The sequence below is a fragment of the Heterodontus francisci genome, unplaced genomic scaffold (assembly GCF_036365525.1).
Source record: "Heterodontus francisci isolate sHetFra1 unplaced genomic scaffold, sHetFra1.hap1 HAP1_SCAFFOLD_61, whole genome shotgun sequence".
Lineage (NCBI taxonomy): Eukaryota > Metazoa > Chordata > Chondrichthyes > Heterodontiformes > Heterodontidae > Heterodontus > Heterodontus francisci.
The window spans coordinates 4,124,817-4,268,995 of NW_027141441.1; the positions used below are offsets into that span (position 1 = coordinate 4,124,817).

The window sequence follows — 144,179 nt, forward strand, 5'->3', positions numbered from 1 at the left end:
AATAACAGAGAATTTCACCAAAAAGGGAGATTAAAGGCTGCCGAAACCTTGGATCGAAGGATGCCCCAACAGATCACCTGTTTAACTGTCTCCTCACTGGGGGATTTCAATCAGTGAGCAATATTATTCTCTACCTTTTTTTTGTTAAATGAACCCAGAACTGTCACTTGGAGTTAATATCTGCATTCCGACTCCTGAATATTTTCTGGACACATTTCCTGCTGAAAGAACGAAGAACTCTTTTCTAATTTACACAATACTATATTACACATTCATCAAACCTCTGAAGCTAGCATCCTTGGTGCTGCTCTCTCTTCTCCCAAACCTCATCTCATGTGACTGTTACATCACCACTCTGACAGTGGGAGGGGTTGATCCCACTGTCTTCAGCATTAACCCTTTACATCCTGATACTACACTGTCTGTCCAAACAAATGGGTGGAGGGAACTTCCTTCATTTATTCAAACACTTGAAAATCAACTCAAAGCCATCAGAGAGAGAGAGAGAGAGAGAGAGTGTCAGAGCACTTCCTGCATCCAGTCCTGACCCTGTCACACTCAGCAGCTGCTCACCCAGACCCCACTCTCATCAACACTGAACATTGTTACAGAGACCCTTCAAATAATGTTTATAAAAGGCGGAAAAAATCAAAGTTCATCGCAGGCGGATTGAATGGAACAAAGTTTAATATCTTCTCACCGTCTCTCAATACCCACGAGACATAGGTTTTCTTATTTGGTTCCTTTGATTTTTCTTGTTCCTGATTGACAAATATTCCAAACCTCGGATCAACCCTCCGACTTGCGTCATGTCCCCAGTCTCGGTTAAAAGCAACACATAACGACACAAACACTCTGAAATATGCAACGCAGTCACACTTTCCTTCAGTGAGATTAATGTCGAGCTGTTTTCCAGATTGAATGTAACCGTGAACAAATTTGTATCAAAGAAGTTGCCTTTGGCGTATCAGCACTGAATTTCTGGACAAGGAGGAACAGCCATTCCCAACTCACATCCTTCACAAAGGCTGTTTTCTCCTGTGACTGAAATTCATCATGTAATTTGAATTCCAAGTTCAAGTTCACAAAACAGAGATATAAATGATTGATAAGGAAACTCCTAAAGCATATCACAAATGTGAAATAAGGCTCTGCTGGGAGTTGAACCCAGTCACTTCGGTTTTCTAGACAGGTGCTTTAACCAACTAAGCTACAGAGCCAGATCACAAATAATTGCGTAGTTGAAATCAGAGGAGGATCTGTTTATTCTCATCACACTTCTCCACTGGTCACAACATATTTTAACTTTTCCTACTTACTGATACAGTCATATACTCTATTTTTCCCAAAACTGAGAATGGAGGTGGAGGGGCGACATGATAGAGGTTGACAAAGTTATGAGTGGCAGAGACAGAGTGGATAGTCAGAAGCTTTTTCACAGGGTGGCAGAGTCAGTTACGAGGGGACATAGGTTTAAGGCGAGAGTGGCAACGTTTAGAGGGGATATGCGAGGCAAGTTCTTTACACAGAGGGTGGTGAGTGCCTGGAACTTGCTGCCGGGGAAGGTGGTGGAAGCAGGGAAGATAGCGATGTTTAAGAGGCATCTTGACAAATACATGAATAGGATGGGAAGAGAGGGATACGGTCCCCTGAAGTGCAGAAGGTTTTAGTTTAGACAGGCATCAAGATCGGCGCGGGCTTGGAGGGCCGAATGGCCTGTTCCTGTGCTGTACTGTTCTTTGTTTATAGATGTGGTCACCCCACAGCTTAAGTGTATGCAGGGAGAGAGGGAATGGGTGACCACCAGGCAGTCAAAAAGAATCAGGCAGGTAGTGCAGGACACCCCGAGTGCGTCTCACTCTCCAGCAGGTATTCAGTTCTGAATACAGAGGACAATGATGCTTCACCTGGGGAGTGCAGCCGGAGCCAAGTCCATGACACCATGGGTGACTCAGCTGCAAAGGGGAGTACAGGGAAGACTGGAAAAGCCATAGTGATAGGTGATTCAATCGTCAAGGGAACAATCAGGTGTTTCTATGGCCACAGACGTGAATCCAGGAATGGAGTGTAGGCTCCCTGGTGCCAGGGTCAAGGATGTCATTGAGCAGTTACAGAGCATCCTGAAGGGGGAGGGTGAACAGCCAGCAGTGGTAGTCCACATCAGAACCAACAACATAGGTAGATATAAGGATGTTGTGCTGCAGTCAGAACTTAGGGAGTGAGGTAAGAAATTAGCAAGCAGGACATCAAAAGTAATAATCTCCGGATTACTCCCAGTGCCACGTGCAAGTGAGTACAGGAATAGATGGATAAGACAGATGAATGTACAGGAATAGATGGATAAGACAGATGAACGTGTGGCTGGAAAAATGGTGCAAGAGGGAGGACTTTAGATTTTTGGGACAGGTTGGACGGGTTGCACCTGAACCGAGCCAGGACGGAGTTCCTTGCAGGATGTTTTGCTAGTGCTGTTGGGAAGGGTTTAAGCTAGTTTGGCAGGGAGATGGGGACTGGAAGGTAGAATCAGATGGGACAAAATCAGAAATAAAAATGGCAGGCAGAAAATTAATGGAGTCTGGAAGAGAGAGGAAACACTGATTAGAAAATTCAAAACAAAAAATGTTGGCAGTGCTCAAGGATATCTAAATCAATGCAAGGAGTATAGCAAATGAAGCAGATGAGCTCAGGGCACAGTTAGACACATGGCAGTATGATATCATAGCTATTACAGAAACATGGCTAAAGGAGGGACAGGCATGGCAGCTCAATTTTCCTGGTTACAGGGTTTTCAGACGTGAGAGGGAAGGGGATAAAAAAGGAGGGGGAGTGGCAATTTTGGTCAAAGAAACTATTACAGCTGTGAGGAGGGATGATATGTTGGAAGGTTTATCAAATGAGACCGTATAGATTGAGCTGAGGAACAGAAAAGTGGCAATCACACTGCTGGGAGTGTACTATAGACCCCTAAACAGTCAGAGGGAGATGGAAGAGCAGATATGTGGGCAAATCGCTGAGAAGTGCAAGAACAATAGGGCAGTAACAGTGGGGGATTTGTACCACCCAAACATTAACTGGGATACTTTTTGTGTAGAGGGAATTGAGGGAGCAGAATTCTTGAGGTGCATTCAGGAGTACTTTTTTAGCCAATATGTAGCAAGTCCAATAAGAGAGGGTGAAGTTTTGGACTTAGTTTTAGGAAATGAAGAGGGGCAGGTGGAAGGAGTGGCAGTGGGACAGCATTTTGGTGGTAGTTATCATAATTCAGTCAGTTTTAATATAATTATGGAAAGGACAAGGACAGAACAGGAGTTAGAGTTCTCAGTTGGGGCAAGACCAACTTTACTAAGCTGAAGAGTGATTTACCGAAAGTGGACTGGAAACAGGTACTTGACGGTAAATCAGTGTCACAGCAGTGGGAAGAATTCAAAGGGGAGATTCAAGGGGTTCGGAGTCAACATGTTCCCACAAAGAAAAAGGGTGGGAAGGCCAAATCTAGAGCCCCATGGATGTCAAGGAGTTTACGGGTATAATAAGGCAGTAAAGGAAAGTTTATGCCCAACACAGAGAACTGAATACTACAGAAAGCCGAGAGGAGTATAGAATGTGGAGGGGGGAAATCAACATTGAAATTAGGAAAGTTAAGCGAGAGCATTAAAGAATATTGGCAATCAAAATCATGGTGAACCCAAAGATGTTTTATCAATACATTGAGAGTAAAAGGATAAATAAGGAAAGAGTAGGGCACAGAAAAGACCAAAAAGGTAACCTATGTGTAGAGCAGAAGATGCTGACATTGTTCTGAATAAATGCTTTGCATCTGTCTTCACAAAAGAGGGGGAAGATGCATATATTGTAGATAAGGAAGAGGGGTGTGAAGTATGGATGTGATTCAGACAGAGGGAGAGAGGACATATTAATGGGATTAGTGTATATGAAAGTTGATAAATCACGAGCGCCGGATGGAATGCACCTCAGGCTGTTAAAAAGAAGCAAGAGAGGAAATAGCAGAAGAGCTGATCATCATTTTCCAGACCTCACTGGATACAGGTGTGGTGATGGAGGATTGGAGGACTGCTAACGTTGTACCTTTGTTTAAAAAGGGAGTGAGGGAGACCAAATAATTACAGGCCAGTCAGGGTTAAGGAAAATCCCAAAGCCTTTTATTCATATATAAGGAGAAAGAGGGTAACTAGAGAAAGGATTGGCCCACTAAAGGACAAAGGAGGAATGTTATGCTTGGACTCAGAGAAAATGGGTGAGATTCTAAACGAGTACTTTGCATCGGTATTCACCGAGGAGAGGGACATGACGGATGTTGAGGTTAGGAACAGATGTTTGATTACTCTAGGTCAAGTCGGCATAAGGAGGGAGGAAGTGTTGGGTATTCTAAAGGGCATTAAGGTGGACAAGTCCCCAGGTCCGGATGGGATCTATCCCAGGTTACTGAGGGAAGCGAGAGAGGAAATAGCTGGGGCCTTAACAGATATCTTTGCAGCATCCTTAAACACGGGTGAGGTCCCGGAGGACTGGAGAATTGCTAATGTTGTCCCCTTGTTTAAGAAGGGTAGCAGGGATAATCCAGGTAATTATAGACCGGTGAGCCTGACGTCAGTGGTAGGGAAGCTGCTGGAGAAGATACTGAGGGATAGGATCTATTCCCATTTGGAAGAAAATGGGCTCATCAGTGATAGGCAACATGGTTTTGTGCAGGGAAGGTCATGTCTAACCAACTTAATAGAATTCTTTGAGGAAGTGACAAAGTTGATTGATGACGGAAGGGCTGTCGATGTCATATACATGGACTTCAGTAAGGCGTTTGATAAGGTTCCCCATGGCAGGCTGATGGAGAAAGTGAAGGCGCTTGGGGTCAAAGGTGTACTAGCTAGATGGATACAGAACTGGCTGGGCAACAGGAGACAGAGAGTAGCAGTAGAAGGGAGTTTCTCAAAATGGAGACGTGTGACCAGTGGTGTTCCACAGGGATCCGTGCTGGGACCACTGTTGTTTGTGATATACATTAATGATTTGGAGGAAAGTATAGGTGGACTGATTAGCAAATTTGCAGACGACACTAAGATTGGTGGAGTAGCAGATAGTGAAGGGGACTGTCAGAGAATACAGCAGAATATAGATAGATTGGAGAGTTGGGCAGAGAAATGGCAGATGGAGTTCAATCAGGGCAAATGCGAGGTGATGCATTTTGGAAGATCCAATTCAAGAGTGAACTATACAGTAAATGGAAATGTCCTGGGGAAAATTGATGTCCAGAGAGATTTGGGTGTTCAGGTCCACTGTTCCCTGAACGTGGCAACGCAGGTAAATAGAGTGGTCAAGAAGGCATACGGCATGCTTTCCTTCATCGGACGGGGCATTGAGTACAAGAGTTGGCAGGTCATGTTACAGTTGTATAGGACTTTGGTTCGGCCACATTTGGAATACTGCGTACAGTTCTGGTCGCCACATTATCAAAAGGATGTGGATGCTTTGGAAAGGGTGCAGAGGAGGTTCACCAGGATGTTGCCTGGTATGGAGGGCGCTAGCTATGAAGAGAGGTTGAGTAGATTAGGATTATTTTCATTAGAAAGACGGAGGTTGAGGGGGGACCTGATTGAGGTGTACAAAATCATGAGAGGTATAGACAGGGTGGATAGCAAGAAGCTTTTTCCCAGAGTGGGGGTTTCAATTACTAGAGGACACGAGTTCAAAGTGAAAGGGGAAAAGTTTAGGGGGGATATGCGTGGAAAGTTCTTTACGCAGAGGGTGGTGGGCACCTGGAACACATTGCCAGCGGAGGTGGTAGATGCGGGCACGATGGAGTCTTTTAAGATGTATCTAGACAGATACATGAATGGGCAGGAAGAAAAGAGATACAGAAGCTTAGAAAATAGGCGACATGTTTAGAGAGAGGATCCAGATCGGCGCAGGCTTGGAGGGCCGAAGGGCCTGTTCCTGTGCTGTAATTATCTTTGTTCTTTGTTCTTTGTTCATCAGTATTGGGCAAATTATTGGAATCTATTCTGAGAGACAGAATAAAATGTTACTTCGAAAGGCACAGATTAATCAAGGATAGTCAGCATGGATTTGTTAAGGGAAGATCTTGTCTGCCCAACTTGATCGAAATTTTGAAGAATTAAGAAGGAAGATAGATGAGGGTAGTGCAGTTGATGTAGTCTACATGGATGTAAATGTAGGGGGTATGAGTTTGCAGATGGCACAAAGATTGGCTGTGTGGTAAATAGCAAGGAGGATAGCTGTAGGCTGCAGGAAGATCTTCATGGTCTGGTCAGATGGGCAGCAAAATGGCAAATAGAATTCAATTCAGAAGTGTGAGTTGCTGCATTTGGGGAGGTCAAACAAGGCAAAGGAATACACAATTAATGGAAGAGTACTGAGAGGTGTAGAGGAAGTGAGGGACCTTGGAGTAAATGCCCACAGATCCCTGAAGGTAGCAGGACAGGTCGATAAGGTGGTAAGAAGGCATATGGAATCCTTTCCTTTATTAGCCGAGGTATAGATTTAAGAGCAGGGAGGTTATGCTGGAACTGTATAAATCATTAGTCAGGCCACAATGAATACTGTATGCAGTTCTGATCACCTTATTACAGAAAGGATGTAATTGCACTAGAGAGGGTACAGAGGAGATTCACGAGAATGTTGCCAGGATTGGAAAAATGCAGCTATGAGGAAAGACTGGATAGGCTGAGGCTGTTCTCCTTGGCACAGAGAAGGCTGAGGAGAAATCTCATTGAAACATACAAAATTTTGAGGTGCCTGGATAGAGTTGAAGTGAAGGGCCTATTTACCTTAGCAGAGAGGTCAGTGACTAGGGGAAATAGATTTAAAGTGATTGGTAGAAAGATTACGGGGGAGATGAGGAAAAGTTTTTTTCAGCCAGAGGTTGGTGGGGGTCTGGAACTCACTGCCTCAATTCATTCAAAAGAAGTTTGGATATACATTCAAGTGCTGTAATCTGCAGGGCTACAGACCAGATGCTAGAAGGTGGAATTAGAATGGGTGGAAAGTTTTTCATCTGGCACAGACACGATGGGCCAAGTGGCCTCTTTCTGTGCCTTAAACTTTCTTTGATTCTATGATACTATAATTACCCAGCTGTTGTAATGGAAATTGAACTTGTTTCTCTGGACCATTAGTGGAGGCTTCAGGATTACTCGTCCTGTAATGTCACCACAAAACCACCATACCGCTGTATGAGATTTTTTACTGGTTTGTTCTGTGGATTTCAGTCTACACAAATGGAATTGATAATCTATTTCACTCTGATAATGTTTGAGATGTTTTTGGCTGGCAAATAATGTGTATCTCAGTCGACTGTATTTTTAAATTCCGCAGTCTGGGTGAGTTCAGGCATCTAATTTACATCACAGTTTGCACTTTCTATCAGCATTACTTAATCTAATACTGTTTTATTTTTGGACTGGCAATGTTTAGATCAATCTACACTCATGGAATTGATACTGTATTTCAGTTTGATATTGTATGAGTTTTTAGAATGGGATATAATATTTAGATCAATCTACACTAATGGAATTGATTCTGTATCTTTCCATTTCACAGTGTGGGTGAGTTCTGAACTGGTATCTAATTTGTGTCTCAGGTTACAATATCTTTCAGCACCTTAGAAACTTTCACTGTCATGAATGTTGGACTTGTATGTAACTTGTATCTCAGCGGACACTATGGGGATGTTTAAACATCCTTTATCATGAATGGATGTGAGCTTTGAGTATGGTATTTAATTTAAATCTCAGGGTACAGCATTACAAGAGATTCTGTGCCATTCAATCAATACCGTGTGCCAATTCTATCTGATATTTAATTGATAGCGATGTCTGCATTATATTTAGATTGACACATTGTATTTCAATCTGTTAATGAGGGTGACTTTGACCTGGGATCGATGTATCTGACTGTCAATGGGACTGAATTGGGGTGAAATGGAAACAACTTATTTTTCTCCTGCTTTGTTTGATTGTTGGATTGAAAATGTGTCTCTGGAACTCGGGATCAATGTGGGCCTGACTACTTCTGCAGTCTGAGACTAGGGAACTGATGAACTGTCTATCCCTCTGTACTCTGAGTGATAATGTACCTACTGTGTGTGAGAGGAGCTGGCTGCACTGTTCCTTGTGCCTCGAGTGCAGCAACCATCACATTCATCACGATTCCTTCAAGTATTTGCCTGCATGAAGAAAAAATATGTCTTAACTCAAGAACAGGGGAGGTGCAAAATATCAAAGAGGTGAATTTAATTTCGCAATTAATAATCATTAAAACACCCACAAATGAAAACCAGTGTCAGTATCTGTCTCCACTGAAGTACTGAAGCTCCCAGCTCCTGCATCACAAGTATTCTGGGCAGATCCATCTAGACAAAACACTGCACTGGGATCGTCCCAACTTCTCTATGCTCTACACATATTTCCAGCCACCCTGCTTCATATGCACAAATAAACAAAAATAAAGCCCATTCTGTATATCCCTCAATTCCTTTCTTCCCATACAGTTGTTCCACCTCCCCTTAAATGCATCAATACTATTTGCCTCGACCTCTCCCTGTGGTTGCAAATTCCAGATTCTAACCACTCACTACGTAAATACATTTTTCATGAATTCCTCATTGGTTTTATGAATGTCGATTTTATATTTTTGGCTCGTTTCAGACACCACAAGTGGAAACGTGTCTCTGTGTATTCTATAAAAGCCCTTCACTATTTCCTCACTTTTTTCATTTGTTAGTGTGATGTAGCCATCACTGGCTATGCCAGCATTTATTGCCCATTCCAAATTGCCTTGACAAAGTGGTGGTGAGCTGCCTTCTTAAGCCGCTGCAGTCCTTGAGCTGCAGGAATTCCAGCAGTGCTGTTTGGAAGGGAGTTCCAGGATTTTTACCCAGCGACAGTGAAGGAATGGTGATACAGTTCCAAGTCAGGATGGTGTGTGGCTTGGAGGGGAACTTGCAGGTGGTAGTGTTCCCATGCATCTGCTGCCCTTGTCCTTGTTGGTGGTGGAGGTTCTGGGTTTGGAAGGTACTGTCGAAGAAGCCTTGGTGTGATGCTGCAGTGCATCTTTTAGCTGGTACGCACTGCTGCCACTGTGCATCAGTGGTGAATGGAGTGAATATTGAAGGTGGTGGATGTGGGCAATCAAACAGGCTACTTGAGTGTTGTTGGAGCTGCACTCATCCAGGCAAGTGGACAGTATTCCATCACAATCCTGACTTGTGTCTTGTGAATGGTGGACGGATGTGGGGAAACAGGAGGTCAGTTACTCGCCGCAGAATTCGTAGCCTCTGACCTGCTCTTGCAGTCACAGCATTTATATGGCTGGTCCAGTTCACTTTCTGGTCGATGGTAACCAATGGTCAATGTTAATGGTGGGGGATTCAGTGATGGTAATGCCATTGAACATCAAGGGGAGATGATTAGATTCTCTCTTGTTTGAGATGGTCATTGCCTGGCACTTATCTGATGCCAATGTTACTTGCCACTTATCAACCCAAGCCTGGACGTTGTCCAGGTCTTGCTGCATCTGGACACGGGCTGCTTCAGTATCTGAGGAGTCATGAATGGTGCTGAACATTGTGCAATCATCAGAAACATCCACACTTCTGGCCTTGTGATGGAGGGAAGGTAATTGATGAAGCTGCTGAAGATGGTTGGGCCTAGAACACCTCTCTGAGGAATTCCAGCTGTAATGGCCGGAGACTGTGATGATTAACCTGAACAACCACAGCCATCTTCCTTCGTGCCAGGTATGACTGCAAACAGCAGAGCATTTTGCCCTGATTTCTATTTACACTGGTTTTGCGAGGGCTGCCTTGTTGCCATACACGTCAAAGGCTGCCTTGATGTCAAGGGCAGTCACTCTCACCTCACAGAGCCCCATCTCTGGGCAAAAAGTCTCACTTCTCAAGGGGTGTCTCGAGAAGACACAGTGGCGCAGTGGTTAGCACCGCAGCCTCACAGCTCCAGAGACCCCGATTCGATTCTGGGTACTGCCTGTGTGGAGTTTGCAAGTTCTCCCTGTGTCTGTGTGGGTTTTCCCCGGGTGCTCCGGTTTCCTCCCACAGCCAAAGACTTGCAGGTGATAAGTAAATTGGCCATTGTAAATTGCCCCAAGTACAGGTAGGTGATAGGGAATAAGGGATTACTGTCGGGTTAGTATAAATGGGTGGTTGTTGGTCGGCACAGACACGGTGGGCCGAAGAGCCTGTTTCAGTGCTGTATCTCTAAATAAATAAAAAAATGCAATGTTTCTTTAACTCTAAAATAAAAGCAAAAGTCTGTAGATGCTGGAAATCTGAAATAAACAAAAATGCTGGAAATACTCAGCAGTTTAGGCAGCATTTGTGGAGGGAGAAACACAATTAACATTTCAGGTCTGTGTCCTTTCATTTTACAATATGTTTTATGTCCTGGTAGATAACAGTGCATTCAGTTTGCAGTAATGGAATTAATACTGTGTCTTCCAGCCTGACTATTTGTGAGATTTGTGGAGTGGTGTGTAACATGTAGCTCAGTCTGCAGTCTGGTTACATTATTGAGATTAATTCTGTACTTTACAATCGGGTACTGTTTGTCTGTTCTATCTGACATTGAATTTGTAGTTCAGGCTGCTGTCTTGTGAGAGTGACACAGTGCCTTGCAATCTGACAGTGGATGTGATTTTGGACTGGGATTGATGTATCTCCCTGTCAGTGGGACAGAGTTGTGGTGAAATGGAAACAACTTCAGTCTGTCATGCTCTGTGTGACTGTTGGATTGACTGTTAGTCTCTGGAACTTGGGATCAGTGCCAGTCTGACTAGTACTGCTGGCAGTGATTGTGGAACTGATGTCTCTTTTTTCTCTGAATGATACTGTACTTACTGTGTGTGAGAAGCCGGCTGCATATTTATTCTGCTTCCTTCAAGTATTTGCCTGCAGAAAGAAAAAGTATTTATTATAATTCAGGAAGAGGTGTGGTGGAAGTTACAAGAGAGACCAAAATAATTATTCAATGAATAATCATTGTGAACAATCACAAAGGAAACCCAGCAATACAAACAGTCAGTGTCTGATTCCACTGCAGTCCTTCAGCCCCCAGCTACTGCATACCAGAGGCTTTGGCCGTTTTACAACAATTAAATGACATCCAGAAAAAATCCACTGGGCCATGAATGGGACTGACCGACGGAGCAGGGACTTTTACACAGGTCAGATTTCCAGTTCTCGCTCCCATGGTCTAACCGTTCAAGCAAAACCAAACAGCCGCTGTTTAAAATGTGTCCTTCACACTTCTCACCTGGTGCCTATAATAGATTCTCTTTGTGTACCTCCCCACATTCTGACTGTCCGTTTCTGTTTCCACACTTCACTGTCCAATAACAATAAACTGCGGGACCAGGCTGGATCGCTCTCTTTGATCTGGCGCGGACACGATGGGCCGAATGGCCTCATTCTGCGCCGGAAATTTTCCATGTTTCTGTTTGCGGAATTGTTGCAGAAATCGGCGCCAGCGCTCCCCTCCCCCAGCACTGCCTGTGAGCGGAAGAAGATGGTTTAAAACAGCCGCGAATGGAGAGATCCCGGTCCCTGGGAAAGGGAGCAAACAGCAGCCTCCTTCCAGCAGCACATCGCTTTGGGAGCGTGTCCGCAGATTGACTCAGAGATCAGCATCGAGTCCGGGGCAAGTTCAGGGGGAGGCGGGGGCTGTTTGTAAGAGGCGGATTGGAGCTGGAACTGGTCCCGGAACATGGAGTGAGTGGGGGAAGGGAGAGGCCATTCTCGGGTTTTGTGTCGATGGGGGATGGAGACAGAATGGGATGAACCTGTTACTGCAATGCAGTCAAACAATGATAATATTTGTATGACTGGGCTTCCTTTGTGGGGGCTCATTATTATTTGAGAGATTAAATTCATTAAAACTCTGTATCTTTGATCTCACCTGTATTTTAGTTACAAACATACTTTTGTTCAAACAGACAAATAATTGAATAAACCAGAATAAATGTGATGTTTCCTCCACCAAGTTACAAGGAAGAGAGTCACCAGCTCCTTCTCACACACAGTCCGTACATTATCACTCACAGAGCGCAGAAACACAGACAGGTCATCAGTTCCACAGTCTCAGACGGCAGAAATAGTTCCAGAGACACATTTTCAATCCATCAATCAAATAGAGCAGGAGAGACAGACGTTGTTTCCATGTCACCCCAACTCAGTACCACTGACAGTTAGATACACAAATCCCAGTCCAAATTCTCACCCACTATCAAATTATCAGTGTGTCAATCCCACAATAGTGCAACCTCAGCTACAAATTAAACACACATAGAACTGACACATTGTTCCTGTTTCAAAGTTACAGAATTAACCTCAATAACATTCAAGGAGCAGCTACTGCGTGTCCTTGATAAGTATGTACCTGTGAGGCAGGGAGGAAGTTGTCGAGCGAGGGAGCCGTGGTTTACTAAAGAAGTTGAAGCGCTTGTCAAGAGGAAGAAGAAGGCTTATGTTCGGATGAGACGTGAAGGCTCAGTTAGGGCGCTTGAGAGCTACAAGCTAGCCAGGAAGGATCTAAAGGGAGAGCTAAGATCAGCAAGGAGTGGACACGAGAAGTCATTGGCTCATCGGATCAGGGAAAACCCTAAGGCTTTCTATAGGTATATTAGGAAGAAAAGAATGATGAGAGTTAGATTAGGGCCAATCAAGGATAGTAGTGGGAAGTTGTGTGTGGAATCAGAGGAGATAGGAAAGTGCGAAATGAATATTTTGTGTCAGTATTTACAGTAGAGAAAGAAAATGTTGAGGAGAATACTGAGATTCAGGCTACTAGGCTAGATGGGATTGAGGTTCACAAGGAGGAGGTGTTAGCAATTTTGGAAAGTGTGAAAATAGATAAGTCCCCTGGGCCAGATGGGATTTACCCGAGGATTCTCTGGGAAGCTAGGGAGGAGATTGCAGAGCCTTTGTCCTTGATCTTTATGTCGTCATTGTCGACAGGAATAGTGCCGGAAGACTGGAGGATAGCAAATGTTGTCCCCTTGTTCAAGAAGGGGAGTAGAGACAGCCCTGGTAATTATAGACCTGTGAGCCTTACTTCGGTTGTGGGTAAAATGTTGGAAAAGGTTATAAGAGACAGGATTTATAATCATCTTGAAAAGAATAAGTTCATTAGAGATAGTCAGCACGGTTTTGTGACGGGTAGGTCGTGCCTCACAAACCTTATTGAGTTTTTTGAGAAGGTGACCAAACAGGTGGATGAGGGTAAAGCAGTGGATGTGGTGTATATGGATTTCAGTAAGGCGTTTGATAAGGTTCCCCACGGTAGGCTATTGCAGAAAATACGCAAGTATGGGGTTGAAGGTGATTTAGAGCTTTGGATCAGAAATTGGCTAGCTGAAAGAAGACAGAGGGTGGTGGTTGATGGCAAATGTTCATCCTGGAGTTTAATTACTAGTGGTGTACTGCAAGGATCTGTTTTGGGGCCACTGCTGTTTGTCATTTTTATAAATGACCTGGAAGAGGGTGTAGGAGGGTGGGTTAGTAAATTTGCAGATGACACTAAGGTCGGTGGAGTTGTGGATAGTGCCAAAGGATGTTGTAGGGTACAGAGGGACATAGATAGGCTGCAGAGCTGGGCTGAGAGATGACAAATGGAGTTTAATGCGGAAAAGTGCGAGGTGATTCACTTTGGAAGGAGTAACAGGAATGCAGAGTACTGGGCTAATGGGAGGATTCTTGGTTCTGTAGATGAACAGAGAGATCTTGGTGTCCAGGTGCATAAATCCCTGAAGGTTGCTACCCAGGTTAATAGGGCTGTTAAGAAGGCATATGGTGTGTTAACTTTTATTAGTAGGGGGATCGAGTTTCGGAGCCACGAGGTCATGCTGCAGCTGTACAAAACTCTGGTGAGACCGCACCTGGAGTATTGCGTGCAGTTCTGGTCACCGCATTATAGGAAGGATGTGGAAGCTATGGAAAGGGTGCAGAGGAGATTTACTAGGATGTTGCCTGGTATGGAGGGAAGGTCTTACGAGGAAAGGCTGAGGGACTTGAGATTGTTTTCGTTGGAGAGAAGGAGGAGGAGAGGTGACTTAATAGAGACATATAAGATAATCAGAGGGTTAGATAGGGTGGAAAGTGAGCGTCTTTTTCCTCGGATGGTGATGGCAAACACGAGGGGACATAGCTTCAAGTTGAGGGGTGATAGATATAGGGCAGATGTGAGAGGTAGTTTCTTTACTCAGAGAGTAGTAAGGGCATGGAACGCCCTGCCTGCAGCAGTAGTAGATTCACCAACTTTAAGGGCATTTAAGTGGTCATTGGATAGACATATGGATGAAAATGGAATAGTGTAGGTCAGATGGTTTCACAGGTCGGCGCAACATCGAGGGCGCTGTAATGTTCTAATTCTAATTCTAAAAAAAAAACATCTTCTGAGATCCAATATTTACACAGGTCATTATGAGTTTATTATCAGTATTAATTCCCATAATGTGTCCAGACATATACATTAGATACAAGTCAAAATCTCAAGTGCATAATCAGATTGAGAGATTCTGAAATATAGTATAACCTGAGATACAAACTCAGATTCCAGTTTAAAACTCATCCGGATTGTGAAACTAAAAGATACATTATAAATTTGATGAGTTTAGTCTGAGCTATAAATTACATACCATTCCTAAAACCTCATCGTGTCAGATGGAAGATACTGCACAATTCCAGACTGAGCTCATTTTACACACAAGTCCAAGATTCTCCCTCAGACTGAATGGCACTGATCAAATTGATTAGTACAGCCTGAGTTACATTTGCACATCAATCCTGTATCAGATTGAAAGACACATTATCTTTCACTATTATGTTCACAGTGACAGATATTTAATACTTGGCAAAACTTCAAACATATTGTCTGCTTAAAACCAACCACATCAGTGGCCTGTTGCTGTGCTGACATTTCATGTAGAATGAATCCAGACTTGCAAACAGTCCCAGGGATGGAAGGTTATATAATGATATTTCGATATTGACCAGATATTGACAGATAAAGTGATGCTGAAACACATGCTCAGTGCCAGATGCTGAAAACTATAGGTTGATTATTGCACTCACTCACAGTACCTCAGCCTGAGTCATCGAAAGCAACCTAACACACAAATAGTAGCACTGAGAGATTGAGAAAGAGTCCAAAACTCACATAGAGTACCAGGCACTGACAGATACAAACTGAAAACTATCCACACATGGATATGGGATTGGCTAACTCACAGAAAACAGAGAGTGGGGATAAATGGAGCATATTCAGATTGGCAAACTGTAACTAATGGAATGCCACAGGTACAGTGCTGGGGCCTCAACTAGTTCTGGTCTATATTAATAACTTGAGTGAAGGGACCAAGTATATTGTTGCCAAATTTGTAGATGGCACAGAGATAGGTAGGAAAGAAAGTTGTGAGGAGGACAAAATGTGTCTGCAAAGAGATATAGATAGGTTAAGTCAGTGGGAAAACATTTGGCAGATGGAGCATAATATGGGGAAATGTGAGATGGTCTACTTTGGCAGGTAGAATAGAAAAACAGAATATTATTTATATAGAGAGAGACTGCAGAATGCTGCTGTACCAAGGAATCTGGGTGTCCAGGTACATGAATTACAAAAATGTGAGCATGAAGGTATCGCAAGTAATTGGCATTTTTAGCAAGGGGAATGGAGTATAAAAGTAAGGAAGTTTTGCCATAACTTTACAGGGCAATAGTGACATCCCATCCCCATGCAGTTTTGGTCTCCTTAAATAAGGAGGAATTTACTTGCATTGGAATCACTTCAAAGAAGGTTCACTCGGCTGATTGCTGGGATGTTTGATTGTCTTATGAGAAAAAGTTGAGCAGGCTGGGCCTATGCTCACTGGAGTTTAGAAGATTGAGAGGTGATCTTATTGAAACCTGTAAGATTCTCAGTGGGCTGGACAGGTAGATGTTTCTCCTTGTGGGGGATTGTAGAATTAGGGGCCAGAGATAAAGATGAGCAGTCGCTCTTTCAAGAAGGAGATGAGGAGGAATTTCTTCTCTGAGTGGGTTGTTAATCTTTGGAATTCTGCTCTCCAGAGGACTGTGGAGGATGTGTCATTGAATATATTCAACGCAGCAATAGACAGATTTTTGATCTACAACAGAGTCAATGGTTATGGGGGCAGGCAGGAAAGTGAAGTTAAGGCCACAATCAGAACTGTCATGCTCTTATTGAGTGGCAGAGCAGGCTTGATGGGCCAAATGGTCTACTCCTGTCCTATTTCGTATCTTCTTATGTTCTTACACACACACACACACACACACAACCAATGTGTGGTGGATCTAGAATTGATCCCACTTTCATACACAATACCAGTGACTGAAAGGTACAGAATTAATCCCACAGATAGATACAGTACCACCGACAGGTACAGAATGAATCCCATGCTCACAGTCAGCACCCAGGATCGAAAGATACATGTGATTTCTACCCTCACATAACAATATCAGGCTGAGTTACAGAATGATTTCCACATTCATACTGGGCACCAATGACTGCGAATTAATTCATCCCACAATCACACACACTACCAAAGGCTGACAGATACAGAATTAATCCCACACTCCTATGTAGTAGCAAAGACTGACACATACAAAATCATTCTCAAATACTCCTCCAGTACCTGGCAGATTCAGTGACTGCCAAACTCACATAAATCACCACAGACTGACAGATAAAGAATGAACTCACACACACACTGAGATACAGACAGATATACCTTGAATTCCACACATACAGAACCACTGACAGATTAAGACTAAGTCCAAAATCACATAACATTCCAGAGACTGACAGAATGAATCAAATACTCATACACAGTGCCACTGACAGAATGTATTCCACACTCACATACAATACCGAAGACTGACAGATACAGAATGTATCTCACACTTTCACAAGGTACCAGTGTTTGACAGGTACAGAATGAATCCCACATTCACACATGATACTAGAGATGGACAGCTAAAAAACAATAAGACTGCCAGAATAGATAGAATTCACATCAAAATTCTAAAATATGGCAGAGAAACACTCGACACAAATACATGTCTCATTTCCCTCATCTAGAAGGAGGAGAGCATGTCAGGGGATCGCCGTGATGCGGTAATTGTGATCATCTTTAAAAAACGTTGACACGACCGACTGTGTTAACTATAGAGGGGTATCCCTGCTGTCCACCACAGGGAAGGTCATCACAAGAGTCCTTCTCAACTGCCTCCTCCCCGTAGCTGAAGAACTCCTACTGGAATCACAATGTGGATTCTGTCCATCAACAGGCACAGTGAACATAATCTTCACAGCAAGACAACTTCAAGAAAATGTAAGGAGAAGCAGCAACCTTTATACATAGCCTTCTCTGACCTGACAAAGGCCTTCGACTCCACCAACCGAGAGGGATTATGGAATGTCCTCCTCAAACATACTGCACTGCGACATGCAAGCTGTAATCCTTGCCAACGGATCTATCACTGACCCAATCCGAGTGCAAACTGGGGTCAAGTAAGGCTGTGTCATCGGCACCAATGCTCTTTTCCATCTTCCTTGCTGCATCACTCCACCTCATCTCCTCACACTCAAACACAATACCTGACAGAGACAGAATGAATCCATACAGCACCAGAGACTGAGTTACCAAATTACATAAAACACTCAAACACAGTAGTCTAGACAAAAATGAAATTAATTGCACACTCACATGCAATAGCAGAGACACAACGACACAGAATCAGTCAATAAGTGTCCTCCCAACAACAGCCAGGACATTTCCAGGAAGCTCCACACAGGGAGTGGCTCTTTCAACAGAAACTGGGGCTGGAGAGAGTCTTTGTGAAATATACTTCCTGATTGCAGTATGGGTGTTTGTGATTGGTTGCAAATATTTAATCTGATTGGATGGCGAAAGAGACCAATTGTAAAATTACAATAAAAAACCATTGTGACATCACTCCCAATCACGCAATCACAATCTTTACTTTCCCCCATCCCTCATTAGCATAGTGCTGTGGGATTGTCTATTTAATCCGCACTCGGAAGGGGTTTGGTTTATTTCTGAGTCTGAAATTGAAACTGAAGATGGTTGAGGAGAAGAAGAAAGCAGCTGCTAAGAAGGGCGCCAAGAAAACTGTGAGTAAACCGTCAGCAAAGGGCGGCAAAAGGCGGAGAAAGTCGAGGAAGGAGAGTTACTCCATCTACATCTACAAAGTGATGAAGCAGGTTCACCCCGACACCGGCATCTCCTCCAAGGCCATGAGCATCATGAACTCGTTTGTGAACGATATTTTCGAGCGCATCGCGGGTGAGGCTTCCCGCCTGGCCCATTACAACAAGCGCAGCACCATCAGCTCCCGGGAGATCCAGACCGCCGTGCGCCTGCTGCTGCCCGGGGAGCTGGCCAAGCACGCCGTGTCGGAAGGGACAAAGGCGGTGACCAAGTACACCAGCTCCAAGTAAAACTGCACAATGGACTGAAAAAACATCCCAAACACAACGGCTCTTTTAAGAGCCACCCACAATCTCTCTGAAAAAGCTGCATCCGAACATCTCTATGAAATCATTTTAAGACAATGTGTAACATAATAAATGTCCCACTGCTGTGTTTTTGTCTGCTGTCCCATAAACCGAACTCAAACCCATAATCCGCTCATCCGCCTTTACTTTTTTGCTTAAAGCTGTTATTGTGGTTTTGCACAGCCCCTGAATGACCGCATTAACAGCTGCTTTCAGGGGAAAGTGTCAGATCTCAGTCCCTTCACCCTATTCCTGAAATGTGAACCGATTCATCATTTTATGAACAGCAACTCTCCGCAGTGTTACAGCCCGGAATGGGATTATTACACAGCAGACTAAGGGCTGTTTGAGGACTCGATCCGGCTCCCTCTTTTCAGAGAAGGACACTGGGCTCTGATTGAAGATAAACTGAATGTTTCCCTTCAGGGAAGTGCTGTGAACAGGGATTTAGTACCTCCCGGGACAGTTTGAAAGCAATTGTAGAAAGATCCACAATTGAAACAACATTTTAAACCCGCGTCTGTAATTGGTGATGGAAAGAGTTGAATAGAACAAAATAAAGAGAAGGGATTTTAAATATTTGACTAAGGATGACATTTATTTTAATCCACTCCTTTCCAACAATGAAATTGGCGGGCTTTTTGATAATGACAAATTTTCTGCTTCTGATGTTGTGGCGGTAAATCCCGCCCACTTCTGTTTGTCAGTGACCTGATTGGTGAAGAATATAGGCAAATGAGGTGAATTTAGTAGCGACCAATGGGGAGAGTTTTCAGTCTCTAAGAAAAGTAAATGCTGCGGAAATTATTCATTCTTTGTGAAAGTATTTGTGAGATTGTGGAAATGTCTGGAAGAGGAAAGACCAGCGGCAAAGCTCGGGCCAAGGCCAAGTCTCGCTCCTCCCGGGCTGGACTGCAGTTCCCGGTGGGCCGTGTTCACAGGCACCTAAGAAAGGGCAACTATGCTGAGCGTGTGGGTGCCGGAGCCCCGGTCTATCTGGCTGCTGTGCTCGAGTATCTGACCGCTGAAATCCTCGAGCTGGCTGGCAACGTGGCCCGGGACAACAAGAAGACCCGTATCATTCCCAGGCACCTGCAGCTGGCCGTGCGCAACGACGAGGAGCTCAACAAGCTTCTGGGAGGGGTGACTATCGCTCAGGGTGGGGTGCTGCCTAATATCCAGGCCGTGCTGCTGCCCAAGAAAACCAGCGCTCAGAGCTCCCAGAAAAAGTAAAGCGGCCGAAATGTCATCGAATAAACCAAAGGCTCTTTTAAGAGCCACCCACAGTCTCCATGAAAGGGCTGGTTCCTGTCTGATTCCAAAATGTCAGTAACAGGACCGAATGAGAACTATTTCAAATGTTTAAGCATCTGTTTCAGTGATTTCTCGCTGTCCCCTCAAACCTGTCTAATTTATTACTTCAACACCAATTTTGAGTTATTTGTCCCGTTACAGATTGCTGAATAGAGTCTTTTACCGCCAGTTACAGATAAGTAGACAAAAAATCACAGATTAAAACTACGTAATATATCTAACCCATCACAAAATTTTTTTATTCCGCTTTTATCAGCACAAAGTCGTGGCGCGATTTTACGAACAGCTTTAAACTAACGCCAGATTTTCCATCAATTCGCTTCTTTCCGACACTGAAATTGGCGGCTTTTTCGAATTCAAACTGTCTGCCAATTTAAGCCAGTGATTTGTTGTATTTCCTAATTCGAAGCTCTGCGATTGGTTAAGACATGTGAATGAGAAGAGGGTGACCAATCAGAAGTGAGCTCGGGAGAGCCCGGGCTCAAACTGTGGGAATTCCAGGTCCCTGAATGACTGAGCTGAAACTGATCAGTTTCACAAACCCTGTCAGTTTCAGTGCAGGAAACACCGTCTCGGGGGAAATAACATCACAAGTGGGTCTGGTTCCAGTGACCGATTCAACGGCTGCTGCAAAACTCCCGGATTCCCTCATTGCAGCGAACTCATTTTGAAATTCTATGAAAACAATGAGTGATTCTGGAGGAGTGATGTGGCTTTTCACTGAGGGCATGTGTCGACTGGGGAAATAACTAACTGTAGAGCCTCGGGCACTGTTTACACAGCCCGTTTAGAAAATCAAATCCACTGCACATCCTTGCTGCAACTGAAATGTCAAATTCGGGGATTCCATTTTTTTTTCATCCCGAACACAGCTGATTGATTGAACAAAGAATTAAAAGTAAAATGCTGCGAATGCTGGAAATCTGAAATATTTCAGATTGATTGAACTGTTCTCAACAGCCTATCCCAGCTCCCGTTTCTCGGTCACTGCTCGCTCTGTGAGGCGGTGGGTGGCTCTTAGAAGAGCCTTTGTTGTGTGTTTGCTGAAAAGGGTCGAATTGTTCAGCCGCCGAATCCGCAGAGAGTGCGGCCGTGCCGTTTCAGAGCGTACACCACATCCATGGCAGTGACCGTCTTGCACTTGGCGTGCTCAGTGTAGGTGATTACATTGAGTGTGAGACAAATTCCATCCATCTTTTGTACTTTATGAGATTAATTTTGACACTTTCTGGTACATTATGTGACAGCGAGTTTAATTCTACATCTATCTGTCTGTGGTACTGTGTCTGAGTGTGAGATTATTTGAGTATCAGTCTATGAAACTAAATGTGATTGTGTGATTCATTCTGTATGTCAATCATGAGTATTGTATGCGTGGCAGCTTCTATCTGCTACTGTGGCTGAATGTGGATATCATTCTGTATCTGTCAGTGTCTGGAACTAAATGTGAGTGTGAGATTCATTCTGTATGCACCACTCTTTACAGTCAGAATGTGACTGTGTGATTCATTCTCTATGTGTCAGTCTAAAGTACTATATATGCCATGGTTTTAATTATGTGTCTGTCATTTTATGTGAGCTTGGGTATCAATGTATATATGTCAATCTCTGGTTCTTTCTGTGAGAGTGAGATTAATTCTCTATCTGCTGGTCTCTGAAATTAATTGATTTTGTGATTCACTCTGTGTCTGTCAGTCTATGATACTGTGAATAAGTCGTGGGTATATATGGTGTCTGTCTGAACTTGGTATTGAACATGATTGTAGGATTCATTGTGTATCTATCAGTATCCAGACTGAATGTGAAATAAGGTTCATTCTGTACATGAAAATCTCTGTTATTCTATGGAAGTGAACTCAAATATGCCTATCAGTCTTTGACACTGTATCTGATTGTGGAATTGACTCAATACCTTTCAGACTTTGCTACTATGCATATGTGTGGTTCAAGTTCTGCATGTCAGTCTCTGTTACTCTATGTGAGTGTGGATATCTTTTATGCATCTCAGTCTCTCGCAATGAATGCAAGTGTGGGATTAACTCTCTTTTCAACAGTATCTGGTAATGATTGTGAGCATGTGACTCCTACAGTATCTGTCAGTGTTTTCTATTGTATGTGACTGTGCAATTCTTCCTATGTCTTTCAGTGCCTAGTACAATGTGTATGGGATTCATTCTGTACCTGTCAGTATCTGGTACTGAATGAGATTGTGGGATTCATTCTGTTGTCTGTCAATCTCTGCTCGTGTATGTGAGTGATATCTGTTATGCATATATTATTTTCTGGTACTGGAAGTGAATATTGTATTTATTCTTTACCAGTTAGCCTCTGGTACTACGTATGAGTGTGGGTCTCATTCTGTATCAGTCAGTTTCTGGTACAGTCTGCGTGTGCATATCCAGGTCTCATTTTGCATTTGGCAGTCTCTGGTACTGAATGTGTGTTACAATTTATTTTTTATGTGTCTGTCTCTAGGACAGTCCATTACAGTGGGATGAATTTTGTATCTCCCAGCTACTGGTATTGTCTGCAAACGTGATACATTCTGTATCTATGTGACGCTGGTGCTGTATGAGTGTGGAATTCTTCTGTACCTGTACTTAATATGTATCTACGGGATGCTATTGAGAACTATTTGTTGGACACCATAATGTATCACTATTTTCTTGTCTCACTGGTATTTTAAAATATAAACCACTGCACATTTTAACTGTGTGTTTTACTCAGTTGTGGTCTGAGCTTTTTGGACTAGTATTTAGTCTGCAACTGTATGAACACATTTGTGAATGACAACATATATTTCAAACTCACACATGGCATGCTCAGTATAATCAGAATCATTCAATTGATACGATATCATTCAGTACAGCTCTTGCAGAGATTATTGGATTGGTATGTAATGTGTAGTGCAGTGTGCACTAATTGACATAATACTGTAACTTTCCTTTTGATACTGTATCAGATGTTTGTACTACATTGTAATCTGTCACTCAGTCTGCAGTCTGGGCTACATTATTAGGATTCATTCTGTACGTTTCCATCAGCTGCTCTACCTCATATTTAATTTGTAGCTTAGGGTGCACTCTTGTGGGATTGATCCGGTGCCTTTCAATCTGATAGTGGGTGTGATTTTGAACTGAGATTGATGGATCTACCTTTCAGCAGTAGTGAGTTGGGGTGAATTGGAAACAACTTCTGCCTCTCCTACTTTGTTTGATTGTCTGCTGGATTGAAAATGTGTCTCTGGAACTTGGGATCAGTGTGAGTCTGACTGCTTCTGCTCTCTGTGACTGTGGAACTCATGGCCTGTCTGTGTCTCTGAGCGCTGGGAGTGATAATGTACCTACTCTGTGTTAGAAGGAGTGGACTGTACATATCCTTGTGCTGGGGAATCATCACAATCCTTCTGGTTCCTTTAAGTATTTGCTGACAGAAGGAAAGAAAAATATCTCTTGTAACTCAAGATCAATTGAGGTAGAAACTAGAAAAGACATGAATGTAATATTTCAATTAATAATCATTATGACCAACCACACAGGATGATCAGAAATACAAAGAGTGTCAGTGTCTGATTCCACTGCAGCACTCAGCTTCTGCTGATCAGGTTTTCTTTGGTAGTTTTATAACAATTTAGTGACATCCAGGAACAACCCAACATCTGCACTGCTCCATGAATGGGAATACCTGCTGGAGCAGGGATATTTGCACAAGTCAAGTTTTTAATTCCACCTGGCATTATCATGCAAGAACATAATAACTAGGAGCAGGATTAGGCCATTCCGCCACTCAAGTCTGTTCCACCATTCAATAAGATCATGGCAGATCTGATCATAGTCTCAACTCCACTGTCCTGCGTGTCCCAATAACACTTCACTCCCTTGTAAATCAAAAGTCAGTCTAACTCAGCCTTGAATATATTTAATGACCAGCCTCCACCATCCTCTTGGGTAGAGAATTCCAAAGAACAACAACCCTTTGAGAGAAGAAATTCCTCTTCAATTCCATCGAAAATGGGAGCCCCCTTATGTTGAAACTGTTCCCCCTAGTTCTTGATTCCCTCATGAGGGGAAACATCATCTCAGTAAATACCCTGTCAAGCCCCTTCAGTATCTTATATGTTTCATAAGATCACCTCTCATTCTTCTAAACTCCAATGAGTGTAGCACAACCAGGTCAAACGTTCCTCATAAGACAACATCTTCATCCCTGGAATCAACCTAGTGATGTTTGCCTGATGTACCTCCAATGCAAGTATTTTCCTCCTTACAGAGGGAGACCAAAACTGTATACACACTCAAGGTGTGGTCTCACCAACACGCTGTACAGTGGTAGCAATACTTCCCTACATTTCTACTCCAACCCCATTGCAATAAAGGCCAAAATTCCAATAGCCTTCCTAATTACTTGCTGTACTTCCATGCTAACTTTTTGTGATTCATATAAGAGGACACTCAGATCCCTCTATACCACAGCATTCTGCAGTCTCTATCTATTTAAATAACATTCTGCTTTTCTCTACATCATACCAAAGTGGATAACCTCACATTTTCCCACATTATACTTAATATGCCAAATTTTTCCCACACACTTAACTTGTCTTTATCTCTTTGCAGACTCATTGTGTCCTCCGCACAACTTCCTTTCACACCTTTCTTTGTATCAACAGCAAATTTAGTTACAATACACTCGATCCCTTCATCCAAATCATTAATATAGGCTGTAAGTAGTTGAGGCCCCAGCACTGATCCCTGTGGCACTCCACGAGTTCCAGTTTGCAAACCTGAAAGTGACACATTGATCCTAATTCTCTGTTTCTTGTTAGTAAGCATGTACCAGCGACCTGGGTTCGATTCTGGGTACTACCTGTGCAGAGTTTGCAAGTTCTCCCTTTGTCTGCATGGGTTTTCACCGGGTGCTCCGGTTTCCTCTCACAGCCAAAGACTTGCAGGTTGATAGGTAAATTGGCCATTATAAATTGCCCCTAGTATAGGTAGGTGGTAGGGGAATTGAGGGAAGTTGGGGATGTGAGAGGGTAATGGGATTAATGTAGGATTAGTATAAATGGGTGGTTGATGGTCAGCACAGACTCGGTGGCTGAAGGGCCTGTTTCAGTACTGTATCTCTAAATAAATAAAATAAATAATATAGTACCCTTTTACACCACGAGCTCTTACCTTGTATCGTAACATTTTGCATGGCACTTTGGCGAATGCCTTTTCAAAATACAACTACACTACATCTACTGGTTCCCCTTCAGTTACCCTGCTTCTTCCATCCTCAAAGAACGCTAATAATGTTGGCAAACTTGATTTCCTTTTCATAAATCCATGTTGACTCTGCATGATTGTATTATAATTTTCTAAATGTTCTACAGATTGGAGGGTGGCAAATGTAACCTCACTATTTAAAAAAGGAGAGAGAGAAAAAACAGGGAATTACGGACCAGTTAGCCTTACATCAGTAGTGGGGAAAGTGCGAGAGTCTATTATAAAGGATGTGGTAGCAGAACACCTGGAAAGCATAAACGGGTTTGGACAAAGACAGCATGGGTTAACGAAAGGGAAATCTTGCTTAACAAATCTACTGGAGCTTTTTGAGGATGGAACTAGTGGAATAGATAAGGGAGAACCAGTGGATGTGTTGTATCTGGATTTTCAGAAGGCTTTTGATAAGGTCCCACATAAGAGGTTCGTGTGCAAAATTAAAGCAGATGGGATTGGGGGTAATATACTGGCATTGATTGAGAATTGGTTGACAAACAGGAAACAGAGAGTAGGAATAAACGGGCCTTTTGCCAGGTGGCAGGCAGTGACGAGTGGCGTACTACAGGGATCAGTGCCTGGGCCCCAGCTATTCACAATATATATTAATGACTTGGGAGAGGGAACATTTCCAGGTTTGCAGACGACACAAAGCTGGGGAGGAAACTGAGTTGTGAGGAGTATGCAAAGAGGCTCCAATGTGATTTGGACAAGTTGGGTGAGTGGGCAAATGCATGGCAGATGCAGTATAACTTGGATTAATGTGAGGTTATTCACTTCGGTTGTAAAAACAGAAAGGCAGATTATTATCTGAATGGTGACAGATTGGGAAAGGGGGAGGTACAAAGAGACCTGGGTGTCCTTGTACACCAGTCGCTGAAAGCAAATATTCAGGTGCAGCAAGCAGTTCGGAAGGCGAATGGTATGTTGGCCTTCATTGCAAGCGGATTTGAGTACAGGAGCAAGGAAGTCTTACTACAGTTATACAGGGCTTTGGTGAGAGCACATCTGGAGTATTGTGTGCAGTTTTGGTCTCCTTATCTGAGGAAGGATGTTCTTGCCATGGAGCGAGTGCAAAGAAGATTTACCAGGCTGATTCCTGGGATGGCAGGATTGACAATGAGGAGTGACTGGGTTGACTAGGCCTATATTCACTAGAGTTTAGAACAATGAGAGGGAATCTCATAGAAACCTATAAAATTCTAACAGCACTAGTCAGGCTATATGCAGGGAGGATGTTCCTGATGGCTGGGGAGTCCAGAATCAGGGGTCACGGTCTCAGGATATGGGTATGCCATTTAGAACTGAGATGAGGAGAAATTTCTTCACTCAGAGGGTGATGAACTTGTGGAATTCTCTACAAAGAAAATTACAGCACAGGAACAGGCCCTTCGGCCCTCCAAGCCTGCGCCGATCCAGATCCTCTATCTAAACATGTCGCCTATTTTCTAAGGGTCTGTATCTCTTTGCTTCCTGCCCATTCATGTATCTGTCTAGATACATCTGAAAAGACGCTATTGTGTCCACGTCTACCACCTCCGCTGGAAACGCGTTCCAGGCACCCACCACCCTCTGCGTAAAGAACTTTCCACGCATATCCCCCTAAACTTTTCCCCTCTCACTTTGAACTCGTGACCCCTAATAATTGAATCCCCCACTCTGGGAAAAAGCTTCTTGCTATCCACCCTGTCTTTCCCTCTCATGATTTTGTACTGCAGAAGGCAGTGGAGGCCAAGTCATTAAATATATTCAAGAAGGAGATAGATATATTTCTTAATACAAAAGGGATCAAGGGATATGGGGAGAAAGCGGGAAGAGGGTACTGAATTATACGATCATACTTGATCATTTGTGAATGGCAGAGCAGGGCCGAATGGCCTACTCCTGCTCCAATTTTTCTATGTTTTCTGAGATGACTGACTTAATCATTGGTTCCAGCATTTTCTCAATGGCAGACATTAGGCTAACAGGCCTATCGTTGCCTGCTTTCTCTTTACTGCTTTCTTGAACAGGGACATTACATTTGCAGTTTAATATCCACTGGAACTGTTGCAGGATCTAGGGAATTTAAGAATTTTACAACCAATGCATCCACTATCTATGCAGACACTTCTTTTAAACCTTAGAATGTAGGCCATCAGATCCAGGGGACTTGTCAACCTTTAGTCCCATTAGTTTTCCAAAAACATGTTTTTCTCGCGATGGTGATGTTTTAAGGTCCCCCCTCCTTACTCCCCTTGATTTTCTACTATTCTTGGGATGTTTTTTGTGTCTACTTCTGTGAAGACAGATGAAAAGTTCTTGTTCAGAGTATCTGCCATTTCCTTGTTTCTCTTGGATCAATCGTTCAACGGAAACCGACAGCTGCTGTTTAAAATGTTTCCTTGACACTACTCACCTGGCGGCAGCAATAGGTGTTGTTTGCATAACTGTCCCCATCCCTACTGTCTGGCTCTGTTCCCTCTATTCACTGCTTAATAACAACACAGTGTGAAACTGGAGCTAAACCATGAACATGCATTACAGGTTTGAGGAGAGGAAACAACAATGATTTTCAACAGCAGCTTCTTCCTGCTCTGTCTCCGTTACCTTGTCCACAAACAGCCTGAGAAAGGCTTCTCCTTCTGCGCTCACTCCATGTTCCTGCTCCACTCCGCCTCTTACAAACAGCCCCCAACTCCCCCTGAACTTGCTCCGTTGTCAATGCTGATCTCTGAGCCCCTCTGCAGACAGGCTCTCAAAGCAATGTGCTTGCTGGAAGGAGACTGCTGTTTACTCACTTACCCCGGGGCTCTAAGTCTCCATTCCCGTCTGTTTCAAACAAACTTCTTCCGCTCACTAATTAAATGACGCAGAAGGACACGGCTGGAGGAGGCGCATCGCGCATGCGCTTCTTTCCCCACTCATTTACAAAAAAAATAAATTGGAATAAAAGCAAAATACTGCGGATGCTGGAAATCTGAAATAAAAACAAGAAATGCTGGAACCACTCAGCAGGTCTGGCAGTATCTGTGAAAAGTGAAGCAGAGTTAACGTTTCGGGTCAGTGACCCTTCATCGGAACTGACAAAAATAAACTGGAACTTTCCCCAGTTCAGTTTTCTCCGAGTTTGAGCAAAGGAACTGGGGCTGTGGGGAAAGGTCAGAGAACGTTTCAAGCTGGGGGATTCCCCCTTTCTGAAGCTCAGTTTGAGATCATTCCCTGCAGTGTGTTTGCTCTTCATTCACCCGTCTTCTCAAAGCAATCCTCCGAGGGAGTCGCTGTGTTTGCTGCGATCGCGCAGGAGTTAATATCTGACAGTAACAGTCCCAGATTAATGTCATCACATTGAAACTGTCCTTCACTGACAGTCATATCGAACGGTGTGAGCTGAGAGATTACAGAGATCAACAGGGTCAAGAGCGTTAAATTTGGAACATTGTTCACCTCACTCTCTAACTGTTACCCAGAGTCTAGGAATAATAATGTGTCTGTTTCTGATACAATGTCAGTTAGAGATGAGACTGCACCGTCTGTCTCCCACGGATCTTTCAAGATAAAATGAGGCTTCCAGGTCAGCCTGTAACTGCTGATGGGGATCTCTCTCTCTCTCTCACTTAATCACTTTCAGCTTGTCTCTAGTGCTCCATAAAAACGTGGGATCCAGTTATTGGGTGTGATATGGACACACGAATAGAAAATGCACTATTGACACTCCCTCTCTAATGCTGTACATATGTTTGGGATACCATTATTTAGGATGATATGTATGCACTTTATTGTGTTACTAATACTGTCTCTGATGATACATAAGAATGTGTAATACAGTGTGATATGGACACATTGTTACGAATGGTCGGACTGATTCTCTCTCTCTCTGTGGTGCTGTATATGAAAAGGGGATAATGTTAGTGAGCATCATAGAATCATAGAATCATAGAAGGTTTAAGGCAGAGAAAGAGACCACTTGGCCCATCATCGTATGCGGCAGCCGAAAAACAGTGAACGTAAAGGAATGGCATGGGGGGCTTCAACCTCGAGAGTCCACCTCCTGTGCTATGTGGGAGCTCCTGGATGCTTCCTGTGTCCTGGAGAACCATTTGGCGGTCATCACCTCGTAGCAGATGTAATGTACAACAATACTCCGCTCTCGTTGATTGACGTCTATGCCCCGGTTCAATGCAGCGAGCAGCTGACCGTCTTCCAGCATCTCCCACTGCTGCTGGCGACATCCAGGCCGGTCATCCTAGGTGGTGACTTCAAAGGCATCATCGATGCACCTGGATGATCCGGCAGAGACGACAGCAAACTGGATGCTATGTCCAGATCCTTAATAGAAACAGTAAAAGATGCCAAACTGCACGACGTCTTCAGCAAACCTGCAGACAGAGCGCAGCATAGATACACATGGTCAAGAACGGACGGGTCTGCCCATTCCAGGATTGACTTCCTATTTGTGTCTCGTGTTTTCACGGTCAGATCCACCGACGTCAAGCCGGTGTTCTTCTCCAAGAATTGCCTTTTACTGGCTGACTTTCACTTACAGGATGACCAGCGGGTTGGCAGGGGGACATGGAAGCTCAATGCTACACTGCTAACCCCAGAGAATGTTGAGGAACTCAAAAGGGATTACAAAGGTTGGAGGACCATGAAACCCCACCTTTGAGTCTCCAGTTCAGTGGTGGGAAGCGATCAAGGAGAACATCAAGAGGTTCTTTATCTTCAAAGGGGTTCAGAGGGCGAGAGAGATAGACAGATGGAAATGTCACGACTCCAGAAAAGTATGCAAAATCTGCTCTGGCTTCAGTCGATGGGGGTCAAGGTCAAGGAGGACCTTCATGAGGTGAAGAGCCAGCAGGCCTCGCTCTTTGCCACGGAGGCCTACAAGATCATCTTCCAGTCCAGAGTCCGCTCCATTGAGCAGGATGAGATGTGCTTGTGTTACTTCTTCTAAAAGGTACACAGAGAGAGCTCTGTTATCAGCAGCCTGCAGGAAGAGGATGGCTCGGTAATGTCTTCGCAGTCCGACATACTAAGGATCAGCAAATCCTTTTATGCTGGTCTGTATGACGCGACGCCCACAGACAGCAGAGCCTCCCAGTCCTTACTGTCATCTATCACAGAGGTCTTAGATGACAGCAGGAGGGAGAGACTGGACAAACCGCTAATTCTGGATGAGCTGACTAAGGCCATCAAATCCTTCGAGATAAATAAAACTCCCGGAAGCGACGGCTTACCGGTTGAGCTGTATTTGGCCCTGTGTGACTGGGTCGGCCCGGACCTGTTGGAAGTGTACGAGAGTACGCTCCTGGCCGGCAGCATGTCAGAATCCATGAGGAAAGGCATCATCACCCTCATCTACAAGGGGAAGGGGGAGAGGGCAGAAATCAGAAATTGGCGGCCCATCTCACTGCTTAATGTGGACTACAAGATACTGTCAAAAGTCATAGCCAGTCGAGTCAAGTCTGCTCTGGAGTTGGTGATCCACCCTGATCAGACCTGTACTTTACCCACTCAGGGATACGATCACCCACATACGGGACAGGAGGGTGGACACCTACCTCATCAGCCTGGACCAGGAGAAGGCTTTTGACAGGATATCGCACACCTGCATGATGGACGTACTTTCGAAAATGGGGTTTGGGGAGGGAATCTGCAATTGGATCAAACTGCTCTACACAAACATCAGTAGCACAGTCTCAATCAATGGGTGGGAATCAGAAAGTTTCCCGATCCAATCTGGAGTCAGACAGGGTTGTCCTCTCTCCCCTGTCTTGTTTATTTGCTGTATTGAACCCTTTGCTGAGTCTATTAGGAAGGATGCGAGCATAAGAGGGGTGACAATCCCAGACAGTGGAGGCACTCAGGTTAAAACCTCCCTGGACATGGATGACGTCGCAGCCTTCTGCTCGAACCCGCTGTCTGTGCGCAGACTGATGAGCATCTGCGACCAGTTCGCACTGGCCTTGGGAGCCAACGTTAACCACGGCAAGAGAGAGGTCATGTTCTTTGGGAACTGGGCTGACCGATCCTTTGTCCCCTTCACCGTCAGGTCAGAATACCTGAAGGTGCTGGGGATATGGTTCTGAAGGGCCGCGGCATGCAGCAAAACCTGGAAGGAGCGAGTAGCCAGGGTACAACACAAGCTGAGCATGTGGGAGCAGCAACTCTCTCCATTATGGGTAAGAACCTGGTCCTCAGGTGCGAGGCGCTCACGTTGTTGCTGTAAGTGGCACAGGTCTGGCCCATACCCCATTCCTGCGCTGTGGCGATCACCCGAGTCATTTTCCGCTTCATCTCTGGATCCAAAATGGACCGGGTCCAAAGGGACATGATGTTCAAACCTCTGGATAAGGGTGGGCATAATGTACCCAATATCACCCTCATCCTGATGACTACCTTCGTGTGCGGCTGCATCAAGCTGTGTGCAGATCCCCAATACGCCAACACCAAGTGTCACTACGTGCTGAGATTCTCTCTGTCCCCAGTGTTGTGAAGGAAGGACCTGGTCGCATTGCCGTGGAACGCTCCATCTAGTTGGACTGTGCCGTACCACCAATCATTCGTGGAACAGTTTCTGCGGAAAACACCTTTGACCACCAATCCATCAGGCAGTGGTCTGCACGGAATGTCCTCAAGGCATTACGGGAAAAGGAGATGCTGGATGCTGTCGGATGGTTCTCCAAGCAGACTGCCAAATCATTTGGCGGAATGCCTCATCACCAGAACTTTCCAACAAGCACCAAGGTGTAGCTTGGCTGGTGGTGAGAAGAGCCCTCCCCGTCAGATCCTTCCTGCACGCCCGAAGTCTCACCCTCTCCGCACAATGCCCTCGAAATGTCTGCGGTGGGGATGAGATGGTTGCCCAGCTTCTTCTGGAATGTGTCTTTGCAAAGCAGGTGTGGAAAGAGATGCATTGGTTTTTGTCGAGGTTCATCCCAAGCAGCTCTGTAACACAGGAGTCTGTGCTCTACGGGCTGTTCCAAGGGACACACACCGAGATAACCTCAACTGCTGCTGGAGGACTATCAATTCGGTGAAAGACACTCTTTGGTCTGCCCAAAACTTGGTGGTCTTCCAGCGCAAAGAGTTGTCCACCACCGAATGTTGCAGACTGGCACACTCGAAGGTCCAGGACTACGTGTTGAGGGACGCACTAAAGCTTGGGGCAGCCACAGCAAAGGCTCAATGGGGAAAGACCACCATGTAAGCTCCCCCCACCAAGCTGATCTGAGGAGCTGGATCCATGGGAAACCACTCGAACTATATCGTTCATATTCTCAATTGCTGTAAATGTAAAACTGTAATTGACATGACAATTGTGAAAAGGAAGGGTTGGGAAGGAACTCATGACAGTATTGAAGGAAACTGATCTCCCTTGCAATGTTTGTATTTTTGGTGCTGTTTAGATACTGTTTGGCAATGTAATTTTTACAGATTTTTATGAATAAAGTATATTTTGGAAATAAAAAAAATATATATTTCCAGACCATGTCCAACACGTTTCTACTCAGTGTGAAAACCCACCACGGAAAGACTGGAACATACAATCATTTGATCACATGATGATTAACATCACTCAGACACCTGAACCATTAGGTCACTGACGAAGTCATGATGACTTCGAATTTCTCATGAAATGACTACTGAACTAACTGACTGGAAGAATTGCTTTAACTCCACGTGATCAGAGAGGCACAGCCTCAGACCGACTTGGCAGATGAATATTGATTGAATAATTTCTGTGTGAGGAATGTTCCAGCATCATAAACCAGGGGAACGTGCTGACTGAGCTGTGTCGTCATCTCTTCTGGGCAGTCGGACAGTTCACCCTTCATTCTGCTCTGATTCACTTTCCCAAAGCGGATCTACAGATTCTCAAATCTGGAGACTGGGTTTTCTTATTTTGTTCCTTTTGATTTTTCTTGCTCCTGACTGAATAATATATTCTAAACCTCGGATCAACCCTCCCCTTTGCGTCGTGTTATCGTCTTGGTTAAAAGAGACACAAAACGGCACAAACACTCTGAAACATACAACACGGTCACACTTTCCTTCAGTGAGATTAATGTTGAGCTGTTTTCCAGGTTAAATGCAACTGCAAACACATTGCTCTCAAAAAAATTGTAGGGGATTAAGTTGCCGTCGAAATATTAGCACTGAACATCTGTACGAGCAGGAACAGCCATTTCAAACTCACATCCTTCACAAAGGCAAGCACTGAGCTGTTTTCTTTTGTGAATGAAATTCATAAGAAAAGTTAAAGTTCACAAGAAAACAGATGTAAACGATTGATAGCTAAACCTTTGAAGCAAGGATATGAATCCACGATTTTCTGATTATTGGACAAACACTCGAGCCAACGAAGCTACTGAGCCAGATCACAAATGCTGTGACAACTAAGGGCAGAGGAGGGCACTCTTTATTCTCATCCCACTTCTCCACAGGTCACAACATCTCTGTGAACTTTTCCCACATACTGATACAGTCAATCATATACTCTATTTTTCCCTGAATAGAAGACACTGACCAGGTTTCTTTAATGAAGAACAAAATTATCCATTTATTGTCAAACAAGTTTTAACTAGTCATGAAGTAAAGCATAAACATACAGGTGGAAATTTTAAAAGTTCCTTTTTCACCTTTACCAACTTTTAAAGTCCTTTTTTTTTATCTTCGAGCCACACGCACACACACACACACACACACACCGGATAGCTGAAAAAATAAAAGGGATTTTTTTTTAAATTCAGCACTCTGTTACAGACAAAAAAAACCTCTTGGGCTGTTTATTTGCTCATTTTTGAAGAAATCATCAGATGAGATATGTTGCTCCAAAACTGGAATACAGTCTAACGTCCGAGTATACGTAGACAGGTCACTCGGGTATTTTAGATCAGTTCTTTTCAGAAGGCATTGAGAATTAATTTTAGCAGGCCTTCTTCAAAGACATGCGACAAGATGAATTAACTCAGTAGACTTCTCAGGGTCTTTTAAAGATTTTCTGGAAAACAAACTGGGTTGTGGTCTTCTCTCCTTCCTTGACGATTCTTCAGGCTAACTTTATCAGCTGCTCACTCCAGCAGGTAAAACACACTGACTGCTACAACCAAAGGTTGTGAGTTTTCTGCCTTCTTAGGTTTGCGCTGCTGCTGCCAAGCTTGTCCAATCAAGGGGCACGACTGACTTCACTAACCACATTTCTCCCTGTTACCAGGGTTTCTGCTCTATATTTGACTTGAATTATGTGACAACCAGTAAACATCGTTGCCAAATTGGTTCTTTTGGTGCCCTCTTGAAAAAGAACTGGTCCTACATTTATTCAGTTTGATAATGACTTCTTCAAAAAATATTTTAAAAGAAACAAAATCCGTTCCATAACATCATGTACTTTCCCTAAGCTACAGGTTATTGCAAGTCTCTCTGGCAGTGTTTATTTTCGGTGATTTTGTACTCAGGTTCTTTTGGAATCCATGTGTTTGCAGATCTTTGTGAGTGAGAGATGTGGTAATATGTTTAAAAGATTTCCCTGTAAATTATTCATATCTCCATCTTTCCCCGAACTTTGTACAAACACATTAATATGGGAATCACACACATCAGGCCGTCAAACCTGTCTGCTAAACATTGAAAGGTGACAGTGTTTATTGTGACGGGGTTCCATTTATGAAGACACATCTTGATGATTCACACATGTAAAAATTTGTATATGATGTTCATGACATAATGACATAAAAAACCATTTCCTTGCACTTGCCATGCTTGGTGAACATTTTCTCTGCTGATGCCCCTTGAATATATTAGAGAACATGGTGACGAGGTTGAGATAAAAGTCTGTAAATATAGGCAGCAAACAGCAGCAGGGACTGCAGTGAACAAGATTTACGTGACATATTTGTGCTTATGTTGGTGGGTGAAATAAGATATTAAACACACAAAATCCTACATTTGAGCTCGCGTAAAAGATTGCTCTGTCTATGGAGATAGCATCAAAGAAAGCTCAGGAATTTTGTCCTATGCCAGTGATCGTAACACACTTCAGGGGAACTTAAAAAAAATGGTAAAATGGGCTTTCACAGAACAGATGAAATTTTACACAGAGAAGTGTGAAGTGATACAATTTGGAAGGAAGAATGCCATATAAATGAAATGTTACAATTCTAAACTGGGTGCAGGAGCAGAGAGACAATGTACACCAATGTTAGAAGGATTGAAAAGGTAGCGAAGAGCAAACAGGACACTTGGCTTTATTAATATAGGCATAGAGTAAAAGCATATAGGTGATGCTAAACCTTTATAAAATACTGGGAATGAATGGCCTCCACCTGTACCTCCACAGAAAGCTTCCATTCCAGGTTTACACACACTCATCAGGATCACTCTCCACAGATCCTGCCACTCCAGGCTCGGACACCCACTTCAGGATCACTCTCCACAGATCCCGCCATTCCAGGTTCGGACACCCACTTCAGGATCAGTCTCCATAGATCCCAGCACTATGGGCTCGGAGACCCTCTTCAGAGATCCTAAATCTCCAGACATGGACATCCTTTGAGGACCACTCTCCACAGATTCTGCCCTCCAGGCTCAGACATCCTCTTCAGCGTCACTCTCCATACATCCCGCCGCTCCACGCACGGATATCGCCCTCAGGATCAGATCAAAGAATGTTGCTTGTCACTTATCAGCTCAAGCCTGAATGTTGTTCAGGTCTTGCTGCTTGCAGGCACAGACGGCTTCAGTATCTGAGGAGCTGTGAATCATCAGCGAACATTCCCACTTCTCACTTATGTTGAAGAGAAAGCCATCAATGAAACAGCTGAGGATGGTTGGGCCCAGGGCACTGCCCTGAAAAACTGGGTATCCAGTCATGAATGGTGGTGGACAATTAAATAACGAACCAGATGAGGAGGCTCCAAAAACATCCCTATCCTCAATGTTGGTGGAGCCGAGCACGTCAGTGCAAAAGGTGGAGCTGAAGCATTTGAAACCATCTTCAGTCAGAAATTGCTCAGTGGATGATTCATCTCGGCCTCTTGAGGGCCCCAGCATCACAGCTTCCAGTTTTCAGCCAATTTGCTTCACTCCACATAATGGCAAGAAACAGCTGAAGACACTCGATACAGCAAAGACTATGGGCCCTAACAACATTCCGGCTCTAGTACTGAAGACTTGTGCTCCAGAACAAGCTGCGCTCTCAGCCAAGCTGTTCCAGTAGAGCTACAACACGGGCATCTACTTGACAATGTGGAAAATTGCCCAAGTGTGCCCTCTCCATAAAAGAAATGCAGGACAAATCCAATCTGACCAATTGCCACCCCATCAGTCTACTATCAATCATCAGCAAAGTGATGGAAGATGGCACCAACAGTGCTATCAAGCACCACGCACTAAGCAATAATCTGATCATCGATGCTCAATTTAGATTCTGCCAGGGTCTCTCAGCTCCAGGAAATAATTTGGCAGATAGAGTAGAATGTGGGAAAATGTGAGGTTATCCACTTTGGTAGGAAGAATAGAAAAGGAAAATATTATTTAAATTGTGAGAGATTACAGAATGCTGCGGTGTAGAAGGATCTGGGTGTCCTCGTACATGAATCACAAAAAGTTACCATGCAGGTACAGCAAATAATTAGGAAGGCAAATGGAATATTACACTTTATTGCAAGGGGAATGGAGTATAGAAGTAGAGAAGTCTTGCTGCAAATGTGCATGGTGCTGGTGAAACCACACCGAGAGTACTGTGTACAGTTTTGGTCTCCTTATTTAAGGAGGGATATACTTGCATTGGAGGCAGTTGAGAGAAGGTTCATTGGATTGATTCCTGTGATGAAGGTGTTGTCTTATGAGGAACGTTGAGCAGGTTGGACCGATACTCATTGGAGTTGAGAAAAATGAAAGGTGAACGTATTGAGACATATAATATTCTGAGGGGGCTTGACAGGGTAGATGCTGAGAGGATGTTTCCTCTCATTGTGGAATCTAGAACTAGGAGACACAGTTTCAGATTTAGGGGTTTTTCATTTAAGAAGGAATTTCTTCTCTCAGAGGGTCATTAATCTTTGGAATTCTTTACCGCAGAGAGCAGTGGAGGCTGGGTCATTGAATGTCTTCAAGATTTTTATCTACAAGAGAGCCAAGGGTTATGTGGGCAGGCAAGAAAGTGGGGTTGAGGTCGTGATCAAGTCAGCCATGATCCTATTGAATGGCGGAGCAAGCTCGAGGGGCCAAATGGCCTACTCCTGCTACTAGTTCTTCTGATCTTATGTTTGTATGATCTCATTGCAGCTTGGTCCAAACAGAGACGAAAGAGTGGAATTCCAGAGGAGAGGTGAGAGTGATTGCCCTTGAGTGAGTGTGGCATCAAGGATCCCTAGCAAAATTGAAGTCAATGGGAATCAGGGGGAAAACTCTCCACTTGTTGAAGTCATACCTCGCACAAAACAAGATGTTGTGGTTAGTGGAGGCCAATCATCTCAGCCCAGGACACTGCCTCAGGAGTTTCTCAGGGTTGTGTCGTAGACCCAAACATCCCAGCTGTTTCATTGACGACTTTCTCTTCAACATAAGTCAGAAGTGGGAATGTTAGATGATGACTCACAACTCTTCAGATACTGAAGCGATCTGTGCCTGCAAGCAGCAAGACCTGAACAACATTCAGGCTTGAGCTGATAAGTAACAAGCAACCTTCTGGCCACACAAGTGCCAAGCAGTGAACATCTCCAATGAGAGAGAAAAAAAATCTACCTTTTGATATTCAGAAGCATTATCATAGTTAAATCCCCCACCATCAATATCTTGACCAGAAACGTAACTAGACCAGTCACATCTATGCTGTGGCTATAAGCGCAGGTCAGAGATTACGAATTCTGCAGCAAGTATCTCACCTCCTGACACCCCAAATCCTGTCCACCATCTACAAGGCACAAGTCACCACCTTAAACATTCAATCCCTCCACAACCAGTAAACAGTGGCTGCAGTGTGTACCATCTCCATATGCACTGCAGCAACTCGCCAAGTATCCTTCAACAGCACCTTCCAAACTCGTGACCACTACCACCTCGAAGGACAAGGGCAGCAGATGCATGGGAACTCACTACCTGCAGGTTCCCCTCCAAGACACTCACCATCCTGACTTGGAACGATATCGCCATTTCTTCACTATTGTTGGGTCACAATCCTGGAACTCCCTCCCCAATAGCACTGTGGGTGTTCCTGCACCAAATGGACTGCATCAGTTCAAGAAGGCAGCTCTCCACCACCTTCTCAACGGCAATAGGAATGGGTAATAAATGCTCGCCTTATCAGCGATACTCACACCCAAGAATGAATAAAAACCAAATCACTCTCCACAGATTCCCCACAATCTGGGTTTGGACATTTACCTCAGGAGCACAGAGCTTTAAATCACTGCAACATGAGTTCCAATCTTCATATTCTGTTCACTTTTCACATTATTTTCTCCCAGTCCACGAGCTTTTATTAATTCAGTATTCGCGTCTCTGCTCCTCCGCCGTTTCTAACATCTCACCTCTTACAAAAAAACACTCTGATCTATCGTAGGTAGTAGATGACCCCTCATTTTAAATTCCATCTGCCAAAGCATTGCTCACTCACTTAATCTATCAAGAAGATTTGAAAATAAATTTCTTGCCAAAGGATAATTTTCTGCATCTGCTCCCTCACCATTTGCTTTTCCCATTTGTCTTTCACTTGGTGCAAATCGAGAGAAAGTAAAGATGGAAGGAAGGAGGGGAGGAAAAATCCTGCTCAGTTTCGTGATCCCTATTTGATCTTCATTCCAGTGCAGTTTGGGTGAAGAATTCCAATTGTCTGTCTCAATTTTAATAAAGTATAACCAGTTCTGGAATCACTGTCTGGACATGGACAGGTTTCGATGCTGACTTCACACATTAACAATACACTGAACAGTTCACAAACTGGCGAATAGGATGGGGTCCGAACCCACGCGTACAGCGCACAATGGATCAGCAATACATCGCCTTAACCTCTCGGCCACCTTGTCAACTGCATAGGAACAGCTGTCACCTTCAGCACAGTTTCTGGCTGTGCAGCCAGATGTGTAATGATGGAAATATATCTTCTGTCAGTTAATGAAGTTGGGAATGGAGCGGTGTGAAACATTTCCAGACCATGTCAAACACGTTTCTACTCAGTGTGAAAACCCACCACGGAAAGACTGGAACATCCAATCATTTCAACACATCATGATTAACATCACTCAGACACCTGAACCATCAGGTCACTGACAAAGTCATGATGACCGAATTTCTCATGAAGTTACAAATGAACCAACTGACTGGAATAATTGCTTAAACACCACATGATCAGCGAGGCACAGCCTCAGGCCGACTTGTCGGGTGGTGTAAACAGATATCACTGCTTCTGATCTTCACCAGAACAGAGAGTGAGATGTAACATTGATCATCAAACAGACTGTGAGAGAATACAACAGAATAAAACACATGGAGAGACACTGTGGAATAACAAATAGATTTGATTGGAATGTTGAAATTTTGATTGGAATGGATAAAACACCAGAAACAGTAGATTAAAGTGGGATTCTCATCATTATATTGATCTGGGACAGAAAAGAGAAACTGATGGAAAGAAGAGAAGAAGGAAGAAAAGAAAGGAGGGAACTGTTCAATTTTTTCAGTTTTTTCACTCGCCCATCAAAGCTGATAAAAAAAGTTTCAAATAACAGAGAATTTCACCAAAACGGGAGATTAAATGTTGCTGAAACCTTGGATCGAAGGATGCCCCAACAGATCACCTGTTTCACTGTCTCCTCACTCGGGGATTTCAATCAGTGAGCAATATTATTCTCTACTTTTTTTGTTAATTGGTCTCAGAACTGTCACTTGGAATTAATATCTGTGTTCCGACTCCTGAATAATAAAATTGTGAGTTTCTCGATATTTTCTGGACACAGTTCCTGCTGAAAGAACTAAGAACTCTTTTCTAATTTACACAATACTCTAAACACACTCATCAAGGCTGCTAAGCTAGCATCTTTGGTGCTGCTTTCTCTTCTCCCAAACTTCATCTCATGTGACTGTTCCATCATCACTCTGACAGTGGGAGGGGTTGATCCCACTATCTTCAGCATTAACCCTTTACATGCTTATCCCACACTGTCTGTCCAAAAAAAATGGGTGGAGGGAGCTTCCTTCATTTATCAAAACACCAACAGCAGCACAGTGGCGCAATGGTTAGCACCGCAGCCTCACAGCTCCAGCGACCAGGATTCAGTTCTGGGTACTGCCTGTGTGGAGTTTGTAAGTTCTCCCTGTGTCTGTGTGGGTTTCCGCCGGGTGCTTTGGTTTCCTTCCACCTCCAAAAGACTTGCAGGTTGATAGGTAAATTGGCCATTGGAAATTGTTCCTTCGTGTCGGTACATGGTTGGAGAATGGTGGGGATGTGGTAGAGAATATGGGATTAATGTAGGATTAGTATAAATGGGTGGTTGCTGGTTGGCACAGATTCGGTGGGCCGAAGGGCCAGTTTCAGTGCTGTATCTCTAAATAAGAAAAGTAAAATAAAAGCTACCAGCCGTAAATCAACTCAAACCCATTAGAGAGATAGAGGGAGACTGTCAGAGAACTTCCTGCATCCAGTCCTGACCCTGTCACACTCAGCAGCTTCTCACCCAGACCCCACTCTCATCAACACTGAACATTGTTACCGAGACCCTTCAAATACTGTTTATAAAAGGTAGAAAAGTTCAAACTTCATCACAGCTAGATTGAATAGAACAAAGTTTAATATCTTCTCGTCGTCACTCGGTAACCACAAGAGACAGTCCTTAAATCAGTAGCATAAATTATCAGCTGGAAGAATGTTTGTCATTGGGTTGAATCATTTCTGTGTGAGGAATGTTCCAGCATCATAAACCAGGGGAACGTGTTGACTGAGCTGTGTCTTCATCTCTTCTGGACTGTTCACCCTTCATTCTGCTCTGATTCACTTTCCCAAAGCGGATCTACAGATTCTCAAATCCAGAGACTGGGTTTTCTTATTTTGTTCCTTTTGATTCTTCTTGCTCCTGAATGATAATATATTCCAAACTCGGATGAACCTTTCCCTGTGTCCCGGTCTCGGTGAAAAGCGACAAATAACGGCACCAACATTCTGAAACATACAACACGGTCACATTCTGCTTCAGTGAGATTAATGCTGAGGCAGTTTCCGTGTCGAATGCGATTGTGAACAAATTTCTCTCGAGGAAATTGTAAGTGATCAAGTATTTGCACTGAATTTCTGTGCAAGAAGGGACAGTTTCAAACAGCCATTCCCAAATCACTTCCTTCACAAAGACAAAGACTGTGCAGTCTTAACGTGTGACTCAACTTCACAAACAAATTTGAACTCGAAGTTCAGGAGAAGACAGAGATGTGAATGATTGACAGCGTAATCTTTAAATCATAATTTTCCGTTTCTTCGTTGAAGTGAGGCTCAACCCTAATCCACTAGAGATCGCGGAAAGCTACAAACTTGGATCCAGAAAACAGAAAAGTAGTGAAACAGTTGGTGAGTACATTGTGACACTGAAGAATTTATCACCACATTGCAACATTGACACATTCTTAGACCGTACATTATGAGACAGATTTGTGCTTATATTGGTGGATGAGGAAAGATACTAAACACACAAAATCCCAATTTGAGCTAGAGTGTAAGATTGCTCTTTCCACGGAGATAGCATCAAAGAATGCTCGTGAATTTCGTCCTATGCCAGTGACAGTAACACACTTCAGAGGAACTTAAATACACTGGTAAAATGGGCTTTCACACAACAGATAAAATTTTACACAGAGAATTGTGAAGTGATACAGTTTGGGAGGAAGAATGAGACAATGTACACCAATCTTTTTTGATCAAGGTTTGAAAAGGTTGCTAAGAGCAAACAAGACACTTGGCTTTATTAATAGAGGCATAGAGTAAAAGCAAATAAGTTATGCTAAACCTTTATAAAACAGTGGGGCTGAATGGCCTACTCCTGTACCTCCACGGAAAGCTTCCACTCCAGGCTCGGACACCCTCTTCAGGATCACTCTCCATACATCCCGTCACTCCACGCACGGATATCTCCTTCGGGATCATATCACAGATCCACAGTCCTGCCACATTCAGTCGTGAATGGTGGTGGATAATTAAATAACTAACAAGATGAGGAGGCTCCAAAAACATTCACATCCTCAATGATGGTGGTGCTGAGCACGTCAGTGCAAAAGATGAAGCTGAAGCATTTGCAACCATCTTCAGTCAGAAATATTAAGTGGATTTGATCTGTGCTAATTTCAGCTCCTCATGCTCGCTGGTGCCTTGGTTCTCTGGTGCTAATTTCAGAGTAAATCATGCAGCTTGACAATTGGAGCCAAAGAAAAAGACACAGGAGAGGTTGAAAGTGCCAAAACATGGGATTGAACCAAGAACTGTTTAACTGTTAGTACAGCACGAACTCAACAAAGCTTTTTTCAACAACACACTGCTTTGGAAGACAATATATACATTAAAGTGTTTGTAAAAAGTTACAGAACACAACATGTGAGTAATATTCCCCATTGTTTTCTCAGTACTGATGGACTGTGAAGTGGGAGACAACCAGAAGTCCCACTGTGCCACACTGACCCTGAGCTGCGAGTGAAATGAGACAAAGTTCAATCTTTAGCAGAGAGATTCTGGAGAGAGGTAAGAGTCCTGAATCAAGGAAAGACTTTCTGACACAATAAAAGCAAAATACTGCAGATGCTGGAAATCTGAAATAAAAACAAAAAGTGCTGGAAATACTCAATAGCTCTGGCAGCATCTATGGTGAGAGAAACAAAGTTAACGTTTCTGGTCTCTGACCTTTCATCAGAACTGACACAGGTTAGAAAATAATTAGGTTTTAAACAAGTGAAGGGGAGGGGCATGTGAGAGAGCAGAGGGCAGGAGAGATTAAATAACAAAGCTGTCCTGGGACAAAGGCAAAGAGTGTGTTAATGCTTGTGGTTGCCTGACACCAGTCATGCTCTGATGTTATTGAACACAATGTTCAATCCACAAGGCTGTAGAGTGCCGAATCAAAAGGTCAGGTGCTGCTCCTCGAGCTTGGGTTGATTTTCACTGGAACACTGGAACGTGCCAAATACAGAAATGTTGACATGAGAGCAGGGGGGAGTGTTGAAATGGCAAGCAACCAGAAGCTCAGTATCATGCTTTCGGCCTGAGCAGAGGTGTTCCATCTAATTTGCGTTTGGTCTCCCCAGTTTAGAGGAGACCGCATTGTGAGCAGTGAATACAGTTTACATAATTGAAAGAAGTGCAAGTAAATTGCTGCTTCACCTAAAAGGAGTGTTTGGGGCTTTAGATAATGAGCAGAGAGGAGGGAAAAGGGCAGGTATTATATCTCCTGCGATTGCATGGGATGGTGCCTTGGGAAGGGGACGAGGTATTGGGGGTAATGGAGGAGTGGACCAGGGTGTCGCGGAGGGAACAATCCCTTCGGAATGCTGACAGGGGAGGGAAGGATGCGTTTGGTGGTGGCATCACGCTGGAGGTGGCGGAAATGGTGGAGGATGATCCTTTGGATGTGGAGGCAGGTGGGGTGGAAAGTGAGGACAAGGGGAACCCTGTCGCAGTTCTGGGAGGGAGGGGAAGGGGTAAGGCAGAGGTTGAGAGTCCTGTCAATTACACTGGGAGGGGGCGGGGTGGGAGTAGTTGAAATCTGCTGATGTTGTTGAATTTAATTTCAAACACTCCTTGAACTCTCTGCTGATGAAGACTGAAAAAGGGAAGAACAACCACACAACAAGGGTCTCAAATCCAAGACCCTGAGATTAAAAGTCTCATGCTCTACCAACTGAGCTAACAAGGCCTGATACAGTACTTCTACTCTGTCTGTTATTGGACGGATGCAGCTGTTGGCTCCACCCCAAGGGCGGGAATTTGTTCCACCAACTATGAAGCAGCTTCCTATCAATTCCTCAGATTATCAGTAAATCCACTTCCAGAAGCCCCAAAGTGTGATATATTCCTCTCACTCATCAATAATAAAACTGAAATCTTTTTACCTTCCAAATTCTGCCATCCATTTTGTCAGTATTTATTTCTCTCTCCTTTTTATTTAGTTCATGCATTTCTTCAGAATTTTTTTTTCAATTACATCTGAGGGAAGAAATGAACAGATCTGGCAGCTCAAAACTGGGCATCCATGAGGCACTGTGGGCCATCAGCAGCAGCAGAATTGTATTTAAACACAATATGTTACCTCATGGCCTGGCATATCCCTCACTCTACCATTACCATCAAGCCAAGGGAGCAATAGTGGTTCAATGAAGTGTGCAGGAGGACATGTCAGGAACAGCACCAAGCAGACCTAAAAATGAGTGAAGCTACAACACAGGATTACTTGCATGTCATATAGTGGAAGCAGCGTGCAATAGACAAAGCTGAGTGATCTCACAACCAACAGATCAGATCAAAGCTCTGCCGTCCTGCCACATCCAGTCCTGAATGGTGGTGGATAATTAAACAATTAACAGGAGGACGAGGCTCCACAAATATCCCCATCCTGAATGATAAGGGAGACCAGTATATCAGTGCAAAATACAAGGTTGAATCATTTGCAACCATCTTCAGCCAGAAGTGCCAAGGAGATGATCAATCTCGGCCTCCTCCTGAGGTCCCCAGCATCACAGGTGCAAATCGTCAGCTAAATCCACGTCACTCCACATGATATCAAGAAATGGCTGGAGGCTCTGGATACTGACAACATCCTGGCTGCAGTGCTGAAGACTTGTGCTCCAGAACTAGCCACGCCGCCCGCCAAGCTACAACACTGGCATCTACCCAGCAATGTGGAAAATTGCCCAGGTATGTTCTGTATACAAAAGGCAGGACAAATCCAACCCGGTCAATTCCTGTCCGATCAGCCTCCTCTTGATCATCAGTAAAGTGATGGAAGGTGTCGTTGACAGTGCTATCAAGCAGCACTTACACAGCCATAACCTACTCACCAATGCTCATTTTGGGTTCCGCCAGGGCCACTTAGTTCCTGACCTCATTGTGGCCTTGGCCCAAATATGGACAGAAGAGCTGAATTCAGGAGGTGAGGTGACAGTGACTGCTCTTGCCAAGGGCATCAAGGAGCCCTTGCAAAATTGAAGTCAATGGCAATCAAGGAGAAAAATCTCCACTGGCTGGAGTCATACCTTGCGCAAAGGAATATGGTGCTGGTTGTTGGTGGCCAATCATCTCAGTACCAGACATCGCTCAGGAGTTCCTCAGGGTAGTGTCCTCGGCTCCAACCGTCTTCAGTTGCTTCATCAAAGAACAAACAAAGAACAAAGAAAATTACAGCACAGGAACAGGCCCTTCGGCCCTCCAAGCCTGCGCCGATCCAGATCCTCTATCTAAACATGTCGCCTATTTTCTAAGGTTCTGTATCTCTTTTCTTCCTGCCCATTCATGTATCTGTCTAGATTCAATAAACTTCCTTCCATCATAAGGTCAGAAGTGGAAATGTTCACTGATGATTGCAAAATGTTCAGTTGCATTAGTAACTCCTCAGATACTGAAGCAGTCCGTGTCCACATGTAGAGAGACCTGGGCAAGATTGGGCTTGGACTGATAAGTGGCAAGTAACATGCACGCCACAAAAATGCCAGGCAATGACCATTTCCAACAAGAGTGAATCTAACCATCTCCCCTTGAAAGTCAATGACATTACCATTGCTGAATCCTTCACAATCAACATCCGGGGGGTTACCAATGAGCAGAAACTGAATTGGATCAGTCATATAAATACCGTAGCTACAAGAGCAGGTCAGAAGCTGGGAATTCTGCTGCAAGTAACTCACCTCCTGTCCACCATCTACAAGGCACAAGTCAGGAGTGTGATGTAATACTCCCCACTTGCCTGGATGAGTGGAGCTCCAACAACACCAAATAAACTCAACACCATCCAGGACAAAGCAGATCACTTGATCAGCACTCCATCCACTACTTTAAATATTCACTTCCTGCACCACCAGTGAACAGTGGCAGCAGTGTGTACCATCTACAAGATGCACTGCAGCAACTCACCAAGCCTCCTTCGACAGCACCTTCCAAACCCCCAACCTCGACCACCTAGAAGGACATTGGATGAATGGGAACACCACCATCTGCAAGCTCCCCTCCAAGTTACACACTGTCCTGACTGGGAACTATATCACCATTCCTTCACTGTCACTGGATCAACATCTTGGAACTCCCTTCCTAACAGCACTGTGGGTTTACGTACAACGTATGGACTGCAGCAGCTCCAAAAAGGCAGCTCACCACCACCTTCTCAAGGGCAATTAAGGATGGACAATAAAGGCTGCGTTTGCTGACAACGCAACCACTAGGTGGCACAACTCGCTTTCTCCCCCTGTTTTGCACCGGCCGCTTCCACCCTCCATCGTCGCTCGCTCCAGACCTCGCTGCTCCCCCGCCTACTTCCCTGGCCGATTGTCTCCCGATCATGTCACCCCATTCTCCAGTCGTTCGCTCACTCCCCACCCCCCCTCCCCTCCAGCCACTAGCTCTAGGCTGCGCTGCTTCCCTTCTCTCGGCCACTTGCTCCCACGTTTGTCCAGTCTCCACGCGCCGCCCGAAGAAGCAAGGTGGGCTGCAAAGTGTGACGTAGGAGTGAGTAGTGAGTGGCCTAGAGGAGGGAAGTGGCACGGCCTGGAGCTAGCGGCTGGAGCGGGGGTTGGGGGGCAGAGAGCAAGCGGCCATAGAGCTGGATGACGCGAGTGGGAACAATTGTCCAGGGGAGCATCGAGGTGTACAGCGAGCGGCTGAGGGGAGGAAGCGTCGAGGCCTGGCGCAAGTTGCCGAGGGGGGAGAGCTCCAGCCTCAAAGTCTCCTATTCAGCCGCTTCCTCCAGCTGAGTGAGGGGCTGGATACCTGATGACGCTTTAGCGCACATGTGCGAAGATGGACCAAGCGCGGATATGCGATGATGTTGGCGCTGCGCAATGACATCATCCTCCACATGTGCCACTTAATCCTGGCAAGATGTAGCTGTGCCTATGCACAGCTTGGCACAGTCCGATGATGTCAGCGGGCCGCTCCGTTGACAGGAATCACATTGTGTCAGCAGTGCCCACATCCCAGGAAAGAATAAAAAAGAGATTTACCACAATGGTAGCAGGGTGAGGGATTTCAGTTATGTGGAGAGATTGGAGAAGCTGGCGTTGTTCTCCTTGCAGCAGAGAAAATTCAGAAAGGATTTGACACATTTGTTCAAAGTCATGAAGTTCTTCAATAGTTTAAATAAGGAGAAACTGTTTCCAGTGGTAAAAGGGTCAGTAAGCAGAGGACACAGATAACAGGTGATTGGCAGAAGAACCAGAGATGACATGAAGAACCATTGTTTACACAGCAATGTGTTGTGATAAAGAAAGAAAAGACTTGCATTTATATAGCACCTTTCAAGACCACTGGACATATCAAAGCACCTTGTAGACAATGAAATACTTTTGAAGTGTAATCACTGTTGTAATGTCAGAAATGCAGCAGCTAATACCCACAAACAGCAATGTGATAATGACCAACTGATCTGATTGAGGGGCAAATATTGATCACAACACCAGGGAGAATTGCTCTTCACTTGTTTGAAATTGCAGCATGGGATCTTTTACATTCACCCAAACATGCAGACCAGGTCTTGGTTTAACATCACACCTGAAAGGCAGCACCTTCAACACCCTCAGTGCTGCACTGGAGTGTCAGCTGTGAAATCTGAACCCAGAAGCTTGTGATTTCGAGGTGAGTGTGACCAACTGAGCCACAGCTTTTACCTGAGTCTCAATCCTTCTACCAACAATTTCTATCGGGTCTGTCACGACCCCTCATGATTGTGAACACCTCTATCAAATCTCCTCTCTAAAGAGAACAACCCCAGCTTCTCCAATCTATCCACATAACTGAAATCCTAACCACATGTTGCAGAAATCGATTTTTCCTCAAGTTCCTTCTGGTTTTGTGAGTCACCTTAAATCTATAACCTTCGGTTATTGACCCTTCAGCAGTTAGAAACGGTTCCTCAGTATCTACTCTACCTCAAACCTTCAAGGAAGCTCTGCAAAGTAACTGAAAATCAAGTTGTCAGAAGTGGGATTTAAACACATGCCTCCAGTGAAAGCTGCAAACTGAACAGAGAAGCTGAAACCGCTCAGTCACCTCAACTGTTCAGACCTTTTTGACCTCGTCCTCACTTCCGTACTTTGAAAGGTTCACTCAGTTCAGGAACTTGTTCAATGTTGCTGGAATGCTCAGTGACTGGGATATTAACTCCCCCGGGTTTTCCTGAGCTTGTTCTCGGTCTATGGGGATGTTTGTCCTGGGCTGTGGAATCTTGCATCCCTGTAATGGACATTAACCCACTGATTGAATCTGTATTCACTGCTTTCCGCTGGTGCTGGGTAATTGCAGAGTGTGGGGCCGGAATGTTGCTGCTTGTCCCGGCCTCACTCACTCTGGGAAAGAGTGAATAATTGATGCATCTGTTTCTGTATCTGAAATGTGACTTCGATCTGCTGTTATTAACCGAGGCAGCGCTGCAGAAGGATACGTTAATAATCTCTCACTAATCAACTGCAAACAGTCAGAATGTGTAACTTTGAGCAGCGCTTTCTGCACCGTCAGGGCTGGAAAGTTGAGGGAGGGAGAGACACTGTCAGTATCTGAGTGTGTACAGCACTGCACAGAGAAAGAGCCAATATACCGGGGCTGAGACACAGTGCATCTTTTCACATTTAATCACAATAATATCCACAGTCAGGAACTGAAAATGATGAAAAACCGAATAGCAAGAGCAAAATTAAGAAATGTAAGTAATTATAGATTAGCTGATCAGCTTTCACTGTGTTACCTGGTAGTCTACTGTTTTATATTCAATGCTGTCTCCACTGTGGCCAGGGAATGATTTCTTCTCAAAGGCTGAACATTAACAAAACTGCTTGTAATTTAAAATCTTTTAAAAGTAATTCCATGGAGCGAATGGGGCAAAGTCAAATAACTGCATCAATTATAGGAGAGCTGGTTGGTGATGACGTGGATGTGTCTGCAGTGTGCAGGACCAGACTGTTTCTATAGATTCACAATGAATGTTCCATCCTTTATTTATAACAGTGAAACTGATAGTGGACAATGGCTATTCTGGTTGCAGCAACCTGAAGCTTTAACTCATTAACACCCTACTTTCGGGTAATTTAGAAAGCATAACATGCAGCTCTGTCAGTTAGTATGTTTGTTTGTTAACCCACAATTTGATGGTTCAAGCACATAAATGGATGAGGCTTTATTAACTTAAACTCTTCTACATCTGCTATATTACTCTTGCTGTTGATTTTTCAAAGATAAGGTTCATCAAGTCTTTCTTTGTGAAATCCATGCTGACTGTGTTTTATTATTTTTCATTTCCATCTGTATTTTCTACTTTGGAGGATTACAGGATATTATCATTTTTTTAATTCATTCATGGGAGGTGGGTGTCACTGGCTAGGCCAGCATTTATTATCCATCCCTAATTGCCTTGAGAAGGTGGTGCTGAGCTGCCTTCTTGAACCACTGCAGTCCATGTGCTGCTGTTATGAAGAGAGTTCCAGGATTTTGACCAAGCAACAGTGAAGGAACGGTGATACAGTTACAATTCAGGATGGTGTGTGGCTTGGAGGGGAACTTTCAGGTTGTGGTGTTCCCATGCATCTGCTGCCCTTGTCCTTCTAGGTGATAAAGGTCGCGGGTTTGGAAGGGGCTGTCTCAGGAGCCTTGGCACATTGCTGCAGTGCATCTTGTGGATGGTACACACTGCTGCCACTGTGTGCCAGTGATGGAGGGCATGAATGTTGTAAATGGGGTGCCAATCAAGCGGGCTGCTTTGTCCTGTTGAGTTTCTTGAGTATTGTTTGAGCTGCACCCAGCCAGACAAGTGGAGAGCATTCCATCATACCCCTGACTAATGTACAGGCTTTGGGGAGTCAGGAGGTGAGTTACTTGCCGCAGGATTCCTAGTCTTTGACCTGCTCTTGTTGCCATAATATTTATATGGCTACTGCAGTTCAGTTTCTGCTCAATGGTAACCCCCAGGTTGTTGAGAGTGGGGGATTCAGCGATGGTAATGCCATTGAATGTCAAAGGGAGATGGTTAGATTCTCTCTTGTTTGGGATGGTCATTGTCTGGCAGTTGTGTGGTGAGAATCTTATACATCTTTATTGTAGGGTACTCTATTGTACTGTTGAGTGACTACACTTGAAAAGTCCTTCCTTCATTGGCTGTAAAAGGGTTTGCAATGTCCTGTGGTCGTGAAATGCAAGTCTTGCTTTTTCCATTGTTATCAGTGTCATTGTGATCAAAAGATAGGATTCATGAGCACAAAGTTTAAATCAATTTTGATTAAAATAATGTAAAAGCATCTGTATTTTTGCACTATACTTAATAATCTCCATCTTCCTATCCTTACAGAGTACAATGTCTTTGACCCTGAAATTGATTCCACAATCGCAGTCCCTCAGACAATTTCAGCTCAGTTCAGATGAAAGGTCACAGATCTGAAACGTTAACTCTGTCTCTCTCTCCACAGATGCTGCCAGACCTGCTGAGTATTTCCAGCATTTTCTGTTTTTATTTCAGATTTCCAGCATCTGCAGTATTTTGCTTCTGTGTTACTTTGAAAGTTAAAACTGACCCACCTGTCTACAATTCACACTGGGGTCTCCCATGAAATGATTCTGTATAATGTTGATGTAATGAATACAGACTCCGAGCACTGAGCTTCCTGTGGGGAATTGGGGATATGAAAACCAGCAGACTCTGCAGGAATTTCCACTGGGAGCACAAATTCACAAAATCTACCTTTTATATATCGATTCATTTTGATTGTCCTTCTGGAAAATTATTTTGAAGCAATTTAAACATCAACCCACAACTCCATGACTGGGTCAATTATGAGGTCATCCTCTGACAGGTCATGTGACAGCTGGAGCCACAAGACATCAGAACCAGATTTGTGACTGGATTAAAACCCGGAATCCTGTCATAATGGCTTTTCAAATAAAGCTGTTGCTGTTTGAAAACACAGCAGTTAAACTTTCTGCCTGACCATGAGGGGAGCTAGGGAGAAATTTACAAAACTAAATCCTTTTACAAAATAGTTCAAAAACAATTCACTGAAAAATCATGTGAGGATTCATGTGCAGTAGAGAAACAAGCAGAATACAGAAAGTACAGAGGAGAGCTGAAAAAGGAAATGAGATCAGCAAGAGAATGTATGAGAAAAGATTAGCAGGTCACATAACTGGGAACACTGAAGTCTTTTACCAACATATGGACAGTCAATGAACGGGTGGGTCAATTAGGAGATCCTGTGGAGGCAGAGGGTGTGGCTGAGGTACTAATTAAGTACATTTCATCTGCCATCACAAAACAAACGGGTGCTGCAAATGTCACAGTAAAGGAGGAGGAAGTGGAGAATTTGGAGGGGATGAAAATAGATATAAAGAGGAGACAATTACAAGGTTAGCAGTGCTCACACCTGTCTACAGGTCACCCGGTCTGGATGGGCTGCATCCTGGGTTGCTGAGGGAAGTCAGGGTGGAAATAGCAGAGACTCAAACCACAATCTTTCAATCCTCCTTGAATATGGGAATGATGCCAGAGGACTGGAGGATGGAGGTAAGCTTGGGTAGTTCGATCTCAATTTAACTTGACCATTTTTATCATGTATCCATTGTCATAACTAACAACGTTAAGAAAGCCATTTTATAATGAACACATGACCAAAGGAACCATTTTGTGTTCAGTACTAACGTTTATATCCTGTATAATTAATGAGTAGCTACCCATCCTGAAACAGATGATTGTATAAGTAATGAACCTTGATTGAGTTATAATTAATGAATCAATAAACATTTTAGAGAGAATGGGTTTTCATTTAAAGTTAGTTCAATCTAATTACTGTGAGTTTCTGTGTCTGTGTGGGAAAGGACAGTTTCAGCTAAATGTATTCAAACAATGGACCTTTCTCAGACCCCTGATAAAACCCATGGTATGGTACATCGTGACCTTCAAGAGTCTAGATTTAATGAACAGGAAACTTGTTTCAGATCAGATTGGGAGACAGTGTGAAACCACTCCATTGTACTCATGTCTGAGATTCTGAGGACAGGTGACTGTTAGTGGAAGACATTATTAAGAACTAATTAAATGTACCTAGCAACAGCTAGGACCAATTATTATTTTACATGGTGGTGTGATGGCCATCCAGGGGTTAAAAGTAGGGATCTTGTAAGGTTTCAGTGTGCAGGAACACTCGAAGATCTCAGGGGTAAAGACTCAGATCATCACCCAAGTTCTCCATCTGACGAGGGATCTAGACTGGACAAAGAGGACCGTGACACTCTGAGACCAAGCTCGACCAGTCCCCAGAGCTGTAAAGTTATATTCCACAAGTTTGTTTCGTATAATTTTAATTTCAATTATTAAGTACTATTTTACTCTCAATATAAGTTCTGGACTTATTAATCAAGTATCCTGTTGCTTTAATTGGTTAAAGTCATGCCCAAAGTGATTGTCTACAATAGAATTTTCAGAATTAAAAGATAAGTCTGCAAGGGTTGTGAATATTACAGCCCTGTTTAAAAAGAGAGATAAACCCAGGAACTGCAGACCAATTAGTCTAATGTCGGTGCTGGGGAAACTTTTAGAGACAATTATCCAGGAGGAAATTAACTGTCACTTGGTAGAACATGGGCTAATAAATGACAGCCAGTACAGATTGGTTAACAGAAGATTGTGTCTGAAATAATTAATGAATTAATTTCTTAGAATGAGTTTCAGAGAGAGTTGACCAGGGTGGTGAGGTTGATGGTACGTGTCTGGACATCAAAATTGTGTTTGAAAAGATACCATAAACTAGACTTGGGGCAGCACAATGGCACAGTGGTTGGCACTGCAACCTCACAGCTCTCGCAACCCAGGTTCAGTTCTGGGTACTGCCTGTGCAGAGTTTGCAAGTTCTCCCTGTGACTGTGTGTGTTTCTGCTGGGTGCTCCGGTTTCCTCCCACAAGCAAAGACTGCAGGTTGATAGGTAAATTGGCTGTTGTAAATTGCTCCTAGTGTAGGTAAGAGAATGGTGGGGATGTGGTAGGGAATGTGGGATTATGGTTAGGATTACTATAAATGGGTGGTGGTTGGTCAGCACAGACTCAGTGGGCCGTAGGGCCTGTTTCAGTTTTGCATGTCTCTATGACTTGCTAACAAAATTCAAGCAGATGGGATTAAAGGGGCAGTGGCAGCGTGGATCCAAAATTGGCTGCAGGGTAAAAAGTAGGGTGAATGCTTGTTTTTCAGAATGGAGGGAGTAATACAGTAATGTCCTTGTTGTTGCAATATGTTCAATGTCAGACCCCGAGCTGTCCGAGGGATGGGGCAATTTGTGATGTTCCTGTGGTTGCAATATTTGCAGTGTCTGACCTTGATCTGTCACAGGGACGTGGCATTTATGAGGTCCCTGTGGGGTGCTGTTTGTTTGGTGTATCACACTGACCTGTCCCAGAGAGCGGGACGGTTGTGATGTCCTTGTGGGTTGCAATCTGTTCAGTGTCTGACTCTGATCTGTAGCAGAGATGGGGCAGTGTGTGATATCCTTGTGCATGTCATACAGGCCCACTGGTGTGTGGTTCCATCCTGATGCCAAGAAACAGAGCCCCATCTCTGGGCAAAAAGTCTCACTTCTCAAGGGGTGTCTCGAGAAGACACAGTGGCGCAGTGGTTAGCACCGCAGCCTCACACCCCTAGTGACCCGCGTTCGATTCTGGTTACTGCTTGTGCAGAGTTTACAAGTTCTCCCTGTGACTGCGTGGGTTTCTGCCGGGTGCTCTGGTTTCCTCCCACAGCCAAAGACTTGCAGGTTGATAGGTAAATTGGCCATTGTAAATTGCCCCTAGTGTAGGTAGGTGGTAGGGGAATTGAGGGGATGTGGTAGGAATATGGGATTAATGTAGGATTAGTATAAATGGGTGGTTGATGGTCGGCACTGACTCGGTGGGCTGGAAGGGCCTGTTTCAGTACTGTATCTCTAAATAAATAAATAAGAAGGCTGAGGCAGTAAACCTGGACAGTAAATCCGGAGTGGAGTCCTGGAGGCGGTCACCTGTTACTTTTCAGGCAGTTTTCCAGCAACTCCTACAGCAGAACTGGTAACAAACAGTACTGGTTTTTCCTTTCCTTTGGACAACACGAGCAATGCTGAGAGGGGGTCCTGATGCTCAGGGTCTCCATACTGTTTGCCCAGGCCTGTGCCCTAGAGAGGACACTCCAGCTTCGTGGTTAAACATGAGCACAACCCGGGAATAAACAGTTACTGATTATAAGCTCTCATTCAATTGGTGTAGAGTATGAGCGCCAGGGGTTACTTCGGACAGTGGGAGAGCTCTTAGTGTCTCATTGGATAGCTACCATTCACTCCAAGCTGGGCAGCCCCCAGTCAGTTAGGTGCTGTCCTGCCACGACCTGCTTACTTCAATGGGTGCTTGAAGCACAGAGAGACATCTCTGAACAGACGGATTGATAATCTATGCACCAAGAAAAAGAAACTCAACAAAGAAGACACCAGTCCTTCGCATCACAAGCTGGAATGTAAGGACCATGTGTCCTGGCCTTACCGACAACCTTCTGCAGGTTGATGACACAGACAAGACAGTTGTGATCGACAAGGAACTCACAAGGCTCAATGTGGACATTGCTGTGCTGCAAGAAACTAGACTCGTTCAAAGTGGATCCCTCAAAGAGAAACACTACACCTTCTTCTGGCAGGGGAAAGCCCAAGAGGCAACTCGTGAGCATGGAGTGGGTTTCACAGTAAAATACACGCCACTTGAGATGAGTGAACCAGCCACAGTAGGCTCAGAGAGACTTCTTACTCTTCACTTGTCAACAAGTGTGGGCCCAGTTAATCTCATGTGCATCTATGTCCCGACACTCACCTCCACCCCAGATGTCAAGGATCAATTCTATGTGACACTTGACACTGCCATCAGTAGAATTCCCAGCACTGAGGGACTGTACCTTCTAGGAGACTTCAACACAAGCTTGGGTACTGACTACACAGCTTTGCCAATGTGCATAGGGCACCAGGGGATTGGCAAGATGAACGAAAATGGACAGAGGTTGCTGGAGCTATGCTGTCACCATGGATTCTGTGTGATGAACAGCTACTTCCAGGTCAAGCTGTGCTACAAGGTGTCCTGGAGACATCCGAGATCATGCCATTGGCACCAGCTAGACCTCATCTTCACCAGACATAACACCCTCAGCAGTGTCCTCATCACTCGCAGCTATCACAGCGCTGACTGTGACACTGACCACTCCCTGGTGTGTAACAAGGTCAGGCTTCAGCCAAGGAAGCTTCATCCATCCATGATGAAAGCTCGTCTTCTGATCAACACTTGCCGAACCACTGATCCAGAAAAGACCCAGGAGTTCCTCAACATCCTCGATCAGGCTATTTCAGACAACAATGCTCAAGGCCTCAGTGCAGTGTCAAAGTGGAATCATCTGCACACCACCATCTATATCTCTGCACTCACTGTGTATAGGAAAAGAGATGGGAGGAATGCTGACTGGTTTGAGGCTTATTGGACTGAAATGGAGTCAGTTACTGTAACTAAGATGAGAGCCCTCATGAACTACAAACAAGTCCCCAGCAAACAACATCTAAATGCTCTCAGAGCTGCCAGAAACAAGTCTCTGCAGACTGCTCGGCACTGCACCAATCAATACTGGTTAAAATTCTGCTGATGAATCCGGGGATGCTAGAGGGATGTATGAAGGAATTAAGAAAGCAATGGGCCCAGTAGTAACTAAATCAGCACCTTTTGAAGACAAAGAGAGGGGTGATCATCACTGAACCTAACAAGCAGATGGAAAGGTGAGTGGAGCATGATCTTGAACTCTTCATAACGGAGAACATTGTCATTGAAGTAGCTCTCAGTGCCATTCCAGACTTCCCTGTCATGGAGGAACTGGACAGTGAGCCCTCCATAGTCGAGCTCAACAAGGGCTCAAAACATGCGTGATGCAAACATTGTCACCTTGTACAAAATTAAGGGGGATCGCAGTGACTGCAGCAATTATCGGAGCCAGCTACTCAGTTCCACTCACCTGCTCGATCCCTTTCCTCCTGCAAGTTCCTTTGCTTCAGGTATCCATCCAATTTCCTTTTCAAATCATTGATTGTCTCTAGTTCCACCACACTCGTGGGTCAGGACATTACCACTCACAGCATAAAAAAATTCCACCTCACCCAAGGATAGGAAATATTTATATCTTCTATATTTAGCTTATTCTCTATCTCAACGAGAATAGAATGGCAGTCAACATGAAAGAGAACCCAAAAATCTTCGAGCAGTATATAAATAATAAGCAGGTAGTAAGCGGTGAAGTGGGCCCCATTAGGGACAAAGAGGGTAATATATACTTAAAGCTGCAGGGCAATGTTAATCTAGTTAATAAGTACCTTGTATCAATGATCACCAAGGAAGTGGAATTTGACAAAATATCAGGAGAAGTGGAGAGTGTAGAGGCAATGGAGAGGGTACAAATTGAGAGAGGGAGGTACTGAAAAGGCTGGTTATGCTTCAGGAAGACAAATTACCTGGTCCAGATGACTTTCATCCCAGATTGCGAAAGGAAATGTGGATGCAGATAACAGAAAGGCTTGCTATAATCTTCCAATCTTCCCTGGATACGGGGGAGGTGTCAGAGGATTAAACAGTGGCAAATGTGACACCATTATTCAAGAAAGGGTGTAAGGACAGTCCGGCTAACTACAGGCCAGTTAGATTAACAGCAGTGGTGGGTAAGGTTTCAGAAAGAACAATCAGGGGAAAAATCAACAGTCACTTGTGGAGGTTTGAGTTAATTAAGGAGAGTGAGCATGGATTTATAAATGGGAGTTCATGCTTGACTAATCTAACTGCATTTTTTGATGAACTAACAGAGAAGGTTTATGAAGGGCATGCAGTGGATGTTGTTTCTATGGATTTTAAGAAACGACACATAAAAGGGTGATTAACAACATTGAGGTTCATGGAATAGGAGGGTCAGTGTCCAATTGGAAAGAAAATTGGCTTAAGGACAGAAAACAGCAAGTCGTAATAAATGATTCATTCTCAGACTGGAAGGTTGTCGACAGTGCTGTTCCCAAGGGTCACTGCTGGAACCACTGCTTTTTACTTGCGACAGATAAATGACTTGGATCTTGGAATATAGAGTAGAATCTCAAAATATGCCGATAACACCAAACTTGGAGAAGTGGCAAACAGTGAGGATGAAATGAACCACCTGCAACAAGACAGTGATAGGCTTGCAGAATGGGCAGACAGGTGCAGATGGATTTTAATAGTGACTAGTGTGAGGTGATGCATTTTAGCAGAAGGAATAGGGAGAGGCAATATATACTTAATGGCACAGTTCTAAAGAGTGTGCTGGAATAGAGGGACCTGTTCACTGAACAATGAACAACGTGAACAATTACTTTTTGTTGTGTGCTCTCAGATTTGTCACCTTCACTGTACTGGAGTGAGGTGACATCTACTGGCAGGAAGCAAGAACTGCAATCAAGCTGCAGAAATTCCATCGTCTGTCAGGGTGAAAGAAACATTGCAATGTGAGGAAATAGTCAATGGGTTTGATTGGGTTGATGGAGACATGATTCCACTTGTGGTGGAGTCCAAAGCAAAGGCCAGAAATATAAAATTGTCGTTATTAAAAGATATGAGGAATTCATGATAAATGTATTTAGGTAGTGAGTGGGTGGAATCTGGATAGAATAGAAAGTGAGATTGGGTGGACAGAAGCAGTGTGAAAGGATGGCTCAAACAAAAGGTAAACGCCCTGAAAGGTGAACTCTGTTTCTCTCTCCACAGATGCTGCCAGAGTTTCTGAACATTTCCAACACTTTCTGTTTTTATTTCAGAATTTGCAATATGTTGCTTTGCTCTGAAAAAAAAATGGATGGTCGGCTTTGGCTGCCAGTGAAATTCCACAGGAGCTAAAAGGAAGCTCTGATATCAGTGGCATGTTGATCTAGGGGTATGATCCTTGCTTATGGTGAGTGATTAATTAATGTGTGAGAGATCCTGGGTTCAAATCCTGGACAAGCCCTTCTTCTTTGGCATTTTTAGTTTAAGGTCATTGATTGGTTTCAGCCTTGCAGAAGGCGGAATTGATTTCCATATGGAGCCTGCTTGAGGACCAGAGAGCTGGATTCAAAGAGCTTGATTAACGAAATGTACAGATAGCCAAGTGGGAATATAAAGTTGTTGCAGTAATTGTGACCTGACTCCAAAAACAACAGGACTGGGTTCTGGACTGGAATGGAATGGAATTCTTCAGTGTTTCTGCTGTTTGGCTTGCATTGACTCATCGATTTTCTTGTTTTTCACTTTGTCGATGCCTTTGAATAATTGTGGATCCTTCTTCAGATTGTCTTCTTTCACCAGGTAGTTCTGACCTCTGATGATGATGATCGTAATGAGCTTCAACTCACTGATAGTTTTGGAACTGAACAGATTTCCTTTGCTTGAGTCTACAACATGGAACTCAGTCTGACATGTGGACCCATGGGAGGATTTGAATGCCACTCCTGCGTTGAAGAATACAGTTGCATTCATCCAATAAGAGACCGAGTAGAAGTGACAGTTCAGTCAGTCAAACATTAAACTTTTAATTTCAGGGTGGTGAGTTTGAGTGCCATTTTGTTTTTCCCTTTTTTAAGGCTTCATTAGCAGAGAGTACAAGGAGTGTTTGAAATGAAATTCAGCAAAAGTATGAGAAAGTCTCACTTTGATTCGGGACTCATCTCTCTGCAGCATCTCGCTGTGAAAGATTGAACTTCATCTCATTTCATTCCCAGCTCGGGGTCAGTGCGGCTCAGTGGGACTTCTGGCTGTCTCCTGCTTCACAATCCATCAGTGCTGAGAAAGCAATGGGGAATATTATTCATGGCTCTGTAACCTGAGGACACCGATTTAAGGTGAATGGCAAAAGAACCAAAGGCAACATGAGGAAAAACTTCTTTTGCACAGCGAGTGGTCAAGATCTGATATGCACTGCTTGAGAGTGTGATGGAGGCTGATTCAACCATAGCTTTCAAAATGGTATAAGATAATTATCTGAAGTGGAAAAATTGCATGTTTTCATGGAATACATGAGTCTGTGGCATGAGCTGAGTTGCTCGTGCATAGAAGCAGCACAAGCACAATGAGCTGAATGGCTTCCTTTTGTTCTTTAACTATTCTATGATCTATGATTCTTTTCAGAGTGAAATCAACACTCACATACAAGAAACTGACAGGTACACTGTAAACTTCGCATTACCAGACAAGAAATTGACAGATACAGTGTGAAACCCACAGTCACGGAGCAGCAGTTGGCAGGTAACGTGTAAAAATCTTTCTTTCATATCCCAACTGCAAGGTACAAAGGAAATTAGGTACAAACCCAGGCTCACACTTCAAAGACTGAGAGATACAAAGCAAAACACATATTCACTTACAAGTGCAGAGACGAAGACACACTCAGAGGAGGTGCAGATTAAAGACACATGCATGTAACAGAAACTGATAGGGATAGAATCAAACCCTTTCTCACTTCTCAGAAACTGATAGATATAGACAAAAGCTGATGCTCACATACAAGTTGTTGAAAGATATGTGGTGAAACTCACAGAGCAATAGCAGAAACAAACAAGTACTGAATAATACCCACAGTCACAGACCAAAAACTGAAATATACTGAGTTAAACACCACTTTCTCACACCAGAAACTCATGGCTACAAAGTGAAGCTGACTCTATCCTCCCAGGCACTGACAGGTGCAAAAGAAAAAACTCACGACGATTCCAGGTCATGAAATGTACGTAATAAAACCTTTCAGCTGAAAGAATAGCATTAATGACAGGTGTGATACCCAGAATGCTCAGCGGCCTAGAATCCGCCCTATCTGTGACAGGAGCGGCGCGCGCAGGCGCGGTAGAGAGCTTTGTCAGCAGCAAGAGCTGCGGGTTCGGTGTTGGAGCACGATATTCACAAAGTGCGAGAAGACTTTGTGGGCTCACACAGCTGGAGCAGGGCCTCAGGGCCACAATACAATGGAACAATCCCATCTGTATCCCTGTGGATGGCGGTGGTGAAGCTTTTCCCGGTGAGGCTTCCCGAAACGGCGTCGAAAAATGGATAAGAATTGGGGACTGGTTCGGGAGCGTTTTTTTATTCGTTCGTGGGATGTGGGCGTCGCTGGCTCGATCTCAGCTCGAGTAATGTGTCCAGTTCTGGGCACCAGGCTTTAGAAAGGACATCAAAGCTTCTGAGACAGTTCAGAGGAGATTTACTAGAATGATACCAGAGATGAGGGGTGTCAGTTCTCTGGACAGGCTGGTGAAGCTGGGATTGTTCTCCTCAGAGTAGAGAATGTTAAGGGAAGATTTAATAGAGGTGTTCAGAATCATGAAGGATTTTCATAGGGTAGAGAGGGAGAAACTGTTTCCACTGTCCTGGGGGTCAGTAACCAGAGGACACAGATTTAAAATAATTGGCCAAAAATGTCAAGGGGAGGTGAGGAGAGATCTTTTTACCCAGTAACTGATTCGGCTTTGGACTGAATTGTCTGACAGGGTGGTGGAAACAGATTCAATTATAACTTTGGACAAATATTTCAAAGTGAAATTCTCCAGGATTATGGGGAAATAGGCAGGGGGTTGGACTAATTGGATCTTTTTGTCAGAGAGTCAGCAGAGACACAATGGGGCCGAATGGCCTCCTTCTGTGCTGTATGATTCTATGAACATAAGAACGAGGAGCCGGAGTCGGCAAGTCAGCCACTCGAGCCTGCTCTGCCATTCAATACAATCATGGCTGATCTCATCACGGCAGTTCTTGTTTCTTGCCAGTAGATGTCACTTCACTCCAATGCAGTGAAGTTTACAAATCTGAGAGAGACACAACAGGAAATAATTGTTCACATTATAGTGAATGTGTGGGATTTAGAAATACTAGGAGTGGAGACGAGTTATTACTTGTCTGCTCGATCCCCATAGCCCTGTAAAATTATTTCCTTCAAGTGCCCATTCAAATTCCTTTTGTAATCCTCGATTGTCTCCATTTCCACCGCCCCCGTGGGCAGCGAGTTACAGATCATCACCAATCAGTGTAAGAAAGTTCTTGCGCACATTCCCCCTGTACCTCCAGTCCAAAACCTTCAATCTGTGTCCCCTAGTCCTTGTACCAATAGTTAACGGGAACAATGTTTCCTTGCCAACTTATTTAAAACTGTCATAGCCGAAAACACATCTATCAATTCTCCCCTCACTCTCCTTTGATGCAGGGAGAACAACCCTAGCTTTTCCAACCTAACCTTGTAACTAAAATCCTCCATCCCTGGATCCATTCTGGTGAATTTCATCTGCATCCTCTCAAGGACGCTCACATTCTTTCTTAAGTGTGGCAAGTAAAACTGGAAGCAGCACGCCAATTGGGGCCTAACCAGAGCTTTATAATCGTTCATCATAACTTCCCTGCTTTGTACTCAATGCCTCTTTTTTTCAAGCCCAAGATCCCATATGCTTTGCTAACCACTCTCGCAATATGTCTTGCCACCTTCAAAGATTGATGCACATGAACCCCAAGTCCCTCTATTCCAACAAACACTTTAGAACTGTGCCATTAAGTAAATATTGCCACTCCCTATTCCTTATGCCAAAATACATCACCTCACACTTGTCACTATTAAATTCCATCTGGCACCTGTCTGCCCATTCTGCTAGCCTATCATTGTCCTGTTGCAGGCAGTTCATATCATCCTCACTGTTTGCCACTCCTCCAAGTTTGTTGTCATCGGGATATTTTGAGATTCTACTCAATATTCCAAGATCCAAGTCATTTATCTTTAGCAAAAAAAGCAGTGGTTCCAGCACTGACCCTTGGGAAACACCACTGTCGACTATCCTCCAGTCTGACAAAGAATCATTTCATAAGACTCGCTGTTTTCTGTCCTTAAACCAATTTTCTATCCAATTGGACACTGACCCTCCTATACCACGAACCTCAATTTTGTAAACCCCACTTTTATGTGGCACCTTGTCAAACGCTTCCTTAAAATCCATATAAACAACATCCACTGCATTCCCTTCATCAACCTGCTCTGTTAGTTCATCAAAAACTGCAGTTAGATTAGTCAAGCATGAACTCCCATTTATAAATCCATGCTCACTCTCCTTAATTAACTCAAACCTCTCCAAGTGACTGTTGATTTTTTACCCTGATTATTCTTTCTAAAACCTTACCCACCGCTGCTGTTAATCTAACTAGCCTGTAGTTAGCCGGACTGTCCTTACACCCTTTCTTGAATAAGGGCGTCGCATTTGCCACTGTTTAATCCTCTGGCACCTCCCCCGTATCCAGGGAAGATTGGAAGATTATAGCAAGCCCTTCCGTTATCTGCATCCGCATTTCCTTTCGCAACCTGGGATGTGAGCCATCCGGACCAGGTGATTTATCTTCCCTAAGCACAGCCAGCCTTTTTACTACCTCCCTCTCTCAATTTGTACCCTCTCCATTGACTCTACTCTCTTCACTTCGACTGATATTTTGTCAAATTCCACTTCCTTAGTGATCACTGATACAAAGTACTCATTAAGTAGATTAACATTGCCCTGCACCTCGAAGCTTATATTATCCTTTTTGTCCCTCATAGGCCCGACTCAACCTCTTACTACCCACTTATCATTTACATGCTGCTCGAAGATTTTTGGGTTTCCTTTCATGTTGACTGTCAGTCTATTCTCATAGAAATAGAGAATAAGCAAATATAGAAGATATAAGTATTTCCCATCCTTGATGAGGTGGAATTTTTTATGCTGTGGGTAGTAATGTCTTGGCCCACGAGTGTGGTGGAAGCAGAGACAATCAATGATTTGAAAAGGAAATTAGATGGATACTTGAAGGAAAGAAACTTCCAGGAGGAAAGGGATCGAGCTGGTGAGTGGAACTGACTAGATTGCTCCGGGGAGAGCCAGCATGGACGTGATAGGCCAAACGACCACCTTCTGTGCTGTAAATGACTCTGTGTTGTTTCTCAAATTCAATCCACTGGTGCTTGGTAAATAATTTCAAAGTAAATTGTGCAACCGGAAAATCAGAACCAAGGCAAGGGACGCATAAGGAAGCAAAACTGCTGAAACCCGGGATTGAGCCAAAGACCTTTCGATCTTCAGTCTTACGCTCCCCCAACTGAGCTATTTCAGGCCTACATTAACAGTGGATTGGTGTCCTTGTTTTGGAAGAAAATACATACATTCAATTTTTCCAAAAAATTAAAGAACACAACATGTGAGTAATATTCCCCATTGCTTTCTCAGTACTGATGGATTGTGAAGCGGGAGACAGCCAGAAGTGCCACTGAGCCGCACAGACCCCGAGCTGAGAATGAAATGAGATCAAATTCAATCTTTCATAGTGAGATGCTGCTGAGAGGTAAGAGTCCTGAATCAAAGCGAGACTTGCTCATTTCAAACACTCCCTGTACCCTCTGCTCATGAAGCCTTACAAAAGGGAAAAACAGAATCGCACTCAAACTCACAACCCTGCCATTAAAAGTCTCATATTCGACTGACAGAACTGTCACTTCTACTCGGTCTCTTATTGGATGGATGCAACTCCAACGCAGGGATGGCATTCAAATCCTCCCATGGGTCCACATGTCAGACTGAGTTCCATGTTGTAGACTCAAGCAAAGGAAATCTGCTCACTTCCAAAACTATCAGCGAATTGAAGCTGATTACAATCAACATCATCAGAGGTCAGAACTACCTGGTGAAAGAAGACACCCTGAAGAAGGATCCACAATTATTCAAAGGCATCGACAAAGTGAAAAACAAGAAAATCGATGAGTCAATGCAAGCCAAACAACAGAAACACTGAAGAATTCCATTCCATTCCAGTCCAGAACCCAGTCCTGTTGTTTTTGGAGTCAGGTCACAATTACAGCAACAACTTTATATTCCCACTTGGCTATCTGTACATTTAGTTAATTGCAATTTTGTCGACAAGCTCTTTGAATCCAGTTGTCTGGTCCTCAAGCCAGCTCCGCATGGAAGTCAATTCCACCTTCTGCAAGGCTGAAACCAATAGATCACCTGAATCTAAAAATGCCAGCAGACCACGGCTTTTCCAGGACTTGAACCCAGGATCTCTTGCATGTTAATTCGCAATACTCACAAAGCAAGAATCATACCCCTAGACCAACGAACCACTGACAGGTCACGCGTTATTAGCTGCTGTGGAATTTCATTGGAACCCCCCAGCCAATCATCCATTTTTTTTTCAGATCAAAGCAACATCCTGCAAATGCTGAAATAAAAACAGAAAGTGCTGGAAATGTTCAGCAGCTCTGGCAGCATCTGTGCAGTGAGAAACACAGTTAACGTTTCAGGGCACTCACCTTTTGTTTCAGCCATCCTTTCAGACTGTTTCTGTCCATCCAATCTCACTTTCTATTCCATCCACATTCTGACCATTCACTCCGTTGCTACATTTTTCATGAATTCCTCATTTCTTTTATTAATGACAATTTTGTATTTCTGGCCTTTGCTTCAGACACCACCACAAGTGGAATCATGTCTCCATCTACCCAATCAAACCACTTCGCTGTGTCCTCACATTGCAATGTTCCTTTAACCCTGACAGACTGTGGCGTTTCTGCTGCTTGATTGTAGTTCTTGCTTCCCGCCAGTAGATGTCACCTCACTCCAATAAATGAAGTTTACAAATCTGAGAGAGACACAACAGGAAATAATTGTTCACATTATAGTGGATGTGTGGGATTTAGAAATACTAGGAGTGGAGACGAATTATTATTGCACTCTGCTATTACATCTTTTATAATGGACTCCAGCATTTTCCCCACGACTGATGTCAGGCTAACCGGTATATAATTCGCTGTTTTCTTTCTGCCTCTTTTTTAAAATAGTGGAGTTACATTAACTACCGTCCAATCCATTGGAACTGTTCCAGAGTCGATAGAATTTTGAAAAAAGACCAGAAATGCATCTGCTATTTCAAGGGCCACTTCCTTAAGTACTCTGGGATGTAGATTATCAGGCCCTGGGGATTTATCGGCCTTCAATCCCATCAATTTCCCAAACATTCCCTACTAATACTGATTTCATACAGTTCCTCCTTCTCACTAGACCCTATGTTTGCCAACATTTCTGGGAGATAATTTGTATTCTCCTTTGTGAAGACAGATCCAAAGTATGTATTTAATTGGTCTGCCATTTCTTTGTTCCCCATTATAAATTCCCCCGTTTCTGACTGGAAGGGGCCCACATTTGTCTTCACTAATCTTTTTCTCAACACATATCTATAGAAGCTTTTACAGTCAGTTTTTATGTTCTCTGCTAGCTTACTCTCATACTCTATTTCCCCCTTCTTAATCAATCCTTTTGTCCTCCTCTGCTAAATTCCAAACTGCTCACAATCTTCAGGTTTGCTGCTTGTTCTGGCCATTTTATATTTCTCCTCCTTGGATCTAATACTTTCCTTAATTTCTTTTGTAAGCCACAGTTGAGCCACCCTTCCTGTTTTACTTTTGCACAGACAGGAATGAACAATTGTTGTAATTCATCCATGCGCTCTTTAAATGCTAGCCATTGCCTATCCACTGTCAACCCTTGAAGTAACGTTCCCCAATCTATCATAGCCAACTCCCGCCTCATACCTTCATAGTTTTCTTTGTTTAGATTCAGGACCCGAGTCTCGGAATCAACTCTCTCACTCTCCATCTTAATGAAGAATGTTATCATATTATGGGCGCACTTCCCCAAGGGACCCCACACAACAAGATTGTTAACTAATCCTTTCTCATTACACAATACCCAGTCCAGGATGGCCTGTTCTCTAGAGGTGTTAGACACCTCTATCAATTCTCCACTCAATCTCCTTTGAGAAAGGCAGAATAATCCTAGCTTTTCCAACCTAACCTTGTAACTAAAATCCCCCATCCCTGGATCCATTCTGGTAAATCGCCTTTGCGTCCTCTCAAGGACCCTCACATTCTTTCTAAAGTCTGCTGAGCAGAACTGGAAGCAACATTCCAATTGGGGCCTAACCAGAGCTTTATAATGGTTCAGCATAACTTCCCTGCTTTTGTACTCAATGCCTCTACTTATAAAGCCCAAGATCCCATATGCTTTGCGAACCACTCTCGCAATATGACTTGCCTCCTTCAAAGATTGATGCACATGAACCCCAAGTCCCTCTATTCCAGCACACTCTTTAGAACTGTGCCATTAAGTATATATTGCCTCTCCCTATTCCTTATGCCAAAATACATCACCTCACACTTGTCACTATTAAATTCCATCTGCCACCTGTCTGCCCATTCTGCTAGCCTATCACTGTCCTGTTGCGGGCAGTTCATATCATGTTCGCTGTTTGCCGCTCCTCCAGGTTTGGTGTCATCGGCATATTTTGAGATTCTACTCTGTATTCCAAGATCCAAGTCACTTACCTTGAGCAAAAAAAGCAGTGGTTCTAGCACTGACCCTTGGGGAACACCACTGTCGACTATCCTCCAGTCTGACAAAGAACCATTTAATAAGTCTCGCTGTTTTCTGTCCTTAAACCAATTTTCTATCCAATTGGACACTGACCCTCCTATACCACGAACCTCAATTTTGTTAACCGCCCTTTTATGTGGTACCTTGTCAAACGCTTCCTTAAAATCAATATAAACAACATCCACTGCATTCCCTTCATCAACCTGCTCTGTTAGTTCATCAAAAAATGCAGTTAGATTAGTCAAGCATGAACTCCCATTTATAAATACATGCTCACTCTCCTTAATTAACTCGAACCTCTCCAAGTGACTGTTGATTTTTTACCCTGATTATTCTTTCTAAAACCTTACCCACCGCTGCTGTTAATCTAACTAGCCTGTAGTTACCCGGACTGTCCTTACACCCTTTCTTGAATAAGGGTGTCGCATTTGCCAATGTTTAATCCTCTGGCACCTCCCCCGTATCCAGGGAAGATTGGAAGATTATAGCAAGCCCTTCCGTTATCTGCATCTGCATTTCCTTTCGCAACCTGGGATGTCAGCCATCCGGACCAGGTGATTTATATTCCCTAAGCACAGCCAGCCTTTTTACTGCCTCCCTCTCTCAATTTGTACCCTCTCCATTGACTCTACTCTCCTCACTTCGACTGATATTTTGTCAAATTCCACTTCCTTAGTGATCGCTGATACAAAGTACTCATTAAGAAGATTAACATTGCCCTGCACCTCTAAGCTTATATTATCCTTTTTGTCCCTCATAGGCCCGACTCAACCTCTTACTACCCACTTATCATTTACATGCTGCTCGAAGATTTTTGGGTTTCCTTTCATGTTGACTGTCAGTCTATTCTCATAGAAATAGAGAACAAGCAAATATAGAAGATATAAGTATTTCCCATCCTTGATGAGGTGGAATTTTTTATGCTGTGGGTCTTGGCCCACGAGTGTGGTGGAAGCAGAGACAATCAATGATTTGAAAAGGAAATTATATGGATACTTGAAGGAAAGAAACTTCCAGGAGGAAAGAGATCGAGCTGGTGAGTGGAACTGACTAGATTGCTCCGGGGAGAGCCAGCATGGTCGTGATAGGCCAAACGACCACCTTCTATGTTGTAAATGACTCTGTGTTGTTTCTCAAATTCAATCCACTGGTGCTTGGTAAATAATTTCAAAGTAAATTGTGCAACCGGAAAATCAGAACCAAGGCAAGGGACGCATAAGGAAGCAAAATTGCTGAAACCCGGGATTGAGCCAACGACCATCAGATCTTCAGTCTAACACTCTCCCAACTGAGCTATTTCAGCTCTACATTAACAGTAGCTTGGTGTCCTTGTTTTGGAAGAAAATACATACATTCAAGTTTTCCAAAAAATTAAAGAACACAACATGTGAGTAATATTCCCCATTGCTTTCTCAGTACTGATGGATTGTGAAGCGGGAGACAGCCAGAAGTGCCACTGAGCCGCACAGACCCCGAGCTGAGAATGAAATGAGATCAAATTCAATCTTTCATAGTGAGATGCTGCTGAGAGGGAAGAGTCCTGAATCAAAGCGAGACTTGCTCATTTCAAACACTCCCTGTACTCTCTGCTCATGAAGCCTTAAAAAAGGGAAAAGCAGAATGGCACTCAAACTCACAACCCTGCCATTAAACGTCTCATATTCGACTGACAGAACGGTCACTTCTACTCGGTCTCTTATTGGATGGATGCAACTCCAACGCAGGGGTGGCATTCAAATCCTCCCATGGGTCCACATGTCAGACTGAGTTCCATGTTGTAGACTCAAGCAAAGGAAATCTGCCCACTTCCAAAACTATCAGCGAATTGAAGCTGATTACAATCAACATCATCAGAGGTCAGAACGACCTGGTGAAAGAAGACACCCTGAAGAAGGATCCACAATTATTCAAAGGCATCGACAAAGTGAAAAACAAGAAAATCGATGAGTCAATGCAAGCCAAACAACAGAAACACTGAAGAATTCCATTCCATTCCAGTCCAGTTGTTTTTGGAGTCAGGTCACAATTACAGCAATAACGGGTCCTTCTCAGGATGGCAGGCTGTTACTATTGGGGTACTGCAAGGATCAGTGTTGGAGCCACAGCTGTTAACAACCTATATAAATGATTTGGATGTGGGAATTAAATGTAATATTTCCAAGTTTGCAGATGACACAAAGCTCGGTGAAGTGTGAGTTGTGAGGAGGATGCAGAGAGGCTTCCAGGGGACCTGGAGAGGCTAAGTGAATGGGCAAGAACATGGAATATAATGTGAATAAGTGTGAAGTTATTCACTTTGGTAGAATAAACAGAAAGACAGAGTTTTTCTGAAATGGTGAGAGGTTGGGAAGTGTCGATGTCCAAAGGGAACTGGGTGTCCTTGTTCCTGATACACCAAAAGCTCTTGTGCAGGTGCAGCAATCAATTAGGAAGGCAAATGGTATGTTGTACCCACACGAGGGGTCATGAGTACAGGAGTAAAGATGTCTTGCTGCAATTGTCTAGAGCCTTGGTGAATCCGCACTGGAGTATTGTGTACAGTTTAGTCTCATCTTATGAAGGATACACTTGCCATAGAGGGGGCGAAACAGAGGGTCAACAGACTAATCTTTTTTTTGCATTTATTTCATTTCGTCTCAGTTTGTTCAGTTTGCTTACCTACTGTTTTTTTTCAGGTTTGTACTTCCTGCTGTTCAATATTCAGTCCATTAACACCTAATCTGTACTAATGCTTTGTCTTTCAACACACCATTAACATATTGTTTGCCTTTGCTGCATGACCTTTTGGTCAGCTATGTGGCCTTGTCCAATCTACACCTTCTCCTTTGTTATCTCCTGCCCCACCCCCACCCCACTTGCTTATAACCTGTGACTTTTCTAATATATGTCAGTTCCGAAGATGGGTCACTGACCTGAAACGTTAACTTTGCTTCTCTTTTCACAGATGCTGCCAGACCTGCTGAGTGGTTCCAGCATTTCTTGTTTTGATGTCACCAGACTAATCCCTGGGATGGTGGGATTGTCTTATGAGGAAACTGGGCCTGTATTCCTTAAAGTTTCGAAGAATGAGAGGTGATCTGATTGAAACTGACAAAATTCTTACAGGGCGTGACAGTGTGGATGTAGATAGGATGTTTGCCCTGGTTGGTGAGTCTAAAACCAAAGGACATCGTCTCAGAATAAGGAGTAGGCCATTTAAAACTGAGATGGGTGGCATTTCTTCACTCAGACGGTGGTGAATCATTGGAATACTGTGCCCCAGAGGGCTGTGGCAGCTCAATCATTGAGCATGTTCAAGACAGAAATTGATAGAAATCTTGATACTCATGACATCAAGGGATATGGGGATAGCATGGGAAAGGGGCTTTGAGGTAGGTGATCAGCCATGATCGAATTGAATGACAGAGCAGGTTCGACGGGCTGAATAGCTTACTCCTATGTTCCTCTGTTCCTAAGAGAGTTGGCGCCAGCGCGCAGCCCTGCTTTACCCCACTGCTGATCTTGAAAGCGTCTGATGTTGCTCCATTGTAACTGATGGAACTGTGCATGTTCTCGTGGAAAGAAGAGATGATGCCCAAGAGGTCAGGAGGGCAGCCGATGTTCCATTGCAGTTTGAAGAGGCCGTCTCTGCTGACAAGATCAAAGGCCTTCGTGATGTCGATACAAATGTGTGAGGCTTTGTGGCGCAATGGATAGAGTGTTGGACTTCTAAATAATGATTAAGACGATATTCAAAGGTTGTGGGTTCAAGTCCCACCAGAGTCAGATTTTTGGACCAGAAACAGAGGAGCACAACGGAACAACAAATGAAGAAATGTGCCAAAAGCACAGACTCGGAGACAGAGCGAGAGAGAGAGGAGCAGAGCAGGGGAAAAAAATCGAGGACGGACGTCACAATGGAGAGTGAGAGCAGGGAAACAGAGAGCCGCTGGGGTGAGGATACAGGATTTGGTTCTTTCTTCGGTGCAGTGGATGGAGCTGTTTGGTGAGGATCTGGTAAGCTGTGACATCACAGGCAAGCAGGTAGTTGATTGGTTTGGAAGAACCGACCTGCTTGATGTGCATCTGGTAAGTGATTAAGATCCATTTTAGTCCTAACATTTAAAATAGTAAACAAACTAGTGGTAAGTTTATTAAAATATGCAATAAAATGAATAATTGAATAAAATATTTAAGTAGTTAATTGAAATACGTTAAGGATGACAGGACAGGTGATGTGTCACAGCTGCAGCATGTGGGAGTTCCTGGATGCCAGTGTGATCCAGGGCAAACACGTCTGCAGTAAGTGTTTGCGGCTCAAAGAGGGAGAAAAAAGGAATGTAGTGGTAGTAGGGGACAGTATAGTAAGGTGGATTGACTCTGTTCTCTGCAGCAAAAGCAAGAGTCCAGATGGCTGTGTTGCCTGCCGGTGCCAGGATTCAGGACATCTGCTCAGGGCTGGAGCGAAACATACAATGGGAGGGGGAGGATCCAGTCGTCGTGGTCCATGTCGGTACCAAAGACATAGGCAGGACAAGGATAGAGGTTCTGCAAAGTCAGTCTGAGGAACTAGGCACCAAATTAAGAAGCAGAACCTCAAAGTTAATCATCTCTGGATTATTACCTGAGCCATGTGCAAATTGGCATAGGACAAATAAGATTAGAGAAAGTAATGTGCGGCTGAAAGACTGGTGTGGTAGTAGTGGGTTCTGGTTCGTGGGGCATTGGCACCAGTACTGGGGAAAGAGCTGGCTGTACCGTTGGGACGGTCTACACCTGAACCGTGCTGGTGCCGGTGTTCTAGCGAGCCACATAACGAGGGACGTAAAGGCGGTTTTAAACTGAATAGTGGGGGCAAGGGATCAAATTTGGGAAGATATGGTGAATCAAGGAGGAGAGACAGGGCGAGAGAGAAAGGTATAAATATGGGAAATGATAAACAGACTGTGACAGGAAGGGGCAGAATGTACAAATCTAAGAGTAAATCGACAGATAAGGCTAGAGGTGACAAAAATAATAAAAGGACAAAACTAAATGCTCTGTATCTGAATGCATGGAGCATTTGAAACAAAACAGATGAACTGGGAGCACAAATAGAATAAATAAGTACGATCTGATAGTCATTACAGAGACATGGCTGCAGGGCGACATAGATTGGGATGAGAATATTGGAGGTGACATGGCATTTTGGAAGGACAGGAAGCTAGGAAAAGGTGGCGGGGTAGCTCTGTTAATTAATGATGGTATTAGCGTAATCGAGAGGGATTCTGGAGATCAGGATGCAGAATCAGTTTGAGTACAAATGAGAAATCATAAAGGCAAGAAGTCACTTGTGGGGGTGGTGTACAGGCCACCTAACATTAACCACACTGTCGGATGGGATATAAAGGAAGAAATAATGGCAGCTTGTCAGAAAGGTACTGTGATAATTATGGGGGATTTTAATCCACATATAGAGTGGAAAATTCAGATGGGCAGAGGTAGCCTAGATGAGGAATACATAGAATGTTTTGGGGATAATTTCTTGGAACAATACATTCTGGAGCCAACCAGAGAGCAGGCTACACTAGACCTGGCATTGTGCAACGAGATAGGATTAATTAATGACCTCATAGTTAAGGTGCCCCTAGGTAGTCGCGATTATAATATGATTGAATTTTACATTCAGTTTGAGGGAGAGGAGAGTGGGTCCCAGACTAGTATTTTAAATTTAAATAAGGGCAATTATAAGGTCATGAAAGCAGAGCTAGCTAAAGTGAACTGGTAAATTAGGTTAAGGGATAAGTCAATAGAGATGCAGTGGCAGACATTTAAGGGGATATTTCAGAATACACAGAATAGATACATTTCAACGAGAAATAAAAGTTCCAAAGGTGGGACTCACCATCCATGGTTCACGAAAACAGTTAAAGATACTATCAAACTTAAAGAAAAAGCCTATAATTGTGCAAAGGTGGGAGGCAGGTCAGAAGATTGGACAGAATATAAAAAAAACAGCAAAGAATGACTCAAAGATTGATAAGGAAGGTAACATTAGAGTATGAGAGAAAGCTCGCAAGAAATTTCAAGACAACTAGTAAGAGTTTCGATAGATATTTTAAAAAGAAAAGAGTTAACAAAGCGACTGTTGGTCCAATAGAAAGTGTGTCTGGGGAATTAATAATGGATAATTAAGAGATGGCAGATGAATTGAACAGATACTTTGCATCGGTCTTCACTATTGAGTATACAAATAACATCCCAGTATTAGCCGTATATCAGGAAATGGAAGGGATGGAGGAACTCAAGAAAATTATAATCACCAGGGAAGTGGTACTAAACAAATTGTTGGAGCTGCGGGTTGACAAGTCGCCAGGTCCTGAATTGGCTAGTGAGATAGTTGATGCGCTGGTTTTAATATTCCAAAATTCCCTAGATTCGAGAAGGTTCCGTTAGATTGGAAAAGAGTGAATGTAACTCATTTATTCAAAAAGGGAGGGAGACAGAAAGCAGGAAACGACAGGCCAGTTAGCTTAACATTTGTCTGAGGGAAAATGTTTGGAGCTATTACAGAGGATGTTATAGCAGGGCATTTAGAAAAAATTAAGGTAATCAGGCAGAGTCGACATGTTTTTTTGTAAGGGAAATCATGTTTAACCAATTTATTGGAGTTCTTTGAGGGAGTTACATGTGCTGTGGATAAAGGGGAACCAGTGGATGTATTGTATTTTGATTTCCAGAAGGATAAGGTGCCATATCAAAGGTTATTGCAGAAAATAAAAGCTCATGGTGTCGGGGGTAACATATTGGCATGGATAGAAGATTGGCTAGCTGACAGGAAACAGAGAGTCAGCATAAATGGGTCATTTTCTGGTTGGCAAGAAGTAACGAGTGGTGTGCCACAGGGATCTGTGCTGGGGCCTCAACTTTTTACAATTTATATAAATGACTTAGATGAAGGGACCGAAGGTATTGTTGCTAAATTTGCTGATCACAAAGATAGGTAGGAAAGTAGGTTGTGAAGAGGACATAAGGGGGCTACAAAGGGATATAGATAGGTTAAGTGATTGGACAAAGACCTGGCAAATGGAGTATAATGTGGGAAAGTCGGAAATTGTCCACTATGGCAGGAAGAATAAAAAAGCATATTATCTAAATGGTGAGAGATTGCAGAGCTCTGAGATGCAGAGGGATCTGGGTGTCCGAGGGCATGAATTGCAAAAGGTTAGTATGCAGGTCCAGCACTTAATTAGGAAAGCTAATCGAATGTTATCATTTATCACCATGGGAATTGAATACAATAGTAGGGAGGTTATGCTTCACCTATCCAGGACATTGGTGAGACCTCTTCTGCAGTACTGAGTACTGTACTGGTCTCCTTATTTGCGGAAGGATGTAAATGCATTGGAGGTAGTACAGAGAAAGTTTACGAGACTAATACATGGAATGGGTGGGCTGTCTTACGAGGAAAGATTGGACAAGCTAGGCTTGTCTCCGCCAGAGTTTAGAAGAGAAAGAAGCGAAATGATTTGTTATTTAATTTATTAATTAACAAATTAGCTATCCTCCAGTCTTCCGGTACCTCACCCGTGGCTAACGATGATACAAAAATCTCTGCCAGCGCCCCAGCAATCTCCTCCCTTGCTTCCCATAGCATCCTAGGATACATCTGATCAGGCCCTGGGGATTTATCCACCTTAATGCGCTTCAAAACCTCCAACACCTCCTCCTTTGTAATGTTGATATGCTGCAGGATATCGCTGTTCCCTCCCTTGAACTCATTAGCTTCCATGACCTTCTCCACGGTAAATACAGACGAGAAATATTCATTTAAGACCTCGCCCATTTCGCGTGGCTTCACACATAGATTGCCACACTGATCCTTAAGGGGACCTACACTCTCCCTAGCTACCCTTTTACTCTTAATACACTTATAGAATCTTTTAGGATTCTCCTTTATCTTATCTGCCAGGGAAATCTCATGGCCCCTTTTCGCCCTCCTAATTTCCTTCTTAAGTATACTCCTGTATCCCCTATACTTCTCGAGGGACTCGCTCAATCCCAGCTGCCTATACCTGACGTATGCCTCCTTCTTTGTCCTGACCAGACCCTCAATATCCCTCGTCAACCAAGGTTCCCTAAACTTGCCAGTCTTGCCCTTCCATCTAACAGGAACATGCTGGCCCTGAACTCTTCCTATCTCACTTTTAAAAGCCTCCCACTTGCCAGACGTCCCTTTACCTGTAAACAGCCTCTCCCATTCAACTTTTGAGAGTTCCTGTCTGATGCCATGGAAATTAGCCTTCCCCCAATTTAGGACTTCAACCTGAGGACCAGTCCTATTCTTTTTCATAACTATCTTGAAGCTAATAGAGTTATGGTCACTGGTCCCAAAGTGCTCCCCGACTGCCATATCAACCACCTGCCCATCCTCATTTCCTAACAGGAGATCGAGTGTAGCCCCTTCTCTAGTCAGGCCATCCACGTACTGCTTCAGAAAATTATCCTGGACTCACTTAACAAATTCTTCCCCATCTGATCCCTTTGCACTAAGGCAGTCCCAGTCAATATTAGGGAAGTTAAAATCACCTACTATTACAACCCTATAATTCCTATACCTATCTGTGATTTCCCTACATATATGCTCCTCCACTTCCCTCTGACTATTGGGGGGCCTATAGTATAATCCCATCAAAGGGATCACCCTTTTATTATTTCTAGGTTATACCAGTATGGCCTCACTGGACATTCACCCCGGGATATCCTCTCTATGTACTGCCGTGATGTCCTCCCTAATCAATAGTGCAACTCCCCCTCCTCTCTTACCTCCACCTCTGTCACGCCGGAAGGATCAGTACCGCGGAACATTGAGCTGCCATTCCTGCCCATCCCTCAACCACGTTTCCGTAATAGCTACAATACCACAATCCCATGTACCGATCCATGCTCTGAGTTCATCTGCCTTACCTGTAAGGATACTTGCATTAAAGTAAATGCAGTTTAGCCCACCAGACCTTCCACGCTCCCTGTCCTGTCCTTGCCTGGCCTGCCTACTGGACTTGCTTGCTTTAACCTCTCCATTTGCCTCAACTATCTCATCGGAGAGACTACTACTTTGGGTCCCACCCCCGCTGCAAGACTAGTTTAAACCCTCCAGTGTATTACTATAAAATCTCCCTACAAGGATATTGGTCCCCTTCCAGTTCATATGCAACCCGTCCCTCTTGTACAGGTCACCTCTGCACCAGAAGAGATCCCAATGATCCAAGTACCTGAAGCCCTCCCGCCTTCGCCAGTCTTCAGCAACGCATTAATTTGCCTAATCCTCCTATTCCTACCCGCACTAGCACGTGTCACAGGGAGTAATCCTGAGATTACAACCCTAGAGGTCCTGCTCTTTAACCTTCTGCCTAACTCCCCATATTCACTTTGCAGAACCTCATCTCTCTTCCTGCCTATGTCGTTCGTACCAATATGGACCACGATCTCTGGCTGCACACCCTCCCCTTTCAGAATTTCCGGCAGCTGCTCCGAAACATCCTTGACCCTAGTATTAGGGAGGCAACATACCATCCTGGAGTCTCGTTTGCGGCCACAGAAACGCCTATCTACACCCCTTATGATAGAATCCCCTATCACAATAGCTCTTCCTCCCCTTTTCATCCCCTGCTGTGCAGCAGAACCCTCCGTGGTGCCACGGACCGCGCTGTTGCTCTTTTCCCCTGGGAGGTCTTCCCCCCAACAGGAACCAAAGCGGTGTATCTGTTTGAGAGGGGGATGGCCACAGGGGACTCCTGCACTACCTGCCTGCTCCTACTATTCCATCTGGTGGTCACCCATCCCTTTTCTGCCTGTGCATCCATTACCTGCGGTGCGACCACCTCACTAAACATGCTATCCATGACACCCTCAGCTTCGTGGATGCTCCACAGTGAAACCACCCGCAGTTCCAGCTCCATAATGCGAGTAGCCAGTAGCTGCAGCTGGATACACTTCCTGCACACATGGTCGTCATGGAGACTGCGAGGGTTCCTGAATCCCCACATAGCGCAGGAGGAGCATATCACGGGGCTGAGCTCTCCTGCCATGACTTACCCTTAGATTAATTAGTTACTCCCTTAATTAAAAAATACTAATGACACTAGGGGCCTTGTTCTACCCACTACAATCTAAAGTCCTTCATAAGCTACACTGAATAAAAAAAAACACTTTAGTAGTACTCATCTTATCAGCAGAGGTTTTTTTTTCAAGTAAAAAACTTTGCCCTTTTCTTTAAGATATTTAAATACACTAACAGCAGTGACTCACCAACCAATCACCTTGCAGCTCTCCTCTGACATCACAGTTGGCTTCTTTTTTTTCAAAACTCCAGCACACTGGAAGAGCTCCACTCCACTCCTGGAAGGGAAGAGACTGGGCCTCGATCCTCGGATTGGATTTATAGGCTCCGCTCTCAACATTCTCCTCATATCGGTCCAAATAGGTCTGCTCCGCTCCGCTCCTCTCCGCTCCCGGAAGGTAATTCACCAGCTTTTGCAGAAAAGTAGGTCTTAAGCTGTTGCAGTACCTGTTAGAAAGATAGTCTAAGCTATTCTGAAGTCATCTTCCAATGTCATCTACATGGAAGCAGGATTTTAAAGGATAAGATGTAGTTTTTAAAAGTCACTTCAATCTTGTTAATAAAAAGTCAGATGTAAATTTAAGGACTCTGATCAGGCTATGCTAAAAAGTTACATACAATTAAGAAATAAAATACAACATTTAAAATGTCTGAACTCCCTCTGAAAGTTGACAACTGCGGCTGCCGGTGTCTTCCTGGAATAGTGGAGCTGTTGTGTCAACAGAAAAGTCCTTCCCGAGCAGCCCTGAGCCTGTTGGTACCGGCTTTAATCCAACCCAGGTAAAAATCAGGGTACATTGTGGGCAATGAGCCCAAATTGCTGAACTACAGGTCCCTGTCACTTTAAAGAGTGGGCTGGTGCGATTATGATCAGAGGCTCCTTCTAAGCACATTTCTCACCACCACAACTTCCAGATGCTAGTGTTAGTGTGTGCATGTACCAGCAGTTGCAGTGCTGTTCAGACCCTCAATAGCAGTGAAAGTCTCAGAGTTCACCACTATTGGGCTGTAAAATCCAGGCCAATATCTCACAGCCCTGTTAGATTTGCTCTCCCTCTGTACAAAATCAAACTCCACACATTGTCTTTCACTCACTCCTGTTTCCAGCCCTGACGGTGCAGAAATCCCCTCTCAAAGGTACACAATCCAGTTGATTTCTGATCAAATACCTCCTGCCTCATTCAATAGAGGAAACAGAGACATGAACACGAGTCAGGTGCAAGAAAGTTTCACCAACAGAGCAAAGAAAGGCACCAATAAAAGTCACCCCTACTTTCCAAATCATTTCACTGGAATATTCTTTCACTTGTTTTGTCGGATGACTGCAATAAATCTGAAAATGAGCACCATGAGGTTTGTGTTCACTAGTCACTTGTTCTCCTGTGTTTGTCTGTCAGGTTTGTAATTCAGTTTGTATTGGATATTGAAGAGAATCTCTTTTCAAGATGATTACACATCGTACTGTGTTTAAAGCAACCAACTTGGAAAATGGCAGAAAATGAATGTTTCAATACCTGTGTGACCAGATTCTTCCAATGCTTTTCAACAGCTAGATTGATGATGCTTGTAATCTGTATCCTGTGGAGAATGGGAGAAGAGAATAAAAACATGGTGCATGAACAGGACAGACTGCGTAAAATGGGAGCACAGAAATACTGCCACCTCATTGAAAGTTAATGAGATTTATTTGAAGTCAGACACCTGTCCACAATGAACAAGTGAATACATTAATTGTCCACTTTCAATCTAAATGGGACTGAGGTTCCAACAGAGAAGTTTTCTGGAAAATACCTGCTGCAGTTTTAAAATTGATGAACTGGAACATCTTATACTAACTTTCAAATAACTGGAGTGATTGTATAGTTCTCATAGTGGAGAGAAGGAGTTGTTTATAAATATAAGCAGAAAGACACATTTGTGGATTGGTGAATGAGCTTTATCTTTCTGAAATGTATTTGTCCATTGGTTGCAGGTCACTGGAAATTCTTTTTTGCATTTCAATTGTAGCAGCAGCAGTTAGCAGCAAAATGTCTGATTAATCAGAGTAGTGGGTCTGGGAAATACTTAAACAGCCGAGACCCTGTAAAACAGAACTCCAAGTAATAGTTTAAATAAGGCACTGAACTGACAGAGCGGTAAAGGCCTGCTCAGGTCAGGAAAAAAAACCCGACCCGAACCTGACAGAACCACATTGGACCCGAGCCCGACCCGGCCCGAATATCTCAATTTATTCCCACGCCCAAACTAACCCGAGCCTTACCCGACTACTGGAATGTTCACTTTCTCAACCTCCCGATTCCGAATCTACAGGAAGCTGCAGCATGAGCGCAATGACGTCATAGAGATGCTCACTTGCTCACTGAGCAGACTCAGAGTTTCCCTCCTTGATGACCCGGACTCCCAGCTCAGGTTGGCTTTTCAACTTTTGACACTTATTAAACTCAACTTCCCAGCAGAGTTAAATGTAATACTTACTGTGTGTGTCCGACACGGACTCAGCCCGACCTGGACCCAGCCCAACCCGAACCTGGCCCGACCTGACCCGAGCCCGAAAGCCAGACCCGGAAGAGCGACCCAACACGACCCGGACCCGACACAGGTCGTCGGGTCCCGTCGGGTTCAGGTCGGGTGGCAGGCCTTACCAGAGCGGAGGTCAGATGAGGATTGAATTAATTTCAATCACTGAATCTAAACAAGAAGTAAATCTGCCAGGAATGGACTACCTTGCTTTATCTGTGAGCTTGTGGCACAACGGTAGCGCGTCTGACTCCAGATCCGAAGGTTGCGTGTTCAAATCACGTCAGGCTCAGTTATGTTTTACAGCAGCTCAAGTTCCTGGATTTTCGATCAGAAGAGAGTTCGTTCTCTTGGAATATTCGTGCATGGTAGAATTTCAAGATCAACTTTAATAGATTAATGTCCTGATTTCTGGTTCCGTTCCATTTCCATGCTCAGTTCTTATTTCACACTGTTTTATATCAGAACAATGTTTCAGGGATGTGATGTGTCCATTGTTTGTGCAATCGCTCTGTCACCCAGTGTGAGAAATAAAACACAAACCGCACAGCGAGCGGCTCAAACCCATACCTGGCTCTGTCTATCGGCCGCTTAGTTCAGTTGGTTAGGACGCAGTGTTGATAACAACAAGGCTGTGGATTTGATCCCCATGTGCGCTGTCACATGGTCAGTCATTAATTTGACACATTTTTGCAACACTTAAAATCCAACTTTTAGATGCAAACAAGTTTACATCAAATGTCAAAGGGAATTTATTTTGAATAACATCCATTGTATCTTTGTCACTGGTCTGGAGTAACACAGAATTCTTTCCAATTATCTTCCGTTTTCTGATAAACGTTGAACTCGTGGCCTGTTCTCGTTCATGGTCACGAGCAGCAAAAACAGACAGAGCAAGTCTGACTGCCCAGAGATGTGGAAAAGGCTTCAGTTTGGGACATATGCAGCAAATCAAATGTTCACCCGGCCCCGAAAGATTCAAAAACTGGGGAAAAGGACACAAAGAGATAGAGAATAAGCTAAAGCTGACAATGTAAATATTTCCCATCATTGATATCTCTCTATTCCAATCCAACCTTCAGAGTTGGGTAAATAATTTCAGAGTAAATTGTGCAGCTCAAGAGTCAAAACCAAAGGGCGATGCAGAATAAAGGAGAACTGCCAAAACCCCAGATTGAACCAGGGATCTTCAGTCCAACACACTCCCAACTGAGCTATTTCAGTCTCACAGGCTTGGGATGATAAGTGGCAAGTAACATTCGCACCACACAAGTGCCAGGCAATGACCATCTCCAACAAGAGAGAATCTAACTATCTCCCCTTGACATTCAATAGCATTACAATCACTGAATCCCCCACCATCAACATCATGGAGGTTACCATGGGTAGCCATACAAATAACGTGACTAGAAGAGCAGGTCAGAGGCTTGGAATCCTGAGGTGAGTAATTACAGTGCAGCTGTTGGCTCCACCCCAGGGGCTGAACTTGTTCTGTAAACCATGAAGCAGCTTCCTCTCAAATCCCAGGTTTATCAATAAATCCTCTCACAAAAGCCCCAAAGTGTGATATATTCCTCTCACTCATCCATGACTCCTGACTCCCCAAAGCCTGTCCACCATCTGCAATTCACAAGTCAAGAGTGTGATGGAATACTCTCCACTTGCCTGGATGGGTGCAATTCCAACTCAAGAATCTCAACACCGTCCAGGACAAAGCAGCCCACTTGATTGGCACCCCATCTACAAACATTCACTCCTTCCACCATCGGCACACAGTGGCAGCAGTGTGTACCGTCTACAAGATGCACTGCAGCAATGCACCAAGACTCCTTCGACAGCACCTTCCAAACCCAGCGACCTTTACCACCGAGAAGGGCAAGGGCAGCAAATGCAGGGGATACCACCACCTGCAAGTTCCCCTCCAAGCCACACACCATCCTGACTTGGAACTATATCGCCGTTCCTTCACTGTCGCTGGGTCAAAATCCTGGAACTCCCTTTCTCACAGCACTGTGGGTGTACCTATCCCACATGGACTGCAGCGGTTCAAGAAGGCAGTTCACCACCACCTTCTCATGGGCAATTAGGGATGGGCAATAAATGCTGGCCTAGCCAGCGATGCCCACATCGCATGAATGAATGAATAAAAATGTGAAGTATCAAAATATCAAGTATTTATGAGTCCAATTGTCAGCAATTTTATTCACTGGATCCAATTGAACTAATAGCACAAGGGAACCACGGGGCTTCAGAGCCTCGCCTGGTTAAAGGAGCTGACTGGGAGGTGGGAGCTGAGTGTTGTCTTCACTGGGAAGCTATCGGGTGAGGCAGCAAAACTTGGCAGAAAGGGCATCGGGAAACACTGTCAGGAGTGGGGGCCAATGTGCCAGCTCTGCAGAGGGAACAACACCAGGGTGCCATTGGGGCAGTGCCACTTCATTGAGGGTGACAAGTGAGGTAAATGTGGCTGGGTGTTGTTTACTGTGAAGGCCTTGCACTCAGGGAGGGGCAACCTGTCATGGGCCTCATTCGAGGCTCTCATTGGATTCGAGGCTCCCATTGAGGAGGAGGAGGAGGAGTAGAGAGGAAGGGAGGGAGGCACAGGCACCAGCAGGGGCACCACAGCAGCTTGGGGGCCCACAGGAAGGCCAGCCTCGAACAGGAGGCTGGAGAAGGAGGCAGAGGAACACGTCAGCCGAGGTTCAACTGCCTGCAGATGTCCGAGTGACAGTGTCTCCGCAGACTGCACCTCTCCACGGGGGTCGTCACTGATCTCTCTGCCATGATGCAGCTGTGCCCCATGCGACTTGGTGGGCACCTGATGCCAGTGTCACTGAAGGTCACCATGCCACTGAACTTCTTCACCACCAGATCATTGCGGGGATCCACTGGAGATATGTGTGGAATCTCACAGTCTGTAGTGAATCAGTGCATCAAGGAGGTCACCAATGTCCTGTTCAGGAGGGCCGGTGACTATGTGCACATTAATCCAAACAGTCAAGCTGAGAGAGCGATAGGATTCGGGGACATCGCTGGATTCCACCAGGTGTAGGTGTCATTGACTGCACCCATGTGACCATCATGGCTCCTGCAGACCAGCCAGCAGCCTTCAACAGGAAGGGCTTCCACTTGCTCAGTGTGCAATTGGTCTGCGACCACTGCAAATGGATCCCATAGGTGTGTGCACAAATCCCGGGAAGCAGCCACAACGCCTGCATACCAAGGCACTCCCAGGTGCCAGAACCTTTCCGCGGCCCCATCCGCTTTCAGAGATGGATCCTTGGAGACAAGGGCTACCCACTGAGGACATGACTACTGACGTCTGTAAGGAACCCACGCACGGATGCAGAGGAGAGGTACAACACCTGCTGCGGGTCAACCCGAGCGACCATCAAGGAGGCCATTGGTCTCCTGAAGATGAGATTCAGGTGCCTAGATCGATCCAGTGGAGCCCTTCAGTATGTCCCGGCGAGGGTCTCGCATATCATGGTGGTTTGCTGTGCACAGCACAATCTGGCATTACAGAGGGGTGAGGTGTTGACTAGTGAGGATATCGTGGAGTGTGATGTCTCCTCTGATGATGAGGATGTGGAGGAGGATGCTGCCCAAGCAGTGCCAGATGAAGAACCTCAGGCACAGCAGGGTAGGGGCCATGAGATACACACAAGGGAGACATGAGACACCCTTATACATTCAAGTTTCCTTTGAGCCTTCCCACCTTCTGGAACCAAGGCAATAAAGTCTTAGCTTTAAACAGCCCTGTTGTCACCTCCTTCCTTCTGTTCTGCAGCGTCCAGGTACACATCGCACAGTGACAAGGCCAACGCTTTGTGAACTCAGGGCTTGGTCCCTCACTTCCAGCCCCTTGGGAGGAAGGGTTTAAATGAAGTCCCAAAGGGCATCAACAATAGGAAGGAGACATCGTGAGAGAACATCATTTCTTTCTTCCGTGTGACAACAAACGCAACCCTATCCATCTGGAATGTACATTCACCGTGAACCCTAAGTGAATCTAGGTGCTCTTCTTAAATCTTTTCCGGGAGCTCCTGCGTGGTGCTCCCCCTGCTCTGTCAGCTGAGGTGGAGACAGGCTGCTGACCTTGCTGCCCCATGGCTTGGGATGACCTTGGTGGCCGTCCTCTTGCTGCCTGAGGCCTGGAGGGCCCCGGCACACTGAGGGCCTCCTGCACAGGTACAGGGACCCCCCTCTGTCATCGAGGGTGATGGAGGCAGACACTGGCATCACTTGTGTCACTGGCAGATGGGCTTTGGAGCTACTGTCCACACCAGGAGCACCCTGAGAGGAGACCCCAGATGTAGCAGCCAGCTGCTCCTCCCCCTTATAAGACACACTTGTAACTCGCTGCTGACCTGAGAGGGACGTGGACCTGGTGAAGAGTTCAGGTGCCTCGTCCCCCCTCTCACCTTGTCACCGCTGGATGGAGCTCATGGACAAAGCGATTGAGTGCAGGTCTGCGCACAGCTCCGGCAGCCACTGATTGATTGGCTGGATCTGGCTCTCCATGAGAGTCACCAATCTCACAATGGAGGAAGCCAGACACACCCCCATCAGAGACAATGCAGCACCCAAGGCCTGGATGGACTCCTCCACCATCCTTGTTTGGGTACACATAGCCTCTGGCAACTCTGCCAGATGTTACCTGACCTCTCGCTGCAGCTGCGGTATTTCCCGTGTTGCTGGTGACACCAGAGGCATGTCATCAGCCTGGGGCTCAGTGTGGGCCTGGCCTCCCACAGACCACCAACTGTCAGTGGCCTCGGCTGTCACAGCCTCCGTCAGCTGCCCGGGCCTGTCTGTGATGTGCTCATCAGTTTGCGTGAGCGTTTCTGTTCTGGTGGAGGGTGCAGGGGAATGATGTGATGGTGCACCATCTGAGGCTCCCTCCTCCTCCTCAGACGTGTCCGGCTGTCTCCCAGTCTCTCCAGCTCTTTGCTTTTGTCGTTCATCCGGGCCTTCATGAGAAAACAGTGACATTGAAGGGTTACGGTCTGCCCATCGTGACATTCCAACCACCCCTACTGTGCAGCTCCATTGATGCAGTGGTGAACAGATGAGCAGTGCGGCTCCTTTGCAGCGGATGCTCCCTTGTGCCCCAGGAGATGTTCACTCACTCTCTTGGGTAGATGCCCCTGTCTCTCCATCAGCTATGGAGCAGCTGCTTTGCTGCCCGGCCTGTTCCATGGCCTCCTCCTCCATCGGGATGAGGACACGGAGATAAGGCACTCCACCGCCAGTCTTGACACGCTCTTTCCAATTGTGGGATGTCTTCTCCTGCAGACACAATGATGAACAAAGTTAGTCTCCCAGCGGGGACAAGCCCAACATCTCTGATGGTGATAGTCCAGCAGTCCATGATGTGGACACACATATGCCTCCTGCATGCGGCCCCTCTCGAGGGACTGTGTGAGGTTATATAATGACTGACGTGTGCCTCTCCTGCTGCCCTTCCCCAATACACATGACTGGGTGGTCACTCCCTTTCCACTAAACATTCCCTCTCACTCTGCCACATGCAATGTCCAAAGGGTCCAAAGTGCTTTGAGTTGTCGCCTGAGCAACCTGGATCAGGTCATTGACCCACTTCCTGCACTGGATCCATGTCCTGGGGGTGAACCCATGGCTGCTGACCTCAGTTACTATCTCCAGCCAGCTTTGCTTGGTCAGGTGGACAGGTCTCCACCTCCCATCCCTGGGGAAGTGGGTCTTGCACCTTTCTCTTGTCTCCTGGAGGAGAACCTGCAGGGTGGCATCGCTAAACCGTGGCACCATGGTCACTGCAGGCTCGCTTTCAGCTCCTTACCCATCAGGCAACAGAGGCAGCAGAATGGGTCCTGGGGCATCAGAGGCAGCAGAACTGGTCCTGGGACAGCAGAGGGCTCTCAGGAAGACACTCCTTTAAACCATGCAGCAGTGAATGCAGGGCTGGCAGCCCTTTAAATATGGTACCAGCACCTGCCGTTGTGTCAGATGTCGGTGCCATCGGCACCTCGTTCCCTGCCTCTGGTCCTTGTTTACATGAGCCCCACGCCTCCCCTTCATTAATTTGTCGGCTGCTCCTTGATCGGAGTCGGTCGGCCACATTTCACTCGTGTGGTGACGACACCTGCTTCCGGTGCCTCTGCCGAGAGCCGCACCGTTAGTTTAAAATTCAGCCCATGGGGTCAAGAGTGGAAAATCTCCCCTCTGATTCTCTCTACTTAAAATGAAGGAGACACCAAATTAAAACTGATGAAACCAGGGATTGTATCCTGGTTCTTCTATCTAGTGTTCTCCCAACTGAGCTATTCCATCCTCACTGTGAGCTCATCTTCATTGGAGACAAATATAACTCCAGGTGGAATTTCCCCACCCGTTCATTCCTCACTTCAGGGGAATGGGACCCGACCAGATCGCGGAACTCAGATTATGTTAATGTTCTGCTCTTGATATCTTCATATTATTTTGCGTTTGAGCCACTTTTAATCAGGTTCACGGACAAATTCTTCTATCATCCCTTCTCCCACATTCTCTCTCTCTCATTCATTCTTTATTCCTCACAATCCAGAAAGGGTTAGGAATCAGAGCTCACCGCCAAACCCTCTGCACACAGACCTCTGTCTGTCACCCTGTTTGCTCCAAGATCCAAGAGACCAGTCAATAAATTACACTCTTTATAAACACAGAAAGCTGCCTCACAGTGTTGGACACAGAGTTAAATACACTGAAGTCTTTTGAAAAAAGTTCATCTTACGGGCTGTGTTACTGAGCCCACAGAGCAGGACAGGCCCAGGCTCCAGCCCCAGCCCCACCTGGGCTGTGTTAGCTGATGTCACCTGGTGTGATACTGAGCCACATGGAGCAGGAAAGGGCCTGGTTGTATTCATGGCCTGTGTTGTGTTAACTGAACCCACCCAATGTTGTGGGAGCCACACAGAACAGAATGGGCCCAGGCTCCTTCCTCAGCCTGAGGGATGATAGTTCATCTCACACGGTGTTGTGCAGAGCCCCACACAGAACAGGAAAATCCCAGGCTACATCCCCGGCCTGTGGTATTTTACTTCATCACACCTGGTATGGTACGGAGCCCCCAAAGCAGGAAAGATCCAGCTTCCATCTCCAGCCTGTGCTGAATTAGCTGATCTGACCTGGTTGGCACTGAACCACAATCAGGGGAGGATGGGCCGAGGCTCCCTGGTCTGTGGTGTGTTAGTTAGTTAGTTAGTTAGTGTTAGGGGCGGCACAGTGGTGCAGTGGTTAGCACCGCAGCCTCACAGCTCCAGGGACCCCGGTTCGATTCTGGGTACTGCCTGTGTGGAGTTTGCAAGTTCTCCCTGTGTCTGCGTGGGTTTTCTCCGAGTACTCCGGTTTCCTCCCACATGCCAAAGACTTGCAGGTTGGTAGGTAAATTGGCCATTATAAATTGCCCCTAGTATAGGTAGGTGGGAGGGAAATATATAGGGACAGGTGGGGACGTGATTGGAGTGTCGGATTAGTATAAATGGGTGGTTGATGGTCGGCACAGACTCGGTGGGCCGAAGGGCCTGTTTCAGTGCTGTATCTCTAAACTAAACGAAACGAAACTATTCTCATTTGGTGAGGTACTGAGAACTATATAGAGCAGGAAGGGCCTGTGCTCAGTGAGCTGATCTCACCTTGTGCCTTCCTGAGACCCACACACAGAGCAGGACAGGACCAAGGCCTCATCCCCGGCCTGTGCTCAATTAGCGGATCTCAGCCAAAAGATTTTGATCAGGTTCCACACAAGAGGCTTCTCGAAAAGATTAAAGTCCCTGGTATCAGTGGTAATATATTGATCTGGATTGGGAACTGACTGGCACGATGTAGGCAGAAAGTAGTTACAGATGGATCTGGATCTGTTTGGAGACCAGTTACCAGTGGTGTCCCACAAGGATCGGTGTTGGGTCTGTTGCTCTTTATTATTTTTATTAATGATCTGGATGTAGGTGTAGGGGGCACCATCTGTAAATTTACAGATGATTTGAAGATCTGTGCGAGTGTTCAGACTGTAGACGATGCTCGACTGTTTCAGGCTGATCTTAATGTGTTGGGAGATTGGGTTCATGACTGGTAAATGATGTTTAATTTGGGTAAGTGCAGTGTTATTCATGTGGACAGGGCGAATGCTCAACATTCATACACCCTTCAGGGAAAAACATTAAAGCAGGTGGAGAAAGAAAATAATTTTGAGCAGAGATCTGAATGTTCTCGTGCACAGATCTCTAAAGGTACAGCAACAATGCTGTGAAGTGATAGCTGGAGCAAATAGGGGGTTGGGCTGCATTAAGAGGATAATTGCATATAAGATGGGGCATATTCTTTCATGGGATGTGAGCGACACTGGCAAGGCCAGAATTTGTTACCCATCCCTAATTGTCCTTGACAAGGTGGCGGTGAGCTGCCTTCTTGAATTGCTGCACTCCATGTGGTGTAGGTACACCCACAGTGCTGTTAGGAAGGGAGATCCAGGATTTTGACCCAACATCAGTGAATGAACAGCGATATTGTTGCAGATCAGATGGTGTGTGACTTGAAGGGGAACTTGCACATGGTGGTGGTTCCATGCATCTGCAGCCCTTGTCCTTCAAGGTGGTGGAGGTCTTCGGTTTGGAAGGTGTTTTTGAAGGAGCCTTGGTGAGTTGCAGCAGTGCATCTGGTAGATGGTACACACTACTGCCACTGTGCGTCAGTGGTGAAGGGAGTGAATGTTTAAGGTGGTGAATGGGGTGACAATCAAGGCAGCTGCTTTGTCCTGAACAGTGTCGAGTTTCTAGAGTATTGTTGGAGCTGCACTCATCCTGGCTTGTGCCTTGTAGATGGTGGACATGTTTTGGAGAGGCAAAAATCACAAAATTATTACAGTGCAGAAGCAGGCTATTCGGCCCATTGTCTCTGCATAGAATCATTGAACATAGAAAGTTTACAGCACAGGAAGGCCAAAAATCGGGCAACCCAGCGGAATCCCATTGTCCAGCATTTGGACCGTAGCCCTGCATGTTCAGGTACTTGAGGTGCACATCCAGACTCCTCTTAAATGAGTTGAGGGTTTCTGCCTCAACTACCCTTATAGGCAGTGAGTTTCAGACACCTCGCACCCTCTGGGTGAAAAAACGTTTCCTCATCTCCCCTCTAATCGTTCAACGAATCACTTTAAATCTATGCCCCTTAGTCATTGACCTCCCTTCTAAGGTAAATAGACCCTTCCCATCCACTCTATCCAGACCCCTCACAATTTTATACATTTCAATCAAATCTCCCCTCAGCCTCCTCTATTCAACCCCAGCCGATCCAATCTTTCCTCATAGCTGCATTTTTCCAGAGCTGGCAACATCCTCGTAAATCTCCTCTGTAACCTCGCTAGTGCTATAACATCCTTTCTGTAATGAGGTGACCAGAACTGCACACAGAACTGAAGTTGTGGCCTAACTAATGATTGATACAGTTCCAGCATAACCTCCCTGCTCTGATATTCTATACCTCGGCTAATAAAGGAAAGGATTCCATAAGCCTTCTCAACCAACTTATCAACCTGTCCTGCTACTTTCAGGGATCTGTGGACATTCACTTCAAGGTCCCTCACTTCCTCTACACCTCTCAGTATTCTCCCATGAATTGTGTATTCCTTTGCCGTGTTTGACCTCACCAAAGGCATCACCTCACACTTCTCCAAGTTGAATTCCATTTGCCACTTTTCTGCACACCTGACCAGTCCATTTTTCCAGCTCTCCTAATGAGCATTTCACCTCGTGCCGAGAGCTGAATTATTCATTGCAGAATTCTCACTGTCTGTTTTACCTTTGCTGCCACATGATTTATATGAATGGTCCAGTTAAGCTTGTGTCTATGGTTACCCCCAGGATGTTGATGGTGGGGGGGGATTCAGCGATTGTAATGCTGTTGAACGTCAAAGGGAGATGGTTACATTCTCTCTTGTTGGAGATGGTCATAGCCTGGTACTTATGTGGTGTGAATGTTACTTGCCACTTAGCAGGCCGAGCCTGAATGTTGTCCAGGTCTTGCTGCTTCTGGACACGGACTCCTTCAGTATCTGAGATGTCCTGAATTTGTCCTTTTATGAAACCTTGGTCAGGCCTCACTTGGAATATTGTATCCAGTCTTGGTCTCCTCACATGATGGGTGATATTGAGGCTTTTGACAGGGTACAGAGGAGAGACATTAAACTAATTCCCAGTGTAAGACATCTTCGTTATCAAGTTAGACTAAAAGAGTTGGGACCCTACACCTTAGAGAAACCTCGACTGAGGGGTGATCCAATTGAGGTTCATAAGTAATGAAGGGTCCAATTTAGCATGGGAGAGGAGTCATAATTGTATATTGTAAAAGGCCAGATGTCACCCGGATCACATTAAATTTCATTTTCAGCAACAGGTTAATGAACCAGGAGGGCTGAGTGGTTAAGGTGTTGGACTTAAAATCCAATGAATATATGTCTGTGTGTGTTCAAACCCCACTCCTGTTATCTGTGCCGGCCAAATGTTACTTGTTGTTTCCCTGACTTTTGCCTTGCACCATCATCTCTTCTGTCATTTAATCACTCCTGCCTTCCAACCGATCACAGCTTCCTATTATTTGCCCCAGCACCGTTCCTTGTCTCTGCACTTGCTTATAAGCTGGGAAACCTTGAACTTAATCTCCTCTGTCCCCTCACAATGACCTTCTCATCTTTCCTGAACTGTGGTTCCTCACAGGATCCGCTGCCTCTCCGACTCCCCTCCAGGGGTAACTGAAGGCCCTGAGCCTGGGTCTTGCTTTATACGCTTGCTGGTAGTTGAGTCCTTGCATGTCCAGACTCCTCCAGGAAGGGCTTGCCATAATCTTCCAATCTTCCCTGGATAAGGGGATTGGAGAGTGGCAAATGACACCCTTATTCAAGAAAGGGTGTAAGGACAGTCCAAGCAACTCCATGCCAGTTAATTTAACATCAATGCTGGGTAAGGTTTCAGAAATGATGATCAGGGAAAATATCAATGGACATTTAGAGAGGTTTGAGTTAATTAAGGATATCCAGCATGGATTTGTAAAAGGCAGATCATGCTTCACTAATCTAATTGAATTTTTTGATGAAGGCGCAGAGAAGTTTGATGAAGGAAATGCAGTGGATGTTGTTTCTATGGATTTTGCGAAAGCATTTGATAAGGTATCACATAAAAGGCTGGTTAACAAAATTGAGGCTCATGGAATAGGAGGGTCAGTGTCCAATTGGTTAAAAAATTGGATTAAGTGCAGAAACAAGCAAGTTGTAGTAAATGGTTTCTTTTCAGACTAGGGGATGGTCGACAGTGGTGTTCCCCGAGGGTCAGTGCTGGGATCACTGCTTTTCTTGCTATGTATAAAATATGTGGATCTTGGAATACGGAACAGAATCTCAAAATTTGCTGACGATACCAAACTTGGAGGTGAGGCAAACAGTGAGGATGATATGAACCGCCTGCAATAGGACATAGATAGGCTAGCAGAATGAACAGAGAGGTGACGGATGGAATTTAATACTGTTAAGTGTGATGTGATGCATTTTGACAGAAGTAATAGGGAGAGGCAATGTATCCTTAATGGCACAGTTCTAAAGAGTGTTCAGGGACAGAGGGACCTGGGGATGCATGTGCATCGATCTTTGCAGGTAGCAGGGCATATTGAGAGAGTAGTAGTAAAATATATGGCATCTTGGGCTTTATACAAACATACAAGCATACGAACATATGAATTAGGAGCAGGAGGAGGCCACTCGGCCCTTCCAGCCTGCTCCGCCATTCAATAATTTCACAGCTGAACTGATGACCCACATTTCCAGCTACCCCTGACCACCCCCTTGCTTATCAAGAATCTATCTACATCTGCCTTAAAAATATTCAAAGACTCTGCTTCCACTGCGTTTTGAGGAAGAGAACTGCAGAGACTCACAACCCTCTAAGAGAAAAAAATTCTCCTCATCTCTGTCTTAAATGGGCGACCCCATATTTTTAAACAGTGACCCCTAATTTTAGATTCTCCCACAAGAGGAAACATCCTTTCTACATCCACCCTGTCAAGACCCTCAGGATCTTATGTGTTTCAATCAACTTGCCTCTTACTCTTCTAAAATCTGGTGGATACAAGCCAAGCCTGTCCAATTTTTCCTTGTAAGACAGCCCACCATTCCAGGTATTTGTCCAGTAAACCTTCTCTGAACTGCCTCCAATGCATTCACATCCTTCCTTAAATAAGGAGACCAGTTCTGTGGACAGTACTCCAGATGTGGTCTTACCAATGCCCTGTATAGCTGAAGCATAACCTCCCTACTTTTGTATTCAATTCCCCTCGCGATAAACACGAGCATTCTATTAGCTTTCCTAATTACGTGCTGTACCTGCATACTAACCTTGTGCGATTCATACACGAGGACACCCAGATCCCTCTGCATCTCAGGGCTCTGCAATCTCTCACCATTTAGATAAAATGCTTCTTTTTTATTCTTCCCGCCAAAGTGGACAATTTCACACTTTCCCACATTTTACTCCATTTGCCAGGTTGTTGCCCACTCACTTAACCGATCTACATCTCTTTGTAGCCCCCTTATAAGAACATAAGAAATAGGAGCAGGAGTAGGCTATTCAGTCCCCAAAGCCTGCCCCACCATTTAATAAGATCAGGGATGATTTGCCCCAGACCTCAACTCCTCTTTCGTGCCAGCTCCTCATAGCCCTCAACTCCCCAATATTTCAAAAATCTATCTGCCTCCTCTTTAAATGCTTTCAGTGATTTAGCCTCCACAACTCTCTGGGTAGAGAATTCCAGACATTCACTACCCTCTGAGAGAAGAAATTCCTTTGCATCTCAGTTTTAAATGACTGTCCCCTTATTCTGTAACTATGTCACCTAGTTTGAGATTCCCCCACTAGTGGAAACATCTACCCTGTCAAGCCCCCTCAGAATCTTATACATTTCAATGAGATCACCCTTATTCTTCTAAACTTTAATGTCTAAAGGCCTAACTTGTTAGCCATTCTTGATAAGTCAACCCCTTTCTCCCAGGAATCAGCCGAGTGAATCTCTTTTGACTGTATCCAATGCCAATATATCCTTTCTTAAATACGGGGACCAAAACTGTACACAGCACTCCAGGTGTGGCCTCACCAACACCCTGTACAGCTTTAACAAGACTTCCCTATTTTTAAACTCCAACCCCCTAGCAATAAAGGCCAAAATTCCATTTGCCCTCTTAATTACTTGCTGCACCTGCATGCTAACTTTTTGTGTTTCAATCACAAGAACACCCAGATCCCTCTTTTTTGGAGTCTCTGTCTATTTATATAATAGTCTGCATTTTGATTCTTCCTACCAAAGTGTATGACCTCACACTTTCCTACATTAAACTCCATCTGCCAATTTTTGCCCACTCACTCAACCAATCTATATCCACTTGGAGATTCCTTATGTCTTCATGACAACATGCCCTACCTATTTTTGTATCATCAGCAAATTTGGATATATTACACTCTGCCCCCTCCTCCATGTCATTAATATAGAAAGTAAATAATTGAACCCCAAGCACTGATCCTTGTGGCACTCCACCAGTCACATCCTGCCAATGAGAAAATGGCCCATTTATGCCTACTCTTTGTTTCAAGGAATTGGTAACTCGTGTGTGCATCATCACTTCAGGAAGTGATGTCATACAGTATGTGACAGAGTAGGAGATGGGATGATCCCCGGTAAGATGTGCCTGTAATACTCTCCTGTAAATTGTATATAGTATTGTCAGTCTTCAATAAAAAAGTCAAATTATTTGTTGGCGTTGATCAGTGTGTGATTGGTAAGTCTGTGTGAAGAACAGGGGTTGGCAACATGTCTGTGCATGGACACCAGTATCCACGTGAAAACAGTTCGGTCCGTGACTGATAATTTCAGGGATGAGAAATTTCCCATTGGCTTCTTCTTCCAGACCAGTCTGACTTTCAATCAAATCGCAGCCGTCAGCTTCAAAGCTGACAGGTACTTAGAGCAGAGAAAACGTTTCAGAATCTCGGACAAGTTCGGAGCTTTCCGGCAGTTCTGATTTCATTTAAAGGCCCTCCAGAAAAACCCGAGCTTGTCCGAGTTTCGGAAGTGCTGTCTCTGCTCAAAGCACCTGTCAGCTGTGAAACTGACGGCTGCGATTTTTCAAAAAAGACTAACCATAAAGCTGAGAGTTCTCGCTCTCTGCAACTGTCAGAGAGAGGGAGAGAGAGAGAGGAGAGTAAGAGGGAGAGAGGAGACCGGGGGTGGGTGTCGGCAGAGAGAGAGGGGCAGAGAGAGAAAGGACAACCTGAAAGGTTTACCCCGTATCCTTCGATTATGATCCATGGTTCTGGACTCACACCCAAATCCCATGAACGAATAAAAAAAGTCACAACTGTGATTGGCTCTTGCAGCGGACTCTGGTTAACAGACAATATTCGGAGCGCCGGCCCCAGACTGTTTAACACTGGCTGAGCTGAGAAAATACAACTCACCCCCGAGAATCCGCAGCACAGACTGAGCGGAGGGGAAAACCTGGCCTGGGAACTCTACATTCAGGGAACAGTTTGTCCTGTGAATATGCAGATGTGAATATTGTGGAAGAGAGATTGTATTAAAGGGGAGGGCGGATTAGTCTGCAGCCACTGTGTTTGTGGGTCCGCTCTCATCGCCGGATTTCAGAGTCATTCTTGTGTAAAATCAAATGATTTTCCAGTCAAAGAACCGCCCTGCTCCCTGCTCAGCCCCAAAGTGGGAATTCGGGATCATTTTTTTTTGATTTCAAGATTTCAGTTGAAAAGTGGAGAACATGTCAGCGAGGGGTGAGAGAGGGCGGTCAGTGCAGCAATAAAACCAGGTGAAATGGAAAATGGAGTCCTCAATCCGAGTGAAAGCTTTTCAACAGCAAACATACTGGAGTGAGAGACAGGAAAGATCTAGTCTGGAAGTGTGGAGTGTCTGAATTTCAATGGAATTGGAGAGTTTGTGAGGAGAGAGAAACACAGAGAGACAGCAGGAGCCGGGAGCTGACAGCATCTTGTCTCCGCCCCGTCCTCTCTCTGCCTTGAAGTTGCTCTGTGCCACCATCACTGGCTTCATTTCTGACCCAGTTCACATTGACAGAGAGAATTTGTGCAGAGTCCCGGACATGACCGATAGTGCAGCCGCCCAAACGGCTCCTCCAGCCGCCGCCGCCGCCCAAGTCAAGACCCCCAAGAAGAAGAAGGCGGCTCCCCGGAACAAGCCAGCCGGTCTCCCGTTGGGCGAACAGATCCTCAAGATTGTGCCGGCTTTCAGTGATCGCAAGGGGATGTCCCTGGCCGCCATAAAGAAGGCTCTGGGTAGCAGCGGTGTCGATGTGGAGAAGCTCAGGACCCAGATCAAGCAAAGTATCAAGAGGAATGTGAACAAAGGCTCCCTGGTGCAGAGCAAGGGACAGGGAGCCTCCGGCTCCTTCAAAATCAGCAAGAAGGAAAACCCAGGGAAAAGTGGGAAAGAAGGTGAAGAAACCAGCAGACAAGAAATCTTTAGTGAAGAAACCAGCAACCAAGAAATCTTTAGCGAAGAAACCAGCAGCCAAGACATCTTTAGTGAAGAAACCAGCAGATAAGAAATCTTTAGTGAAGAAACCAGCAGACAAGAAATCTTTCATGAAGAAACTCGCAGACCAGAAATCTTTCATGAAGAAACCAGCATACAAGAAATCTTTAGTGAAGAAACCAGCAGACAAGAAATCTTTAGTGAAGAAACCAGCAGCTAAGAAATCTTCAGTGAAGACACCAGGAGACAAGAAATCTTTAGTGAAGAAACCAGCAGACAATAAATCCTTCGTTAGAAACCAGCAGACAAGAAATCATTGGTGAAGAAACCAGCAGCCAAGAAAGTGACAACAAAGAAAATAACAGCCAAGAAAACGAGCAGCAAGGCGGCGGCAACGCCAAATAAGGCGGTGAAGAAAGCAGCGCTCAGAAAAAGTCTCCTGCGAAGAAGGTCAAAAAAGGCAAGAGTGCGGCGGGCGGAAAGGCGCTGAAGAAAGTGCAGACATGGAAGAGCAAGGTCAAGCCGAAAGCAGCGAAGGCTCAGAAAGCAGGGTCTGGAAAGAAGTGAAAGAGCGCGGGAAACATGTAAACATCTGAACACAAAGGCTCTTCTCAGAGCCACCCACATCTCTCAGGAAAGAGCTGATCCCCTGATCAAATGATCCCTGTCCCGGCCCCGCCTGCAGATTCCACATGGAAATGATTTGGAGTAAATCCAGGATACCTGGTGACTCGCTGAGATCCCCTCCACCCAGCCCTTTCCCCACTCTCTGTAATAAAACAGAAGGATGTCCGGCCCTCACTCTAACTGGGGATGTGTTCGGTGTAGTCTCAGTTCACAAATTCAGGGGGAGAGTCCTGTAAGGTAGCTCGGTCACTCTGACTGAAACCGCCAGTTCCCCGGGGCTGCAGCCACTGACACTGCGGGGAGAGAATCCCCGACTCTACCCCGCCGCCGGGGGAACAACCAACGTTGTGTCCGGAGAATAGGGAGGGCCGGGGAGAAGGCACATATTAAAGCGCTGCAGTGGACTCAGCTCCTGTGTGTGCACAACTCTCACTGATTCCGTCCTCTGGGAACAGTGCGGTCTAAACAGATCAGGTTGGGAGAGAAACACACAGCCCGAGAATGGCCTCTTTCTTCCTGCATTTACTCTGTTCTGGGAGCAGATTCTCATTGAGAAGTGGCGCTCAGATCACCGGAGAGAAAAAAAAAACACAATTCAAACTTCCAAATGAAAAACAGAGAATTAACCCGGACACTACCATTATTAAATTAATTCATCAGCTCCGAACCAGTTCCCGTTAATGTACCGGGATGGTCTCGGGATTTATCAAATAGAAGGCAGCGGGATTTATTAAATTGTTGATTCTGACACCCTGTAGTTCAGTTCTTCACTTTACTGGAGGGGGAGATGTGTGAGCAGAGAAACAGAGCGAAATCCAGAGAGGGAACTGAAAACACACCTGGACAGATGTGAAACAGGTCAATCCACTGTTACAATAACTCCATCACTGATTCCCTCCTGACAGTAACCAGTCCTTTCACAGAGACTGAGGGTGGCTCTGAAAAGAGCCTTTGGTTTATTAGATGACATTTTGGCCGCTTTACTTTTTCTGGGAGCTCTTGAGTGCTGGTTTTCTTGGGTGGCAGCACGGCCTGGATATGAGGCAGCACCCCGCCCTGAGCGATAGTCACCCCTCCCAGCAGCTTGTTGAGCTCCTCGTCGTTGCGGACGGCCAGCTGCAGGTGTCTGGGGATGATGCGGGTCTTCTTGTTGTCCCGGGCCGCGTTACCGGCCAGCTCGAGGATTTCAGCGGTCAGATACTCGAGCACAGCAGCCAGATAGACCGGGGCTCCGGCACCCACACGCTCAGCATCGTTACCCTTTCTCAGGAGCCTGTGAACACGGCCCACCGGGAACTGCAGTCCAGCCCGGGAGGAGTGAGACTTGGCCTTGGCCCGAGCTTTCCCGCTGGTCTTTCCTCTTCCAGACATTTCCACAATCTCACAAATACTTTCACAAAGAATGAATAATTTCCTTAGCATTAATAATAACCGGCAGGCGGTCAGGATGGCCGAGCGGTCTAAGGCGCTGCGTGTAGATCGCAGTTTCCATTGGAGGCGTGGGTTCAAATCCCACTTCTGACACCTTGTGTTTTGACTGCACTGGAGGCGTTTGGGAGCAGCGGTGAAGAGCAAAGAGAGAACAGGAAAGAACATGGACAAGCAAAATAACAATGGACCCAAAGATGTTGCATCAAAACATTAGAGGAAGAGGCAACTGAGCAAACAGCAGGGCACAGAAAAGGTCAAAAATGTAACCTTTGCATCAGGGTGGAAGATGTTGCCAATATCCTTAATGAATACATTACTGTCTTCTCAAATGAGGGGGTGATGCAGATATTGTTATGAAGGAGGAGGAGTGTGAAGTATTGGACGTGATAACTTAAGGAGAGAGGAAGTCTTAATGGGATGAGCATCCTTGAATGTGGATAAATCACCAGGACCAGATGAAATGTACCCCAGGCTGTTGAATGAAGCCAGGGAAGAAATAGTGGAAGGTCTGACCATCATTTTCCAGAGGATTGGAGGTCTTGTAACGTTGCAATAAAAGCAAAATACCACGCAGATCAAGCATGGCTGAGCCTTTAGAGTAGAGAAACAGGGCTGAATTCCCTGAACCAGTGCTACAGCTTTCAGAATAGAAGGAGCCTATACAAACCTGATGGGTTCCACTTAAACAAAAGAGCTGGAGGTGTTGACAGTCAGAACAGATAAAATGTGGAGGAGTGTTTGAAGCAGATTCTGTGTGGTTACTGTAGTTGTACTATGGAGTTATTTCAAGGAGGTGATTCTGAATGTAATGGATCAACGTGGACCCACCCAAGGCAAAGGTCACTGAAAGTGGCAACGCAGGTGGATAAGGTAGTCAAGAAGGCATACGGCATGCTTGCCTTCATCGGTCGGGGTATAGAGTATAAAAATTGGCAAGTCATGTTGCAGCTGTACAGAACCTTAGTTAGGCCACACTTAGAATATTGCGTGCAATTCTGGTCTCCACACTACCAGAAGGACGTGGAGGCTTTGGAGAGGGTACAGAGGAGGTTTACCAGGATGTTGCCTTGTCTGAAGGGCATTAGCTATGAGGAGAGGTTGGAAAAACTCGGATTGTTTTCACTGGAACGACGGAGGTGGAGGGGCGACATGATAGAGGTTTACAAAGTTATGAGCGGCATGGACAGAGTGGATAGTCAGAAGCTTTTTCCCAGGGTGGAAGAGTCAGTTACTAGGGGACATAGGTTTAAGTGCGAGGGGCAAAGTTTAGAGGGGATGTGCGAGGCAAGTTTTTTACACAGAGGGTGGTGAGTGCCTGGAACTTGCTGCCAGGGGAGGTGGTGGAAGCAGATACGATAGCGACGTTTAAGAGACATCTTGACAAATACATGAATAGGAAGGGAATAGAGGGATATAGGCCACGGAAGTGCAGAAGGTGTTAGTTTAGGCAGACATCAAGATCGGCGCAGGCTTGGAGGGCCGAATGGCCTGTTCCTGTGCTGTCCTGTTCTTTGTTCTTTGTTCTAAGCTTCCCTGTGGTCCAGCCTGGTTGAATGGAACTGAAGCAAACAAATCATCCAGAAGAGGAAAAGAAATATAAGGCCATGAAAGCACAGAATTCAGATGGATGCAATACCAGATGGTATGGCAAGAGTGTAAAACAGCAACAGACTGGTGAATAAAACTTTCCCCTTGAATAAGACAAGAGAAGAGAAGGGTAATAATAGTGTCAGAGGTGAGTTGTGACACTATTCACATTCCACCTTGATCTGAATAGGACTGTTGAAGGGAGTGATTGAGAAGAATAGAGGAGAAATGAAAAGAAAGGAGAAATAAACAAAAGGTCTTTTGATTTTAGAATGCTTGTTTTTGGAAATGACAGACTGTAAAGTGTGTGTGTCAGAAGATATAGAGCGAAGTTGGGTATGACAAGATCACAGGAAAGTTGTGCCCTGAGACAAGGTGTGTGTTGACAGGAAAGCTGCTTTCTTTTGCACAAAATGTAATTTATTCATATAATTTGTGCAATTATATTGCAAAGCAGTTCAATTTTAATATTATATAAGGTACAATACAGATCAGTTTCCTTCAATAAAGTACATGAGGTATCTCACTGTCCCTGCCTGCACAGGTTATATTTACAGTATTTACATTACACATCAAACATTCTCTGGTGCAAACAGCCCGAGCGGTTTTACACAGGTTCCAGCCTCTCGCTGTACTAGGGCCTTAGTCTGTCGCCTTTCTATTGAGACTCCATGGTGGCTTCCCCAAGCTTTAATGCCGTCCCACAGCACATAGTCTTGAACGTTGGAATGTGCCAGTCTGCAACACTCGGTCATAGACAGCTCTTTGCACTGGAATACCTGTCCCACGGCCGGGCTCGTTCTCAATAGAGATCATTTCAAATGAACATTTCCTAAATCCGTGCTTTCTCTCTCGCAATAAAGAGAACAGGATGTCTGGCAGATTCAGTGTGAGACGATAACACTGCCGGGTAAAGGCCGCTTTCCAACTCCAATCTTAACACAGGAGATTCCCCAAACAGCTGCAATAGGGTGTTTGTAAACTGTTGGAAGCGGATGTGTGTGGAAATGGTGATGTTACTGAGGAGGTTCCTTGTTATAGAATGGATTGTGTTTTGGTGGGAATATTACTGAGTGTTAATTGTAGCAGGATCATATTTAAAAGCTCCGGCTTTCTGGAAAGCCTTGACTATGAAGGTCGAGTCTGGAAGGGTTTGCGTGGAGAGCTGTGTTTCGGTTCTACTGTTAATAAAGGGTTTGAAATTGGCAGCCCGGAGGAAACTGGAGGTGGAGCTGAAAGATAACGTGCCGTTCTCTCTCTGTCTGTCACTCTGGGTGTCTCCTTCATTCTCGCTCTCTGTTTAATCTTCACTCTTGTCTCCTCCCCTCCCTGCTCTCACTCTGCCTTTCTCAGCCAGGTCCGGGCGGCCTGTAAAAATAAGGAAGCTGACGGAATCAGTCTCTTTTATTGTGCACTGATTTGAGGCAAGAATTATCATGGTGGCTGTGGTGGGGAAGAGACGGTCGCCTACCTCCTCCTGGAATGTGTCTTTGCAAAGCAGGTGTGGAAAGGGATGCAGTGGTTTTTGTCGAGGTTCATCCCAAGCAGCTCTCTAACACAGGAGTCTGTGCTCTACGGGCTGTTCCCAGGGACGCACACCGAGACAAACATCAACTGCTGCTGGAGGACTATCAATTCTGTGAAAGACGCCCTTTAGTCTGCCCGAAACTTGCTGGTCTTCCAGCGCAAAGAGTTGTCCACCACCGAATGTTGCAGACTGGCACATTCCAAGGATTAGGACAACGTGGGCAGGGACGCACTAAAGCTTGGGGCAGCCGCAGCAAAGGCTCAATGGGGAAAGACCATGGTGTAAGGTCCCCCCACCAAGCTGAGCGGAGGGGCTGGATCCATGGGAAACCCTTCGAACCGTATAGGGAAAATTTTGTGTGCTGTAAATGTAGAAATGTATATGGCATGACAATGAAATGGAAGAGTTGTGAGGCAACTCGTGATTGTATAGAAGGAAACTGATCACCTTTGCACTGTTTGTATTTTTTGACTTGATGCTGTTTTAAACTGTTTGGGAATGTAATCTTTACAGATTTTTATGAATAAAGTATATTTTGGAAATTAAAAAAAAAAGTCTGGCAGTATACCAGAGTATGGTCCTGGCCGGCAGCATATTAGAATCCATGAAGAAAGGCATCATCACCCTCATCTACAAGGGGGAGGGGGCAGAAATCAGAAATTGGCGGCTCATCTCACTGCTTAACATCGACTACAAGATTCTGTCAAAAGTCATCGCCAGTCGAGTCAAGTCTGCTCTGGAGTTGGTGATTGACCCTGATCAGACCTGTACTATACCAGGCAGGAAGATCTCTGATAGCCTCGCGCTACTCAGGGATACGATCACCTATGTACGGGACAGGAGGGTGGACACCTGCCTCATCAGCCTGGACCAGGAGAAGGCTTTTGACAGGATATCGCACACCTACATGATGGACGTACTTTCCAAAATGGGGTTTGGGGAGGGAATCTGCAATTGGATCAAACTGGTCTACACAAACATCAGTAGCGCAGTCTCAATCAATGGGTGGGAATCAGAAAGTTTCTCAATCCCATCTGGAGTCAGGCAGGGCAGTCCTCTCTCCCCTGTCTTGTTTGTTTGCTGTATTGGACCCTTTTCTGAGTCTATTAAGAAGAATGCGAGTATCAGAAGGGTAACAATCCCAGGCAGTGGAGGCACTCAGGTTAAAACCTCCCTGTACATGAATGACGTCGCCGTTTTCTGCTTGAACCCGCTGCCTGTGCGCAGACTGATGAGCATCTGTGACCAGCTCGAACTGGCATCGGGAGCCAATGTTAAACACAGCAAGAGCGAGGCCATGTTCTGTGGGAACTCAGCTGACCGATCCTTTGTCCCCTTCACCATTAGGTCAGCCGACCTGAAGGTGCTGGGGTATGCTTCGGAAGGGCCGGGGCGTGCACCAAAACCTGGGAGGAACGAGTAGCCAGGGTACAACATAAGCTGAACATGTGGGAGCAGCGATCTCTCTCCATTGTGTCAGGTTACTGTACGTGGTGCAGGTCTGGCCCATACTGCACTCCTGCACTGTTGTGATCACCTGAGCCATTTTCCGCTTCATCTGGGGATCCAAAATGGACCAGGTCCCGAGGGACACGATGTTCAAACGTCTGGAGAAAGGCGGGAAAAATGTACCCAACATCGCCCTCATCCTGATGGCTACCTTTGTGTGTGGCTGTATCAAGCTGTGTGTAGACCTCCAGTACGCAAACTCCAAGTGTCACTCCATGCTGAGGTTCTATCTGTCCCCGGTGTTGCGAAGGATGGGCCTGGTCATATTGCCGTGGAACGCTCCATCCAGTTGGACTGTGCTGTAACACCTATCCTTCATGGAAAAGTTTCTGTGGAAAAACACCTTTGACCACCAATCCATCAGGCACTGGTCTGCACGGAATGTTCTCAAGGCCCTACGGGAAAAGAAGATGGTGGATCCTGTCGGATGGTTCCCCGAGCAGACTTCCAAAGTCATTTGGCGGAATGCCCCATCACCAGAACTTTCAAACAAGCACCAAGATGTAGCTTGGCTGATGGTGAGAAGAGTCCTCCTCGTCAGATCCTTCCTGCATGCCCGAAGTCTCACCCCCTCTGCACAATGCCCTCGAGGTGGCTGTGGTGGGGAAGAGACGGTTGCCCACCTCTTTCTGGAATGTGTCTTTGCAAAGCAGGTGTGGAAAGAGATGCAATGGTTTTTGTCGAGGTTCATCCCAAGCAGCTCTGTAGCACAGGAGTCTGTGCTTTACGGGCTGTTCCCAGGGACGCACACCGAGATAAACATCAACTGCTGCTGGAAGACTATCAATTCGTTGAAAGATGCTCTTTGCTCTGCCCGAAACTTGCTGGTCTTCCAGCGCAAAGAGTTGTCCACCACCGAATGTTGCAGACTGGCACATTCCAAGGTCCAGGACTACGTGCTGAGGGACGCACTAAAGCTTGGGGCAGCTGCAGCAAAGGCTCAATGGGGAAAGACCACAGTGTAAGGTCCCCCCACCATAGTGAACTGAGGGGCTGGATCCATGGGAAACCCCTCGAACTGTAGCCAGAAATTATTTGTTTGCTGTCAAATGTACATGGCATGAGAAATGAAATGGAAGGGTTGTGAGGCAACTCACTCCTGTATTGAAGGAAACTGATCTCCTTTCCACTCTTTGTATTCTTTGACTTGGTGCTTTTTGGAACTGTTTTGTAATGTATTTTTTTTACAGATTTTTATGAATAAAGTATATTTTGGAAGTTAATAAAAGAAAGTCTGGCAGAGGTAAAGGAGGGAAAGGACTAGGCAAAGGCGGAGCAAAGTGGCACCGCAAAGTGCTTCCTGACAATATCCAGGGCATCACCAAACCAGCAATCCGCCGCCTGGCTCGCCGTGGCGGGGTCAAGCGGATCTCGGGTTTGATCTATGAGGAGACTCGCGGGGTGTTGAAGGTTTTCCTGGAGATTGTGATCAGGGATGCGGTCACCTACACTGAGCACGCCAAGCGCAAGACGGTCACTGCCATGGATGTGGTGTACGCTCTGAAACGGCAGGGCCGCACAACTCGACCCTTTCCAGCAAACACACACTATTCGAAGAGCCACCCACCGTCTCACAGAGAGAGCAGTGAGCTGGAAACGGGAGATGGGATAGGCTAATATAAAAGCAAAATACTGCGGATGCTGGAAATCTGAAACAAAAACAAGAAATGCTGGATTCACTCAGCAGGTCTGGCAGCATCTGTGGAAAGAGAAGCAGAGTTAACGTTTCGGGTCAGTGACCCTTCTTCGAAACTGACAAATATTAGAAAAGTCACTGATTATAAACAAGTGAGGTGGGGGTTGGGCAAGAGATAACAAAGGAGAAGGTGCAGATTGGATCAGGCCACATAGCTGACCAAAAGGTCACGGAGCAAAGGCAATCACTGAGGAAGGAGATGTGGCTGTGAAAACGAGTTTTGGTAGATACCTTATCAAACACCAGGAGGGAAATAGAAAGCAATGAAGGTGAACAAGGTAAAAGAGACAAACGAAAATCCCGATGGGATAGGCTGTTCAGAACTGACTGGAATAAATCTGTGCTGTGTTCGGGTAGATAACTGGAATCCCCGAAATTGACATTTCAGTTGCAGCAAGGATGTGCAGTGGATTTGATTTTCTAAACGGGCTGTGTAAACAGTGCCCGAGGCTCTACAGTTAGTTATTTCTCCAGTCGACACATGCCCTCAGTGAAAAGCCACATCACTCCTCCAGAATCACTCATTGTTTTCATAGAATTTCAAAATGATTTCGCTGCAATGAGGGAATCCGGGAATTTTGCAGCAGCCGTTGAATCGGTCACTGGAAGCAGACCCACTTGTGATGTTATTTCCCCCGAGACGGTGTTTCCTGCACTGAAACTGACAGGGTTTGTGAAACTGATCAATTTCAGCTCAATCATTCAGGGACCTGGAATTCCCACAGCTTGAGCCCGCGCTCACTTCTGATTGGTCACCCTCTTCCCATTCGCATTTCTTCACCAATCGCAGAGCCTTGAATTGGGGAAAATGCAGCAAATCATTGGCTTAAATTGTCGAAATTGGCAGAACGTTTGAATTCGAAAAAGGCGCCAATTTCAGTGTCGGCAAAAAGCGAATTTCTGGAAAATCTATTTCAAGTTGTTCGTAAAATATTTTCCACCAACCTTTAAAAACCTTTCTTTATTCCGCTATTATCGCCACAAATTCCTGGCGCTATTTTACGCACAGCTTTAACCTGTCATTTTTACCCCCCCTTCTTATCTGTAACCGGCGGTGGAAGACTCCATTCAGCAATCCTTAAGGGACCAATAACTCAAACTCGGTGTGGAAAGGAATAAATTAGACTATTGGTAATTCCCCTTCACACAGGGATCAGGGGGACAGTGATAAGCCACTGAAATAGTTGCTCATAAACATTTTAAATAGTTCCTATTCTGTTCTGTTACTGACATGCTTGAATCAGACAGTAATCAGCCCTTTCAGAGACTGTGGGTGGCTCTGAAAAGAGTCTTTGGTTTATTAGATGACATTTTGTCTGCTTTGCTTTTTCTGGGAGCTCTGAGCGCTGGTTTTCTTGGGTCGCACCCCGCCCTGAGCGATGGTCACCCCTCCCAGCAGCTTGTTGAGCTCCTCCTCGTTGCGGACTGCCAGCTGCAGGTGTCTGGGGATGATGCGGGTCTTCTTGTTGTCCCGGGCCGCGTTACCGGCCAGCTCGAGGATTTCAGCGGTCAGATACTCGAGCACAGCAGCCAGATCGACCGGGGCTCCAGCACCCACATGCTCAGCATAGTTGCCCTTTCTCAGGAGCCTGTGAACACGGCCCACCGGGAACTGCAGTCCAGCCCGGGAGGAGCGAGACTTGGCTTTGGCCCGAGCTTTCCCGCCGGTCTTTCCTCCAGACATTTCCACAATCTCACAAATACTTTCACAAATGGATAATTTACGCAGCATTTACTTTACTTAAAGACTGAGAACTCTCCTCAATGGTCGGTACTTAATTCTATTTGCCTCTCTTCTTCACCAATCAGGTCACTGACCAACACAAGAGGGCGGGATTTACCCGCCACGACATCAGAAGCAGAGAATTTGTCAATTTCAAAAAGCCCGCCAATTTCATTGTTGGAAAGGAGCGGATTAAAATAAATGTCATCCTTAGTCAAAGATTTAAAGTCCCATCTCTTGATTTTGTTTTATTCAACTTGTAAAATGTTATTTAAATTGTGACTCATTCGACAATCGCTTTCAAACTGTATCGGGTGGGGCCTGCATTGGCCTGAAGTGAAATACTCAGTTTAGTTTTCAATCAGAGCCCAGTGTCCTTCTCTGAAAAGAGGAAGCCGTATCAAGTCCTCAAACGGCCCTTAAATTGCTCTGTAATAATCCCATCCCAGGCTGTTACACTGCGGAGAGTTGCTGTTAATAAAATGATTAATCAGTGAAGGGATTAAGGTCTAATCCTTACCGCTGAAATCAGCTGTTAATGCGGTCATTCAGGGGCTGTGAAAAACCAGAATAAGAGCAGCTTTAAGCAAAAAAAGTGAAGGCGGGTGATCAGATTATGGGTTCGTGTTCGGTTAATAACAGGAGATACAAACACAGCAGTGGGATCGTTATTATGAGATTAGATTAGACATACAGCACTGAAACAGGCCCTTCGGCCCACCGAGTCTGTGCCGAACATCAACCACCCATTTATACGAACCCTACACTAATCCCATATTCCTGCCAAACATCCCTACCTGTCTCTACATTTCCCTACCACCTACCTTTACTAGTGACAACTTATAATGGCCAATTTACCTATCAACCTGCAAGTCTTTTGGCTTGTGGGAGGAAACCGAAGCACCCGGAGAAAACCCACTCAGACACAGGGAGAACTTGCAAACTCCACACAGGCAGTACCCGGAATCGAACCCGGATCGCTGGAGCTGTGAGGCTGCGGTGCTAACCACTGCGCCACTGTGCCGCCCCCAATGTATATTATACATTGTCTTAAAGTGATTTCATAGAGATGTCGGATGTAGCTTTTTCAGAGAGATTGTGGGTGGCTCTTAAAAGAGCCGTTGTGTTTGGGATGTTTTTCAGTCCATTGTGCAGTTTTACTTGGAGCTGGTGTACTTGGTCACCGCCTTTGTCCCTTCCGACACGGCGTGCTTGGCCAGCTCCCCGGGCAGCAGCAGGCGCACGGCGGTCTGGATCACCCGGAGCTGATGGTTGTTGTAATGGGCCAGGCGGGAAGCCTCACCCGCGATGCGCTCGAAAACATCATTCACAAACGAGTTCATGATGCTCATGGCCTTGGAGGAGATGCCGGTGTCGGGATGAACCTGCTTCATCACTTTGTAGATGTAGATGGAGTAACTCTCCTTCCTCCGCTTCTTGCCGCCCTTTGTTGACGGTTTATTTAAGGTTTTCTTGGCGCCTTTCTTAGGAGCTGCTTTCTTCTCTTTTTTTTATTTCCAAAATATACTTTATTCATAAAAATCTGTTAAAAATACATTGCCAAACAGTTTCAAACAGCACCAAAAAATACAAACATTGCAAGGGAGATCAGTTTCCTTCAATACAATCATGAGTTGCTTCACAACCCTTCCATTTCACATTTGTCATGCCAATTACATTTTTACATTTACAGCAAATGAAAATTTTCCCGACACAGTTCGATGGGTTTCCCAGGGGTCCAGCCCCTCAGTTCAGCTTGGTGGGGGGACCTTACCATTTACAGTTTCAGATACAGAAATAAACCAAACCAACTTCCGAGTGCGGATTAAATAGACAATCCCACAGCTCTATGCTAATGAGCGATGGGAGAAAGTAAAGATTGTGATTGGGTGATTGGCAGTGATGTCACAATAGTTTTATATCTGCAACCAATCACAAACTCTCTCACTGCATTCAGGAATTACATTTCCCAAAGACTCTCTCCAGCCCCAGTTTCTATTGAAAACTCCACCGGGAAATGACGCCTGGCTGCGAGGGTCTCTTATTCTCAGCAGCTTCTCACATTCCGGCCTCCAATTTGAGCGGAAATATTTATTCAGGCAGTTTCAACAGCTCAGAGCCGACACTGGGTTAGAAACCAGAAATAGGAATTCGGGTCACAAACAAGGAGTTTATGCTGAACCTTTATAAATCTCACTGGGTATCGGCCTCAGCTGGAGCATTGTGTCTAATTCTAGGTTCCACATTTTAGCAGGGATATCAAGGCCTGAGAGAGAGTGCAGAGGAGATTGACTAGAATGGCACTAGAGATGCGTGAAAGGATAGCAAAGCTACCTCGACTACACTTCTTCACACCCTACCTCCTGTAAGGACTCCATTCCATTCTCCCAGTTTCTCCGTCTCCGACTCATCTGCTCTGATGATGCTACCTTCCATGACGGTGCTTCTGATATGACCTTTTTCCTCAACCGAGGATTTCCCCCCACTGTGGTTGACAGGTCCCTCAACCGTGTCCGACCCATTCCCCGCACCTCTACCCTCACCCCTTCCCCTCCCTCCCAGAACAGTGACAGGGTTCCCCTTGTCCTCACTTTTCATCCCACCAGCCTCCATATCCAAAGGATCACCCTCCGCCATTTTCGCCACCTCCAGCGTGATGCCACTACCAGTCGCATCTTCCCCTCCCTTCCCCTGTCAGCATTCCGAAGGGATCGTTCCCTCCGCGACACCCTGGTCCACTCTTCCATTACCCCCACCACCTCGTCCCCGTCCCAGGGCACCTTCCCCTGCAATCGCAGGAGGTGTAATACCTGCCCATTTACCTCCCCTCTCCTCACTATCCCAGGCCCCAAACACTCCTTTCAGGTGAAGCAGCGATTTACTTGTACTTCTTTCAATGTAGTCTACTGTATTCGCTGCTCACAGTGTGGTCTCCTCTACATTGGGGAGACCAAGTGCAGACTGGGTGACCGCTTTGCGGAACATCTCCGCTCAGTCCGCAAGCAGGACTCTGAGCTTCCGGTTGCTTGCCATTTCAACACTCCCCCCTGCCCTCATGCTCACATCTCTGTCCTGGGATTGCTGCAGTGTTCCAGTGAACATCAACGCAAGCTCGAGGAACAGCATCTCATCTACCGATTAGGCACACTACAGCCTGCCGGACTGAACATTGAGTTCAATAATTTCAGAGTATGACAGCCCCCCATTTTACTTTCATTTTTAGTTATTTTTTCTTCCTTTTTTATGCATTCTTTTTTACATTTTTTACTATCTTTTTTTGCATTTATTTCATTTCATCTTAGTTTGTTCAGTTTGCTTACCCACTGTTTTTTTCAGGTTTTTTTTCAGGTTTGCACTTGCTGCTGTTCAATATTCAGTGTATTCACACCTAATCTGTACTAATGCTTTGGCTTTCAACACACCATTAACATATTGTTTGCCTTTGCTCCGTGACCTTTTGGTCAGCTATGTGGCCTGGTCCAATCTGCACCTTCTCCTTTGTTATCTCTTACCCCACCCCCACCTCACTTGCTTATAATCTGTGACTTTTCTAATATTTGTCAGTTCCGAAGAAGGGTCACTGACCCGAAACGTTAACTCTGCTTCTCTTTCCACAGATGCTGCCAGACCTGCTGAGTGATTCCAGCTTTTCTTGTTTTTGTCGCAAATCTAGGGTCGTTCTTCTTGGTGCAGAGATGTTAATGTAATATTTAATAGTTGTGTTCTACATTCTAATGGGTTGAAGAGGAACTGTTCCCACTGGCAGAAGGGTCTGTAACCAATGGACACAGAATTGTTAAAAGAATCAGGGGAAGATGAGGTGATATTTTAACACGCGTTCTGATGATCAGAAATGTACTGCTTGAAAAGGGAGGTGAAAACAGATTCAATAATAACTTTCCTGAGGGAATTGGATCATTATTTGATGGGGAAATTACAGGGCAATGTGAAAATGACAGGGAGGTGGGTCTGATTGGATAGATCGTTCAAAGAGCAGCACAATTGTTCAAATAAACTCTTTCTGTGTTGTAAAATTGTGATAATTGCTGTTCAGAAACATCCTGACACATCATGTCGCCTTTCAGTTCACCAGTTTTAAACACCTGGAACTGAGCTGAGTATTTTATTGGCTGTGATTATAGCATCAGAGACCAAAAGACAGCGGCCCAGTCCCAAAATCCACAGAAAGACTCAATGTATTGCTCCATGTGCGCGATGCTGTTAGAGCAATGAGCATAGCTGCCTTCCAAACAGCTGGAATAAAAACTGAAAATGCTGGAAATACTCAGCAGGTCAGGCAGCATCTGTGGAGAGAGAACAGAGTTAATGTTTCAGGTCAATGACCTTCCAAGCAGCTGTGCCCGGGTTTGATTCCCAGCCATTACAGTTTGGCATTCCTTAAATTCCTCAGATGAGAAACTGAAAGATAGGAACTGAGTTGGGTGCTGTCTCGAAGGAATTTTGTTTCCCAAAGCAAGAAGTGTATAATTTGAATAAACATATTTCCAACGCTGATTTCCTTCAAATTAAAGTTCAATTGAACTCTGATTTTACTCCTTTTTATTGATAATTATTATTTGACCTGAATCATACAGTGGACTCAGAATAGAATTACTCAAATTCATTTTCCCACAGCTATTCCCGTTCCTTATAAGAAACAATTCCTGGATTCTGGAAGCTGTGAATTGGAGGGTGACAAACATATCCACACTATTCAAGAAAGGAAGGAGAGAGAAAGCAAAGAACTAGAGGCCAGTTTGCCTGACATCAGCAATGGGGAATATGCTACAATCTATTATTACAGACATGGTAAATGGTGATGTGGAATATCAGAATATGGTTGGGCAGAGTCAACATGGATTTATTAAAAGGAAATTGTCAATGATAAATTATTAGAATATGTTGATGTTGTAATTGCCAGGGTAGATAAGGGGACCCAGTGGATGTAGTCTGTTTGGATTTTCAAAAAGCATTCAATAAGTTATCAAACAAGTGGTTATTACACCAATGTAGGTCCCATGCAATTTGGGGATAATATATTAGTATAGATTGAGTAGTAGTTCACAGACAAAAAACAGAGAGTAGGAATAACCGAGTCATTTTCGGCAGGAAAGCTGCAAGTAGTTGGATACTGCAAGGATTGGTGCTCGGGACTCAGTTATTTCCATTCTGTATCAATGACTTAGATGAGGTGACCGAATGTCATGTTATCCATGTTTGCCGATGATATAAAGTGAGGTGGCAAAGTAAACTGTGAGGAGGATGCAAAGGGGGAAAAAAGGGATTTAGACAGACTAAGTATGTGGGCAAGAATGTGAGAGATGGAATATAATGGGGAGAAGTGTACAGTTACACACTTTGGCAAGGCGGCGCAGTGGTCAGCACCGCAGCCTCACAGCTCCAAGGACCCGGGTTCGATTCCGGGTACTGCCTGTGTGGAGTTTGCAAGTTCTCCCTGTGTCTGCGTGGGTTTTCTCCGGGTGCTCCGGTTTCCTCCCACAAGCCAAAAGACTTGCAGGTTGATTGGTAAATTGGCCATTATAAATTGTCACTAGTATCGGTCGGTGGTCGGGAAATATAGGGACAGGTGGGGATGTTTGGTAGGAATATGGGATTAGTGTACGATTAGTATAAATGGGTGGTTGATGTTCGGCACAGACTCGGTGGGCCGAAGGGCCTGTTTCAGTGCTGTATCTCTAATCTAAAACAGCAACACAGAACATTTTTGAAATTAGTGAGAGAATGGGAAATGTTTACATTCAGAGGGACCCGAGTGTCCTTGTCCAGGAATCACAGAAAGTTAACGTGCAGGTACTCAACCAATTAGGAAAGCAAATGATATGTTTGTCTTTATTGCAAAGAGATTAGAGTATGAGTATTTATTGCAATTATACAGCGTGAGATCACACTTGGAGTGCTGTGCAGTTTTGGTCCCCTTATCTAAGGAAGGATATACTTTCCTTAGAGGGAGCACAGAGACGTGCCACTAGGCTGCTTCCTATGATGAGGGGATTGTCCGATGAGAAGGGATTGAATAGACTAGGCCTCTATTCCCCAGAACTCAGTAGAGTGAGAGGTAATCTCACTGGCAGATAAAATGCTCAGTGGCTTGACATGGTAAATGCTGGGAGGATGTTTCCTCTAGCTGGGCAATCTAGAATGAAGGGTTACAGTCTCAGTATAAAGGGCTTGGTCATATTTGACTGAGAAGAGGAGATTTTCTTTTCAGTCAAAGGGTTATGAATCTTTGGAATTCTCTATCCCAGAGAGCTCTGGATGCTCAATCATTGTGTATATTCAAGAGAAATCGATAGGTTTTTGGATATTAAGGGAATCAAGGGGGCTGTGCCAGTGTGGTAAGATGGAGTTGAGGTAGGAGAACAGCTGTTATATTATTGAATGGTGGAACTATTTCGATGGGCAGAGTGGCCACTCCTGCTCTTATTTCTTATGTAAACTTTTCATTCCCTCCCAGGGATTGTTTTATTCTTCAAAAAGAGAAATACTGCAGCCGCTAGAAATCTGAATAACAGAAGATTCTGGAAACCCTCAGCAGTTCCAGCAGTATCTGTGGAGAGAGGAAGGGAGGAGCAATGTTTCAGGTCTATAGAAGGGTCACAGAACTGGACCATTAACAGGAGCTTCTCTTCTCCACAGTTGTTTCCGGACTGGCTGAGTGTTTTCAGTATTTTAGCTTTTTTTCTTTCTATATGTTATCTCTTTCCCTTTTGACTGTTTGCTGTGAAACTTTCAGCATTGTGCTCAGTTCTTTGTGTAGTTATGTTTTCTTTATTTGAAGTAATGCAAATAGTATCCTGAAAAATCAGACAGAAATACTGCTCAATGTAGTGTAATATATAACAGGGCACATTTACAAATATCAGATCAATATAGTAAACATTTTTATTAAGAATTAATTACTTTTATTTTCAGTATAAAAATGTGAAGCAATATGAGTTTATTACAAAGTTTATTACCTCACATTACCTGTTTATTAACCCTGACAGGCTGTGCCAATTTCTGCTTCTATTTTGCAGTTCTCACTTTCAGCTAGCAAATGTCAGCAATCTGTGATACAGTGCAGTTTACAGATCAGACAGTCAGTCACAACATGCAATAATTGTTCAGATTATGTAGGACATGTGGGATTTAGAAATACTGGGAATGGAGATGAGTTGTTATTGCACTGAGTTTGCCCTAAGATTAGAGACACCATTGTGGCAAATCAGTCTGTTGTCCTGTACATGAGAATGAGAATCATTCTTTATTTGTGGCTATCTGTCAGTCTCTATTACTGAGTGGGAGTGTGGGATTCATGCTGCATTGGTCAGTCTCTGGTACAAAGTGTCATATTCACTCTGAATGTATAAGGCTCTGGAACTGTTTGTGTGTGTGGAATTCATTCTGTATCTGTCAATCTCTGGTACTATATATGAATGTGGCATATATGTTATAGCTCTCAGTGTCACTGTATGTGTGTGTGGGTTTCATTTGATATCTGTCAGCCTCTGTTTCTGTACACGACTGTCAGATTCATACTGTGCCAAAATGTCCCTGTTGCTGTATGTGACTGTGTGATTCATTCTGTATCTGTCATTCCCTGGTACTATGTGTCAGTATAGACTCATTCTGTATCCCAGTCACATGCACTATATTTGAGAGTGCGATTAATTCTGTACCTTTAAGTCACTGGTATTATATGTAAGTGTTGGATTTCTGATGGATCTCTCAGTTATTTTTTCTGTTGTGAATTTGGGATGGACATAACATCTGTCAGTCTCTGGTACTGCCTGTGAGTGTGTGTTTTGTTCAGTATCTGTCAGTCTCAGGTACTGTCCGTGTGTGTACTTTTTGTTCAATATTTTCAGTTTCTGGTACTGCCTGTGAGTGCAGGTTATGTTCAATGTCTGTCAGTCTCTGGCACTGCCTGTGAGTGTAGGTTATGTTCAGTATCTGTCAGTCTCTGGTACTGCCTGTGAGTGTGGGTTTTGTTCAGTATCTGTCAGTCTCTGGTACTTCCTGTGAGTGTGGGTTTTGTTCAGTATCTGTCAGTCTCTGGTACTGCCTGTGAGTGTAGGTTATGTTCAATGTCTGTCAGTCTCTGGTACTGCCTGTGAGTGTGGGTTTTGTTCAGTATCTGTCAGTCTCTGGTACTTCCTGTGAGTGTGTGTTTTGTTCAGTATCTGTCAGTCTCTGGTACTGCCTGTGTGTGTGGGTTTTGTTCAGTATCTGTCAGTCTCTGGTACTGCCTGTGAGTGGAGGTTATGTTCAGTATCTGTCAGTCTCTGGTACTGCCTGTGAGTGTGGGTTTTGTTCAGTATCTGTCAGTCTCTGGTACTTCCTGTGATTGTGGGTTTTGTTCAGTATCTGTCAGTCTCTGGTACTGCCTGTGAGTGTAGGTTATGTTCAGTATCTGTCAGTCTCTGGTACTGCCTGTGAGTGTGGGTTTTGTTCAGTATCTGTCAGTCTCTGGTACTTCCTGTGAGTGTGGGTTTTGTTCAGTATCTGTCAGTCTCTGGTACTGCCTGTGAGTGTGTGTTTTGTTCAGTATCTGTCAGTCTCAGGTACTGTCCGCGTGTGTACTTTTTGTTCAATATTTTCAGTTTCTGGTACTGCCTGTGAGTGCAGGTTATGTTCAATGTCTGTCAGTCTCTGGCACTGCCTGTGAGAGTAGGTTATGTTCAGTATCTGTCAGTCTCTGGTACTGCCTGTGAGTGTGGGTTTTGTTCAGTATCTGTCAGTCTCTGGTACTTCCTGTGAGTGTGGGTTTTGTTCAGTATCTGTCAGTCTCTGGTACTGCCTGTGAGTGTAGGTTGTGTTCAATGTCTGTCAGTCTCTGGCACTGCCTGTGAGTGTAGGTTATGTTCAGTATCTGTCAGTCTCTGGTACTGCCTGTGAGTGTGGGTTTTGTTCAGTATCTGTCAGTCTCTGGTACTTCCTGTGAGTGTGTGTTTTGTTCAGTATCTGTCAGTCTCTGGTACTGCCTGTGAGTGTGGGTTTTGTTCAGTATCTGTCAGTCTCTGGTACTGCCTGTGAGTGGAGGTTATGTTCAGTATCTGTCAGTCTCTGGTACTGCCTGTGAGTGTGGGTTTTGTTCAGTATCTGTCAGTCTCTGGTACTTCCTGTGAGTGTGGGTTTTGTTCAGTATCTGTCAGTCTCTGGTACTGCCTGTGAGTGTAGGTTATGTTCAATGTCTGTCAGTCTCTGGCACTGCCTGTGAGTGTAGGTTATGTTCAGTATCTGTCAGTCTCTGGTACTGCCTGTGAGTGTGGGTTTTGTTCAGTATCTGTCAGTCTCTGGTACTTCCTGTGAGTGTGGGTTTTGTGCAGTATCTGTCAGTCTCTGGTACTGCCTGTGAGTGTGGGTTTTGTTCAGTATCTGTCAGTCTCTGGTACTGCCTGTGAGTGGAGGTTATGTTCAGTATCTGTCAGTCTCTGGTACTGCCTGTGAGTGTGGGTTTTGTTCAGTATCTGTCAGTCTCTGGTACTTCCTGTGAGTGTGAGTTTTGTTCAGCATCTGTCAGTCTCTGGTACTGCCTGTGAGTGTGGGTTTTGTTCAGTATCTGTCAGTCTCTGGTACTGCCTGTGTGTGGGATGCATTCAGTAGCCATTAATCTCTGGGTTAGCTTGTCATTCTGGATTCACTCTACACAAAATTACATAGTATTTACAGCACAGAGACAGGCTTTTCTGCCCAAGTGCTGGTAGTTCCAATGAGGTTAGTCCAAACGTACTTCATCTAATCCTATCAGCAAATCTCTCAAATTGTTTCTGCCTCATTTAATCATTTAGCTTGATGTTAAATGTAACAATGTTCAGCAGCTCAAGTGCTGTCAAAGCAGGGTAAAGAAGATTCCCCTGAGTTATTTATTTAACTTATTACTGACTATTTCATATCGACAGCTTTGGACTCCACCACAAGTGGGAAACATCTCTACCTCTACCCTAACGAAACCCTTCATATTATTCAATGCTTCTATTAGGTGACCACTTAGAGAAAAGAGCCCAGGCTTGTTCAATAGTATGAACTCCTGTGGAACATATAGCTCATTTTGCATTTATGGAATAAATACTGTATCTCAGTCTGAAACTGTATGTGATTTTAGATTGGCATATAATGTGTAGCTCAGGCTGCAATAAATAACTGAGACAATATCTTTCACTCTCACACTATAGTTTTGTGGAGTGCTATGTTATTTGTCATTCAGTCTGTTCTGATAGAATATATAATGTTACCTTAAAGTCTGAGGCAATCGGGGGTCAGGTACAGGGTCCGGGGGTGCCCAATGGGGGCGGTTGGAGCTTTGAGGGTGGCCCTCCATGGGGAACAGGTTGCCTAATCAGGAGGACCCCCCCGCAGCCCGCAAGAAAGATGCCTGGTTTTATCAGGCAGGGTTCTTGGTGCCTTTGCCACACTGCCTCCCCGCCCCCAACCCAACCGAGGATAAAATACCTGCAGCAGAGAGAGGAGGCCCATAAGTGGCTGTTAATTGGCCAATTAAGGGCCTTGATTGGCCTGGGGCAGACAGGCTGTTTCTCCCCACCCCCGTTCCCTGTAATATTGCAGTGGGTGTGGGAGGGGGTCAGAACATTTCCATCAGATTGGAAGTTGGCAAATGTTACACTGCCTTTCAGGAAAGGAGGGAGAGAGAAAACTGTGAACTACAGGCCAGTTAGCCTAATATCAGTCCTTGGGAAAATGCAGGAAGTCTGAACAATGCATTGAGAAAAGCATTCAAACAAGTCAACATGATTTTCCTGAAGGGAAATCTTGTTTGACAAATTTATGAGAGTTTTTTGAGGATGTAACTAGCAGGGTAAAGGGAAACTAGTCGTATTCCTGGATTTCCAAAAGGCATTCTATAAGGTGCTACATAAAAGGTTAATAGAGAAGATAAGGGAATCATGGAATTGTGGGTAATATATTAGCATGGATAGAGGATTGGTTCATGGACAGGAAGCAAAGAGTGGGTATAAACAGATTGGCAGGCAGTGAATAATGGTGTGTTGCAAGGATAAGTGCTGGGGTCTCAGCTATTTACAATCTAAATTAATGACTTAGATGAAGAGACAGAGAGTAATGTATCTAAGTTTGCTGATGATACAAAGGTAGGTGGAAAGGGAAGCTGTGGGAGGACATAGAGAGGCTGCAAAGAGATATAGACAAGTTCAGTGAGTGGGCAAGAAGATGGTAGATGGAGTATAATGTAGGGAAGTGTGAAGTTCTTCAGTTTGGTCATAAGAATAGAAAAGTAGAATATTTGATAAAAGGTGTGAAACTTGTAACTGTTGGTGTTCAAAGAGACTTGAGTGTTCTTGCACAAGGAATACAGAAAGTTAGCATGCAGGTACAACAAGCAATTAGGAAGGCAAATGGCGTGTTGGCCTTTATTGCGAGGGGATTAGAATACAGGAATAAAGAAGTTTGCTACAATTGTACAGGATTTCGGTGAGACCACATCTGGAATACAGTGTGAAGTTTTGGTCTGCACACTTAAGAAAGGATATATGTGCATTGGAGGCGGTGCAGCAAATGTTCACTAAATTAGTCCCTGGGATGAGGGGATTGTCCAATGATGGGAGGCTGAGTAAATTGGGCCTATACTCTGGAGTTTAGAAGAATGAGAGGTGATCTCATTGAAACATACAAAATTCCAAAGGGGCTGGATAGGGGAGACACTGAGAGATTGTTTCTGCTGGTCAGACAATCTAAAACATGGGGACACAGTCCCACGATAAGGGGCTGATCATTTGGGACTGAGATGAGGAGAAATTACTTCACTCAAAGGGTTGTGAATCTTTGGAATTTTCTACTCCAGCGGATTGTGGATGCTCCATCATTGAATACATGTAAAGCTCCGATAGACAGATGTTTGATCTCTCAGAGAATCAGGGGATAAGGCGAGCAGGCGGGAAAGTGGAATTGAAGCCTAAGATCATCCACGATGGTACTGAATGGCGGAGCAGGCTCCACGGGCCACATGATCTACTCCTGCTCCTATTTTGTGTGTTTTTGTGTTCTGACTACTTCTGCTGTCGGTGATTGTGGAACTGATGTCTCTGCTCTCTGTGAGTGATACTGTACTTACTGTGTGTGAGGAGCTGGCTGCACTTCCCCTTGTGTCGAGGAATCACTACATTTATTCAGCTTCCTCAAGTATTGCCTGTAGAAAGAAAAAGTATTAATTATAATTCAGGAAGAGATGTGGTGGAAGTTACAAGAGAGACCAAAACAATTTTTCAATGAATAATCATTGTGAACAATCACAAAGGAAACCCAGCAATACAAACAGAGTCAGTGTCTGATTCCACTGCAGTCCTGCAGCCCCCAGCGACTGCATACCAGGGGCTTTGGCCATTTTACAACAATTAAATAACATCCAGAAACAATCCACTGGGCCATGAATGGGACTGACCGACGGAACAGGGACTTTTACACAGGTCAGATTTCCTGTTCCCGCTCCCATGGTCTAACCGTTCAAATGAAACCAAACAGCCGCTGTTTAAAATGCGTCCTTCACACTTCTCACCTGGTGCCGATAATAGTGTACCTCTTTGTGTAACTCCCCACATCCTGACTGCCCGCTTCTGTTTCCACACTTCACTGTCCAATAACAACAAACTGTGGGAACAGGCGATATCCCTCTCATTCCGCTAGCGCGGACATGATGGGCCGAATGGACTCATTCTGTGCCGGAAGTTTTCCAAGTTTCTGGCTGAAGTGCTGCAGAAATCTGGGCCTGCGCTCCCCTCCCCCAGCACTGACTGTGAGCGGAAGCAGATGGTTTAAAACAGCCGCGAATGGAGAGATCCCGGTCCCGGGGGAAGGGAGCAAACAGCAGCCTCCTTCCAGCAGGACATCGCTTTGGGAGCATGTCCGCAGATAGACTCAGAGATCAGCATCGAGTCCGGGGCAAGTTCAGGGGCAGGCGGGGGCTGTTTGTAGGAGGCGGAGTGGATCTGAAACTGGTCTCGGAACATGGAGTGAGTGGAGAGGCCATTCTCCGGTTGTGTGTGGACAAGGGGATGGAGACAGAATGGGAAGAAACTTATTGTCGTGGAGTGAAACAGTGACAATATTTGTGTTGCGGTGGTTCTTTTGCGGGTATCCATAATGATTATTATTTGAGAGATTAAATTCATTAAAACTCTATATCTTTGATCTCACCTGTATTTTAGTTACAAACATACTTTTGTTCAAACAGGCAAATGATTGAATGAACCAGAATAAATGGGCTATTTCCTCCACCCAAGTTACAAGGAAGAGTGCCACCAGATCCTTCTCACACACAATACGTACATTATCACTCACAGAGCGCAGAGACACAGACAGGTCATCAGTTCCACAGTCTCAGACAGCAGAAATAGTTCCAGAGACACATTTTCAATCCATCAATCAAATAGAGCAGGAAAGACAGACGTTGTTTCTATGTCACCCCAACTCATTACCACTGACAGGTAGACACATAAATCCCAGTCCAACATCTCACCCACAATCAAATTATCAGTGTGTCAATCCCACAATAGTGCAACCTCAGCTACAAATTAAACACACAGAGAACTGACACGTGGTTCCTGTTTCAAAGTTACAGAATTAACCTCAATAATGTACTCTGAGATTCAAGTTCAATACCAGCCCAATATTTACACAGGTTATGAGTTTATTATCAGTATTAATTCCCATCATGTTTCCAGACAAAAACATTAGACTCAAGTCCATAATCAGATTGAGAGTTTCTGAAATATCGTATAACCTGAGATCCAAACTCAGATTCCAGTTTAAAACTCATCCAGATTGTGAAACTAAAAGATACATTATAAATTTGATCAGGATAGTCTGAGCTCTAAATTACATAGCAGTCCTGAAACCTCATAGTGTCAGATGGAAGATACTGTACAATTCCAGACTGAGCTCATTTTACATGCAAGTCCAAGATACTCACTCAGACTGAATGGCACTGATCAAATTGATTAGTACAGCCTGAGTTACACTTGCACACCAATCCTGTATCAGATTGTAGGATACATTATCTTTCACTATTGTGTTCACAGTGACAGATATTTAATACTAAGCAAAACCTCAAATATATTGTCTGCTTAAAACCTACCACATCAGTGGCCTGTTGCTGTGCTGACATTTTATGGAGAATAAATCCAGACTTGCCATCAGTCCCAGGGACGGAAGATTATATAATGAATCCCACACTCACACAGAGTACCAGATACTGACAGATAGATAGTGATGCTGAAACACATGCTCAGTGCCAGATGCTGAAAGATATAGGTTGATTACTGCACTCACTCACAGTACTTCAGCCTGAGTCATCTAAAGCAACCTAACACACAAAACATAGCAGTGAGAGAGTAAGAAAGAGTCCAAAACTCACATAGAGTACCAGACACTGAAAGATACAAACTGAAAACTACACACACATGGATATAAGATTGGCTAACTCACAGGAAACAGAGAGTGGGGACAAATGGGGCATTTTCAGATTGGAAAACTGTAACTAATGGAATGTCACAGGGATCAGTGCTGGTGCCTCAACTATTTATGGTCTATATTAATAATTGCATGAAGGCACTGAGTGTACTGTTGCCAAATTTATGGGTGGTACAAAGATAGGTAGGAAAGAAAGTCGTGAGGAGAACATAAAGTGTCTGCAAAGAGATATAGATAGGTTAAGTCAGTGGGCAAAAGTTTGGCAGATGGAGTATTATGTAGGAAAATGTGAGATTGTCTACTTTGGCAGGAAGAATAGAAAAACAGAATATTACTTGCATCGAGACAGACTGCAGAATGCTGCTGTACTGAGGGATCTGGGTGCCAGGTACATGAATTACAGAAAAGTTAGCATGAAGGTATAGCAAGTAATTAGGAATGCAAATGAAATGTTGGAATTTTTTAGCAAGGGGAATGGAGTATAAAAGTAGGGAAGTTTTGCTGTAACTGTACAGGGCATTAGTGGCATCCCAACTAAAGTACTCCATACAGCTCTGGTCTCCTTACTTAAGGAGGGATATACTTGTATTGGAATCAGTTCAAAGAATGTTCACTAGGCTGATTCCTGGGATGAAGGGTTGACTTGTGAGAATAAGTTGAGCAGATTGGGCCTCTACTCACTGGAGTTTAGAAGATTGAGAGGTGATCTTATTGAAACCTATAAGATTCTCAGTGGGCTGGACAGGTAGATGCTGGGAAGATGTTTCTCCTTGTGGGGGAATGTAGAATTATGGGCCACAGTTTCAAGATAAGTGGTCTCCCATTCAAGAAAGAGATGAGGAGGAATTTCTTCTGTCAGAGGGTTGTTCATCTTTGGAATTCTGTTCTCCAGAGGACTGTGGAGGCTGGGTCATTGAATATATTCAAGGCTGTGATAGACAGATTTTTTGATGTACAAGGGAGTCATTGGTCAATGGGCACAGGCAGGAAAGTGGAATTAAGGCCTCAATCAGAACAGGCATGATCTTATTGAATGGCGGAGCAGGATTTATGGGCCACATGGCCTTCTGGAAGCGATCCTGAGTGTCATTGTCGATATCTGCCCTTGGTGACAGGAGGTTCCCAAGGTATGAGCAGTGATCCACATTGTCCAGTGATTCGCCGTGGATCTTAATAGTCGGGGGCAGTGTCGGGGAGCAGGCTGGCAGAGGACCTTAGCTTTCCGGAGGTTTTGCTTCAAGCCAATTCTTTCATACGCCTCCATGAATGCATCGATGAGGGTTTGAAGCTTGGCCTCTGAGTGTGCGCATATGCAAGCATTGTCAGCATACTGCAGCTCGATGACAGATGTTGGAGTGGCCTTGCTTCAGGACTGCAGGCAATGTAGTTTCAATAGTTTCCCACTCGTCCTGTAGAGTAGATCTGCTTACACGAACTAAAGAACAGCTGATGGGCTGAAAGAGTGCAGGAAATACAGCAACTTGCTGACAGCCACGACGTGTGGATTCTTCAGCACCGTCAAGACCATTTATGGCCCAAATTACCAAGGACCTACCCTACTGAGAGTAAAGAATGGAGTGACACTGATCAAGGTCAGAGAGGCAGTCAGCACTCGTTGGAAGTAGCACTTTGAAGATCTTCTCAATCGCAACTCAGTCCTTGATGCAAGTGCCACATTCCACAGCATGTTACCCACCATGACGTCAGCACAATCCCAGCCCAACAGAAATTGAAAAGGCAATCTAACAGGTAAAAAAAAAATGAAGGCCACCGGCATAGATGGAATTCCCTCTGAAAATCTAAAATACGACAGAGAAGAACACTTAACACAAATACATGGTCTCATTTCCCTCAGCTGGAAGGACAAGAGCATGCCAGGGATCTCTGAGATGCTGTCATTGTGATCATCACCAAAAATGGTGACAAGACCGACTGTGGTAATGACAGAGGGGTATCCCAGCTGTTCACTACAGGGAAGGTCATCACAAGAGTCCTTCTCAACTGTCTCTTCCCCGTGGCTGAAGATCTCCTACTGGAATCACAATGTGGATTCTGTCCATCAAGAGACACAGTGGACATGATCTTCACAGCAAGACAACTCCAAGCAAATGTAGGGAGCAGCAGCAACCTTTCTACCTGGTCTTCTCTGACCTGACAAAGGCCTTCGACTCTACCAACCAGGAGGGATTATGGAACGTCTTCCTCAAATTTGGCTGCCGGAAAAATTCGTCACCAACCTCCAACAACTGCATGATGACATGCAAGCTGTAATCCTTCCCAACGGACCTACCACTGACCCAATCCCAATGCAAACTGGGGTCAACTAAGTCTGTGTCATCGCACCAACGCTCTTTTCCATCTTCCTCGCCGCAACACTCTGCCTCAACTCCTCACACTCAAACACAGCAACAGAGACTGACAGATACAGAATGGATGTCATACTCAAACACAGTACCAGAGTCTGACAGATACAGTGGTGCAGTGGTTAGCACTGCAACCTCACAGCTCCAGGGACCCGGGTTCGATTCTGGGTACTGCCTGTGCGGAGTTTGCAAGTTCTCCCTGTGACCGCGTGGGTTTTCGCCGGGTGCTCCGTTTTCCTCCCACCGCCAAAGACTTGCAGGTTGATAGGTAAATTGGTCATTGTAAATTGCCCCTAGTGTAGGTTGGGATTACTGCAGGGCTAGTATAAATGGGTGATTGTTGGTCGGCACAGACTCGGTGGCCCGAAGGGCCTGTTTCAGTGCGATATTCTCGAAATAAATAAATACGGAATAAATCCACACAGCACCAGAGACTGAGAACTGCTGAATGACAAAACACAGGAGCAGAGAAGAAAAGAAATGGAATTAATTGCACACTCACATGCAATAGCAACGGCACAGAATCATCAATAAGCGTCCTCTCAACAACATGCAGAACATTTCCAGAGAGCTTGACACAAGGAGCGGCTCTTTCAATGTAAACTGCAGCTGGAGAGAGTCTTTGTGAAACAGACTTCCTGATTGCAGTACGAATGTTTGTGATTGGCTGCAAAGTTTGAATGTGATTGGATGGTGAAGGACACCAATTATAGTATTACAATATAAAATCATTGTGACATCACTCCCAATCACAATCTTAACTTTCCCCCATCCCTCATTAGCATAGAGCTGTGGGATTGTCTATTTAATCCGCACTCGGAAGGGGTATGGTTTATTTCTGTGTCTGAAATTGAATCTGAAGATGGTTGAGGAGAAGAAGAAAGCAGCTGCTTAGAAGGGCGCCAAGAAAACTGTGAGTAAACCATCAGCAAAGGGCGGTAAGAGGCGGAGAAAGTCGAGGAAGGAGAGTTACTCCATCTACATCTACAAAGTGATGAAGCAGGTTCACCCCGACACCGGCATCTCCTCCAAGGCCATGAGCATCATGAACTCGTTTGTGAACGATATTTTCTGGCGCATCGCGGGTGAGGCTTCCCGCCTGGCCCATTACAACAAGCGCAGAACCATCAGCTCCCGGGAGATCCAGACCGCCATGCGCCTGCTGCTGCCTGGGGAGCTGGCCAAAGACGCTGTGTCGGAAGGGACAAAGGCGGTGACCAAGTACACCAGCTCCAAGTAAAACTACACAATGGACTGAAAAACATCCCAAACACAACGGCTCTTTTAAGAGCCACCCACAATCTCTCTGAAAAAGCTACATCATCATCTCTGGTTTTAATTTGTTTTGTTTTTTTATACGGAGAGTCTGGAACTTTCTAATTGCCTTTCTGATCTCTTTTAACCCCATGGATTCTGGGTGATTCAGTTTCACTGTCTGAGAGATCTTTGTGTCTCTACTTAATAATGCGGCGTAAATTAATTACTGATCACTGAGCCCATGTGCGCTTTGATCTCGGACTATTCTCCGTCCTTTTTGAAACAGTCTGTAAGCGGCGGCAGAAATTCTCTCACAGCATTCTGGAAGCGGACACATTTCAGGTCAATCTTTGTGAAGATACCGCATCACTGATTCTAGATCGAACCTATTTGTGGGAGACAAAAGCGGTGAGAAGATTTTTACTGTCAGGAGTTGAAATGAGAGACTGAGGTTTCCTACAACAGCGGGGTTTCTAGTAAATGTACTTATTATTGAGGCCGAGCTTGAACAAGGGAAACAAGTGACTGAGAACTGATCTGTCAGCTTATTGACGAAATAGTACAATAGCGAAAATGAACGCGCACATGGGGTCAGTGATCAGTAATTAATTTACAGGGCATTAAGTAGAGACACAAAGATCCCAACAGTGAAAGTGAATCACCCAGAATCCATGGGGTTAAAACAGAGATCACAAAGGCAATTGGAAAGTTCCAGACTCTTCATGAAAAAAACAAATTGATACCATAGAGATGATGTACCTGTCACTCACTGGAACTTTGTGAAAGTGTGCAATACATTCTGTATCTGTCGGCCTCTGTTAGTGTGTGTGATTGTGGGATGAATTAATTAGCAGTCAGTGGTGCTCGATGTGAATGTGGAAATCATTCTGTAACTCAGTCTGATATTGTTCTGTGAGGGTGGGAATCACATGTATCTTTCAATCCCTGGTGCTGTGTGTGAGCATGGGATTCATTCTGTACCTGTCAGTCATACTGTACGTATCTGTGGGATTTATTCTGTACCTTTCAGTCTTTGGTATTTTGTACGAAAGTGGGATTAATTCTAGATCCACTGCCACACACTGGTTGAGTGTGTGTGTGTGTGTGTAAGAAGATAAAAATATACAAAATAGGAGCAGGAGATGGCCATTTGGCCCATCGAGCCTGCTCTGCCATTCAATAAGATCGGGGTTGTTCTGATTGTGGCCTTAACTCCACTTTCCTGCCTGCGCCCATGACCATTGACTCCCTTGTAGATCAAAAATCTGTCTATCACAGCCTTGAATATATTCAATGACCCCGCCTCCACAGTCCTCTGGAGAACAGAATTCCAAAGATGAACAACCCTCTGAGCGAAGAAATTCCTCCTCATCTCCTTCTTGAATGGGAGGCCACTTATCTTGAAACTGTGGCCCCTAATTCTACATTCCCCCACAAGGAGAAACATCCTCTCAGCATCTACCTGTCCAGCCCACTGAGAATCTTATAGGTTTCAATAAGATCTCTTCTCAATCTTCTAAACTCCAGTGAGTATAGGCCCAACCTGCTCAACTGTTTCTCCTAAGACAATCCAACTTCCCAAGTATCAGCCGAGTGAACCTTCTCTGAACTGATTCCAATGCAAGTATATCCCTCCTTAAGTAAGGAGACCACAACTGTGTGGAGTACTTTAGTTGGGATGTCACTAATGCCCTGTACAGTTACAGCAAATCTTCCCTACTTTTAAACTCCATTCCCCTCTCTAAAAATGCCAACATTCCAGTTGCCTTCCTAATTACTTGCTATAGCTGCATGCTAACTTTTTTGTAATTCATGTACCTGGACACACAGATTCCTTGGTACAGCAGCATTCTGCAGTCTCTCTCTATGTAAGTAATATTCTGTTTTTCTATTCTTCCTGCCAAAGTAGACAATCTTACATTTTCCCATATTATACTCCATCTGCCAAACTTTTTCCCACTGATTTAACCTAGCTATATCTCTTTGCAGACACTTTGTGTCCTTCTCACAACTTGCTTTCCTCCCTATCGTTGTACCATCCATAAATTTGGATTTACACTCGGTCCCTTCATGCAAGTTATTAATGAAGACCATAAAGATTGAGACACCAGCACTGATCTCTGTGGCACTCCATTAGTTACAGTTTGCCAATTTGAAAATTCCCCAATTATCCCCACTCTGTTTCTTGTGAGTTAGCCAATACTGTATCCATGTGCATGCAGTTTTCAGATTGTGTCTATCAGTGTCTGTTACTCTGAGTTTTGAACTCTTTCTCAATCTCTCAGTGCTACTATTTGTGTGTTAGGTTGCTTTAGATGACTCAGGCTGAGGTACTGTTAGTGAGTGCAGTAATCAACCTATACCTTTCAGCATCTGGCACCTAGCATGGGTTTCAAAATCACTCTCTAACTGTCAGTGTCTGGTACTCTGTGAGAGTGTGAGATTCATTACATAACCTTCCGTCACTGGGACTGGTGCAAGTCTGGATTTATTCTACATAAAAATTCAGGACCGCGACAGGCCACTGATGTGGTAGGTTTTAAGCAGATAGGTAGATACATAAATCCTGTTTGAGGTTTTGCCTGGTATTAAATAGTATCTGTCACTGTGAACACAATAGTGAAATATAATGTATCCTGCAATCTGATACAGGATTGATGTGCAAGTGTAAGTCAGGCTGTACTCATCAATTTGATCAGTGCCATTCAGTCCAACTCTGAGTGAGAATCTTGGACTTGCATGTAAAATGAGCTCAGTCTGGAATTGTACAGTATCTTCCATCTGACACTATGTGAGGTTTTAGGACTGGAACGTAATTTATAGCTCAAACTATACTAATCAAATTTATATTGTATCTTTTAGTTTCACAATCCGGATGAGTTTTAAAGTGGAAGCTGAGTTTGTACCTCTGCAATCTGATGATGCACTTGAGATTTGTATCTAATGTATATGTCTGGACACATTATGGGAATTAATACTGATAATAAAGTCAAAACCCGTGTAAATATTAGGCTGGTATTTAACTTGAATCTCGGAGCACTTCATTGAGATTATTTCTGTAACTTTGAAACAGCAACCATGTGTCAGTTCTATGTGTATTTAATTTGTAGCTGAGGTTGCTCTATTGTGAGATTGACACACTGATAATTTGATAGTGGGTGAGAATTTGGACTGGGATTTGTGTATATACCTGTCAGTGGTACTGAGTTGGGGTGACATGAAAACAACGTGCGTCTCTCCTGCTCCATTTGATTGATGGATTGAAAATGTGTCTCTGGATCTGTTTCTGCTGTCTGAGACTGTGGAACTGATGACCTGTCTGTGTCTCTGCGCTCTGTGAGTGATAATGTTCGGACTGTGTGTGAGAAGGAGCTGGTGACACTCTTCCATGTAACTTGGTGGAGGAAACATCATATTTATTTTGGTTCATTCAATTATTTGCCTGTTTGAACAAAAGAATGTTTATAATTCAAATACTGGTGAGGTAGAAGATACAGGATTTTAATGAGTTTAATCTCTCATAATAATTATAAACGCCCACAAAGGAAGCCCAGCCATACAAATATTATCATTGTTTGACTGCACTGCAGTAACAGGTTCTTCCCATTCTGTCTCCATCCCCTTGTCCACACACAACCCGAGAATGGCCTCTCCCTTCCCCCACTCACTCCATGTTCCGGGACCAGTTCCCGCTCCACTCCGCCTCTCACAAACAGCCCCCGCCTGCCCCTGAACTTGCCCCGGACTCGATGCTGATCTCTGAGTCCATCTGCGGACACGCTCCCAAAGCGATGTGCTGCTGGAAGGAGGCTGCTGTTTGCTCCCTTCCACTGGGACTGGGATCTCTCCATTCGCGGCTGTTTTAAACCATCTCCTTGCGCTCACAGGCAGTGCTGGGGGAGGGGAGCGCAGGCGCAGATTTCTGCAACAATTCCGCAAACAGAAACATATAAAATTTCCGACACAGAATGAGGCCATTCGGCCCATCATGTCCGTGCCAGCGCAAAGAGAGCGATTCAGCCTCATCCCACAGTTTCTTGTTATTGGACAGTGAAGTGTGGAAACAGAAGCGGACAGTCAGGATGTTGGGATTTACACAAAGAGAATCTATTATAGGCACCAGGTGAGAAATGTGAAGGACACATTTTAAACAGTGGCTGTTTGGTTTCGCTTGAACGGTTAGACCATGGGAGCGGGAACTGGAAATCTGGCATGTGTAAAAGTCCCTGTTCCGTCGGTCAGTCCCATTCATGGCCCAGTGGATTGTTTCTGGATGTCATTTAATTGTTGTAAAATGGCCAAAGCCCCTGGTATGCAGTAGCTGGGGGCTGCAGGACTGCAGCGGAATCAGACACTGACTCTGTTTGCATTGCTCGGTTTCCTTTGTGATTGTTCATAATGATTATTTATTGAAAAATTGTTTTGGTCACTTTTGTATCTTCTACCACATCTCTTCCTGAATGATAATAAATACATTTCCTTTCTACAGGCAAATACTTGATGGAAGCAGAATAAATGTCGTGATTCCTCGACACAAGAGGAAGTGCAGCCAGCTCCTCACACACAGTAAGTACAGTATCACTCACAGAGAGCAGAGACATCAATTCCACAATCACCGCCAGCAGAAGTAGTCAGACTATCACTGATCCCAAGTTCCAGAGACCAACAGTCAATGCAACAGTCACACAGAGCAGGAAAGATTGAACTTGTTTCCATTTCACCACAACTCAGTCCCACTGACAGGTAGATACATCAATCCCAGTCCAAAATCACACCCACTATCAGATTGCAAGGCACTGTGTCACTCTCACAAGACAGCAGCCTGAACTACAAATTCAATGTCAGATGGAACAGACAAACAGTACCTGATTGTAAAATACAGAATTAATCTCAATAATGTACCCAGACTGCAGACTGAGCTCCATGTTACACACCGCTCCACAAATCTCACTAATAGTCAGATTGGAAGACACAGTATTCATTCCATTACTGCAAACTGAATGAACCTGACCATTACATACCAGGACATAAAACATATTGTAAGATGAAAGGACACAGACCTGAAATGTTAATTCTGTTTCTCTCTCCACATACGCTGCCTGAACTGTTGAGTATTTTGAGCATTTTTGTTTTTTTAAATTTCATATTTCCAGAATCTGCAGAATTTTGCTTTTATTTTAGAGTTAAAGAAACATTGCATTGTGAGGTGAGAGTGACTGCCCTTGACATCAAGGAAACCTTTGACCATTAATGGCACCAAGGAGCCCTAGCAAAACTAGTGTAAATGGGAATCATGGCAAAACTCTCTGCTGGTTGGAGTCATACCTCGCACGAAGGAAGATGGCTGTGGTTGTTCAGGTCAATCATCTCAGTCTCAGGACATTACAGCTGGAATTCCTTAGGCTCGTGTTCTAGGCCCAACCATCTTCAGCTGCTTCATCAATGACCTTCCCTCCATCACAAGGCCGAAAGTGGGGATGTTCACTGATGATTGCGCAATGTTCAGCACCATTCATGACTCTTCAGCTACTGAAGCAGCCCGTGCCCAGATGCAGCAAAACCTGGACAACATCCAGGCTTGGGCTGATAAGTGGCAAGTAACATTCGCGTCAGATCAGTGCCAGGCAATGACCATCTCAAACAAGAGAGAATCTAATCATCTCCTCTTGATGTTCAATGGCATTACCATCACTGAATCCCCCACCATCAACATTGGGGGGGGGGGTTACCATTGACCATAAACTGAATTGGACCAGCCACATAAATGCCGTGGCTACAAGAGCAGGTCAGAGGCTAGGAACTCTGTGGTGAGTAACTTACCTCCTGTCTCCCCAAACCTATCCACCATTCACAAGACACAAGTCAGGAGTATGATGGAATACTCTCCACTTGCCTGGATGAGTGCAGCTCCAACAACACTCAAGTAGCTTGCTTGATTGCCCCCAAGCACCACCTTCAACAATCACCCCATTCACCACTGATGCACAGTGGCAGCAGTGCGTACCATCTACAAGGTGCACAGCAGCAACACACAATAGCTCCCTTGACAGTACCTTCCAAACCTGGAACTTCTACTACTGAGGAGGACAAGGGCAGCAGTTGCAAGGGAACACTACCACTTGCAAATTCTCCTCCAAGCCACACAACATCCTGACTTGGAACTATATCGCCATTCCTTCATTGTCGCTGGGTAAAAATCCTGGAACTCCCTTCCAAACAGCACTGTTGGTGTTCCTACATCTCAGGAACTGCAGCGGCTCAAGAAGGCAGCTCACCACCACTTTGTCAAGGGCAATTTGGATTGGGCAATAAATGCTAGCAGAGCCACTAATGCCTACATTCCACAAACAAATGAAAAAAGTGAGGAAATAGTGAAGGGCTTTTTTAGAATACATGGAGACATGCTTCCACTTGTGGTGGCGTCTGAAACAAGAGCCAAAATATAAAATCGTCATTCATAAAACCAATGAGGAATTCATGAAAAATGTATTTACGCAGTGAATGGTTCGAATCTGGAATTTGTTATCACAGGGAGATGTTGGGGTGAATAGTATCGATGCACTGAAGGGGAGGTGGAACAAATGAACAATTGTATGTGGAGAAAGGAATCGAGGGATATACATATCGGGCTTCATTTTAAAAAAAATTTTGCAGATGAAGCAGGATGGCTGGAAATATATGTCGAGCAGAGAGCAGTTGGGACGATCCAGTGCAGTGTTTTGTCTGGATGGATCTGCCCAGAACACTTGCGATGCAGGAGCTGGGAGCTTCAGTACTTCAGTGGAGGCAGATAATGACACCGGTTTTCATTTGTGGATGTTCTTAATGATTATTGATTGAGAAATTAAATTGACCTCTTTGATATTATGCACCGCATCTGTTCTTGAGTTATCAGATATATTTTTTTCTTCATACAGGCAAATACTTGAAGATATTGTGATGAATGTGATGGTTGCTGCACTCGAGGCACAAGGAACAGTGCAGCCAGCTCCACTCACACACAGTAGGTACATTATCACTCAGAGTGCAGATAGTGCATCAGTTCCCTGGTCTCAGACTGCAGAAATAGTCAGGCTCACATTGATCCCAAGTTCCAGAGACACATTTTCAATCCAACAACCAAACAAAGCAGGAGAGAAAGAAGTTTTTTCCATTTCACCCCGATTGAGTCCCACTGACAGTCAGATACTTCAATCCCACGTCAAAATCACACCCACTAGCAGATTGAAATGCAATGTGTCAATCTAACAAAGAACAAAGAACAGTACAGCACGGGAACAGGCCATTCGGCCCTCCAAGCCTGCGCCGATCTTGATGCCTGCCTAAACTAAAACTTTCTGCACGTCCGGGGTCCGTATCCCTCTATTCCCATCCTATTCATGTATTTGTCAAGATGCCTCTTAATCGTCGCTATCGTACCTGCTTCCACCACTTCCCCCGGCTGCAAGTTCCAGGCACTCACCACCCTCTGTGTAAAGAACTTGCCTCGCACATCCCTCTAAACTTTGCCCCTCGCACTTTAAACCGATGTCCCCTAGTAACTGACTCTTCCACCCAGGGAGAAAGATTCTGACTATCCACTCTGTCCATGCCGCTCATAACTTTGTCAACCTCTATCATGTCGGCCCTCCACCTCCGTCGTTCCAGTGAAAACAATCCGAGTTTATCCAACCTCTCCTCATAGCTAATGCCCTCCAGACCAGGCAACATCCTGGTAAACCTCTTCTGTACCCTCTCCAAAGCCTCCACGTCCTTCTGGTTGTGTCGCGACCAGAATTGCATGCAATATTCTAAGTGTGGCCGAACTAAAATTCTGTACAGCTGCAGCATGACTTGCCTATTTTTATACTCTATGCCCCGACCGATGAAGGAAAGCAAGCCACATGCGTTCTTGACTACCTTATCCACCTGCGTTGCCACTTTTAGTGACCTGTGGACCTGTACGCCCAAGTCTCTCTGCCTGTCTAAAATAATGCAGACTGAGCTAGCAATTAAATATCAGATAGAATTGGCACACGCTACTGATTGAATGGCACAGAATCTAACCTAGTGATGTACCCTGAGATTTAAATTAAATATCATACCCAAAGCTCACACCCATTCATTATAAAGGATGTTTAAACATCCCCATGGTGTACCCTGAGGTACAAGTTACATACAAGTCCAACATTCATTGCAGTGAATGTTTCAAAGGTGCTGAAAGATATTGTAAGCTGAGACACAAATTAAATACCAGTTCAGACCTCGCCCACACTGTGAAATTGAAAGAGACAGAATCAATTCCATCAGTGTAGATAGATATAAACATTACATACCATTCTAAAAAGTGATGCAATATCAAACTAAAATACAGTATCAATTCCACCAGACCCCCACCACCCTCTGGCTAAAAAGTCTTTTCCTCATCTCCCCTGTGATCTTTCTGCCAATCACTTTGAATCTATTCCCCTAGTCACTGATCTCTTTGCTAAGGTAAACAGGCCCTTCACTTCAATTCTATCCAGACTCCACAAATTTTGTACATGCCAGTCAGATCTCCCCTCAGCCTTCTCTGTGCCAAGGAGAATAGCCCCAGCCTATCCAATCTTTCCTCAAAGCTGCATTTTTCCAGTCCCGGCAACATCCTCGTAAATCTCCTCTGTACCCTCTCTAGTGCAATTACATCCTTTCTGTAATGAGGTGATCAGAACTGCACACAGTACTCAAGTTGTGGCCTGACTAATGATTTATATAGTTCCAGAAGAACCTCCCTGCTCTTACATTCTATACCTCAGCTAATAAAGGAATGGATTCCATATTGTCTTCTTACCACCTTATCGACCTGTCCTGCTACCTTCGGGGATGTGTGGACATTTACTCCAAGGTACCTCACTTTCTCTACACCTCTCAACATTTTCCTCTTAATCGTGTATTCCTTTGCCTTGTTTGACCTCCCCAAATGCATCACCTCACACTTCTCTGGATTGAGTTCCATTTGTCATTTTTCTGTGCATCTGACCAGACCATGAAGATCTTCCTGCAGCCAACAGCTATCCTCCTTGCTATTTACCACACAGCCAATCAAAATTTCAATCAAGTTGGTCAGACAAGATCTTCCCTTAACAAATCCATGCTGACTCTCCTTGATTAATCTGTGCATTTCTAAGTGACATTTTATCCTGTCACTCAGAATAGATTCCAATAATTTGCCCACTACTGAGGTTAGACTGACTGTCCTGTAATTATTCGGTCTATCCCTCACTCCCTTTTTAAACAGAGGTACAATGTTTGCAGTCTTCCAATCCTCCAGCATCACACCTGTATCCAGTGAGGTCTGGAAAACGATGGTCAAACCTTCCGCTGTTTCCTCTCTTGCTTCTTTTATCAGCGTGGGGTACATTTCATCCATCCCTAGTGATTTATCAACTTACAAATATGCTATTTGTATGTCCTGTCACTAATATGTCCTCTCTCCCTCGATTGATCACATCCAATACTTCATACCCTTCTTCCTTAACTCCAATATCTGCATCATCACCCTCTTTTGTGAAGACAGATGCAAAGTATTTATTAAGAACAGTGCCAACATCTTCTGCCCCTACACATAGGTTACCTTCATGATCTTTTATGGGCCCTACTCTTTCCATAGTTATCCTTTTTCTGTTAATGTATTGATAAAACATCTTTGTGCGAACCTTGATTTTGATTGCCAATATTCTTTCATGCCCTCTCTTAGCTTTCCTAATTTCAATGTTGATATCCCCCCTCCACATTCTATGCACCTCTCGGCTTTCAGCAGTATTGAGTTCTCTGAGTCGGGCATTAGCTTTCCGTTACTGTCTTATAATACTACCTTATAAAATCCATGGGGCTCTAGATTTGGCCATCCCACCCTTTTTCTTTGTGGGAACAGATTGACTCTGAACCCCTGGAATCTCCCCTTTGAGTGCTTCCCACTGCTCTGACATTGATTTACCTTCAAGTAGTTGTTTCCAGTCCACTTTTGCTAATTCACTCCTCAGCTTAGTAAAGTTGTCCTTGCCCCATCTGAGAACTTTAACTCCTGTTCTATCCTTGTCCTTTCCATAATTATGTTAAAACTGACTGAATTATGATCACTACCACCAAAATGCTCTCCCACTGCCACTCCTTCCACCTGCCTATCTTAATTTCCTAAAACTACATCTAAAACTGCACCCTCTCTTGTTGGACTTGCTGCATATTGGCTAAATAAGTTCTCCTGAATGCACCTCAAGACTTCTGCTCCCTCAATTTCTTTCACACTAAAAGTATCCCAGTTCATGTTGGGGTGGTTAAAATCCCCTACTATTACTGCCCTATTGTTCTTGCAATTCTCAGAGATTTGCCTACATATCTGCTCTTCTATCTCCTGTTTGGGGGTCTATAGCACACTCTCAGCAGTGTGATTGCCCCTTTTTTGTTCCTCAGCTCAATCTATACGGCCTCATTTGATAAACCTTCCAACATATCATCCGTCTTCACAGCTGTAATAGTTACTTTGAGCAAAACTGCCACCTCCCCTCCTTTCTTATCCCCCTCCCTATCACATCTGAAAACCCTGTAACCAGGAATGTTGAGCTGCTATTCCTGTCCCTCCTTAAGCCATGTTTCTGTAATAGCTGTGATATCATACTGCCACATGTCTATTTGTGCCCTCAGCTCATCTGCTTTATTTTCTATGCTCCTTGCATTGAAATAGATATGCTTGAGCACTGCCAAACTCTTTTTAAATTTTCTAACCTTTGTTTCCTCTTTCTTCCAGACTCATCCATTAATTTTGTGACTTCCATTTTCATTTCTGATTTTGTCCCATCTGACTCTACCTTCCGTTTCCCATCCCCCTGCTAAATGAGTTTAAACCCTCGCCAACAGCACTCGCAAAATGTCCCGCAAGGAACTCTGTCCAGGCTCTGTTCAACTGCAATCCGTGGGACCTGTCCCAAGAATCTAAAGCCCTCCCTCCTGCACCATCTTTCCAGACACACGTTCATCTGTCTTATCCTTTTATTCCTGTACTCACTTGCGCGTGGCACTGGGAATAATCCGAAGATTACTACTTTTGATGCCCTGCTTGCTAATTTCTTACCTAGCTTCATAAATTCTGACTGCAGGACAACATCCTTATTTCTACCTATGTTGTTGGTTCCGATGTGGACCACAAAGGATGGCTGTTCACCCTCACCCTTCAGGATGCTCTGTAACTGCTCAATGACATCCTTGACCCTGGCACCAGGGAGGCAACACACCATTCCTGGATTCACGTCTGTGGCCACAGAAACAGCTGATTGTTCCCTTCACTATTGAATCATCTATCACTCTGGCTTTTCCAATCTTCCCTGTCTCCACCTTTGCAGCTGAGTCACCCATGGTGCCATGGACTTGGATCTGGCTGCACTCCCCTGGTGAAGCATCACTGTCCTCCGTATTCAGAAGTGAATACCTGTTGGAGAGTGAGATGCACTCGGGATGTCCTGCACTTCCTGCCTGATTATTTTGACTGCCTTGTGCTCACCCATTCCCTCTCTCCCTGCGTACTCTTAAACTGTGGGGTTACCACATCTAAGAACATGCTTTCCATGTAACTCTCCTCATGAATGCACTGCAGTGTCTCCAGCTGCTGCTCAAGTTCCAAACCCAGAGCTCAAGCAGCCGCAATTGACAACACTTACTTGCACAAATGTTTTTTTTATTTCCAAAATATACTTTATTCATAAAGATCTGTAAAAAATACATTACAAAACAGTTCCAAACAGCACCAAGTCAAAAAATACAAACAGTGCAAAGGAGGTCAGTTTCATTCAATACAGGAGTGAGTTGCCTTACAACCCTTCCATTTCATTTTTCATGCCATATACATTTTATGGCAAACGAAAATTTTCCCGCTGCAGTTTGAGGGGTTTTCCATGGATCCAGCCCCTCAGTTCAGCTTGGTGGGGGGAGCTTACATGGTGGTCTTTCCCCATTGAGCCTTTGCTGTGGCTACCCCAAGCTTTAGTGCGTCCCTCAACACGTAGTCCTGGACCTTGGAGTGTGCCAGTCTGCAACATTGGACAACTCTTTGTGCTGGAAGACCAGCAAGTATTGGGCAGACCAAAGAGTGTCTTTCACCGAATTGATAGTCCTCCAGCAGCAGTTGTGGTTATCTCGGTGTGTGTCCCTGGGAACAGCCCGCAGAGCACAGACTCCTGTGTTACAGAGCTGCTTGGGATGAACCTCGACAAAAACCAATGTATCTCTTTCCACACCTGCTTTGCAAAGAAACATTCCAGAAGAAGCTGGGCAACCATGTCATCCCCACCACAGCCACTTCGAGGGCATTGTGCGGAGGGGGTGAGACTTCGGGCGTGCAGGAAGGATCTGACGGGGAGGGCTCTTCTCACCACCAGCCAAGCTACACCTTGGTGCTTGTTTGAAAGTTCTGGTGATGAGGCATTCCGCCAAATGATTTGGCGGTCTGCTCTGGTAACCATCCGACAGTATCCATCATCTCCTTTTCCCGTAGGGCCTTGAGGACATTCCGTGCAGACCACTGCCTGATGGATTGGTGGTCAAAGGTGTTTTCCGCAGAAACTGTTCCACGAAGGATTGGTGGTACGGCACAGTCCAACTAGATGGAGCGTTCCACGACAATGCGACCAGGCCCTTCCTTCACAACACTGGGGACAGAGAGAATCTCAGCACGTAGTGACACTTGGTATTGGCGTATTGGGGATCTGCACACAGCTTGATGCAGCTGCACACGAAGGTAGTCATCAGGATGAGGGTGATATTGGGTACATTATGCCCGCCCTTATCCAGAGGTTTGAACATCGTGTCCCTTTGGACCCGCTCCATTTTGGATCCAGAGATGCAGCTGAAAATGACTCGGGTGATCGCCACAGCGCAGGAATGGGGTATGGGACAGACCTGTGCCACTTACAGCAACAACGTGAGCGCCTCGCACCTGATGACCAGGTTCTTACACATAATGGAGAGAGTTGCTGCTCCCACATGCTCAGCTTGTGTTGGACCCTGGCTACTCGCTCCTTCCAGGTTTTGGTGCATGCCACGGCCCATCAGAACCATATCCCCAGCACCTTCAGGTAGTCTGACCTGACGGTGAAGGGGACAAAGGATCGGTCAGCCCAGTTCCCAAAGAACATGGCCTCTCTCTTGCCGTGGTTAACGTTGGCTCCCAAGGCCAGTACGAACTGGTCGCAGATGCTCATCTCTGCGCACAGACAGCGGGTTCGAGCGGAAGGCCGCGACGTCATCCATGTCCAGGGAGGTTTTAACCTGAGTGCCTCCACTGTCTGGGATTGTCACCCCTCTTATGCTCGCATCCTTCCTGACAGACTCAGCAAAGGGTTCAATACAGCAAATAAACAAGACAGGGGAGAGAGGACAACCCTGTCTGACTCCGGATTGGATCGGGAAACTTTCCGATTCCCACCCATTGATTGCGACTGTGCTACTGATGTTTGTGTAGAGCAGTTTGATCGAATTGCAGATTCCCTCCCCAATCCCCATTTTGGAAAGTACGTCCATCATGCAGGTGTGCGATATCCTGTCAAAAGCCTTCTCCTGGTCCAGGCTGATGAGGCAGGTGTCCACCCTACTGTCCCGTATGTGGGTGATCGTGTCCCTGAGTGGGTAAAGTACAGGTCTGATCAGGGTGGATCACCAACTCCAGAGCAGACTTGACTCGACTGGCTATGACTTTTGACAGTATTTTATAGTCGACATTAAGCAGTGAGATGGGCCGCCAATTTCTGATTTCTGCCCTCTCCCCCTTCCCCTTGTTGATGAGGGTGATGATGCCTTTCCTCATGGATTCTGACATGCTGCCGGCTAGGAGCATACTGTCGTATACTTCCAGCAGGTCCGGGCCGACCCAGTCCCACAGGACCAAATACAACTCAACCGGTAAGCCGTCGCTTCCAGGGGTTTTATTCATCTCGAAGGATTTGATGGCCTTAGTCAGCTCATCCAGAATTAGCGGTTTGTCCAGTCTCTCCCTCCTGCTGTCATCTAAGACCTCTGTGATAGATGACAGGAAGGACTGGGAGGCTCTGCTGTCTGTGGGCTTCGCGTCATACAGCCCAACATAAAAGGATTTGCTGGTCCTTAGTATGTCGGACTGTGAAGACGTTACCGAGCCATCCTCTTCCTTCAGGCTGCTGATAACAGAGCTCTCTCTGTGTACCTTTTAGAAGAAGTAACACGAGCACATCTCATCCTGCTCAATGGAGCGGACTCTGGACTGGAAGATGATCTTGTAGGCCTCCGTGGCAAAGAGCGAGGCCTGCTGGCTCTTCACCTCATGAAGGTCCTCCTTGACCTTGACCCCCATCGACTGAAGCCAGAGCAGATTTTGCATACTTTTCTGGAGTCGTGACATTTCCATCTGTCTCTCTCTCTCACCCTCTGAACCCCTTTGAAGATAAAGAACCTCTTGATGTTCTCCTTGATCGCTTCCCACCAGGGAACTGGAGACTCAAAGGTGGGGTTTCACGGTCCTCCAACCTTTGTAATCTCTGTTGAGTTCCTCAACATTCTCTGGGGTTAGCAGTGTAGCATTGAGCTTCCATGTCCCCCTGCCAACCCGCTGGTCATCCTGTAAGTGAAAGTCAGCCAGTAAAAGGCAATGCTTGGAGAAGAACACCGGCTTGACGTCGGTGAATCTGACCGTGAAAGCACGGGACACCAATAGGAAGTCAATCCTGGAATGGGCAGACCCGTCCTTTCTTGACCATGTGTATCTATGCTGCGCTCTGTCTGCAGGTTTGCTGAAGACGTCGTGCAGTTTGGCATCTTTTACTGTTTCTATTAAGAATATGGACATAGCATCCAGTTTGCTGTCGTCTCTGCCGGATCATCCATGTGCATCGATGATGCTTTTGAAGTCACTGCCTAGGATGACCGGCCTGGACGTCACCAGCAGCAGTGGGAGATGCTGGAAGACGGTCAGATGCTCGCTGCATTGATCCGGGGCGTAGACTTCAATCAACGAGAGCGGAGTATTGTTGTACATTACATCTGCTACGAGGTGATGACCGCCAAATGGTTCTCCAGGACACGGGAAGCATCCAGGAGCTTCCACATAGCACAGGAGGTGCACTCTCGAGGTTGAAGCCCCCCTGCCATTCCTTAACGTTCACTGTTTTTCGGCTGCCGCATACGATGATGGGCCAAGTGGTCTCTTTCTCTGCCTTAAACCTTCTATGATTCTATGATGCTCACTAACATTATCCCCTTTTCATATACAGCACCACAGAGAGAGAGAGAATCAGTCCGGCCATTCGTAACAGTGTGTCCATATCACACTGTATTACACATTCTTATGTGTCATCAGAGACAGTATTAGTAACACAATAAAGTGCATACATATCATCCTAAATAATGGTATCCCAAACATATGTACAGCATTAGAGAGGGAGTGTCAATAGTGCATTTTCTATTCGTGTGTCCATTTCACACCCAATAACTGGGTCCCACGTTTTTGTAGAGCACTAGAGACAGAGCTGAAAGTGAATAAGTGAGAGAGAGAGAGAGATCCCCATCAGCAGTTACAGGCTGACCTGGAAGCCTCATTTTATCTTGAAAGATCCGTGGGAGACAGACGGTGCAGTCTCATCTCTAACTGATATTGGATCAGAAACAGACACATTATTATTCCTGGACTCTGGGTAACAGTTAGAGTGAGGTGAACAATGTTCCAAATTTAACGCTCTTGGCCCTGTTGATCTCTGTAATCTCTCAGCTCACACCGTTCGATATGACTGTCAGTGAGGGACAGTTTCAATGTGATGACTTTAATCTGGGACTGTTACTGTCAGATATTAACTCCTGCGCGATCGCAGCAAACACAGCGACTCCCTCGGAGGATTGCTTTGAGAAGACGGGTGAATGAAGAGCAAACACACTGCAGGGAATGATGTCAAACTGAGCTTCAGAAAGGGGGAATCCCCCAGCTTGAAACGTTCTCTGACCTTTCCCCACAGCTCCAGTTCCTTTGCTCAAACTCGGAGAAAACTGAACTGGGGAAAGTTCCAGTTTATTTTTGTCAGTTCCGATGAAGGGTCACTGACCCGAAACGTTAACTCTGCTTCACTTTTCACAGATACTGCCAGACCTGCTGAGTGGTTCCAGCATTTCTTGTTTTTATTTCAGATTTCCAGCATCCGCAGTATTTTGCTTTTCTTCCAATTTATTTTTTTTTGTCAATGAGTGGGAAAAGAAGCGCATGCGCGATGCGCCTCCTCCAGCCGTGTCCTTCTGCGTCATTTAATTAGTGAGCGGAAGAAGTTTGTTTGAAACAGACGGGAATGGAGACTGAGAGCCCCGGGATAAGTGAGTAAACAGCAGTCTCCTTCCAGCAGCACATTGCATTGAGAGCCTGTCCGCAGAGGGGCTCAGAGATCAGCATTGACTACGGAGCAAGTTCAGGGGGAGTTGGGGGCTGTTTGTAAGAGGCGGAGTGGAGCAGGAACATGGAGTGAGCGCGGAAGGAGAAGCCTTTCTCAGGCTGTTTGTGGACAAGGTAACGGAGACAGGGCAGGAAGAAGCTGCTGTTGAAAATCATTGTTGTTTTCTCTCCTCAAACCTGCAATGCATGTTCATGGTTTAGCTCCAGTTTCACACTGTGTTGTTATTGAGCAGTGAATACAGGGAACAGAGCCAGACAGTAGGGATGGGGACAGTTATGCAAACAACACCTATTGCTGGCGCCAGGTGAGTAGTGTCAAGGAAACATTTTAAACAGCAGCTGTCGGTTTCCGTTGAACGATTGATCCAAGAGAAGCAAGGAAATGGCAGATACTCTGAACAAGAATTTTTCATCTGTCTTCACAGAATTAGACACAAAAAACATCCCAAGAATAGTAGAAAATCAAGGGGAGTAAGGAGGGGGGACCTTAAAACATCACCATCGCGAGAAAAACATGTTTTTGGAAAACTAATGGGACTAAAGGTTGACAAGTCCACTGGATCTGATGGCCTACATTCTAAGGTTTAAAAGAAGTGTCTGCATAGATAGTGGATGCAGTGGTTGTAATCTTCTTAAATTCCCTAGATCCTGCAACAGTTCCAGTGGATATTAAACTGCAAATGTAATGTCCCTGTTCAAGAAAGCAGTAAAGAGAAAGCAGGCAACGATAGGCCTGTTAGCCTAATGTCTGCCATTGAGAAGATGCTGGAACCAATGATTAAGTCAGTTATCGCAGAAAACATAGAAAAATTGGAGCAGGAGTAGGCCATTCGGCCCTGCTCTGCCATTCAAAAATGATCAAGTCTGATCATATAATTCAGTACCCTCTTCCCGCTTTCTCCCCATATCCCTTGATCCCTTTTGTATTAAGAAATATATCTATCTCCTTCTTGAATATATTTAATGACTTGGCCTCCACTGCCTTCTGCAGTACAAAATCATGAGAGGTATAGACAGGGTGGATAGCAAGAAGCTTTGTCCCAGAGTGGGGGATTCAATTATTAGGGGTCATGAGTTCAAAGTGAGAGGGGAAAAGTTTAGGGGGGATATGCGTGGAAAGTTCTTTACGCAGAGGGTGGTGGGTGCCTGGAACACGTTGCCAGCGGAGGTGGTAGACGTGGACACGATAGCGTCTTTTAAGATGTATCTAGACAGATACATGAATGGGCAGGAAGCAAAGAAATACAGACCCTTAGAAAATAGGCGACATGTTTAGATAGAGGATCTGGATCGGCGCAGGCTTGGAGGGCCGAAGGGCCTGTTCCTGTGCTGTAATTTTCTTTGCAGAGAATTCCACAGGTTCATCACCCTCTGAGTGAAGAAATTTCTCCTCATCTCGGTTCTAAATGGCATACCCGTATCCTGAGACCGTGACCCCTGATTCTGGACTCCCCAGCCATCAGGAACATCCTCCCTGCATCTAGCCTGCCTAGTCCTGTTAGAATTTTATAGGTTTCTATGAGATTCCCTCTCATTATTCTAAACTCTAGTGAATATAGGCCTAGTCAACCCAATCTCTCCTCAATGTCAATCCTGCCATCCCAGGAATCAGCCTGGTAATTCTTCTTTGCACTCCCTCCATGGCAAGAACATCCTTCCTCAGATAAGGAGACCAAAACTGCACACAATACTCCAGATGTGCTCTCACCAAAGCCCTGTATAACTGTAGTAAGACTTCCTTGCTCCTGTACTCAAATCCGCTTGCAATGAAGGCCAACATACCATTTGCCTTCCTAACTGCTTGCTGCACCTGAATATTTGCTTTCAGCGACTGGTGTACAAGGACACCCAGGTCTCTTTGTACCTCCCCCTTTCCCAATCTGTCACCATTCAGATAATAATCTGCCTTTCTGTTTTTACAACCGAAGTGAATAACCTCACATTAATCCACGTTATACTGCATCTGCCATGCATTTGCCCACTCACCCAACTTGTCCAAATCACATTGGAGCCTCTTTGCATACTCCTCACAACTCAGTTTCCTCCCCAGCTTTGTGTCGTCTGCAAACCTGGAAATGTTCCCTCACCCAAGTCATTAATATATATTGTGAATAGCTGGGGCTGTAGCCTGTAGTACGCCACTTGTCACTGCCTGCCACCTGGCAAAAGGCCCGTTTATTCCTCCTCTCTGTTTCCTGTTTGTCAACCAATTATCAATCAATGCCAGTATATTACCCCCAATTCCATCTGCTTTAATTTTGCACACGAACCTCTTATGTGGGACCTTATCAAAAGCCTTCTTAAAATCCAGCAACAACACATCCCCTGGTTCTCCTTTATCTATTCTACTAGTTCCATCCTCAAAAACGCCAGTAGATTTGTTAAGCAAGATTTCCCTTTCGTTAACCCATGCTGTCTTTGTCCAAACCCGTTTATGCTTTCCAGGTGTTCTGCTACCACATCCTTTCCAATAGACTCTCGCACTTTCCCCACTACTGATGTAAGGCTAACTGGTCCGTAATTCCCTGTTTTTTCTCTCTCTCCTTTTTTAAATAGTCAGGTTACATTTGCCACCCTCCAATCTGTGGAACATTTAGAAAATTATAATACAATCATGCAGAGTCAACATGGATTTATGAAAAGGAAATCAAGTTTGCCAACGTTATTAGCGTTCTTTGAGGGTGTAAGAAGCAGGGTAACTGAAGGGGAACCAGTAGATGTAATGTATTTGTATTTTGAAAAGGCATTCGCTAAAGTGCCATGCAAAATGTTCTCACACAAGCTAAGCGCTTGTGGTGTTAACGAGTACTATATTATTTATTTTATTTATTTAGAGATACAGTACTGAAACAGGCCCTTCAGCCACCGAGTCTGTGCTGACCATCAACCACCCATTTATACTAATCCTACATTAATCCCATTACCCTCTCACATCCCCAACTTTCCTCAATTCCTCTACCACCTACCTATACTAGGGGCAATTTATAATGGCCAATTTACCTATCAACCTGCAAGTCTTTGGCTGTGGGAGGAAACCGGAGCACCCAGCGAAAACCCACGCGGTCACAGGGAGAACTTGCAAACTCTGCACAGGTAGTACCCAGAATCGAACCCAGGTCGCTGGTACATGCTAACTAACAAGAACCAGAGAATTAGGATAAATGTGTCATTTTCAGGTTTGCAAACTGGAACTCGTGGAGTGCCACAGGGATCAGTGCTGGGGCCTCAACTACTTACAGCCTAGATTAATGATTTGGATGAAGGGATCGAGTGTATTGTAACTAAATTTGCTGTTGATACAAAGAAAGGTGTGAAAGCAAGTTGTGCGGAGGACACAATGAGTCTGCAAAGAGATAAAGACAGGTTAAGTGTGTGGGAAAAATTTGGCATATTAAGTATAATGTGGGAAAATGTGAGGTTATCCACTTTGGTATGATGTAGAGAAAAGAAGAATATTAAATAGGGAGAGACTGCAGAATGCTGTGGTATAGAGGGATCTGGGTGTCCTCTTATATGAATCACAAAAAGTTAGCATGGAAGTACAGCAAGTAATTAGGAAGGCTATTGGAATTTTGGCCTTTATTGCAATGGGGTTGGAGTAGAAAAGTAGGGAAGTCTTGCTACCACTGTACAGCGTGTTGGTGAGACCACACCTTGAGTGTGTATACAGTTTTGGTCTCCTTATTTAAGGAGGAAAATACTTGCATTGGAGGTAGTTCAGGCAAACATCACTAGGTTGATTCCAGGGATGAAGATGTTGTCTTATGAGGAACGTTTGACCTGGTTGTGCTACACTCATTGGAGTTTAGAAGAATGAGAGGTGATCTTATGAAACATATAAGATACTGAAGGGGCTTGACAGGGTATTTACTGAGATGATGTTTCCCCTCATGAGGGAATCAAGAACTAGGGGGAACAGTTTCAACATAAGGGCTCCCATTTTCGATGGAATTGAAGAGGAATTTCTTCCCTCAAAGGGTTGTTGCTCTTTAGAATTCTCTACCCAAGAGGATGGTGGAGGCTGGTCATTGAATATATTCAAGGCTGAGTTAGACTGACTTTTGATTTACAAGGGAGTGAAGTGTTATTGGGACACGCAGGACAGTGGAGTTGAGACTTTGATCAGATCTGCCATGATCTTATTGAATGGTGGAACAGACTGAGTGGTGGAATGGCCTAATCCTGCTCCTAGTTATTATGTTCTTGCATTATAATGCCAGGTGGAATTAAAAACTTGACTTGTGCAAATATCCCTGCTCCAGCAGGTATTCTCATTTATGGAGCAGTGCAGATGTTGGGTTGTTCCTGGATGTCACTAAATTGTTATAAAACTACCAAAGAAAACCTGATCAGCAGAAGCTGAGTGCTGCAGTGGAATCAGACACTGACACTCTTTGTATTACTGATCATCCTTTGTGGTTGGTCATAATGATTATTAATTGAAATATTACATTCATGTCTTTTCTAGTTTCTACCTCAATTGATCTTGAGTTACAAGAGATATTTTTCTTTCTTTCTGTCAGGTAATACTTGAAGGAACCAGAAGGATTGTGATGATTCCCCAGCACAAGGATATGTACAGTCCACTCCTTCTAACACAGAGTAGGTACATTATCACTCCCAGAGCTCAGAGACACAGACAGGCCATGGGTTCCACAGTCACA

The 144,179-nt window shown here is 44.8% G+C and overlaps 2 protein-coding genes and 3 non-coding genes across 5 annotated transcripts in view; 4 read left to right on the plus strand and 1 right to left on the minus strand.

Moving 5' to 3' along the window:
• Positions 1–19,427: 19,427 nt before the first annotated feature.
• LOC137363436 (histone H2A-like) lies at positions 19,428–93,463 on the plus strand. Its single transcript, XM_068027264.1, has 2 exons — positions 19,428–19,787; positions 93,350–93,463. The coding sequence occupies exons 1-2, from the start codon at positions 19,428–19,430 to the stop codon at positions 93,461–93,463; spliced, it is 474 nt and encodes a 157-aa protein (XP_067883365.1).
• Positions 70,472–70,562, plus strand: trnar-ucu (transfer RNA arginine (anticodon UCU)). Its single transcript is given in 2 exon segments — positions 70,472–70,508; positions 70,527–70,562. It is a non-coding gene; the product is annotated as a tRNA-Arg (tRNA).
• Positions 79,613–79,684, plus strand: trnaw-cca (transfer RNA tryptophan (anticodon CCA)). The gene has a single exon. It is a non-coding gene; the product is annotated as a tRNA-Trp (tRNA).
• Positions 93,464–97,012: 3,549 nt separating the features above from the next.
• On the plus strand, positions 97,013–97,095 carry trnal-uag (transfer RNA leucine (anticodon UAG)). Its single transcript has one exon. It is a non-coding gene; the product is annotated as a tRNA-Leu (tRNA).
• A 40,866-nt stretch (positions 97,096–137,961) lies between these two features.
• LOC137363437 (histone H2A-like) overlaps positions 137,962–144,179 on the minus strand; it is a 9,973-nt gene continuing 3,755 nt past the window's right edge. The window contains exon 3 of the mRNA XM_068027265.1: positions 137,962–138,155. Within this exon, the coding sequence (XP_067883366.1) occupies positions 137,962–138,155 (194 nt within the window). The remainder of the gene's footprint in view (positions 138,156–144,179) is intronic.

Coding starts and splice junctions, on each gene's coding strand:
- LOC137363436 (XM_068027264.1), top strand. CDS start 19,428: ATGTCTGGAAGAGGAAAGACCAGCGGCAAAGCTCGGGCCAAGGCCAAG. Junction 19,788..93,349: donor CCGTGCTGCTGCCCAAGAAA/ACCAGCGCTCAG, acceptor TTCTTCTTCCAG/ACCAGTCTGACTTTCAATCA.